The following is a 121896-nucleotide window of genomic DNA, read 5'->3' as shown; positions in this document are numbered from 1 at the left end:
CTTCCATCAACCTGACCCTTCATCCCCTTCCACTGCAGTTGCTGAAGTGCAACACCTGTCCCTTTACCTTCCCCCTCCTCACTGTCCAAGAGCCCAAGCACTCAGGTGATGCAGTATTTCACTCGCACCTTCTTCAATTTGGTCTACTGTATTCACTGTTCCTAATGCTGCGGCCTCTACATTGGGGAAACTAAATGCTGACTGGTGATCGCTTTGCAGAACACCTTCGCTTAGTCCCCAGCATGACCCCAACCTTCTAGTTGTTTGCCATTTCAACTCAGCAACTTGCTCTCGTGCCCACATATCCTTCCTCGGCCTGCTGCAATGCTCCAGTGATGTTCAACGCAAACTGGAAGAACAATACCTCATCTTCTGATTAGACATGTTACAGCCTTCTGGACTCAACATTGAGTTCAACAACTTTAGACTGTGAACTTTCCCTTTAATCTCAAACCTCCCTTTTTGTTTTATCGGTTGCCTTGACTTGTCCAAACATGTCCCCACCCCTCCCCCACATGGTGACATGTCCCTTGTTGTTCATTTTTGCTTTCACTGAGCACTGACCTTTGTCCTCCTAGCACATTCTGCTATCTTACCTTTTGCCACTATTAGCACTTCTTCAGTCCTTTAATGGCACCATTAACCCCCCCCCCCCCCCTTTGCCCTTTGTCCATAACACCTTTGTCAATCTCTCCTGTTCTCCAACCGATCCCTGTCCCTCTAGTCGACCCCACCTCCTCCACCCCTCTCACCAACTATATCATTCATTACATTTCTACCTCTCTTCAGTTCTGTAGAAGGGCCATAAGAACTCAAAACGTTAACTCTGTTCTCTACACAGATGCTGCCAGCCCTGCTGAGAGTATCCAGTATTTTCTGCTTTTATTTCAGCAATCCTTTCCCTCCTAGTCCCACAGACCAGCTGCGAACATATTGAATGACAGAGCAGGCGTGACAGGCATTGTGGCCTATGCCTATTTCTTGTGTTCACAGAAGTGGAACAACTAAAATGTTTCCTCACTTTTTGCTGGACAGCCTCCAGGTGGTGTTCCTTTAGTGTGTAGATAAGTGAAGCAAGCATGGTGACTCATGGCCATTTCACCCAGGCTCTTTGGAAGTTAGTGCCTTCCAATTTGGCAGCTGGTGTTCTTTTAAGGGAATCATGATGATCCTAATTTGGTCTTGCCAATCTTGCTGTTTCCTCCCAAAAAATGAGTGCAATAATAGTCAATTTCTCTCTCACATCTCTATAGTTTTGGAAGGAATCAAAAAGGAATCAGTCCAGTGAAAGGAAAGAAAAGAGCAAAAGTAAAAGATGAAATATTCAAGTAGAAGAATAAGGAATATAAAGAGATGCCAAAGGCAGACAGAAGAAAGAGTTCTAGTTCCAAGATTTTACCTACACCATTTCTCCGAGTGGATTTTTTTAAGGAGAATTTTATCACGTTGTAATATAGAGAAGTTATGTTTTTATTAATCATTTAGTATAAATGTCTGTGGTAGTATGGCTAGAGAGATCATATTACCCGAGAACCAAGCTGCCCATTGGCCCAGGCAAGTCATGTGCCTCTCTGCCAATTGGTTGTGGCTGGTCATGTGACTCCCCACCGATTGGCTGAGAGGTTGGTAGCTCCGCCTACAAGGCGCGGTATAAGAGCTCGTACCGGCTGGCAGTCAGCCTTTCTCTGTATGACCACTGCTGGGCTCACATCTAGCGTATTAAAGCCTGTTGTTTGGAACTTCACTACGACTCGAGTCCAATTGATGGTGCATCAATGTCAAAATCCAATCGTGACTTCACAATATTTGTGAAGCATTCAGTCTCCCCGTGTCTGCGTGGGTTTCCTCCGGGTGCTCCGGTTTCCTCCCACAGTCCAAAGATGTGCAGGTTAGGTGGATTGGCCAGTCTAAATTACCCTTAGTGTTCAAAAAGGTTAAGTGGGATTACTGGGATAGGGTGGAGGCGTGGGTTTGAGTAAGGTTCTCTTTCCAAGAGCCAGTGCAGACCCGATGAGCCGAATGTCCTTCAGCACTGTAAATTCTATGAGTCCACTTTAAAAAATGATTTGCCACTGTTCGAATGTGAGATGTTATTGTTGATGACAATGGAGATGGACATTGGATCTATGGGGTGGGTTCCCTGGAACACCAGCCAAATATAGGAACGTCAAGTAAAAAAATATTTCTGTTTGAAAGGATGGTGTAGGGGAAGCATGATGTGGTCCTGAATCCTCTTGTTTCCCAGAAGCCCAAAGATTTTCAGTCCACCTCTGGTTGGAGCAGTCACCTGTTAGATGTAATATTAGACTGAGGCCCCCTCCGTTCCCCTAGGTGAACAGAAAAGATCCTGGGGCATTTTACCTGAAGAAAAGCAAGGCGGTTCTCCCAATGTCCTGACTAATATTTACCCCTCAACCAAAGAGACTAGAACAAATTAACTGCTCATTTATTTCCCAGCAGTTTGTGGATCTAACTGCAAGTTGATTATCTGACTGCCAACAAAATAAGAGACTAAACTTCAAAAGTAATTAATTGGCTGTAAAGCGGTTAGTGAAGTCTTACAACAACATAAAGGCAGTTCTTTCTTGTATAGTCAACGCAGATTATGATTTCTGTACGCGTGCATGTCCTGCAAACAATATTGTGCACCTTATATGCACAACCTGGTAATATCACATTTCCCAAGCATTAGTCAGTTACCTTTGTCACTGTAAGAAGTCTTCCAACACCAGGTTAAAGCCCAACATGTTTGTTTCAAACACTAGCTTTCGGAGCACTACTCCTTCCTCAGGTGAATTCCTCATTCACCTGAGGAAGGAGCAGTGCTCCGAAAGCTCGTGTTCGAAACAAACATGTTGGACTTTAACCTGGTGTTGTAAGACTTCTTACTGTGCTCACCTCAGTCCAACACCGGCATCTCCACATCATACCTTTGTCACTGTAATTACATCACTGGAATTGATACAATTCTCCAGTGTTCTTTCCATTTCAAGATAACAGACGGATAAACATCCGTGTGTGTGTGTGACTCAGACTATAAAATGCAAAACATGTTTCTTAAAGGAAAAATCAATAGCAGAAAGCCAGACAAGCAGATTTCACTTGATTGCAAAATGTTTAAGGTGGCTGGGACTTCAGGTGAATAGCCAAGGATTGAAAGCTGGGGCTAGAAACGGGTGGCGCAGTCTCACCTGAGCTGATTGCTGATTGCACCGCTATCTCACCCTGGCAGACGGGGAGGGGGTGAGGGGGAGGGGGAGGGGATGAGGGGGAAGGGCGAAGGGGGGGGGATCCTATTTAGCAGTTGGTGACCACCGTGGCATCAGCTGAGACATCTTTAAAGGGCTGCTTTAAACAGTCAAACAAACTCACAGTCCTACTGCTGCCAAGATAGCCATCCCCTGACAACCTGTCGTGGTCCAGCCATTTATCCCCTGAGGATCCAGCCTGCAGTGCAACCCTGCATGTGGAAATGGCCTACTGGTCAATGAAGGCCAGTGAAACGAGGTGCTTTTCGACATGGTAGAAGGAAGATGCAGGCCCTGAGGTTCAGTGATGATTCCTGACATGATGGGGAAGAGTCATCTGAAACGGCAATGAACTAGCACCGCACAAGGCGAACTAGTACCTCTGCCATTGCATCTTACATTTGGTCCCTCATGCCTTTCAGGTGCTGAGGTTGGTTATTAGCTTCCTCGCCAGCCTCTTTGAGGATATCTGACGCCCAATTATCTCCTCACTGGCCAGACACCCCCCCTCTGCAGTGGCAGGTAATGCAGCGCACCGGATATCACTATAATGGGAAACCCTGGGCTCGATTCATCCAATTGGCAACCAAGTCCCATAGCTAGCGCATTGAGCCATGTATTTCCCAGTGCTTGCAGCACCAAGAAACACATGGCAATTTAATGAGACTCGCGTTGTATAGGGGCCTCAGCAGGGAACACGCGGCCAAGGCCGCACAGAGCCCCATTTTGTACACTGGGAAGCTCCACTCATTTTTAAAGGCGGCCCGATCTCCAAGGCCCCCGAAGCGACACCCAGCGCGAACACATTATGGGAGGATGTCCCTGCTGCTCCCCCTCCCCTTCTTTGTTTGGCTTTCGATTATTGAATTTAAAGGCAGTGAGCGTGTGTAGAACGGTTGCTTTATTTCAAGTTTCGAAGTTTACATAGAGAGTGACTGGACATGACTCCTTCAGTTGTGAAGATTTTCCTGGGTTTGGAAGAGGTCACTCGGCTGGTTTACAAAGGGTGACTAAGGGTTTGGCTGGAATGAAGATAACAGTTAAACGTTACTGTATTCACAGTTAAGGGTAATTGGGAGCTATTTTATGGTGTGTGATAAGATATTTTTCTACTGTGTTAGTAATAAAATTTGCTTTGATATACCATATCCCTATTTTTCATCACTCCTGGAGCAATTTAGCCTTTCCTCAGTCTTACAAAAATTAAGATAAAATATTGGGTTTTCTGTCCAGTATCGTAGCCACTTTTGGAGTCTGATCCGGGATCATAATACTGGATTATACTGAAGTGCCCCACCAGAATGTTGCAGGCACTTGAATCTCATCTGCAGAGGTTCTAAGGTCTGTAAAATCATAACTCCACTTATATCCTGGCGTTCCCCACGATAGGATGGGAATCAGCTTAGAAGGTGTAAAAACTGAATGGGAAATAGAGCACAAAAATAAGAGAACAACATCACCCTGTCTGCTCAAACGCAGTGGTTTGAAGTGTACTTGTTTCAACTCCAGAAGTATAGCGGGTAAGGCAGATGAACAGAGAGCACTTATTAGTACTTGGAATTACGAAGTTGTGGCTATCACAGAAACATGGTTAAAGGAAGGGCAGGATTGGCAGCTGGACATTGGAGGGTATAGATGCTTCAGGAGAGATGGTGGGGGAGTAGCATTACTGGTTAAGGAGAATATTATAGCCGTACTGCAGGAGGACATCTTGGAGGGGGTCATACAATGAGGCAATCTGGGTAGTGCTTAGGAACAGGAAAGGGCCAATCACAATGTTGGGCATTTGTTACAGGCCCCCCCAACTGCCAGTGAGAGATGGAGGAGCAGATAGGTAGAGATATTTTGGAAAGATGCTAAAGTAACGGTTGTTGTGGTAGGGGATTTTAATTTCACGTAAATTGACTGGGACTCATTTAATGCGATGGGTTTGGATGGGGTAGAGTTTGTAAGGTGTATCCAGGAAGCCTTCTTGATGCAATATGTAGATAGCCCAATTAGGGAAGGGTCAGTACTGGATCTGGTATTAGGGAATGAGCCTGGACAGGTGGTTGAGGTTTCAGTCGGGGAACATTTTGGGAGTAGTGCCCACAATTCCATACATTTCAGGGTATTTTTGAACAGGGATGAGTGTAACCCTCACGTTAAGGTGCTAAACTGGGGAAAGGCAAATTACAATAACGATAGACAGGAATTGAAGAATTTGGATTGGTGCAGCTGTTGGATAATAAATCAACTTCGGATATGTGGGAGTCTTTCAAGCAACAGTTGATTAGGATTCAGGAAAGTCACGTTCCTGAGAGAATGAAGGATAAGTATGGGAAGTTTAGGGAGCCTTGGATAACGAGGGATATTGTGAACCTCGTCAAAAAGAAAAAGGAGTCTTTTGTATTGTCTAGAAGGATGGGAACAGTCAAAACCTTTGAGGAGTATAAAGAAAGTAGGAAGGTACTGAAGCGGGAAATTAGAAGGGCTGGGAGGGATCTTGAAAAGTCCTTGTCAAGTAGGATTAAGGTGAATCCCAAAGCTTTTTATTAATATGTGAAAAGCAAGAGGGTGGCCAGGGAAAGGATTGGACCACTTAAGGACAGTGGGGAGAATCTATGTGTTGAGCCAGAGGAAATGGGTGAGGTACTAAATGAATACTTTGCATCAGTGTTCACTAAAGAAAGGGACTTTGTGGAAGTTGATTCTTGGGTAGGGTGTGTGGACACTCTGGATCATGTTAACATCATAAAGGAGGTATTGGGTCTTTCAAAAGATATTAAGGTGTCTCCTAAGATAAGTCTCCTGGGCCAGATGGGATTTATCCTAGAAAACTGAGGGAAGCAAGGGAGGAAATTGTTGGGGCCTTGACTGACATCATTGTATCCTCATTGGCTACAGGTGAGATCCCAGAGGACTGGAGAATAATAATAACCTTTTATTGTCACAAGTATGAAGTTACTGTGAAAAGCCCCTAGTCGCCACATTCCGGCACCAGTTCGGGTAAGCTGGTACGGGAATTGAACCCGCGCTGCTGGCCTTGTTCTGCAACACAAACCAGCTGTCTAGCCCACTGGAATGCGTTACCAGGGGCAGTTGTGAAAGCAGATACATTAATGGTGTTCAAAAGGCATCTTGACAAACACATGGATAGGATGGATATGGAGGGATACGGCACATGGAAGTGCTGAAGATTTTGGCAAAGGTTCGTATCATGACCGGTACAAGCTTGGAGGGCCGAAGGGCCTGTTCCTGTGCTGTATTGTTCTTTGTTCTTTGTAGTTAGTAGTCGTCATTTTGATATGATGTGGAGATGCCAGCGTTGGACTGGGGTGAGCACAGTAAGAAGTCTTACAACACCAGGTTAAAGTCCAACAGATTTGTTTTGAATCACTAGCTTTCGGAGCACAGCTCCTTCCTCACCTGAGGAATTTGAAACAAACCTTATAATTTTGATAGGTAGCCGTTGTCACCAGGAATCCACCCTTGAAGGTGCATGATAGATGTTAGAAGCTCATGGACCTGGGAGTGCCTGCATATGTAGGTACCTTAGCAACATCCAGTGTACATCACACACCTGTAGGATTCATTGGTGGTGGTCGCAGACCAGTTTTATATGAGCATTAACCTTCCTGTTAATGAAGGCCGCTGTGAGTGTAGTTCATCTGTGTAGTCCATCATACCTTGAGCCAAGAGGAATCCAGCGATGGTGCCAAATCTCTCAGACTGATAGTGTGAGAATGGATAGATTGACTGGCCCTGCTAAAGAGGGCAATGTTTACAACTTTGTGCAATGATTGAGGGTGCCATTTTTTGTTTCTATTGGGCCCCTGGAATGAACCGGGAGTGTGGAAGTTAAGGGCCATGATGAGCTTCACTAACATTAGCATCGGGTGACCAATTCAAAGGGTCTCAGCCTGACCCCCTTTATGGGGCAAAGATCTGTGATGCCTCTTTGGAATGACGCAGTCTTTGATGACACTGCTGTTTCGACCTCTGGAGGTAGCTCATCCTTGCTCTGTACGCCCTTGCTAAGGATATCCTCTGCTCTGTGTTGGCCCCTGCACACAGTTTCCTCTAAAGCCTTCTGCCACCTCCTCATCCAGAAGTTATCCATGCAGGTGGCCCTGACGTTGTTGCTATCCAGATTCCTGGGGGTGCAGCCCCTGCTCTCCTGGGTTCCCTTCCTTACTGTAGAACTTGCCTCCTGAGTAAACAATGGCAGCTAGACACTGTCCGTCTGAAGGGCCACTCTCCAGGTTGCTTTTTGCAACCACTCCACCCCACCCACCCAATCTCAGGCATCCTTACCAAGCACCTAAGTTCCAGCAGCTAGTTGGCACCACAGAGACTCCACCCTGAAGCCCTGACACCTGAACAGTTCCTCCTTGATGCAAAATGTTATGGCCGCCCTGGCCCAGCCTTTCTGTAAAGGCACACTGACTTGCCCAATGGCTGCTGCTAAATGCAGCAAGGGCCTGAGATGTCCCTCTGATACACCTGGAGCCGCTCTGTTGCTCTGTGGCCCAGGTGACCACCTATCCCAATGGGCCTCAACCCATTCACCATGTGATATAAAAGTCTTGGGAGAGGCACAGACGTCAGCAATGCTGCTGTTCAGAAATCTGGAAGTACTTTTTGGAACATTGGAATGCGCCCTTAAAATACTGACCAGTAGTTACACGTACTTTAATGACCTTAGTTGGTCCCACATACTAGTCCCACATGACCTGCCATCAACCGTTTGTAAAAGCTGGTCCTAGTGTGGTGACGTAGTAATTCCATGCCAATTTCCATGCCAATGCGCCACCATTTAATATTTCACCCCAACCTCTCCTTCAAGGCTATCTACAAAGGGGTCAGAAAACCCCAGCTTTGGGTATGATAATAACAAAAATTCACAGACTTCCTTAACTTTAACAAAGCTGGACACCAAGGTTGCAGCAAGATTTGAGATTTATGGAGCATCTTTGATGTTGCGCGGGAGGTAATGTTCAATCCCAGCATGGAATTTCCACACATCTGTCTGTACCAGAGTTGCAGGATAGAAACAGGAATAATGGCGGTTTGTTTGGGTGAGACATGCTTTGTCATTCTTGATGTACAAACTGTGACAAATACGCAATTTTCAGAACTGAATAAAGCTGTCTTGCATCCAGATCAGTAACTCTCAGACGTGGTCTGCTGCCATGGAATTATACCCCCCCCCCCCACCCCCAAGGGGACAACAGGTTCTGACACCCCTCGTGACTCCACACGGACTCTTCACGGAACAAAGTAGGCAGTTGTGTCAAGTGGTTGCTTCATCGAGTTCTCCCCTGTCTTTGCAAGCAAGCAATCCTAATGTGTTCATGCAAAATGAATGCAACCCTTCTGAGCATTTTCCCAATAATGCCACTTTCTAGCCATACGTAAGTAACTGCCCATCTGTCATACTTAATCTCACCACAAAATTTGACATTGCTCTCGTTATCTAATACATTTCTGTCACTGTATTAAGATGTAAGTCCATTACATGACCTACGACCTCAGTTCTGGGAAAAATGTGAGAAGCCAGATATATATGCATTTTTATTATGTTATGAATGTATACTGTGGTATTTATTATCATTTTGCCTGTTGCCACAACGAACATCAGTAACTGCATCTAGACTTTTACTCTGGTACAAAGGTAAATCCACAGTTACACTTAAAAAAAAAAACTGCAGCTGCATAAATAGCTCTCTGCAAAAAGGGAATAGCACAGAGATACAAGATGAAGACTTTGAACTGCCTAGTGAATGCTATACTATTATCCGCTATGGTGTTTGGATCAGGTGCTGTTATCCCAGGTAAAAAAAAATTCAGTTTTCATCTCTTTCCAAAATGCTTTCACTGTATTGATGAAAAGCATTAATATTGTTCTTAGTGTTTAATCTGTTGGAATCTGTTTGTTGTGAAAATTATAATCGCAGTGGAATAATGTCAGAGAGGCTAGCTCTGCGGACCTTGATTTCAGAATTTCCAGTGTTGCCTTAATTCACCAGCATTTTCCGAGCTGTCTGGCCAATATTTGGATGTGACTGTGAAGGCCCTGTGGAGATTCTACATAAATTGGTAATTGTAAGCTAATGGAGATGGAGAGGGGGGCGGGCAATGCTGACGAGAATCGGCACTTGTCTGTTTGTGCATTTATGCTGCAAATTCAATGTAATTGCAAAAAAATTTCCACTGTGCACGCTGTGACACAACTTGCTCCGTAAATCCTTTTAAAAAAATATTTTTATTCAAGACATTTTCCATTTTACAATATACACAACGCGTTCAACTTTATACAATTTTCATAATAAACAAACATCCCACTCTGCATGCCCCATTTAATTTTTGCAACCCCCCCACCCTCCGCTCCATTTGCTGATGACTACCAATTCTTCAAGAAGGGGAAAAACAGCCTCCACCTTGAATAGAACCCCTCCTCTGATCCCCTAATGACATACCTAATTTTCTCCAGATGCAGAAAGTCTGACAGACCTCTCACCCACGTCATGCCATTGGTGGCTCCGGTGCCTGCCACACTAGCAAATTCTTCCTCCGGGCTATCAGGGAGGCAAAGGTCAACACATCAGCTTTTCTCCCCTCCTGCACTCCCGGCTCATCCAATACCCCAAATATCACCACCCACTGGCCCGGCACCACCCTCATCCCTAAATCTCTAACATTATGCACAACCTGGGCAAGAGAGAGGCATTCCCGGTGAACCCGAATGGGGGAGGGACAGAGCTGGAGGGGCTACATTTCAAACTAGCCCAAAACAAATTCCGCTATCTGGGGATCCAGAAAGCCCACGACTGGACAAGGATCCACAAGTGGAATCTGACCAGTCTGGCGGACGAAGTTAAAAAGGACCTACAGAGATGGGATGCACTCGCCCTCTCCCTGGCTGAGAGAGTGCAGACGATCAAGATGAACGTACTGCCGAGGTTCCTCTTCCTGTTTAGATCCACATCGATCTTCAACCCCAAGCCCTTTTTCTTTTTTTTTTTAAATAATTTTTATTGAAATTTTTACAAAATATAAACATCTTAACTCTATTAACAAACAACCTCAAGACCAATACCCCCCCAACTTCAAGAGCAACTTCAAACAAAAGGAAAAAGAAAAAAAACCAAAAGATCACCCAAACAGCAAAAGGGAAAGAGATAGCACCCGCCACATCCCACAGACCCATGTACACAATTCTCCCTCCCCCCAATCCAACCCCCCCTCCCTCCTTCCTCCCCTCCCCCCCCCAACGCCCAGGTTGCTGCGGCTGTCGGCCTATTTCCCTACCGTTCCGCCAGGAAGTCCAGGAAAGGCTGCCACCGCCTGAAAAACCCTTGTACTGATCCCCTCAGGGCAAATTTCACCCTCTCCAATTTAATGAACCCCGCCATATCATTGATCCAGGCCTCCACGCTCGGGGGCCTCGCATCCTTCCATTGGAGCAAAATCCTCCGCCAGGCTACTAGGGACACAAAGGCCAGAACACCGGCCTCTATCGCCTCCTGCACTCCCGGCTCCACTGCCACCCCAAAGATTGCGAGTCCCCAGCCTGGCTCGACCCTGGATCCTACCACCCTCGACACCGTCCTTGCTACCCCCTTCCAAAACTCCCCCAACGCTGGGCACGCCCAAAACATATGGGCGTGGTTCGCTGGGCTCCCCAAGCACCTAGCACACCTGTCCTCGCCCCCGAAAAACCTACTCATCCTTGACCCAGTCATGTGGGCCCTATGCAGCACCTTGAACTGTATGAGGCTAAGCCTCGCACAGGAAGAGGAGGAATTCACTCTCTCCAGGGCATCCGCCAACGTCCCCTCCTCAATCTCCTAACCCAGCTCCTCTTCCCATTTACCCTTCAGTTCCTCCACCGAGGCCTCGTCTACCTCCTGCATTACCCGGTATATGTCCAAAATCCTCCCTCCTCCAACCCACACCCCTGAGAGCACCCTGTCCCGTACCCCACGCGGGGGCAACAAGGGGAACCCCTCCATCTGCCGCCTGGCAAACGCCCTAACCTGCATGTACCGAAACATGTTCCCCGGGGGGAGCCCAAACTTCCCCTCTAACTCCCCCAAGCTCGCGAACCTCCCCTCCACAAACAGGTCCCTCAACCTCCTAACCCCTGCCCTGTGCCAGCCCATAAATCCGCCATCAATGCTCCCTGGGACAAACCGATGGTTCCCCCGTATCGGGGCCTCCATCGAGCTCCCCATTTCTCCCCTGTGCCGTCTCCATTGCCCCCAAATTTTGAGGGTAGCCGCCACCACCGGGCTCGTGGTATACCTCGTTGGAGGGAGCGGCAACGGCGCCGTTACTAGCGCCTCCAAGCTCGTGCCCACACAAGACGCCGCCTCCATCCTCTTCCATGCTGCCCCCTCCTCGTCCATTACCCACTTACGCACCATCGCTGCGTTGGCAGCCCAATAGTACCCACAGAGGTTGGGCAATGCCAGCCCCCCCCTATCCCTGCCACGTTCCAGGAACACTCTTCTAACCCTCGGGGTCCCATGTTCCCACACAAATCCCGTGATACTCCTGTTGACCCTCCTAAAAAAGGCCTTCGGGATAAGGATGGGAAGGCACTGGAACAGGAACAAAAACCTCGGGAGCACGCTGCCTCCCCGCCAGTGACAACGGTAACATATCCCACCTCTTAAACTCCTCCTCCATCTGCTCCACCAACCTTGTGAGGTTGAGCTTGTGCAGGGCTCCCCGCCACCTGGACCCCTAGGTACCTGAAGCTCTTCCCTGCCTGCTTCAATGGGAGCCTACCAATCCCCTCCTCTTGATCCCCCGGATGTACCACAAACACCTCACTCTTGCCCAAGTTCAGCTTATACCCCGAGAAACCCCCGAATTCACTAAGAATCCTTATCACCTCCGGCATCCCCCCCACCGGGTCCGCCACATACAGCAACAGGTCGTCCGCGTACAGCGACACTCGATGCTCCTCCCTACCCCGCACCAGGCCCCTCCAGTTCCCTGACTCCCTCAATGCCATGGCCAGGGGCTCAATTGCCAACGCGAAGAGCAAGGGGGACAGGGGGCACCCCTGTCTCGACCCCCGGTACAGCCGAAAGTACTCCGACCTACTCCTATTTGTGGCTACACTCGCCATCGGGGCCTCGTAGAGCAGCCTCACCCACCGGATAAACCCCTCCCCAAACCCAAACCTCTCCAACACCTCCCACAAATACTCCCACTCAATCCTATCAAAGGCCTTCTCCGCATCTAATGCCACCACTATCTTCGCCTCCCCTTCCACAGCCGGCATCATAATAACGTTGAGGAGCCTTCGTACGTTTGCCTTCCCTTCACAAACCCCGTCTGGTCCTCATGAATGACCCCGGGCACACAATCCTCTATTCTAGTGGCCAGGATCTTTGCCAGCAGCTTAGCATCGGCGTTCAGCAGCGAAATCGGCCTATATGATCCGCACTGCAGAGGGTCCTTGTCCCACTTCAGGATCAAGGAAATCAGCGCCCGTGACATAGTTGGGGGCAAAGCCCCCCCCCCCCTCCCTTGCCTCATTAAAGGTCCGGACCAACAGGGGGCCCAACAGGTCCAAATACCTTTTATAAAATTCCGCCGGAAACCCGTCCGGCCCCGACGCCTTCCCCGACTGCATGCTCCCTATCCCTTTGACCACCTCCTCCAGCTCGATCGGCGCCCCTAGTCCCTCCACCTGCTCCTCCTCCACCCTCGGGAATCGCAGCTTGTCCAAGAAGCGCCCCATTCCACCCCCCTCCACCGGGGGCTCCGACCGGTACAGTTCCCCATAGAAGTCTCTGAAGACCCCATTAACATCTACTCCCCTCCGCACCACCTTCCCAGCCCTATCCGTCACTCCCCCAATCTCCCTGGCCGCGTCCCGCTTTCGGAGCTGGTGTGCCAGCATCCTGCTCGCCTTCTCCCCGTATTCATACACCGCCCCCTGTGCTTTCCTCCACTGAGCTTCCGCCTTTCTGGTAGTCAATAGGTCGAATCTGGCCTGGAGGCTACGCCTCTCCCCCAGCAATCCCTCCTCTGGAGCCTCCGCGGGATCTCCTATCCACCCGCACCATCTCCCCTATCAGTCTCTCCCTCTCCCTCTGCTCCCCCCTCTCCCTATGGGTTCGAATGGAGATCAATTCCCCCCTCATCACCGCCTTCAATGCCTCCCAGACCGTCCCCACTCGAACCTCCCCGTTATCATTGGCCTCAAGGTACCTCTCGATACACCCCCGAACCCTCTCGGCCACCTCCTCATCTGCCAGCACCCCCACCTCCATGCGCCAGAGCGGACGTTGGTCCCTCTCTTCCCCCAGCCCGAGGTCCATCCAGTGCGGGGCATGATCTGAAATGGCAATGACGGAGTATTCCACTTCCTCCACCCTCGACACCAACCCCCTGCTCAGGACAAAAAAAATCAATCCTCGAGTAAGCCTTATGTACGTGGGAGAAAAACGAGTGCTCCCTGGCCCTTGGCCTCACAAACCTCCAGGGGTCCCCCCCCCCCCCCCCCCACAAATCTGGTCCATGAAGCCCCTCAGCACCTTAGCCGCCGCCGGCCTCCTACCCGTCCGGGACTTGGATCGATCCAATGGGGGATCCAGTACTGTGTTGAAGTCCCCCCCCATGATCAGGCCCACCACCTCCAGGTCCGGAATGCGGCCCAACATACGCCGCATAAACCCCGCATCGTCCCAATTTGGGGCGTAAACATTCACCAACCCACTCCCCCTGCAGCTTACCACTCACCATCACATATCTCCCCGCCACTGTCAGCCAACACATTTAACGCCTCAAACGACACCTTCTTCCCCACCAGGATCGCCACCCCCCCCCCTACTCTTCTCATCCAGCCCTGAGTGAAATACTTGGCCCACCCATCCCTTCCTGAGCCGAACCTGGCCCGCCACTCTCAGGTGTGTCTCCTGGAGCATGGCCACATCCGCCTTCAGTCCCTTCAGGTGCGCAAATACCCGGGCCCGTTTGACCGGCCCATTCAGCCCCCTCACATTCCAGGTTATTAGCTGGGTCCGAGGGCTCCCTGCCCCCCTCCCCTGCCGATTAGCCATACCCCATCCCTTGCCCACCCCCGGCCAGCGTCCCCCGCTCTGCCAGTTTCCCATGGCGGCAACTCCCCCCCCTCCAGCACCCCCTGCGTCCTCCAGCTCCTTCCTGACCGTTTCAGCAGCAACCCGGTACCCCCCCTCCCCACCCCCCCCCCTTCCCCCCCCCCCCCCCCCCCAGGCTAGGACCCCTCCTAGCCGCGCCCCTCCCTCCACAGCACTCCCGTGAGCCAGCTAACTTCTGCTGACCCCGGCGACTCCCGCCACACCTTCGGCTCCTCCCCACGTGGGACTGCCCCTCCTCCATTGTGCCCGTCAACGGGTCCTCCCTCCCCCAGCTCTTGCGCGGAAAAAGAAAACAGCCAGCAACGACCCGCGCTTCTCAGCCCCGGCCCCGCCCCCACCATCTCCCAGCGCAGGAAACCCGCAGAAAGCCCGCGCTTTCGCCCTGCCGGGCCCCGCCTCCTCCAGGGCCACTCCCCTTGTCAGTCCCCCCCACCAGCTCCCCGAACTCCCCGTTTACCCCTCTGCCCGAACCCGTCCACCCGATCCCTGCTTAAAAACCCATATAGAAAAAACAGTACGACATCACCCCACCCACCCTAAGGCCAACCCACTTCTTACACTAAACCAAGCAAATGCAAATACAGTATTATACACATCCCCCATCCTAGACCCTCAGTTTGAGTCCAATTTCTCGGCTTACACAAAGGCCCACGCCTCCTCCGGGGACTCAAAATAATGGTGCCGATCCTTATAGGTGACCCACAGAGGCGCCGGCTGCAACATGCCGAACTTCACACTCCGTCTGTGGAGCACCGCCTTCGTCCGGTTAAACCCGGCTCTCCGCCTCGCCACCTCCGCACTCCAGTCCTGGAAGATTCGCACCTCCATGTTCTCCCACTTGCTGCTCCGCTCCTTCTTGCCAAGGCCTTTTTCCTTAGGCAGATAAAATGTTCATGGCGTTTGTGTTGGGGGGTAAGAACCCAAGGATCTCTAAATCGACACTGCAAAGGAGGAAAAATATGGGCTGACTGGCCCTGCCGAATCTACAATACTACCAACCGGGCAGCCACAGCCAAGAGGGTGAGGGGATACGTGAACCCAGTATGGAATGGGTGAGGCTGGAGGAGTCCTCCCACAAGGGCATGACCCTCCAAGCCCTCGTCACTGCAGTGGTCCCATCCCCCCCCCCCCCCCCCCCCCCCCCCCCCCCCCCCCCCGACAAAGTACACATCCAGCCAGTGGTGGTTTTTCCACACTGCAGACATGGAACCAAATGAGGCAGCATTTCGGTCAAACCAATATGTCCTCCATGGCCCCCTGCGACAGTCACAAATTCCCACCAGCAATGCTCGACGCCATCTTCAACAAAAGGAGACAGGAGGGGGGATGCTAGCAGTCAGGGACTTTTACATAGAGGAGAGACCAGCGTCCCTGGGCGAACTGACGGAAGGTCTGGAATTACCAACAGGACAGGAACTTCGGCACCTTCAAATTAAACATTTTCCCTGCAAGGAGATGGCAAAGTACCCCAGGGCCCTGAGAGACACATTACTGGAGGAACTAATAAACACTGACAGTAAGCGGGGGGGGGGGGGGGGGGGGGGGGGGGGGGACTATGGACGGTTACTGGATAGGGCAAGAATATCACTGGACGAAGCCAGATGACAATGGGAGGACGAACTGGGACGGAAGTAGGTTGGGGACTCTGGAACAAGGTGCTGAGTAGAGCCATCTCCACCTCCTCCTGCGCAAGGCTAAGCCTCGTGGATTTCCAAGTGGTGCAGAAAGCTCACCTCAGCAAAAGGTTCTTCCTGGAGGTGAAGGATAATTGCAAACGGTGTCAGGGAGTCCCGGCCAACCACACCCACATGTTCTGGGCTTGCTCCAGATTTGTCGGGTTCTGGACAGCCTTCTTCGATGCGATGTCAAAGGTTGTGGGAGCCGTGCCGAGAGTGGCAGTCTTCAAGGTATCGGACAAGCCAGAACAACATATGGGGAAGCGGGTCGACACCCTGGCTTTTGCTTCTTTAATCGCGCACCGGAGAATCCTGCTCGCTGGCAATCGGCAGCACCACCCACAGCTGCAGACTGGCTTCCAGACCTGTTGGAAGTTCTCTACCTGGAGAAGATCAAATACACCATCCGAGGGTCGGACTTGGGCTTCCACAAACGTGGGGGCAATTCATTGGCCTGTTCCAAGACCTGTTTGAAGCCAATAGTGATTAGGAAGAAAGGGGTGAGCAGGGATCAATGAGGGCAGATAAGATTACAGAACAGGTAGGAACAAGGGGTGGGGGGGGGGGGGGGGGGGGGGGCGGCGACAAGGAAGGAACACAGGGAAGTATCAGGAAGGGACATGGGAAAAGAGCGAGGGGGACAGAGAGCCCCCTCCAATGAAGCCATAGGGGTAACAGCAACAACCAAAAATGAAAGAAAGAATATAAAAGTACAACACCCATGGTGGAAGAAAGGGCCAAGATGGAGCCTGACTATCAACGGGAGGGGGGGGGGAGGAGTTGGAGCAAGGAAAGGGGGAAGGCAGATGTAAGGGATACATTTAAATTTTACATAAGAAATGTCTCAATGTAAAGTTTGTGTTTTTTATATGTCTAATTGTTAAATTATTAAAATTGGAAAATTCTAATGAAAATATTTATAAAATAAAATAAAATGTTGCCTAAACTGGTTCCAGATTTTTATCGAGGCTATCACCACTGGGCTCAGGGTACCTGGCTGGTGTGAATGGAAGAGGTGCCTTCACCAATGCCCGCAGATCCGACCCTGTACAGGAAACTGCCTCCATCCATTCCCATATTTACCCTTCCTCCACGGCCCATCTCTGCACCTTCTGGATGTTTGCTGCCCAATAGGAGTCCATCAAATTCAGATTGCCTACCTCTCTGCAAATACACCCTCCTGAACCAAGGTGTCTTGCCTGTCCAGACAAAGGCCGAAATTAGCTTATTAATCTTCCCAGAGAAGAATTTAGGGAAAAATATCCGGAGACTCTGGAAAATAAATGTTTGGGAAGACCATCATTTTCACCTTTGAACCTGCCCTGCCAACGATAGCGGCGGAGCATTCCATCTCTTCAAATCCCCCTCACCCCTTCTACCTGCTGGTCAAGTTCAACTTATGCAACAATGCCCAGTCGTGAACTACCTGTATTCCCATTCTACCCGGTCGAACTGCATCCATGGAGGTTACGACCTCTGGCTCCGAACCAAACAGGACTGAAATCACCACATTCAATACTCTCCTTGTATTGGCCAACAATTGTCGGCCCTTCACAAACCCCGTCTGATCCTCAGCTACTATCCCCAGCAGACATTCCTCCAAGCGTGTTTCCAGCACCTTGGCCAACAACCTTGCAACAGCATTTAATAGAGATATGGGCCGGTATGTCTCCCACTCCTCTGGATCCTTATCCTTTTTCAGGATCCGAGAGATAGAAGCCTGTGCCACTGTGGTCAGTAACTCGCCCCGGAATAACAAATCATTAAACATCCCCATTAAATGAGGCCCCAGATCCGTCGCAAATTTTAAATAAAATTTTACAGGGGATCCATCTGGGCCCGGAGCTTTCGCAGACTGCATAGGGCAGATGCAGCTCATAATTTCCTCCAGCCTAAGCGGAGCCTCCAGCCCCTGCACTTTCACCTCCACCACCGGAAAGTCTAACCCAGAGAGCCATACTTTACCCACTATAAAAAAGTAAATGCAGGAGTAAACCCAGTGCACAGGTGAGAAAAATAACTCCTTCCGTCTTGAATGCCTAAACCTCCACTGATCCACTCCCACTCCCGTCCCCCCCACCCCAATCTGTTCCATGAGCAACTCCTCTGTTGTCCCCAATATCTTCAGGGATTTTAGGCATGACCTATCCAGTCTTGGGGCAAGCACATAATTAAAATCCCTCCACACACCCCCACCATCACCACACCCCCCATAATCAGCCGCATAAATCTAAATCCAGGGCCATCACCAGCACCATCTTCATAAACTCCGTTTCCTCCTAATTGGATGTGTACACATTCACTAAAACCACTGGGGTCCCCTCCAGCCTTCCACTCTCCATCACTTATCTACCACCCCCCCCCCCCCCCCCCCCCCCCCCCCCGGATCTCCCACTATAGTCCCTCACTGAAAAGGCCACCCTCTTATTAATAAGCACTACAGTTCCCCTCGTCTTCGCATTGAATCCTGAATTGAACACTTGTACCGTCCACACTTTCCCCAACCTCATTTGATCCCTAATTCTCAAGTGAGTCTCCTGTAAATAAACTACATCCTCCTTCAAGCTCTTTCAATGGGCAAACACCCAAGATCTTTTAATCGGCTTGTTCAATCCCCTCACATTCCAAGTGACCAGTCTGTTTGGTAGCCTCATGAGACCCCCCTCCCCCACCCTGATCAGCCATATCCTAGTCTTAAGGGAATCTCACAGGGCCCTGCCTCACCCAGCTTCCAGGCACACCCAAGATGGCTGCTGCCACCACCCCATTGCTCAACTGAGACCTTCACCATCAGCAGCCCCCTTCCCCCCAATCCCATCCCCTACCCCCCTTTCCCCCCCCCCCCCCCCCCGCACCACCGGCCCTCCCACCAAGTACCCTTCCTCTGCCCACCAACCCCTCCCACAGGGAGACAGGGAAGAGAGGGTGGCTAAACAACAGCTATTCGACTCCATACTGGACGTACACCGGCGATACTCCAAGGCCCTGACCATAGAGCTCCTGGTGGAGAGGACAAAGCTACAAATGGACTTTGACCTGCTCACCACGAGGAAAGCAGTGCACCAACTCCGCCAGGTATGGGGGACCCTGTACAAACATGGAGACAAAGCCAGCTCACTGCTGGCTCAATAGCTGAGAAAGGAGGCAGCCAAGAGGGTAATAGCTCAGATTAGAGACAGCAACGGCAACCTAGTAGTGGAGCCGGAAAAGGCCAACGGGCATTTGAGGCCTTCTACCGGGGCTGTACACCTCCGAGCCCCAGCAGGAGACTTGGGGATGAAACAGTTCCTCAATGGACTAGACATGCCAGTCGTGGAGGAGGATAGGAAATGGGGGCTGGAAGCACACTAGAACTGGGAAAAGTCATGGAGAGTATTAACTCCATGCAGGCGGGGAAGGCACTGGGACCAGACGAGTTCCTGACGGACTTCTGCAAAACATTTGTGACAGCATTTACCCCACACCTGCGAGAGATGTTCACAGACTCGTTGGCGAGGGGCACCCTGTTGCCTACGCTAGCACAAGCCTCAATCTCACTGATACCCAAGAAAGACAAAGACCCAACAGAATGCGGGTCCAATAGACCCATTCCACTGCTAAACGTGGATGCGAAAATACTGGCCAAGGTCCCAGCCAGGACACTGGAGGATTGTGTACCAGGTGGGGAGATGGGCCGAGCACGCACAGTTCATCCATTTTCACATCTTCAGGGCGGGAACTGGCCCTCTGCACGTGCGCAGAACAGAAAGAGGAAGAAAAGTGAAATAGCACAAAACAGCAGGTCAGTTGTTTTTGATTCCCTGTACCTGTTTTTTGGAGGGATTTTGGTGCCCAAACCCTGTAAGTTGATTTAGAGAACGTTCGCCCGACGGAGACATGTCAAAAGTGTCGACGAAGAAGATCCATGTGAAAATGGCTCAGGAGGGTAGCCTGTCAAAAGAAGTTGCAGGAAGATGGCTGCCGCGCCCATTACATCAGACACACTGGCTGTGGTGATGTGCAGGAGCTGGAAAAACTCAACAAACAGATGGATAGGCAGTTCGAGCAGCAGGGCAAGGACATAAAGGAATAATTTAAAGCCACTGTTAACAGACTCTGGGCCTGATTCACCATCATCTTGGAAAGACCTTGAATGTGGTGAAAGTGCAATGTTGAAGGGTGTGCAGGAGGCCTTGTCGCAACATGAGGGACGGTTCACCTCACAGGAAGCAGAGTTGCTGCTCGTGGCAGAGAGCAACAAAGGCCTGAAGTTAAAAGTAGAGGATCTGGAGAACAGGTCAAGGTTGAGCCTTAGGTTGGTGGGGCTGCCAGAGGGAGTGGAGAGCTCGAAGCCAAACAAGTATTTTTCAGTGATGTTCTCTCGTCTGGTGGGAGGGAATGAGTTGTTCTCCCCTCCCGAGTTTGATAATGCTCATCGGGCACTCCAGCAGGTGACGAGGCCGAATGTGCCACCCTGGGCAGTGATTATCCGCTTTTGCAGCTGTCAAAGGAAGGAGAGAGGGTCTTGGAGCGGGCGAAAAAGATCCAGAACATTGACTGTGATGGGCACACTGTGCGGATATATCAGAGCGTTGGGACTGAGCTGGCGGAGAGATGTGTGGCCCGCAATAAAGCAAAAGCAGTATTTTAGAGCAAGGGTGTACGATTTGGGATGGTGTACCCAGCCTGATTGCAGAAGGTCAGTGGACTCAAAAGATTACTTTTTAGACACCCCAGAGATGGCAGAGGCTTTCATCAGAGAAAAGAAGCTAGGCCGATCTGAGGAGGATTGCTTGGCACTCTATATATGAAGGGGGTGTTTGTACAGTGTATTTATGCCCTTTTGTTATGTTTTTGTTCTGTTGGGGGTTGGCGTGGTTAGAAGGGGCGATTGCAATGGTTCTTGGTGAGGAGAGAAGCTTGTTAATGCTGTTGGGGTTTGGGTATGTTGGTGGGGGAGATGGGGAGTAGGTCAGGAAGGATGGGGCGGTTGTTGTTTTTGTGGGGGTATTGGAGGGGGGGACCCTGGATGGGGGCCACTTTGCTACGGTAAGGAGAGGGGAAGTTTAGTGAATGGGAGTGGAGTGGGGGAGATCTCAAATAAGTATCTCCTCTCCACCCAGATCACAAGCCTTCTCTGCATCCGTAGAAACAATATCATCCGGCACCCGCCCCACTGACGGAGTCATAACCACATTCAACAGCCTCCTGTTGTCACTGGAGAGCTATCCACCTTTTACAAAATCCTCAGCAAGCACCCTTGCCACGCACCCTCCCCGCCACCAACGTAATCAGCATTTTCACGTCTGTGTTCAACAACAAAATGGGCTTATACAACCCACACTCCAATGGATCCTTCCCCTTCTTCGGGATTGGCGTGATCAACGCCTGTGTCAGTGTCTCTGACAGCTCCCCCTTCACCAATGCCTCACTAAACATGTCCCTCCTGACTGTGACTGCCTCAATAATAATATTCTTTATTAGTGTCACAAGTAGGCTTACATTAACCCTGTGATAAGTCACTGTGAAAAGACCCTCGTTGCCACATTCGGACACCTGTTCGGGTAGACTGAGGGAGAATTCAGAATGTCCAATTCACCTAACAGCACATCTTTCAGGACTTGTGGGAGGAAACCGGAGCACCCGGAGGAAACCCACGCAGGCACAGGAGAACGTGCAGGCTCCGCACAGACAGTGACTGGAATCGAACCTCGGACCCTGGAGCTGTGAAGCAACAGTGCTAACCGCTGTGGTACCGCACTGCCCAACCAGGGCTCGGAGACAGTCACCCAGCAAATGGGATGCTTGCTGGCTCCCAAACTCCCCTCCTGTCTGCTGTGGCCTCCTGCTGTTGCCATGACGCTATTCTGCTGCCCGTGGAGACTGCTTTTGAAGTTCATGATGAGGCACCATTGGGCATGATGCACACCTAGCCCTGCCAGACTTGCCCAACCAATTTGGCCGTGATTCAGCGTGGCAGCCAGCGTATTATCGCAAGTTCTAATTGGATGTTGGCTGGAACAGGATTTGCGGCCCCTTCTGGTCCTGCCCACCGAACACAACCGGCAAGGGTGAAATTCTACCCTATGGGTCGTTACAGACATAGCTGAGGTACAGGAATTTGAATCATTTTCTTTTAATTGTATTGTCTGTCTGTTGTAATATAGTTTGTTTTTCTTGTTTAATAAATGCTTTATTATTTTGGTCAAAACTTCAGCATCAGACTCCTGTGAATTTGTTCAGTAACTGCCCTCCACAGTTTCTTTAGAAAATGTTCGGATATCTCAAGCTGGGTTTCACTCTGGAATCTGACTTGTCCAATATTGCCATCAGATGGGATTGTAGCAGTGTGGAAGTCATGCAAAAAAGATATTCTCACCAACCAATTTTTAATTTATTTTTTCTATGCAAACACCAAACTTATCTCTGAAACCTTACTAAATACTCCGAACATTAACGATCGTGTCTATACCTCATTGAAATATGTTTTGTGTTTGGGGCTATAGTTGTCCTCACCTTGTCACATCTTTTAATGAACTCCATACAATCAAAATATGTATTTTATTCATAGTGTGAATTTCCCCTTTTTCCCTTAGTGGTACTTGGAGTGCAAAAATATGTTCTTTTGAAATAAATCCAATCTGAATAACTTGTAATCTTGCTGAAACTGCAATTTCCTCCACTTAAACCTCAGGAAGACTGAAGGCATCAACTTTAGATTCCAACACAAAATCTACATCCATTATATTGCTCTATTCCTCATCTCCCATCCATGCCACAGTGTAGATATATTCACCTCTACTCAGCCTCAATCAAATTATGGCAGCTTCTGATTGGAATGGTGAGAAAAGGGGGGAATGATACAAACCTATGCTATCGGCATTTGTTGAGGCATAACAGAGGTTATTACCTAATCAAATGCAGTTATTCTTTGTTGAAAACCAGATAAACTGTCCACTCAGTTATTCCTCTTTGAGGTAAGACAGATGAAATACAACATTTCCTTCACCTATATTAGCATCCTGCACGGAGATTAGTTTGAACAGTATAAATCCAGTTCCTAATGAACAATAAACTCGGAACTTCCAGTTGCAGCGATGCGGAGCTAAGCCGCACGTTCGGTAGCTCCCGCTATTTTTGGACTTTCGGGCTCTTTTAAGGGCCCGCAGCGGTGCTGGTTGGACTTTTTCCCTGGTGGGAACACATCCACTGTGCTCATCTGCTGGTGGATGGACTGGACCAGGAGCGGGGCGGTCAAAAAATTGGCTTTGGAGCAGAGAAAGGTGCGAGACAGGAAAAACAAGATGGCGGCGGGCGGGGAAGCAGCAGCAGCGTGGCAGCAGTGGGCACAGGAGCAGCAGGAGCTGCTCCATCGCTGCTTCAGAGAGCTGAAAGCTGAGACCCTGGAGCCGTTTAAGGCCTCGCTGGACAAGCTCATGGCGACTCAGGCGGCTCAGGGTGCGGAGATCCGGGAGCTACAGCAAAAGGCCTCGGAGAGCGAGGACGAACTCATGGAGCTGGCAGTGAAGGTGGAGTCGCACGAGGCGCTTCACAAGAAATGGCTGGCAAGGATGGAGGAGATGGAGAACTGCTCCCGTCGGAAGAACCTGCGGATTTTGGGCCTCCCGGATGGGCTGGAAGGTTCGGATTTGGGGGCCTACGTGGTTGTGATGCTGAATTCGTTAATGGGCGCGGGGTCGTTCCAAGGACCCATGGATCTGGAGGGGGCCCATCGAGTGCTGTTGAGGAAGCCCAGGCCGAACGAGCCGCCTAGGGCGGTGCTGGTCAGTTTTCACCGCTTCGTTGACCGTGAGTGTGTGCTGAGATGGGCGAAGAAGGAAAGGAGCAGCAAGTGGGAGAATGCAGAGATCAGGAAGTATCAGGACTGGAGCGCGGAGGTGGTGAAGAGAAGGGCTGCTTTCAATTGGGCGAAGGGAGTGCTTCACAGGAAGGGGGTGAAGTTTGGCCTGTTACAGCCGGCTCGCTTCTGGGTCACTTACAAGGACCGCCAGCTCTACTTTGACTCTCCGGAGGAGGCCTGAGCCTTTGTCCAGGCAGAGAAGTTGGACTCGAACTGAGGACTGGGGGGGGCTGGGGAATGATATACATAGTCCGGAGGCTCTGTCCTCCTTGGTATCCTTTCGTTTTTATTGGCTGTGTTTGATGTTGCCTTTTCGCTGTTCTGCTTTTTCGCTTTTTGGGGCTGTTATTTATTTATTGGGGTGCTTTTTAGTTTTTTCACTGGAGGAGGGTTGGGGAGCTGTTCGCGGTCCCGCTGGATCAGGTGCCCGTCTTTTTCCCGCGTGTCGGGTCGGGGGGGCGGGGCTTGGGATGGAAGCGCGGGCTTTCTTCCCACGCTGGAGGAGGAGGGGGCGGGGCCGGCACTTGGAGGGGGGATTGGTGGTTGTGTTGCATCGGGGGGGGGGGGTCGTCGGGATGGCGGGAGCAGCCGGGGTCAGCAGGAGTCGGCTGACTTACGAAAGTACAATGGTTGGGGTAACGCAGCTAGGGGGGACCCTAGCTTGGGGGGTGTGGGGGGGTGGTGGGGGGGCTCGGGTGGGAGAAGTAGGGGGGTACCAGGTTGCTGCTGCAGGGGCCGTAGGGAAACGGCTGGTGAAGGGGGAGGCTGGAGGGGGGAGGGGGGTCTGCCACCGTGGGGAACGGGCCTGGGGGGTTCTCTGGGCATGTGGTGAGCCGAGGAAGAGCTATGGCTGACCGGCGCAGAGGAAGGGGGAAGACCCCCCAGATTCGGCTGGTCACATGGAACGTGAGGGGGCTGAATGGACCGGTGAAGCGGTCCCGGGTCTTGGCACATTTGAAGGGGCTGGGGGCGGACGTGGCTATGCTCCAGGAGACGCACCTTAAGGTGGCGGATCAGGTGAGGCTGAGAAGAGGCTGGGTGGGGCAGGTGTTTCACTCGGAGCTTGATGTGAAGAATCGAGGGGTGGCGATCTTAGTTGGCAAGAGCTTGTCGTTTGTTGCGTCCAATGTGGTGGCGGACAGTGCAGGTAGATACGTAATGGTGAGTGGTAGACTCCAGGGGGAGCGGGTGGTTCTGGTCAATGTGTACGCCCCCAACTGGGACGATGCGGGCTTCATGCGGCAAATGTTGAGCCGGATCCCGGACCTGGAGACGGGGGGTTTAATCTTGGGAGGGGACTTTAACACGGTGTTGGATCCGGCTCTGGATCGTTCGAAGTCTAGGATGGGTAAGAGGCCGGCGGCGGCCTCGGTGCTGAGGGGGTTCATGGATCAGATGGGAGGGGTGGACCCTTGGAGGTTTTTGAGGCCGGGTGGTAGGGAGTTCTCCTTTTTCTCCCATGTCCACAAGGCTTATTCCCGGATTGACTTTTTTGTTCTCAGCAGGGCGCTAATCCCGAGAGTGGTGGGGGCGGAGTATTCGGCGATAGCCATATCTGACCATGCTCCGCATTTGGTAGACCTGGAGCTGGGGGAGGGGAAGGATCAGAGCCCGCTATGGAGGTTAGATGTGGGGCTTCTGGCAGAGGAGGAATTATGTGGGCGGGTCCGTAGGGGTATAGAGGGGTATTTGGAAGCCAATGACAACGGGGAGGTGCAAGTTGGGGTGGCTTGGGAAGCGCTGAAGGCAGTGGTTAGAGGGGAGCTGGTATCCATTCGGGCGTACAGGGAGAGGGGGAGAGGGTTGAGAGGGAGAGGCTGGTGGAAGAAATGGTAAGGGTGGACAGGAGGTATGCGGATGTCCCGGAGGAGGGGCTTTTGAGGAAGCATCGCAGTCTCCAAGCGGAGTTTGATATACTGACCACCCGGAAGGCGGAGGCACAGTGGAGGAGGGCGCAGGGGGCGGTATATGAGTATGGGGAGAAGGCAAGTCGGATGCTGGCCCACCAGCTCCGGAAGCAGGAGGCAGAGAGAGAGATAGGGGGATTCACAGAGGCAGGAGGGAACTTGGTGCGGGGTGGCAGGGACATTAATGGGGTGTTCAGATCCTTTTACGAGGGGCTGTACTGGGCAGTGCCCCCTACGGAGGTGGTTTTGATGGACCGCTTTCTGGATAGGCTGGAGTTCCCAAGAGTAGAGGATGAGCGGGTGGAGGGTCTGGGGGCCCCAATCCAGTTGGAGGAGCTGATGGAAGCGCTGGGGAGCACGCAGACAGGGAAATCACCGGGACCTGACGGGTTCCCGGTGGAGTTTTAGAAGAAGTTTTCAGATCTGCTGGGCCCGCTGCTTGTGAGGACCCTGACTGAGGCGAGGGAAGGGGGGGGCTCTGCCCCCGACGATGTCTAGAGCAATAATTTCACTGATCCTGAAGCGGGATAAGGACCCCCTCCAGTGTGGGTCTTACAGGCCGATTTCACTCCTCAACGTAGATGCAAAGTTGTTGGCGGAGGTACTGTCCAGAAGGGTGGAAGATGTGGGCCCGATGGTTATCCATGAGGACCAAACGGGGTTTGTGAAGGGGAGGCAGCTGAATGCCAATGTACGGCGCTCCTTAATGTTATGATGATGGCGTCGGCGGCTGGGGAGGCGGAAATAGTAGCATCGATGGATGCGGAGAAAGCTTTTGACAGGGTGGAGTGGGGCTACATGTGGGAAGTGCTGAAGAGGTTCGGGTTTGGTGAGGGATTCATCAGCTGGGTGAGGTTGCTGTACAGTTTCCCGGTGGCGAGTGTGGTGACGAATGGGAGGAGGTCGGAGGACTTTCGGCTTTCCTGGGGGACGAGGCAGGGGTGCCCCTTGTCTCCCCTGCTCTTCGCGTTAGCGAGGGGGGGGGGGGGGGGGGGGGGATGCCAGAGGTGTTGAAGATACTTGTGGAGTTTGGGGACTTTTCGGGCTACAAGCTCAACGTGGGGAAGAGTGAGCTGTTTGTGCTGCACCTGGGGGACCAGGAGAGGGAGATAGGGGAGCTCCCGTTGAAAAGGGCGGAGAGGAGCTTTAGATATCTTGGGGTCCAGATAGCTAGGAGCTGGGGGGCCCTGCACAGGCTAAACTTTTCGAGGCTGGTGGAACAGATGGAGGAGGGGTTCAGGAGGTGGGACGCGCTGCCACTCTCTTTGGTGGGCAGGGTCCAGTCGGTTAAGATGACGGTGCTCCCGAGGTTCTTGTTTCTTTTCCAGTGCCTCCCCATATTGATTCCGAAGGCTTTTTTCAAGAGGGTGAATAAGAGTATTCTGGGATTCGAGTGGGCGCGGAAGACCCCGAGAGTGAGGAGGGTATTCCTGGAGCGAAGAAGGGAGGCAGGCGGTTTGGCACTGCCCACTGGGCTGCGAATGTGGCAATGATTCGCAGGTGGGTGATGGAGGGGGAGGGTGCCGCATGGAAGAGGCTGGAAGTGGCATCCTGTGTGGGTACGAGTTTGGGGGCATTGGTGACGGCCCCGCGTCCATACCCCCGGCAAGATATTCCATGAGTCCAGTAGTGGTGGCGTCCCTCAAAATTTGGGGGCAGTGGAGGCGGCACAGGGGGGAAGTGAAGGCCTCAGTGTGGGCCCCGATATGGGGCAATCACCGGTTTGCACCAGGGAGAATAGATGGTGGGTTTTTGAGTTGGCATAGGGCAGGCATCAGGCGGATGGGGGACCTTTTCCTCGACGGGAAGTTTGCGACTTTAGAGGAGTTGGAGGGGAAGTGGGGCCTCCCCCCTGGGAATGCTTTCAGGTATATGCAGATTAGGGCGTTTGTTAAGCGGCAGGTGGCGGAGTTCCCGCTGCTGCCGCCTAGGGGGGTGCAGGATAGGGTGCTCTCGGGGACGTGGGTCGGTGAGGGGAGGATCTCGGCGATTTATCAGATGATGCAGGAAGAGGAGGAGGCGTCGGTGGAGGAGCTGGAAGCGAAGTGGGAGGAAGAGCTCGGGGAAGAGATTGACGATGGGACGTGGGCGGACGCCCTGGGGAGGGTGAACTCGTCCTCTTCTTGCGCCTGGCTCAGCTTAATTCAGTTGAAGGGGGCAGGATGAGCCGGTTCTTTGGGGGGGAGGACAGGTGCGGGAGGTGTTCGGGAGGCCCGGCGACCCACACCCATATGTTTTGGGCATGTCCGGCGTTTTAGGGGTTTTGGAAGGGGGTGGCGGGGACTTTGTCCAAGGTGGTCGGTTCCAGGGTGGAGCCGGGCTGGGGGCTCGCGATCTTTGGGGTAGCAGCGGAGCCGGGAGTGCAGGAGGTGAGAGAGGCCGGTACCCTGGCCTTTGCGTCTCTAGTAGCCCGGCGTAGGATTCTCTTACAGTGGAGGGACGCGAAGCCCCCGAGCCCGGAGGCCTGGATCAATGACATGGCCGGGTTCATCAGGCTGGAAAAGGTTAAGTTTGCCCTGAGGGGTTCAGTACAAGGGTTCTTCCAGCGGTGGCAGCCTTTTCTCGATTTCCTGGCGGAGGGGTAGAGGGTGGTCAGTCCCAGCAGCAACCCGGTGTGGGGGGGGGGGGGGGGGGGGGGGGGGGGGGGGTGATCAGGGTTTGTTAAGGGGGTTTGTTTTTGCGACGGTGTTTGTGTTGCTTTTCTTTCTTTCTTGTCTTGTTATTAGTTATTCATTTATTACTTTGTATTGGGGGGGGGGATTTCTTTTTCTGTTTCTGTTTAGTTTTACACCTTGTTTACTTTAACTGTTGGGAGAAAATTTGTTGTTGAAAAATTTGAATAAAAATTATTTTTTAAAAAATGAACAATAAACTCATCCCAATATAGCCAAAAATGGCAATGTCATTCAGAGAAGTTCAATGGATGGTTAAAAAATGTTGGAATGCTACAGTGATGCAATGCTTTTGAGGATGATTCTATAGCACAGACAGCTTCATTATGTATCTGTACGTAACCTTCATACAGCTGACCTTAGACATGCTGAAGACAGATTTTTAAGCCGTGCTGAGGGTGTGCATGGAGGTGAGAGGCCACCTAAAGTAGCAGCACTGGCCGCTGTGTGGGTTCTCCAGCTCCATTCCTCAAATTGAGGGCAGTCAATTTAACTGATCTAAGACCTGTTGAGGCCTGTTTGATCCTTCAGGTCCCCCACATGCGAGGCTTAGAGGCCCTCCTCGCCTGCCTCTTTCAAGCGGAAAAGTTCCCAATTGGTCCTTGAGAGCCTGCCCACCGCCCAGCTGCAAGCCTGTCTTCAGGCCATACACCAGCCAATTTGGGCAAAATCACAGGTTGAGTCAGTGTTTCCCATTCAGTGTGATCTCCTGATCCCCATTTGAGCCTGACAGAATAGTCCTAAAGTCTGCAGGAAAATATGAAGTTAAACAGAGGTAATTACGTAGACATGAGGACAGATTATGTCCTCGTGGACTGGCCATGCAGACTAAAAGGTAGGATAGTTGATGAACAGTGGCAGTTGTTTAACAAGATCTTCAACTCCTCCCAACTAAAATATATTCCAGAGAGGAAGATGGTGAGGGGGAGGTGGGGGGGGGGGAGGGGGGGTGGGGGGGGGGGGTGGGGGGACACAAATCCATGGCTAAGCAAGGAAGTTAACAATAACATAAAGACAAAAACTAAGGCATACCATATTGCAAAGGCCAGTGACAGTGACTGGAGGATTGGGAACCTTTAAAAGATCAACAAAGGATTACTAAAAAAAAGTAATAAAAAGAACAAAGGTAAATTATGAAATAAAACTAACGCAAAATATAAAAAATATAACAAAAGCTTCTATACGTATATCAAAGGGAAGAGAGGAAATAATGTGAATGTTGGCCTCTTCGAGGTTGACACCCGGATGTTAATAGTGGGAAACACAGAAATAGAGGAGAAGCTAAATCAATATTTTCCCTCAGTTTACACAGTGGAGGATGCTGGCACCATCCCAAAAGTAACAGGTAATGCAGAGGTAATAGAAAGGGAGGAACTTGGTAAAATCATCATCGGTAGGGAAAAAGTACTAAACAAACTATTAGGATTGAATGCAGACAGGTCCCCAGGGCCTGAAGGCCTACATCCCAGTCCTCAAGGAAGTGGCAGCAGTGATAGTGGATTCATTGGTTATAATATTCCAAAAATCCTTGGATGCGGGAAAGGTTCCATTGGATTGGAAAAATGCTGATGGAACAGCCTTATTCAACAAAGAAGGAAGGCAGAATGTAGGAAATTACAGACCAGTTAGTTTAACATCTGTTGTTGGGAAATTGTTAGAAATCATTATTAAGGAAGTACTAACAGGACATTTCAAAAGTCAAAATGCAATCCGCGAGTCAGTGTGGTTGTATGAAGGGTGTATCGTGTTTGACTATTTAAAAAAAAAAGTATTTTATTACAAACTTGCATCAAACAGGTTACAGCAAGTAAACACCCTGGGAAACATACTTCCCAACAATCAACTATACAGTCTGTACAGATTTATCCCCTTTTTCACCCCCCCCCCCCCTCTTCTCATCACCCACCCCCTCACGACGAACAGCTCCTCAAACACAGTCACAAACATCCCCCACCTTTTCTCAAACTCAGCCGCTGAGCCCCTGAACTCATATTTTATCTTTTCTAACCGCAGGAAGTCGTACAGGTCACCCAACCAAGCCGCTATCCCCGGTGGCGATGCCAACTGCCACTCCAGCAAAATTTGTCGCCGTGCAGTCAGAGAGCCAAAGGCCACGACATCGGCCTTCCTCCTCTCCATTAGCTCCGGCTTCTCTGAAACCCCAAATATCGCCACCAAAGGGTCAGGGTCCACCTCCTCCTACCCTATTCTGGCTAAGACCGTGAACACTCCCGCCCAGAATCTTCCCAATTTTTCGCAACCCCATAACATGTGCGTGTGATTCGCCCACGCCCACACCTCTCACACTCATCTGCTACCCCCTGAAAGAACCCACTCATTCTTGTCCGAGTCATATGCACTCTGTGCACCACCTTAAACTGTATCAGACTCATCCTTGCACAAGACGAGGTCCCGTTTACCCTTTGCAGTGCCTCACTCCATACTCCCCAATTGATCTCCATTCCCAACTCTGCTTCCCATTTCTCCTTGATCTTCACTACCCGCTCGCCTCCCTGCTCCCCCAGCCACTTATATATATCCACAATTTTTCCCTCCCCTTCCACATCCGGAAGCAGCAATCGCTCCAGCAGGGTATATCCTGGCAACCTAGGGAACCCCCTCTAGACCTTTCGTGCAAAGTCCCTAACCTGTGGATACCTGAACTCGGTAGTTCAACCCTCTCCCTTAGCTCCTCCAGACTGGCGAACCCTTCCTCCAAATACAAATCCCTCACCTTGACCAGCCATACTCCCTCCACCTTCTATATACACTATCCATCCCCCCCAGCTCAAACCCATGATTCTCGCACAGCGGCGTTAGCACCGACATCTCTTCCATCCTAAATTGCCTCCTCAGCTGATTCCATATCTTCACCGTGGACTGCACTACTGGGCTCCCTGAATACCTACTTGGAGCCTTTGGCAATGCTGCCATCACCATAGCCCTCAAACCCGACCCCTTACAAGATTCCTTGTCCATCCTAACCCACTCTACCCCTTCTCCTTCCCACCACAGCCGCACCTTGTCCACATTCGCCGCCCAATAATACTGAATCAAGTTCGGCAATGCCAACCTCCCCCGCTGCCTCTGCCTCTTTAGCAGGATCCTCCCCACCCTTTAGTGTAAAGACCGGGAGAGCCTGAAAGCTAAACAAGAGGCGCGGCAGAATATTCATTTTCACCACTTGGACCTTTCCCGCCAAGGTTAAATGCAGGGTATCCTACCTCCTAAGATCCTCCCTGGTCTCCTCCACCAGCTTTGTTAAGTTCCACTTATGGAGCCCCATTCATTCCCTCACTACCTGAATCCCCAAATACCTAAACCTATCTCTCGCTACCGAAAATGAAGATGCCATTTTCGGTAGCGAGAGATAGGTTTAGGTATTTGGGGGATTCAGGTAGTGAGGGAATGAATGGGGCTCCATTAAGTTAGCCCGCTGTGCCAGCTCATTTACCGGGAATACCTCGCTTTTCCCTACATTCAGCTTGGACCCCGAAAACCTTCCAAACCTTCCCAACAGGCCCATAATCCTTGGTTTTGACTAATTTGCTAGAGTTCTTTGAAGGTGTAATAAGCCTAGTGGATAATGGGAATCCTGTAGATGCCTGCAGAAGGCATTTGATAAGGTGTTGCACAAAAGGTTAATATACAAGGTTAGATCACATGGGGTTGGGGGTAATTTATTAGTTTGAATAGAAGACTGGCTAACCGACAGAAGACAGATGGTTGGGTTAAATGGGTCCTTTCCTGGTTGTCAAGATGTAACTAGTGAGGTACCACATGGTTCAATCTTCGGACCCCAACTATTTACGATATATACTGATGACTTGGATGCAGGGATAGAAGATTCTGTATCAAATTTGCAGGTGACACTAAAATAGGTGGGATATTAAGTAGCAATGAGGAAATAAAAAAGTTTACAAATGGATGTGGATAGAATCATAGAATTTATAGTGCAGAAGGAGGCCATTCGGCCCATCAAGTCTGCACCAGCTCTTTGAAAGAGCACCCTACCCAAGCCCATACCTCCACCCTATCCCCATAACCCAGTAACCCAGGGATCTAGTATCCTCATGCACGAATCTCAGAAAACTAGTATGCAGGTACAGAAGTCATAAGGAAGGCAAATGGAATTTTGGCATTGATGCACTATCAATTACGACGAGACGAGAGTAGAGTGTAATCGAGGCTTTATTAAGCAGAGATGTGGAGCCTCCCGCTGCTGCTGCCGAAATGGCTGCAGCTCGGTGAGCACACACATTTATACTCCGCCTTCTGGGTGGAGCCAGTAGGCAGGGATCTACCCCCATACCTGTAGTACAGGAGCCTTACCGTATTACGTCCCATATGTGATATATATATATACAACAGTGGTGACTACCACATTCACCCCCTGTTAAAGAAGAGTCCAGCAGGGGTGGTGGAAGACTATTTACATGCTTAGGGTAACATTTTGGGGAAAGTTCACAAATTCAGACAATCGGGCGCCTTGATCCTCCGTTGTGAGTGCCGCAGTCCCGGTGGCAATGCAGGCGTCGGCTCGGTCGCCGGTGACTCCGGGAATGTGTAGACCTCATCTTCATCCCCGGGTGGGACCAAGGGGAAGATGGATCATCATCTGGAGCAGGGGCTGTGGTGAGGTGCGCCGGGGCAGAGGGGTGGTGGGGTGGTGGGGACCCAGCTGGTGCCAGGTCCCTGAGGGAGACTGTGTCTTGGCGGCCGTCGGGGTACACCCACGTACTATGGATTTTCATGGAGTAGCTGTACCCTCTCGATCAACGGGTCCACCTTGTGGAGCCGCACGTGCTTGCGGAGGACAACGGGACCTGGAGCTGCCAGCCACGTTGGGAGCGAAACCCCGGAGGTGGACTTCCTGGGGACAGCAAGGAGACGTTCATGGGGGGTTGCATTAGTCGCAGTGCAAAGTAGCGACCGAATGGAGTGGAGGGTGTCGGGGAGGACCTCCTGCCAGCGGGAGACCGGGAGATTCTTGGACCGTAGGGCCAGCTGGACGGCCTTCCAGACTGTCCCATTCTCCCGCTCCACCTGCCCATTTCTCCGGGGGTTGTAGCTGGTCGTCCTGCTCGAGGTGATGCCCTTGCTGAGCAGGTACTGACGCAGCTCATTGCTCATAAATGAGGATCCCCGGTCGCTGTGGATGTAGGCGGGGAAACCGAACAGAGCAATGATGGTGTTGAGTGCTTTCATGACGGTGGCAGACATCATATCGGGGCATGGGACGGTGAAAGGGAATCTGGAGTATTCGTCGACCACGTTAAGGAAGTACGTGTTTCGGTCGGTGGAGGGGAGGGGCCCTTTGAAATCCATGCTGAGGCATTCAAAGGGGCGGGAGACCTTCACTAGATGCACGCGGTCTGGCCGATAGAAGTGCGGTTTGCACTCCGCGCAGACCTGGCAGTCTCTGGTGATAGCCCTGACCTCCTCAATGGAGTAGGGCAGATTGCGGGCCTTTATGAAGTGAAAGAACCGGGTGACCCCTGGGTGACAGAGAGCATCGTGTATGGTCCGGAGTCGGTCCACTTGTGCACTAGCACATGTACCTCGGGATAGGGCATTGGGGGGCTCGTTGAGCTTACAGGGGTGATTGTACAAATCTCGTAATTGTCCACCTCAAGATTTTATCATTTTTGATCTTGCCCCACTGAGTGCTATTGAACATGAAGGGAACCGACTGTTGGTCAGTGAGGAGAGTGAATCTGCTGTCGGCCAGGTAATGTCTCCAATGCCGTACAGCTTCTACGATGGCTTGGGACTCCTTCTCAACAGAGGAGTGCCGAATTTCGGAGGCATGGAGGGTGTGTGAAAAGAATGCCACGGGCCTGCCTGTCTGGTTGAGGGTGGTGGCCAGAGCAACGTCTGATGCATCGCCCTCGACTTGGAAGGGGAGCGTCTCTCAACCGCGTGCATCGCGGCCTTGGCGATGTAGGCCTTGATGCGGTTGAAGGCCTGGTGTGCCTCGGCCGTCAGGGGGAAAACGGTGGGTGGAGTGAATGAGTGGGCGGGCCTTGTCTGCATAGTTAGGGACCCACTGGGCGTAGTATGAGAAGAACCCCAGGCACCGTTTCAGGGCGTTGGGGCAGTGGAGGAGGGGGAGTTCATGAGGGGGCACATGCGATCGGGGTCGGGCCCTAGAACACCATTTTGTATCACATAGCCGAGGATGGCTCAGCGGTTGATGCTGAACACGCACTTCTCCTTGTTGTATGTTAGGTTAAGGAGTTTGGCGGTGTGGAGGAATTTGGAAAGTTTAGCGTCGTGGTCCTGCTGGTCGTGGCCACAGATGGTGACGTTATCCAGGTACGGGAAGGTGGCCCGCAGTCCGTACCGGTCAACCATTCGGTCCATCACCCGTTGGAAGACCGAGATCCCATTAGTGACGTCGAAGGGAACCCTAAGGAAGTGGTAAAGCCGGCTGTCCACCTCAAACGCGGTGTACAGGCGGTCCGCCTTGCGAATGGGAGCTGGTGGTCGGCTGATTTTAGGTCCACTGTCGAGAAGACGCGGTACTGTGCAACCTGATTGACCATATCAGATATGCGTGGGAGGGGGTACGCGTCGAGCTGTGTGGACCGATTGATGGTCTGACTGTAGTCAACGACCATCCTGTTTCTCTCCCCAGTTTTCAAATCTACCACTTGAGCTCTCCAGGGGCTGTTGCTGGCCTCGATGATGCCTTCCCGCAGCAGCAGCTGGACCTCAGACCTGATGAAGGTCCTGTCCTGGGCACTGTACCTTCTGCTTCTGGTGGCAACGGGTTTGTAATCCGGGGTGAGGTTTGCAAACAGAGAAGGCGGGTCGCCCTTAAGGGTTGTCAGACCACATACAGTAAGGGGCGGTAGGGGCCCACCGAATTTCAGAGTTAGACTTTGGAGGTTGCACTGGAAGTCCAGGCCGAGTAGCAAGGCAGGGCAGAGGTTGGGGAGGACGTAGAGCCGGAAGTTGCTGAACTCTGCGTCCTGGACGGTGAGGGTGGCGGTGCAGTACCCCCGGATCTCCACCGACTTGGCGTTGTCTGCTTGAGGGTCCAGCTGCCAGTGATCCGGCTTGATGCGGAGGTCCATCGTTGTAAAATCTCTGCTGAATAAATTGATGTACTATCAATTACGACGAGACGCAAGTAGAGTGTAATCAAGGCTTTATTAAGCAGAGATGTGTAGCCTCCCACAGCTGCTGCTGAAATGGCTGCAGCTCGGTGAGACCACACATTTATACTCCGCCTACTGGGCGGAGCCAGCAGGCAGGGATCTACCCCCGTACCTGTAGTACAGGAGCCTTACCATATTACACCTCATATGTGATATATACAACAGTGGTGACTACCACAGGCCTTTATAGCTAAAGGAATAGGGAGGTATTGCTGCACTGGTGTGACCGCACGTGCAGTTCTGTGTACAGTTTTGGTCCCCTTATTTGAGGGGGGCTGTAGTTACATTAGAGGCAGTTCAGAGGAGGTACACTAGATTGCTTCCCGAGATAAGGAGCATGTCTTATGAAGCGGTTTAGACTATATTGAGCAGTTTAGACTATACTATGTCGAGTTTAGATGAATGAAAGATCTAATTGAGGTACATAACTCAATAAAAGGAATTGACAAAGTAGACGTAGAGCGGATGCTTCCTCTTGTGGGGCAATCTAGAAAGAGAAGTCATAGTTTTATGGTAAGGGGTAGCAGATTTAAAACATATTCCAAGGAGTTGTGGATCTGTGGAAATCACTACCCCACAGTTCAGTGGCTGCCGGAACATTGAGTAAATTTAAGGAGGACAGACAGATTTTTAATTAGTAAAGGGTTGAAGGGTTTTTTAAAAAGTATTTTCATTCAAACTTTAACACTTTTACATTTAATACACAATACATTACAAAGCAAAATAAACCCAACACCAACTCCCCCACCTTGAGCTCTCCAAGTGGAGAAGACACCGCAAAACACTCACTTCTTCCCAAATTTAATTTATAGCCTGAAAAAGGGCCAAATCTCCTAGTCAGTCCTATTATATCCCCCACTGGAGAGCCCGGGTTAGAGACATACAGCAAAAAAATCATCAACATGCACATAGGACACCCGAGGCGCCCCCCCCCCCCCCTCTCACTAGCCCCCTCCATTTATTCAAGCACCTCATTGCTCTAGCCAAGGTTATAACCAGCACAAACAAAAAGGGAGGGGACGTAGGGCACCCATGACTCGTTCCACGATGCAAGGGAAAATAGCCTGAAATCTCATTTGTGCCCATACACGCCATTGGATCCTTATACAACAATTTCACACATGCCACAAACTTAGGCCCAGTCCCTAACCTGTCCAACAACGCAAACAAATAACTCCACTCCACATCAAATGCCTTCTCAGCATCCAGGGCCACCACCACCTCCAACTCCCTCCCGTCTGCCAGAGAAAACACCACATTCGACAGACACCCCACATTTGACGACAACTGTCTGCCCTTTACAAACCCGGTCTGATCCTTCCCGATGACCTTCGGGCGACACTCCTCAAACCTTAATGCCAGCACCTTCACCAATAGCTTGGCATCCACATTCAACAAAGATGTAGACCTATACGACCCACACTCCACCGGGTCCTTGTCCTTCTTCAGCAACAATGAAATGGATGCCTGTCCCATTCTCTTGGTAGCACCCCCTTAGCCACCGTGTCCTCAAATATCTCCACCAACAGCGGCGCCAACCTATCCATAAACGTTTTATAAAACTCTACTGGGAAACCATCGGTATCTTACCTATCTGCATTTTCCCTATCGCTACCCACACTTCTTCCACTCTCACTGGCTCCTCCAACCCTGCCGTCTCTTCCCCTCCTACTCATCCTCCAGAGGCTCTGACTTATAGAACTCCTCAAATGCCTTGTTCACCTGCTCCGGTGCCGCCACCAGCGCCCAGTCCCTGGACCCGAACCTGCCAGCGGAGCTGGCCTGCCAATAAGCGGCTAGCCTTCTCCTCATACTCATACACAGCTCCCCTTGCCTGCCTCAACTGCCAAACTGCCTTTCCCGTAGACACAAGGTCATACCTCGCCTGTAGCTTCTTCCTCCCCACCAGAAGATCCAGAGTCGGATCCTCCGCATACATTCCATCCACTTCCAAAATATCCTCTACCAACTGCTGCTGCTCCCCTCTTGTCTCTCTGTCCACCTGAGCCTTAAATGGGATGACCTCGCCGCTCACTACTGCTTTCAACGTTTCCCGTAGTACTGATGTCTGTTTCTATTGAACCCTACATAATCCTCAATCGGCATTCCCGTTTTGGTGCAGAAATTTGGATCCGGCAACAATCCCCGAATCCTACATCCACGCAGGCCTCTGAGTTGGCCCCTTCTCCAGGACCACTTCCATCCAACATGGAGCATGGTCCGAGATAACAATCGCAGAACATTCAGCCTTCCTCACGCCGCCCAAAGGTGCCTTTCCATTACAAAAACATCAATCCTTGAATACACAATGTGTACTAGTTAAAAGAACGAGTACTCCTTATCCTGCGGGTGCAGAAACCTCCACAGGACCACCCTCCCATCTCTCTCAGAAACGCAGCAGACCCCTTCATCACCACCACCCACCCCCGCCCCAGGAGGTCAGCGAACGCGGCTTGGACCTATCCACCATCGGATCCAAAACTATATTAAAGTCCCCCCCCCCCCCCCCCCCCCCCCCCCACCAGTATTAACTGGTGCATATCCAAATTCAATATGGCAGCCAACATCTTTCTAAATCCTATGTGTCGTCCCCAATTTGGGGCGTATATGCTGACCAACACAGCCAATCTTCCCTCTAAAGCTTTCCCGAATGAAATATCTAACTCACGCAGCCCTTCCAAAGCCTCACCTGGTCCTTCACCCTCAGATGGGTCTCCTGCAACAGCAGCTTTCAAGCATTTCAAATGCGAGAGACTCTCGCTCGCTTCACTGGTCCCTCCCAGGCCTTGCACATTCCACATCACACCTGCACCAGGAGTCTCTCACCACCCCACCCCTTCTCTCAGTTATAACTGCTAATCCTAGCCCCGCCCAACAGACGGGACCCAGCCCTGCCCCTAGTCACCATCAGCCCCCCTTCCCAGAAGCTCCCCAGCCACTTTCACTTGAAACCACCTCACCCAGTATCATCCCCCCCCCCCCCATTCACACCTCCCAGCCCCATCGAAACCTGTCCACATAGGTTCCAATTACCACGGGCCCTCCCCCCACATCACTCCCATTTACTAGCCAATTCATGTTTGCTAGTGAGGTGGCCCCTGCCAGGGCCTCCTTACCCAAATAGAAAGAAAAACAACATTAACACCCCCCACAGCCAAACCTTCTAAACGCCCAAAGATTAACACCACCAAAGTCCAAATTCATTTCAGTCCCAGTCCTTCAGCTTTCTGCCTCCTCCGCCATCTTGAAGTAGAAGTCCTTGGTTTTGTGTGACCCTCAGCTTCGCCGGGTAGACCACCCCAAACCTCACGTTGCTTTTATACAACGCCACTTTCACCTGACGAACACCTGCTCACCTTCTCACCAGTTCCGCCATGAGATCCTGGTGTATCCGAATACTAACACCTCCCCACCTCATCTCGCGATTCAGCTTCGCCCATCTCAGCACCTTTTCTTTCACCTGATAGCTGTGGAAGCAGACTATCACAGCCCTTGGTGCCTCATTCACCGTTGGTTTTGGCCGGAGCGACCAGTCCAACTCGTAGAGGGAGGGGTCCCCCCCCATCAACTTGGCGAACATCTCCACAAAATACTCTGTTGGCCTCCAGCCAGGGCCGGCTCAAGGTACCGGCAATTCGGGCAGTCGCCCGGGGCGCCATGTGCTGGGGGCGCCATCAAGGAGTGCGTGACTGGCGTCAGAGACCCGGCGCATGCACAGTTGGGCCGGTGCCAACCAGCGCATGCGCGGTGGCCGCCCCGCACAAACATGGCGGATGGATCCAGGCTCGCCGGTGGAAGAAAGGAGGCCTGCCGACAGAGAGACCGGCCCGCCGATCGGTGGGTCCCGATCATGTACCAGGTCACTCCACCCCCCCCCCCCCCGGCAAACGGAGCCCCCCCCCCACCCCCCCGGTGAACGGAGCCTCCCCCCAGTGAACGGAGCCCCCCCCCCCAGTGAACGGAGCCCCCCCCCCCGAAGGGCGCCGAAGTTCAGCTTGCCCGGGGCGCCAGCAACCCTAGGGCCGTTTCTGCCTCCAGCCCCTCAGGCAGTCCCACGATCCTTAGATTCTGCCTTTGTGACCTGTTCTCCGGGTCCTCCACTTTGGCTCTCAGGCCTTTGTTACTCTCCACCACCCTCTCCAGCTCTTCTCCCGTCAAGGTGAATTGGTCACCATGCAGCGACAATGCCTCCTCCACCCGCTTCAACACCTCTCCTTGCTCCCGCACCTCCGTCAACATCTTTGCCAAAGCCTCTTTCATCGGGGCAAGAGTCTCATCCACCCACGCCCTGAGCGAGGTCATCATCTCCTTGCGATGCTTGTCAAAGTGCTGCCACTCGAACTCCACCTCCATCACCTCGGCCAGCTTATCCACCCTAATGGGCGTGGCCTCATTCAACAAGCCTGCAACCACCATCTTTCCTCCCACTGTACTCCCCACAGAACTCACCGGCGGACTTTCACTCCCATCCCTTTTCCCCCTGATTCTTTTTCTGCATTTTCAACATCCTTTGGTTGCCTTAGACTTTCTCACAAATCATCAGAGCAAATTCTCCCCAAACACTGGGTGCGAAGGGGCCAAAAACCAAAAGCTCTAGCGACTTCCACCTATAGGTCACCACCGGGAGACTCCAAAGGGATGAAAGGTTTTGGAGAACGGGTGGGAGAGCGGGGCTGAGGCCAAGATGAGATCAGCCATGATCATATTGAATGGCGGAGCAGGCTCGAGGGGCTGAATTGCCTACTCCGGCTCCTAGTTCTTATGTTCTTACGTACTGCAGTGTTAGAGAATTTAAGTTCAGGCACTACACTGTGCAGTTTGTGATCTTAGTTGTCAGATGCCAAGTGGAAAATCAGATGTGGGGATATTTCGGGGCTGCTTAGCACATTAGTACTCTGGAAATCGAAAAGGTTTGTCCGTCTGTTCATTTCCTTGACTGTAGTCGGTGCTTGCCCTAATGAAACCAGAAGGACTGGGAAGAGATTCATACCCTTAAAAAAAAACTTTTTTTTTAGAAATATGATTACTTTTGTGCACTTCATCTGATTTACTCTGCATTAAAATCCCCTCAAGATCTGAACCAGTTGTCATGTACACTGTCAATCTAGAAATGCAGACAAATCTAATCCTGTTAATAAATAGTCCTAATTCTCATTGTACAGATTTTGCTGCTTAAACAGAGCAGCTGCAAAGTGTAAGAATACCATTTGCTGACAGATAAACTGTATTATACAAACACACACACATTCTGACATCCCATCACCAACAGATGGTAACAATTTGGAAAGGTTTGTGCTGTTTTTGGCTGATATAACAGAACTTTAGCAAACTGGGAATATTATTAAATTAGGACGCAGTTGGAGCAGAATATAAACATTTTACCAGAATAAAGTGCACAGATTATTTCTGTATATTTGCTAGTGCTGTCAGCGATTAACTTGGGGCATTGGACATTTCAGACATGGAAAATTGTTAAAAGAGCTATATTCATTATAGAAGTTATTTTTTAATACTTTTTCAGACTAATATTTAATAAAATAAGTCCTTGTCCTGCCAGAGGAAGTATTTTTAAATAAAACTTTAAAAGAACAAAGTAACAGATGTGGATAGATGTAATCCCTCATGCTTTTCGAAATTGAAGTCTATTGGAAAATTAAAGACGTATGTCCAGCTCTGCTTCTTGAAGGGGATATTCCTAAAAATTCCTTCCTCCTTGTAATAGGGTAGGCTCCTTGAGTGGTGCAGTCCCATGGCACTAATTGCCTCCATTACTTTGCCCATGCCATTCTTCATTTCTGGATTTAAGACAGCCAACTCTGAGGGTATCAATCAAACCTAATGGTGTCTTCACTGAACCTTCTATCATGTGGAATCAAGAAGAGCTTTTGGAGAGAGAAGAAGCCTGGCTTAGCACACATATGCACAATCAATCACACATTCCTTTTCCTTCCCTTCTACGCTAAACCTCAGGTGGTAATTTGGCACAGATTAGGGATTGAACCTGGAACCTTTCAGGTTTCTACTGCCCGGTTTCACTGGAAAACTGAAGCATTGGACAACTTGTGAGCTAAAACACCTGAAACTTGTTGTAATTTAATGGAATACTGTCCCACCAGCGTCACCAATAATGTTGCCAATCGACACCGGAGTCGCCAATAATGTTGCCAATTAATAATGATGCTCTTTAGAGTCACCAGGTATCAGATGATACCACCACAAGGCTTTATTGGATATCGATCAAAGGACCGCACAACCAGTTAGTCAGTTCAAGTTCAAAGATGGTTTATTTACACACAAGGATTACTTCAACATGCAACACAAAACACTACAAGTTAAACTACACCTAACAACTACAATAACCTATACTTAACTTCAGGGCAACCGGCTCTATGCAGATGGACAGGGCCTTTGTCCGGATCTTGCGTGGCTGGGTGGAAGAAGTGGCTCTGTTTCTGCTGGGCTCAACCGTCTGGTAGCGATCATTGGTCTTGAACTTGTCTGTCTGGTCGTTATGCTGCACTTGGGTTGGCATAGGCCGGATCCAAGAGAGACCGAGCACATGGCTGTGTCTCTTTTTATCCCTCTGGGATTTTGCACTCTTTGGGGCGGTCCTTAACGTGGATCCAATAATTCAACAGGCTTCGATCACTGCCTTCGATTTTGACCAATAAAGGGGCAGGTGCCTTGATTGTTGGGCGTGTCCTGAGCGGTCATTTACCTTGGCTATTTGGGCTCCCTGAGTAAAGGGAGTGACGCTGATTAGTCTGTATCTGTATCGGTTACCTGAGTACAGTCCTTTTGTTCTTGGGAAATGGGCCATTCGAATGCAAACGAGCGGAGGTTTCGATCGCGTCTAGCTATCTGGGTTGCAAATACACACACAAGCTCTGAGTCTGTCTGAGTCCTGGGTTGGCCATAATTCCCATGGTCCTTTGCAGGTGGCCATCTGAGATGGCTACAAACTATTTGTGCATAGGTTTAATGATCAGATCTTCTGCACTGTAAATTCAATGACCTGCTTCAAGCCTGTAGGGACAGAATTATTCATGAAGGCCTCACCTTCTCAAACCTTGCCCCCTCGTCTGAGGTGTGATGACCCTCAGGTTAAATCACCACCAGTCAGCTCTCTCTCAAAGGAAGACTATGGTCCTCTGGGTCTGTGGTGACATTTACGTGGAGACAATTGGCAGGTGAGTTGCTGTAGGTTTCTGTGGTGCATCTTCCAGCAGCCAGTATGTTTTGGTGAGGCTCAGGTACAGATGCTCAGATGAGATGAAAGCGAATGGATGGGGCAGGCTGGTTATTGGTAGATGTAGTCGACACGACATTACAAGGTGGTTCTGAGTTCTGTAAAACTACTGATTTGGTGTACCACAGGTCTCTCAGTATAGCAGCTCCCTCTGCAGGCCTTCAGGTTTACTGCATTATTTTGGTTCCAACAACTATTACAATGCTGAAGATAATTTCAATACACAGCAGTTTTGCATCGTTTATTTTGTTGTTAGAGACATCGGATGCCTGATATATTTACCCTGGGTTGAATTAAGTTTCAAATTGTGATCATTTACAGTTTGCTGGGACTTGATTAAACAGAACAGGAAAGCCTTTATTTGATTTTAATTTTACTTTTATAAATGACCCCCCAGAAAAGTTAGGATTGTGGTGAAAGGTGTCTTAAAACACATCTATCAATTTATTTACCAATCAAGGCCTTTTGTTTCATAGTTTTTAACCTCCTTAATTAAGAAAATATATCACTGCTAAGAAGCAGTTAAGAGAGGGTTCACTCGACTGTTCCCTGGGACGAGGGGGGATCTTATGAGGAAAGCCTGGGCCCATGTCCATTGGAGTTTGGGAGAATGAGAGGCGATCTTATTGAAACACAAGATCCTGAGGGGACATGACATAGTGGATGCCAAGAGGAAATGCTAAAACTAGGGGATACAGTTTACCAATAAAGGGTCTCCCATTTATGCAAATGTATTTTCTGTCAAAAGGGCATTCTCTTTTCCAGAGCCCAGTGGAGGCAGAGTTATGGATGATTTTTAAGGTTGAGTTTTGATTGCCAAGGGAGTACTTGAATTTTAAAGGCTGTTAGATAGATTTTTGATCAACAAGGGAGTGCAAACAGGGAGGCATCAAGGCCACACATGGAAAGTTTTCCTGCACTGGGGAGCTGAGGTTGCCAGCAGTACTGGCTCCTCACAAATAGGGGCACCATTTTGAAAGGTTCCCCATTCTCTACACTATCACCCCCCATACACTCTTCAGGACTCCCCCCCCCCCCCCCCCCCCGCTTTCAGGATCTCCCAACATTTTGGTGGCCCCCTCAAACCCCCCACCCCTCCTTTCATGGGCATGGCCTCCCAGACTCCACATTTAATGTAAAATTCTGCCACAGTTTTCAATTCCATATTTCCATGCTCCAATCCTTGGTGCCAAACTGGGACCTGGGCAAAGCCAACCAGGCAGTGCCAACCAATTAGGGCAGCAGGGTAGCATGGTGGTTAGCATAAATACTTCACAGCTCCAGGGTCCCAGGTTCGATTCCCGGCTGGGTCACTGTCTGTGTGGAGTCTGCACGTCCTCCCCCCTGTGTGCGTGGGTTTCCTCCGGGTGCTCCGGTTTCCTCTCTCAGTCCAAAGATGTGCGGGTTAGGTGGATTGGCCATGCTAAATTGCCCGTAATGTCCTAATAAAGTAAGGTAAGGGGGGGGGGTTGTTGGGTTACGGGTATAGGGTGGATACGTGGGTTTGAGTAGGGTGATCATGGCTCGGCACAACATTGAGGGCCGAAGGGCCTGTTCTGTGCTGTACTGTTCTATGTTCTATGTTCAATCATGCAACATGTCATTCAGCATGATCACAAAATCAGAGTCCTCAGCAAATTGGTGAAGCCTAGCAAAAAAGGCTGAGATAGACTCATTGTGGTCCCTCACTGCAGAGCTCAACTTATAATCAAAGGTCTTGGGTTGAAATGTTCTTTAGCCAATTTTACTATTGGGTCAGAGGTCTTCGAGTCAGGTGCCTCCAGAACCATGAGGTTCCTAATCAAATTATGCGTTTAGGGCCCACAAACTGTCAGAAGTATCAACTTCTGTTTGTCCTCGCCTGTCACCGCAGTCTGAGTAATAGAAAAACAGAGCTGTTCATTATAGTGACTCCAGTCCTCAGCCCCTTGGTCAAATGGGTCTAGTTTACCAGTGCATTTTCACTCACAGTTTAAATAATTCTGGCTCTTGCTGGAGTTTCTCTACTCTCTAGGCTGTTCCTTCCAATTCACAATGACTGTCGGCTACGATCAAAATCTTTTACTTCATCACCAATGTGGTGACTCGAGACAAATACTGGAAGCTTCCAGTAGTTAACAAAGGGGTTTAATGATGAAAAACAAAGGCAGTCAAGTAACAGGCACAGAAAACTGTACAACAGATCTTAACACTTCAGCTCCCTGGCCCACACTGCCCAGGTCCTGCTCCCAAGACCTCACGCAAACTCCCTATTGGGCAGGATTAATATGCTCTTGTGATTGCCCCCAAGCCAGTCATGTGGTCCATGTGGCCCGCCCCATTAAAGGGGCTAGCACACTAGCCAACCTTCATTCATGCCACTATGTTACCCCTACACCACAAGCTTTTATTTTGTTCAATAACCTTTGATGTGGCACCTCATCAAATGCCTTCTGAAAATTTAAGTGCAGTACATTCACCAGTTCCACTTTAGCCATAGCATCTGTTACTTCTTGAAAGAACTGCAATAAGTTGGTTAAACATGACTTATCTTTCACAAAAACAAGTCAAAGGCTATAGGGGGTAGATTGGAAAGTAAAACCACAATCAGTTCAGCCTTAATGTTACCAACTGCTGGATAGGAGAGGTGGTGACATAATGGTAACCCAGGGGCCCAGGCTGATACTCAGGGCTTTGGTTCAAATCTAACCATGGCAACTGATGGAATTTAAATTCAATGAATAAATATGGAATTGAAAACTGTGGCAGAATTTGACATTAAATGGGCAGGCGCACATCCAACCCAGAAGCACATGAAATTGTGCGAGAAGACATTGGCCTTGCACCCCGACATTATCAGTGTCATAATATCCACTCATGTATATCATGAGATGCAGACAGGAAGCGATTGACACACAGGATAACCAATGAACACACACGACACAGAATAACCAATCACCAGACAGGACATCACCACTATAAAGCCCACAGGGCATTAAGGCTCTCTCTCTCTCACAGGACAAGGCTCGGGAGACAGTCACAGTGCACAGGCCAATGAACATCATCACCATGTGGTAGAGAGCTAGTCTGGTCAAGCCAGTAGGAGATTATCAGTTAGGTTAATAGAGTGTCAACCCACAGCAGATTATGTACAGCAATCAACAGGTTCAATAAAACAGTGTTGGACCATCTCCTGTGTCGGAAGCCTGTTTTTTGTTTTACAGAATCCAGTTGCAGTCGATGTTAGACCAGCACAGATAACACATGTGATATTTCGCAGCAGACAGGGATATGATCACGTCTGCCCCCACTGACAATTAGGAAGCTCATTTAAAGGATTCAAACTCCAATGGACCTGGATTTTATGGTCTGCGCACAGGCAACGTAGGCAGGCGGCCAAACTATTTTTGCTGTTTATCATCCAAGGTGGGGGAAAAAGAGGCAGGCTGAGTTGGTAGGAGTTATTGAGAGTTTGAAGTAGGCTTAAACTAGCGTTTTGTGAATGTTTTCACAACTTTCTTTTGAGGTTTAAGCATCTGGTTTGAAGTTTTCAGGACATTTCGATTACGAGACAACTCTCTTGAGATTTCCAACCCTTTGGCACCCTCATTTGCATCACTGTAGACGGGTATTGTGTATTCAGCAGGGAGCACCAGCGCTGAGGATGAAGGCAGGGGTCAAAGAGAGAGGAGGCCAGGTAGTCGCAGGCATCGTCACAGAGGAGAGGCACAGGGTTTTCGGGGTTAGAAGGGAAGAAAATCTGCAATCCTTACCTGTGATTCCAGGCCCTCCCCAATGTGGTTGATTCTTAACTTACTTTTGAAATGGCTTCGCAAGCCACTCAGTACAAGGACAACTAGGGATGGACAGTAAATGCCGGTCTGTCATTCCTTGAGAGATGGTGAAGGGACTGATTTGCTCCCAATTTGTGTATTCATTATGTTTGTACATATAGTTTAATTGTTAGACAAGACAAAACTGAAAACTTCAAAGCAAATATATTTTTAACATTGCAGAAGCAGAAGAAGACCCAACGTTTTGGAATGTGAAGGCTAAACAAACGCTGAAGATTGCTTTGGAACTCCAACCATTGAAGCATAGAGCAAAAAATGTGATATTGTTTCTTGGTGATGGTGAGTAGATCTTCTTTGCCTCCATTATAAAGTCTTTTTTTCTCAAGTTATATTTGTTCCAGCTCAGCATCTGTTGATGCTTCAGGCTGGTTGAACACCATATTTTCCAATACTTGCACTGTTACTATTAAGCCAGCATATATTGTATAATGTTGATGATAAAAAGATCCATATTCAATGGTGGACAAAGTGTCAGCTAATAAATCTTGCACATTGCCAATACGTGAAAGGTTTGAGGGCAGCACGGTGGCCCCAGTGGTTAGCATTGCTGCCTCACTGCGCCGAGGTCCCAGGTTCGATCTCGACTCTGGGTCACTGTCCGTGTGGAGTTTGCACATTCTCTTCTTGTTTGCATGGGTTTCGCCCCCACAACCAAAAGATGTGCAGGGTAGGTGGATTGGCCTCGCTAAATTGCTCCTTAATTGGAAAAAATGAATAGGGTACTCTAAATTTATAAAAACAAAAAAAGTAAAAGTTTTTCTTTATTAGGAAAGTATTCATAAAGATGAGGCAAGGTCATAGAGGGATGAGGAAAATTATAACTCTGTTGACAGGAAGATTTAAATAATTGGAAAATTAAAATAGAAAAAGTTGACGGGAACTGCAAGGCGCATGAAGATTTTTAAGACATCATAGATACCATTTATCAATTTTGATGATCCCCTTACAGACTGTTAACTTTTTAAAAAAATATAAATTTCCCGATGACCCTCAGAAATCCTGTTGACTATAATGTATCTTGGGGGTTTTCTCATCTTTTCAGCTGAGGTTATGGTAGATAAGCGAGAAAACCCCCATGAAATGTTACCCTCCTTTTGTTGTTGACAGTAAAGAAATAAACAATGTCACTCACCCATGTTGCCAGTTAGGTTTGAGCACAAGTCAAAATGCTCCCTTCCAAAGCAGACAGGAGGTACAATAAAAATATGCGAATAGTGGTTTGATTGCCCTAAACACAATTTTATGATAGCCAGGCTGTTACGACCCTCGTGGGGGAATCGTAAGCCGGAGTGTCTAAATTTACCAAACAGCCCCCATGGGCAGATGGTGGCATGGTGGTAAGGTCTCTAGACCCGTGATCCACAGACCCAGGCTAATGATCTGGGGACATGGGTTCAAATCCCAACACAATTCAATTAATAAGATCTGGAGCACTGACCACAAAGCTATCAAAAACCTGCCTGGCTCACTGATGTCCTTTAAGGAAAGAAATCTGCTGATCCTACCTGGCAAAACCTATGGTAATTTGGGTATTCTCCGTCCTGCCAGCCGACCAATGGGATTTCCCATTGTGGGCAGCTCCATGCTGCCGAGACATCCCCAGGCGTGGTTGTACTAATAGCGCAACAGAGAATCCCAACAGCGGCGAATTCGGCCCATTGAGTTTTTCCAGCATTTTATGTTTTCATTCCTCAGAAAGTGTTGCTTGTGAGCTTCCTGTTTTATAATCAAAACACCATTTTAGAAATTTTCAGTTGTGAATTAATCACTTAACATTTGACCATATCCACAATTTGCTTCAGGGATGGGAGTATCCACAGTGACAGCTACCCGAATACTGAAAGGACAACTCCAAGGAAAACCTGGAGAAGGAACCATCCTAGCAATGGAGTCTTTCCCACATCTTGGTCTCTCCAAGGTCAGGCATAAAAGCTATAATATTCTAACTTTATATGAAATCAAAACTTCGCTTATGTTTTCAGTGATGGTTCAAAAAATGATTTTATGTTTCCAATCATCCCATGATTAAAAATGCTCAGGATTGAAATGATGTTGCGTATGTTGTCAATGGACACAAAGGTGCGCATTTCAAGACACTGCCTACTGTTTAGATACAAAGTTTAAATGAGTCCTGTGCTGAAGTGAAGGGAATATATACCTTTGTTTTCATTACGGTTACATTGTGGATAGCTTTGTACATTTTCCCTATTTTGAGTTGAGTATAATATAATTGAGTGGATGTCTTGTGACAATGCTAAGAGGAAGGCGATATTGAGATTCCACAGGACTCTGAGAAGCATTGCAAGTCCCAGGAAACACCAAGATAGACAGCGTGAGGAAAATGTACAAAAGGAAAGTTGGGAGAAAACCAGATGTTTTTTTTCTGAGATCGGGACCTGGTGTCGCGACAATTCACCATGGCCAATTAGTGGCCAGAGTGAATGCTCACTGTCCAATTAAGTACGGCAGGTGGGCTCTCAAAGCGGTGAGATGCTTGCCCTTTGTCGGCTAACAGGAAGACCTTCAACTGGGTTTTGGCTACAGCGGGGGTCCAGAATGCCCACTGTAAAATTCCACTCAGTGTCTACATCGTGGCCTGAGAAGGAGGGCAATCGTTCCCAAATCACTCTCGTTGAAAATGAATCTGAGGTGGAACTAGTCTGGCAAATTGGCACGCCTGCCGGAATCTGTGGGCCTGTCTGTCTCTCGCCTCACTGCAACAACCATTTGAAAATTCAGCCCAGCAATAAAGTCATGTCTCTTTTCAGAGGTGCTCCCTGGGTCAAAACTGAATGGAATATTTCCATCAGGAAACTGAAAAGTTTGAATCTAATAAGTTTATGGTAACTGTTGGCCACAAGACGGCCCATTCCTATAATAATAATAATCTTTATTAAGTAGGCTTACATTAACACTGCAACAAAGCCACAGTGAAAATCCCCTAGTCGCCACATCCCGGCGCCTGTTCGGGTACACTCAGGGAGAATCTAGAATGTTCAAATTACCTATATCTTGGCCATTACAGTAGTCTACATCAAGCACCTAGTCACATCAATATGTAGCAATAGAAAGAAGTCTTTTATGATGTTTACAGCTTTTTCAGCTAACCAATGCTAAATGATTCACCAGTGGATCATTGAATGTTTGGGAAGTAAAAATCCACCATCGTGCAATTGTTACTCAACCATTATGTGAAGTAAATCTGTGTCCAAATTGCTTCATTCTATAATCACAAAGAAATTAAAGGTAAGTTTAGAAAACATTTCTTCTTTTTAATAAACATTTTATTGAGGTATTTTCTGGTATTATAACAACAACACAATAAACAATGTACATGAAACTATAAATATAGTGCAAAAGCCGACTCCCTCCCTTACAGGTCCCACCTTTATTAACCCCCTACTCTAAGCTAAACTAACCCCCCCCCCCGCCTTCTGCTGACGATTAATTTTCCGCGAAGAAGTCGATGAACGGTTGCCACCTCCGGGTGAACCCTAATAACAGTGACCCTCTCAAGGCGAACTTGATTTTCTCCAAACAGAGAAAGCTAGCCATGTCCGATAGCCAGGTCTCCGACTTCGGGGGCTTTGAGTCCCTCCAAGCTAATAGTATCAGTCTCTGGGCTACCAGGGAAGCAAAGGCCAGAACGTCTGCCTCTTTCTCCTCCTGGATTAGAAAACATTTCTTTACACATAGGGTAGTTAGACTAGACAATCTCCAGAACAAACCTGTCGAAGCAGAATGTAAAAATGTAGTTACTTGACTAATGGACTATTATAGAAATGGAAAGGAAGTAGGAGAGTGTGATTGAACAAGATCGCTGGTGTGGAAAAAGAATCAGTGCAGACATTTTCGGGCAAATGGCCTGTTTGTTTGTGAGGCAATGGGAATTTTCTGAAAGTACTTCTACGGGATGTCAATTATAAGTCTGACAAAATTGCAATGTGATGCAAGCAGATGGAACACATCACGCCACGTGATTTATAAAGGTCTTAATGACCTGTATTTGTGGTAGGGATAACAGTAAGACTAAGATTATTCGCCATTATTAAGGAATAAATTAAACAGAAACTTCTGGAGTCCACAGATGCATAGATACGCTTGGAAATTGGGAAGTTGCTGTCTGATTTGCCCTGCTTCTTTGCAAGCTTTGCTCCACTAGTATCTTGCCAAATTGCTGAGCATTAAAATACATGAAGGGTATGAATTTGCAGGATCCCATGAGATACCTAATAAAAATATGATAGGAAAGGTTTGGGATTGTCCATTCATGCACAAGTGAATTTTTATCAGCGTGATAAATTTTAATTACTCCCACACGACCTCTATGAATCTGAAAAAATTACAAGTTCATAGTCTCGTTCTTTCAAGTTTTAGTTATTGGTGTAAATGTTTAAAAAGTTCGAACTGAAATTAAAATAAACTTTGCATATTCTTTCTGTCCCTTTAATCTCTCTCTTAATCATCTTTCTCTCCCTCTTTATTTTGTTTGTAAATACTTTTTCATGGAATTTTTAATTCATCTTTGTAGTTCCTGGTTTAGGTTTTGCATGCCTCAATAAGGATTCTTCAATCTGATTGGCTGGAGAGAGATGCAGCCGTTTATAAATCCCAGGATTCATCCAGTGGCCGCCCTACACTTTTTTTAACACACTCCCAATGGCCCTTGTGGCTCAAAAGCCCATTGGCACTCTGCAGGCATTAATGAACAAGTTGCGTTTGAGCACTGCTGACTGCAAATTCTAGGTCAATACCAATACAAAACAATGGCTTCCTGGTGTGCTTTGCGGGACCCTGCAAACATTTGACTCAGTATACAAGCTGGCAACTGGTTGTAAACTGAGTAATTAATCCCAATAACATCACATTTAATTTGCGACCCGAGTAGATTCTTGGGGAACACCCTCAAAGTCAAAGTCTATGACTTCTCTGAATATTCTTCCAATTATTGTAAGGAGGAGGGTTTTTTTGCACACTAAGATCAAATCCTCTGATAGAGATCCACAAATAATAGTATCAGCAGCATGGTCTTTCCATGACTGGACGTGGTACCACAGAATCCCTACAGTGCAGAAAGTGATCATTCGGCCAATCGAGTCTGCATCGACCTTCTGAAAGAGCCCCCACGCTATCCTTGTAACCCAACCTCACCTTTTGGACACTAAAGGGAAATTTAGCATGGCCAATCCACTTCACCTGCACTTCTTTGGACTGTGGGAGGAAACCGGAGCACCCGGAGGAAACCCACGCAGACACTGGGAGAAAGTGCAAACTGTACACAGACAGTTATTGAACTGGGGTCCCTGGCAGCAGTCCAAACCATTATGCCACCACGTTGCTGGTAATAATACTACTTGGGAACAGCTAATCCTTGAGGACCTAATTTGTTGCATTGAAATACCAAATACCCAGAGCTCTAATAAGAATGTTTTTTCTATTTTAGACATACAATGTTGATCATCAAGCCTCTGATAGTGCGGGTACAGCCACTGCTTATCTTTGTGGAGTCAAAGCAAACTATGGAACCCTTGGACTGAGTGCAGCTGCCAGGCGACGACAATGTCAGACAACCTTTGGCAATGAGGTCACCTCAGTACTTAAGAGGGCAAAAGATGCAGGTGCAGAATTTTTTTGTATTTCCAAGTTTACCTTCAACAATCATTTTATCCTCAGAAAAAGGAGTTAGTCGCATAATAGTAATGTCACTGGACTAGTAATCCATAGGCCCAAGCTAATATTCTGGACACGAGTTAAAATTCCACTAAAGCAGCTGGTGCAATTTAAACTTAATTACTAAAATCTGGAATTAAGAAATGCCAGCTTCAGTATTGGTGACCATGAAACCGTTGTCAATGGTTGTTGCTTCATTAAAGTTGTTTAGGGAAGGAAATCTGCTATTGGTCTGGCTTACATGTGACTCCAGACCCACAGCAATGTGATTGACTCAACTCAAGGGCATTTAGGGATGGGCAACAAATGCTGGCCTTGCCAGAGACACCCACATCCCATGAAAGAACGTAATGTTCAATGTGTTCAAAACCTATAGCTACACATAGTAACCAGAACATTCTACTGCAAAGTGCTTGGCATTGACCAGCCATAACAGCCGAGCCACATTTGCTTTGTAACTGAAAATAGTTTGAAGTACCACAATGTCTGAAGTCATTCTTATGCTGACTGCGATTAGAATGCGTTTCACAGTAATACACTCTATATTTATATTTAGTGCTAACAGGTAGACTACCTTAAAGGAAGAAACCTCAAAGGGCGATTTTGCTCTCGTGTTCACCATGAGAGAGAATGACAACGCAGATGCAAAATCTCTTGAGGGTCCAGAAACGAGATTCGCGCCATGAGGTCAAGCCATATTGAAAGCAGGGTGTCAGAAGTAAAAAAAAAAAAGTTCAGACCAGTATTCTTTCCTCCGTTTTACTGCGTTTTCCTTCTTCACATCTGGAGATGGAGGTGAAGGCAGGTAGCCTTACTGTTGCCAGGCTAATTAATTCAGGGACCTGAGACAAGGAAAGGGAATCCTGGAGGGAGAGAAAGAGGAAAAACAACAGCTGCTGTGAAAAGGTTTTTTGCTGTAAGCAGGATGTTGGTGGGAGTTCATTTTTAAAAGATATATTTTTATTCCAATTTTCAGCATTTTACATTTACAAAAAAATACATATATCCGACATATAAAATCCCCCACACAATAAGAACCCCCTACCCCCCTCACCTCCCTCAACAGTTGAAGGTAACCAACTCTCCAAAATGCAGAACAAACAAACCCCAAATCTTGTGAAAGCCATCAGTCGCCCCCACCCCCACCCCCACTACTGTTCGGGCAAAGGTCACTTTCTACAGGCTCAGAACTCTGATATGTCCCCCCGCCACACCGAGGTGCAGGGTGGACTTCCACCCCAACAGGATCTGCCTGCGAGCAATTAGTGAAACAAAGGCTAAAACATCTGCCCCACACCCATCTGCACCTCCAACCAGTCCAACACCCCGAATATCGTCACCGGGGACTGGACTACACATCCACATACAAAACCGCCGAGGTGGTGCTGCAAACTGACCTCCAGAACCTTTCCAACTTCGGGCAGGACCAGAAGATATGAGCATGATTAGTAGGACGCCTCCTACTCCACTCACAGATGTCCTCTACCCCCTCAAACAGCTAGCTCATCCTTGACTTTGTCAGGTCTGTCCTGTACACCATCTTCAACTTTGTCTGCCTAGCCTCGCACACAAGATCGAGGCATTCGCCCTCCACAGCACCTTGCATCTCAATCCCTCCTCCAATGCTGCCCACAACTCCTCCTCCCAGTTAGCCTTAATCCCCCCCATGGACATCTTTTCCTCCTCCAAGATCCTCCCATAAATAGTGAGACACCCCCCCCCCTCCTCTCCAAACCCCCTCACTGACAGCACCTCCTCCAACAACAAAGAGGCAGGTACTATCAGGTAGGTCAGAAAGACCTTCCTCACAAAGTCCCACACCTGCATGCACTGAAAACTCTCCTCCTGTGTCAGCCCAAACTTCTGATTCAACTCCTCAAAGCTCGCAAACCGCTTTCACTGAAACAGATCCTTTATCTCCCTGAATGGGAGCTTATTCTCTTGTTGAATAGACAGGACCTGTGTAGGCATTGGAAAATTCACCCTGCTGCGGTTGAGAGAATAGTTTCTAGTGTAAACATTGCCGTAGAATGCTGATTCGGAAATACTGAGGGGACTGAGGGAAATGACTTTCAGTTGACACTGAATGCTATGATTCAGAAAAACTAGGAAAAGTGAGCATATCGGAAGCTCAGAGTATCTTTGGACTGGTTTCTTCAAAGACTATAGATGGATTTTCCATGCCACCATGGGTATTTCGCAGCGGTGGAGGAAGCCCACCATTGGCCTGTGTGGGATCTTCTGGTCCCACCATTGTAAACAGGGCTTCCTGTTGTATGCACCATCTGCCGTCGGGAAACCCACAGCAGGGATTCTGTGTTGGCAAGACCAGAAGATTCCTCCATCAAGAAATGCTGAAAAATTCTGGCCTACAATTCTGCAGAGTGTGCAGTGCAATGTATAAACACAGCATGCAGTCTTCAGTTATGTTAGTATATTTTCTGAGTTGCCTACTAATTAATGCTCAGTTAATGTTGATTTTAGTTTGTTACAGCAAAAGACTTAAAATGTCAAAGCTTGACTCTTTGGGTTGGTCACTGGGAGTTGGTCACAAAGAGATTCAAATCCTCTTCTTAGTGTAAATTGTCTCTAAGGGAATGATAACAATTGATAACAATTGGAACATCAAATCCTTTTGGCTATTAGTCTTATCGTCTTACAACCAGAACTTATCATTTCTTGTTTCTCTGATTTGTATTTGAGCAGTGTGTCTTGCTCAATCATTTAGTCTGTTATTCTCATTAAAATTCTCATTTTCTTTTTCTCCTCCGCTAACTAAGCTTGCAAAACGAAGCAGTTTAACACCTGTGAAGCGAGATTGAATTTTTAATGAAGCAACAAGATGTTTGGGTAGACTATCAAATAGGGTAAATCGATTGAACACCAAAGGATGTTTTTATCTATAGCTCTGCACTGCAATTTACCACGTCAGCTATTGAACAAAATTTTAAAATATGTTTACACAGAAGAATATTTATTTATTGACGTAGATATACAGACACATTTGCATTCTTGATAAGCTACATGATTCAGATAAACAGATTTATGTACATTGTAGGAAAGCATTCTGCTCCATCTCATTACAGATGTTGAAATTTTTTTGTAAAGCTTTCTGAGGTTTATATGCCTATCAGGTAAAGGATGTCACAAAATTCTAATGATCCTTCAAAGCTAAACGGCTAATATTACATCAAATTAGAATAACGTAAAATAATGACTTCCACATTCTAACCACTCTGAGTGAAGAATTTCCCCCTTATTTCCCTTTTTGCTTTATTGATCACTATAGAACATAGAACAGTACAGCACAGAACAGGCCCTTCGGCCCTCGATGTTGTGCCGAGCAATTATCACCCGACTCAAACCCACGTATCCACCCTATACCCGTAACCCAACAACCCCCCCCCTTAACCTTACTTATTAGGACACTACGGGCAATTTAGCATAGCCAATCCACCTAACCCACACATCTTTGGACTGTGGGAGGAAACCGGAGCACCCGGAGGAAAACCCACGCACACACGGGGAGGACATGCAGACTCCGCACAGACAGTGACCCAGCCGGGAATCGAACCTGGGACCCTGGAGCTGTGAAGCATTTATGCTAACCACCATGCTACCGTGCTGACTATCTTACATCTATGACTCGTTGATTTGATTTATGGTAAACTGTGACTGTTTCGCTACACTAATTTAATCTACAGTAGCTAATCTTTTAATTTGTATTTTTCCACAGGAAAGTCCGTGGGCATTGTGACAACCACTCGAGTTCAACATGCTTCTCCAGGTGCTACTTACGCCCATGTTGCAGACAGGAATTGGTACAGCGATGCCAACTTGCCGCCTGATGCACTTAAAGGTGGTTGCAAAGACATTGCTTTTCAGCTCGTACATAATACAGATATTGATGTAAGTTTTGTTTATTTTTATAAGGTTCAGAGGTTAGTTTTTTTTTGTTCTTTCACAGGATGTGTGAGTCGCTGTGATTTATTGTAAATTCCGAATTGCTCTCAATTATGAGTAACTTTGTTGAAATGCTGCAGTCCATGTGGTATAGGTATGCCATCAGTGCTAATTTTAAAATCACAGTGACTCTTAAGTCTGGCATTCTGAACAAAAGATTACTTTAATTAATTTGTTAATCCAATAATCATAAGTTTTGCTTGGGTTACTAGTTAAACATTCTGTTTACGACTACTTTCCACACTTCTAATGCAATTTTAGCCTTTTGCTGCGGTTTAAGTATATGTCTCAATAGTGATCAGACCATTTCATAGAATCATAGAATTTACAGTGCCGAAGGAGGCCATTCGGCCCATCGACTCTTGGAAAGAGCACCCTACCCAAGCCCACACCTGCACCCTATCCCCATAACCCAGTAACCCCACCCAACACTAAGGGCAATTTTGGACACTAAGGGCAATTTAGCATGGCCAATTAACCTAACCAGCACATCTTTGGACTGTGGGAGGAAACTGGAGCATCTGGTGGAAACCCACGCACACACGGGGAGAACGTGCAGACTCCGCACAGGCAGTGACCCAAACCGGGAATCGAACCTGGGACCCTGGAGCTGTGAAGCAATTGTGCTATCCACTATCATACCGTGCTTCCAATATTCATTTGTGTTCTATTCCGCATTCATCCAGCTTCATAGGACTGTCATCACATAACTCCATTCCTACTTGTCTGAATGCAGCCATTCATGTGGCTGTTCCCCAGCCCCACCACCACACTATCTTAATTGGGATTCCGTCAAAGATCTATGCTGGCAATTCTCATCCACCGACCTCTGTACTGCCTCTCAGTGGAACCTTCTGCAGGGACAGGGTCAATTTTCAATCTGTAAGAGAATGAGGCCCATCAATAGCACTTCTATTCACTGCATCTGTACTATAGGTTTGTGGTCCGTTTGAGCCTCAACGTAGTGTGGCTAAGTAACAGGAAAACCAAAGACATCGGGCAGGATTATGTGATTGTACCCGCAGGCGGGATCTTCTGGTTAGCCGATGGCAATCCTCCTCCTCCTCCTCTCTCCCCCCCCCCCCCCTCCCCCCACACACACACACACACGTATTGCAGGATCCATGGTGGCAGAGGATGGGAACACCGGGAAACACCATTGAACGGCAGCGGGACCGAAAGTTCCGGACAATGTCCAATGGTGGCCCACCTCTGCCACGACAAAATATGCCACGTGGTTTGGGCCGGGGGGGGGGGGGGGAGATCCTGCCCATCATCTTTGGTTCGATCACCCTCCTCACTTCCTCACCTATTCTTTTGGGTTGAATAGTTAACAATCTCAACATACTATTAAACCATAAACTGGGTCATAAATTTCCCATTGTATTCATGAGCCAGACTACATATTTCCATTTTAGCAACATTGTCAACCTCAATCTCTACCTCAGCTCCTCTGCATCTTACGTACATTTTTCTCCTTGTTGGACTCCCATCCTCCACCCTCCATAGATCTCAACTTATCCTGTTCCACGTTGGCCTAGCCTGAAACATCAAGTAAAACTCGGGTACGCATATAATGATGCTACCTTCAAATGTCCTTGATCTTTTTTAGACTCAACTATTGACAGCTGCATCTTAGCTCCATCCTTGCTAAATATGCATGTGCATATTTCCTGCAATTGTGTAGGCATAAAGCTGAGAGTTTTAGGTGCAGCAGGAAATTGAGTCGTTTTTTTCTAGAATTCTACTTTGATCTTTTGGGTGATTTTAAGATTTGCAGCCATTTTTCTGTTTCTTTGAAAACGTTTGCTGCCATAAGTCACGTTAAAAATGGAAAAATAAGGGCAGCACGGTGGCCTAGTGGTTAGCACAACCGCCTCATGGCGCTGAGGTCCCAGGTTCGATCCTGGCTCTGGGTCACTGTCCGTGTGGAGTTTGCATATTCTCCCCGTGTCTGCGTGGGTTTCGCCCCCACAACCCAAAAATGTGCAGAGTAGGTGGATTGGCCATGCTAAATTGCCCCTTAATTGGAAAAAATAATTGGGTAATCTAAATTTTTTTTTTTAAATGGAAAAATATTCATGATTACATGTTCTTTAAACCTGCTATTTTAGAGTTTGTGCACCGATCTGTTGTTTTCCTCAGTAATTTGTCCAAAATTGGCGGAACAAACGTGTAAATAAAGCAGAATTTTAAGTACAAATTGAATTCAGCACAATGGCATTTCTGTGATCTTTTGCACTAGTTTTAAAAACATCATGCCAGAAGCTGGCCCTGCCCACAAAACTGGCAATAACCCCAGGATGAATTGATCACGCTTTCCACTAATTGCGCCTGTTTGCTGACCGTTGAGAATGTTCTAAAAACATTACGCAATTTAAATATTTATGAATTGCAGTTGTACCCCAATATATCGAGTAAATTGTCCTGTATGTTCTTGAAAATTCCTTTTTAATCATTTAGACTTTGGTTACTCACAAGGAGTGGATTGATGATGCCAATAGGGGCTGGGCAGGAATGTGGCGTTGAGGTTAAAATTAGATCAGCCACCACTCCCGCTTTCTCTGGCAGGGAGGGTGCAGACGATCAAGATGAACATAAATTCTGCCCTGGTTCCTCTTCCTGTTCAGATCCATACTGATCTACATCACCAAGGCCTTTTTTCCAAGCAATAGACAAAATGATTGTGGTGTTTGTGTTGGTGGGGGGGGGGGGGGGAGAGAGAGAGAGAGAGAAACCAAGAATCCCTAAACCAACACTGCAAAGGAGAAGAAGCATGGTAGGCCAGGCCCTTCTGAACTTGCAATAGTACCACCTGGGTAGCCGAGAATGTGAGGGGAAAGGTGAAGGAACCAAATAAGGAATGTGTGAGGATGGAGGAGTCCTCCTACACAGGAACAACCCTCTGGGCCCTCGCTAAGACTGCACTTCCATCCTCGCCAGCAAAACACTCAACCAGCCCAGTGGTAGGAGCAACACTGAAAACCTGGAACCAGATAAAACAGCGCTTCTATCTGACCGAGGTGTCCACCATGGCTCCCATCTGCGGCAACCACAGGTTTCCATCAGCCATGCTAGCCGCCACCTTTAAGAGTTGGAGACAGGATGGGGAGGACACTGACAGTTAGGGACTTTTACACAGGGGACAGATTAGCAACCCAGTTGACAGAGAGACTGGAACTACTGAACGGACAGGATCTCCGACATTTGCAATTCAAAACCTTTCTCCACAAGGAGACGGCAATGTACCCAAGGGCCTCGAGAGACACAATGTTGAAGGAGTTACTGAACATGGACAGTCTGGGAAAGGGGATCTGCGGAGACATATACAAACGACTTTTAGAAAGAGCACGCTGCCCACTGGACAAAACAAGGGGAAACTGGAAGGAGGAGTTAGGGACGAAACTAGGATGGGGACTCTGGAACGAAACACTGAACAGGACCAACGCCACCTCCTCCTGTGTAAGGCTAAGCCTCATGCAGCTGAAAGTTGGACACAGAGCACACCTGACAAGAACCTGAATGAGCAGGTACTTCCAGAAGTGGAGGACAAATGTGAATGGAGCCAGGAAGCCCGGCCATACATGCCCACACATTCTGGGCATGCTCAAGACTTGTTGGGTTCTGAACATCCTTCTTTGAGGCAATGTCAAGATTGTGGGGGTGAGGGTTGAGCCGTGCCGAGGTTGGAAACCTTTGGGGTAACGGACCAGCCTGAAATTCATATCGGGACGAGAACCGATGCCCTTGCCTTTGCTTCCCTGGTCGCCCGCTGGAAAATCCTGCTCAACTGGTGATCAGCAGCACCACCCACAGCTGCAAACTGGCTGGCAGGCCTGTCGAAATTTCCCCACCTGGAGAAAATCAAGTACACCAACTGAGGGCCTGAAGGTGGCTTCCACAAAGCGAGGGGGCCATTCACCAACCTGCTCCAGGACCTGTTCGAAACCAACAACTGATGGGGGGTGGGGGCGGATGCACAGGAGCCACTGGAATGAGAAGGGGCGGAAACAGGGGGGGGGGGGGGAGAGACTGGAGTAAACACCAAGGGTGAGACCAGAGAGAGACTGACACTGGGACCAGAGGGCCCAACACAAGACCACATAAAAGGAGCCCCAAAAGGGACAACAGTTGGGGAAGAGTGGGAAAGAAAGGAGGGTGGCCAAGCGACAGGGAGAGAGAAGAGAGAAGGAGGGCACTGCCCAAAAACAAACACTGCACCACCACCCACAGTGAAATAAAGGGCATAGGATAAGACCCGGAAATAGTGGAGGGGAGGGTTGAGGGGTGGTGGTGGGGGTGAGTGCCACAGTGCCGAAAAAGAACAACATGTAAACTGTAACCACCTCATCCATCTTTATGTACAGTGTAAAAATGTAAACTTTAGTAAAAATATATTTAAAAAAATTAGATCAGCCATGATTCTATTGAATGGTGCGGCAGGCTTGATGGGCCGAGTGGCCAATCCTGCCCCTAATTTGGACATTTGGATGTTAACAAAATTGCTTTTTCAGCTGTAGTAATCAAGCTGAAACAAGTTATAGCTTTAAAATTTATCAAGTAATTGTTTTTTAAAGCAGTTTTAAAAGAACAAAGCGTCATAACCCACATGGACGTATAAAATGGCAATGATTAAATTCTTCATGAACCTCGCTGAATATGAGCGCTCCGCTAAAGGGGGTGGGGAACCCGAAACCATGTCTTTAATGTGAGTGGCATAGTCGCACAGTGGGTAGCACTGTTGCTTCACAGCTCCAGGGTTCCAGGTTCGATTCCCAGCTTGGGTCACTGTCTGTGCAGAGTCTGCACTTTCTCCCTGTGTTTCCATAGGTTTCCTCTGGGTGCTCCGGTTTTCTTCCACAGTCCAAAGACGTGCAGGTTAAGTGGATTGGTTAACCTTTTAGGTCTCCAAAAAGGTTAGGTGTAGTTACTGGGCTACGGGACAGGGTGGAGGTGTGGGCTTAAGTAGGGTGCTCTTCCGGTGCAGACTCAATGGGCCAAATGGCCTCCTTCTGCACTGTAAATTCTTAGATTCTATGAAAGGTCAGCCAGTTTGGGTACCGACATAGAGGAGAGACCTGGCTGGGATCTTTTGTGCCGTGTCAGTAATAGTTATTGTAATAAAACTTTATTTTGTTCCACAAATCTGTGTGTATTCCCTTCATAGTCCACGAAACAATGCAACTTGATTTTTTATTTGGCAATATGTAAATGAGCTTGAATGGAAAGTTTTAAAACTTTCTCAGACTGCCACAAGTTGGAACGGTTTCTCTGATTGAGGAAGAGCAGAGTTTCAATTGTAAATTATTGACTAATCACAGATTGAACCAAGAGTCGGCAAGCATTGTGCTAATCTACTAAAATACTGATTAGTATTAGGAAACAGCAAATTTACAGTTGTGCAACACAAAAAACAGAAGTTAATCAAATTAAAAATAAAGTTGTAATCTCACATGTAATAAAAACTAATTGCACCTTTATCAGTGTTCTTTGGTACCATGATATTATACAAGAAAAATCAATCGAGTCTAATTCTTGGACTCTCCACTCGAAGAAAAAACATTTCAACATTGGAATTTAGGAAAGATTTCTAGTCTGCGCTGTCCTTCCCATTCACATATGAACTGACAAAATACATAAAGATATTCAAACACTGAAACAGGCCATTTGGCCCACAGGCTGGGTGCTGGTGTTACACAAGATGTAGCCCTAATCCCATCGAAGTTGCCCCTTTGGCTGATGTGTACATCTCACTGGTACAATAATAATAACCAATTTGCCACGGCTGTGGCCGTATTCGTTGCATTGCAATACTTGTCGGATGTGGATTTTACCCCGATTTGGGTTATAGACAATTTTTAGGCCCTTGTTTTTTGAAAAGCTATGTTTTATGTAGAAGTACCTGCTAAATTACCTATAATTCACACAATCACAAAATTGCTGCAATTGCGAGAATAATTCTCAAAAAATAATCTGAAAGAACTATTTGCATTTATATAGCTCCTTGTGAGATTCTCCAGACGTGTTAAAGTAAAGGAAGGTTCTCCAAACAAAACCATTGTCCAGACCGTTTTTGGTGTAGTCAGTTGAGGAGGATGTTGGACCAGATAGAATTCCAACTCTTTAAATTCTGCCCTTGAGAACATCTTGGGCAACTAGATGGTGCTCACTTTAATTCTACATCCTGTCTGAGACGCAATATCAGTATAGATAGTGTGATCAGATCATGAAGTATGGCTCAAACTCAGGCAGGATTCTCCACCCCGGCAGCCGGCCAATGGGGTTTCCCAATATGGGCACCCCACGCCTTCGGGAAATCCATGGGCGTGAGTGCGCTGCCAGTGAAACGGAGGATCCCGCCAATGGAGAATCCAGCTGATGATCTTCTTACTCAAAAGTGAGAGTGGTACTGATTTTGCCAAAAAAAAACTATCTTATGAAAGTAGGTATCTGGTCCATTTATGTGAGAAAATGTATAATTTTGCAGGGCACTGTGCAGAGTAAATAAGGATGGTCTTTATCACATTAGCCGAGGATTACAATAAAATCCATAGAGGGCTGTTCCTGTGCTGTATTGTTCATAATCCCTGCATTGCAGAAGGAGGCCATTCAGCCCATTGAATCTGCACCGACCCTGCAAAAGAGCACTCTCCCCAGGCCCACTCCCTCGCCCTATCACCGTAAGCCCGCATGTTGATCATTGCCAATCCACCTATTCTGCACATCTTTGGACTGTGGGAGGAAACTGGAGCACCCGGAGGCAACCCATGTAGACAAGGGGAGAAAGAGCACACTCCACACAGTCACCCAAGGCAGGAATCGAGCCCAGGCACCTGGCGCTGTGAGGCAACAGTGCTAAACATTGTGCCACCGTGCCGCCCTTGTAGCTTCTGCTCTCAGAATTATTTCTGTGAAACATAATGCCAACCAACAGTACAACTTTTAATTGTAGATTGCACTGAGTTTAGCTAGTAAGGATCTCTGCACAATTCACTGAGTAAGATCAATGGATCTGCAACCTTTTAGTTGTTGACGGTTTAACTCAATTTAAAAGTATTTTGAGGGAGTAACTGAATATTTGTTTATTTTTACAGGTCATTCTTGGAGGTGGAAGAATGTATATGACTCCTGAAGGTACTCCTGATCCCGAGTATCCTGACCTCGTCACACAAAATGGCATTCGGAAAGATAAAGTAAATCTGATTAAAAAATGGCTGAGTGTCAGAAAGGTAATGACTGATAGTTTTCACAGCAGATCTTCCATTGAATACTTTATCCAATAATTATGTGCAAATTTCACAAAGTGTTCCACTCTAATATTTTCCAGGACGCAAAGTATGTGTGGAACAAAGAGCAATTTGATGCTGTTGATGTAAAAACAACCAAATATCTAATGGGTAAGTCGACCAAAGGTCTTTGCAGCCCCATTTTAAAAAAAATTATTTTTATTAGGAATTTTCCATTTCCATTTTACAACAAACCCACATTACCCACAGCAGATGATACACAGACCTAACATAACAAAAACCCCAACTAACCATACCCACCCCATCCACCAAGAGAAGAAAAAACAGCAGAAAAACAAAGAAAAGGCATTTGACAGGGTGGAGTGGAGGTACTTTTCAAAGTTCTGGAGTAGTTCGGTCCAGGGCCAAAATTGATTTCATGGGTATAATTGTTGAGTAGGTCCCCCTTGGCTAATATTTCTACCAATTCCTTGGGTTTTGGGTATTTCCATTTGAATAGGGGGACTAGAGAGAGATGTCTGATATTTCCCCTCCATAGCTTTGAGGGCGTTTTGGTAAGTGAAAGGGGATAAAGAGGGGCGGAGTGTAGCATAGGGTGTCCCTAAATGCTGACAATATGCTGCTTTATGTTATGGGCCCAGTCCCCACCATAGGTGATATAATGGAGCTACTCAGGAACTTTGGTTACAAGTTGAATCTGGAAAAGAGCGTGTGTTAACCCCCCAGGAAGGGGGATCGACTTGCCTTTTCGCTTGGCCAGCTCTAGCTTCAGATTTTTGGATGTCCGGGTGGCCCATTCATAAGTTGAATTTGCAAGTCTGGTGGACAAGGTTACGTCCTATCTGCAAAAGTGGGACAACCTTCACCTGTCCCTGGCAGGCAGAGTCCAGCCTATTAAACTGAATATTCTTCAAGGTTTTTTTTTGTTTCAATGTCTTCCTATCTTTCCCCCTAAATCTTTTGTTTTGTGAGGGTTAATCTCATCCTTTATATGGGCAGGCAAGACTCCGAGGATCCGTAAGGTAGTTCTTCAAATGGATAGGCAATCAGAGGGCCCAGCATTGCCGAATTTGCTTTGTTATTATTGGGTGGCTAATGCTGAGAAGGTGCTGGGGTGGTGCAGTGACCCAGATTCTGTAGGGGGACAGAATGAGGTGAGGTCATTTTGAGGATCTAGTCTGGGTGCGTTGGTGACAGCCTCGCTTCCGCTTTCCCTGGCTAAGTCCTCCTCAAACCCAATGGTCGTGTCCAGCTTAATGATATGAAGGCAATTCAGGCAGTATTTTAAGCTTGGATCCGTGTTGAAGTTTTCTCCTATCTGAGGCAATCACTTATTTGAGCCATCAAGATTCCACGCCAGGTTCGGGGTGCGGGAAGGGAAGGAGCTGGAGAGATTCGGGGATTTGTTTGTAGAAGGATAGTTTGCCAGCTTGGAGAAATTCTCGGCTAAGTTTGGGCCTGTTAGGGCAAACTTGTTCAGGTACTTCCAGGTAAGGAATTTTGTATGGGTGGCCTCAACATTTGGCACCGCAGACATCTCTGTTGGAAAGGACTCTTTTGTTGGCGGGATCGGAGGAGGAAGCATGCCTGGTATTTATGGGTGAATTCTAACGGAGTATTCAGACTTTATGGACGGGGTGGAGATGAAATGGGAATGGGCGTCGGGTCCTATAGTGGATGATGAGGTGAGGAATGAGGCCCTTTGCAGGGTGAACTCCACGTCTCCATATGCGCAGCTTAGAAAATCACATCGCCCTTTACCCCTCTTTGGAAAGGAGTTGGACCTCAGTTTGTTTGAGGCTTCAAGGTGAATGAAACATACATAGCCTGCCTGCCAACGTTCTGCACTGCTCCTGTTGCACTGAATGTCACACTGCCGGGACAAAGCGATTCACGTCCTCCATCTCCATGCCAACCTTGTCTTTAAGGGCAGAATTGTGCTGTAGGATTCGTGCAGCCTCCACTTTAACCGACTCTGACCAGTACTGCACCAGAGGTTGTGGACTGCAAGAGACTTCTGCTCCCAATGCTTGACCCTGTTGTCTGTGTAAACAATACTGTGCTGCGGGACTCATGCAGTTTCTACTTTGACTGACTCACTCGAGGTTCGACCAGGGGTGTTGTGCGAGGTGATGGTGGACTGATGAAGACAAGGGGAGCAATGGAGAAGTGGGCTGTGCAAGGTCTGTATGGTGAAGGATAAACATAAGGGGGCTCCATGACCAACAAATGTAACAGTTAAGATCATTCCTAGGATTAGTTAACTACAATAGGAAATTCATCCTGAGTCTAGCAACCCTACTCAAACCATGACATACTTTATTGTGCGTGAGACGAGCTTGACAATGGACACCAGAATCATAAAATTTACAGTGCAGAAGGAAGCCATTCAGCATATTGAGTCTGCACCGGCCCTTAGAAAGAGCACTCTACTTAAGCCCATGCCTCCACCCTATCCCCGTAACTCCGCACAGACAGTGACCCAAGTTGGGAATCGAACCTGGGAGCCTGGAGCTGTGAATCAACTCTGCTAACCACTGTGCTACCTTGCTGTCCTGTGGAAAGACCAATAGCATGCTCATGCGTCTACAATTTGTACCATTCAGGATGAGCCCTGCAATCCATCATTCAATTTCCAGATTTATCGATATCCGCTCCGTAACATTGTGATATTGAGGAAGCAGCCTTTACTGCCGTGAGGGAAGGAGGAGGCGGATGAATCGGAGCAGCTTTACTGATAATGACTCCAGTGGCCAGAGTTCTCTGACCAAGTTCAGCTGGGAGTGCTTCACATGAATCACTCCGCCGAAACTAAATCACAAACAGTCCTGCAATCCTTAGCACCGTCGTCCTTAATACTACTATCTAATTGCTTTCCTTCACTCTTACACCCACTTTATTGCAAATAATAATATCAACACCAATTACAGAAAGAGAATAATTTTTATTCTTTATGTGATAATAGCCAACAGAAAAATTAACAATAATCTTTGGGGAATTCCTTACTGCCTGTCTTGTATGCTTGATTACCTAGCCTAGTATCCCAATAAAGTGGAATGGTGAAGATTTAAAGAAAACTTTCAGGATTGTTGACACATCTGCATTCTATTGAAAGTTTAAAAATTCCACAACAAGTGAGATCTATCTTTGACTAACTAAAGAGGGTAAAGAGAGTATTATAATCAAAGATTATTGTCAGGAAAACCTGAGGGTTTGGTAGAGTTTTAATCGCAACAAAATATTATCAAAATAATTATAGAAGGAGGAAACAGAAAATTAGAGTAAACAAAGGTGTCTACAAATACGTAAAAAGGAAAGAAAATAGCAAAAGCAAATGCACTTCGCTCAAAGGATGACATAGGAGGAATTTGTATGAGGTATAAGATAGTATGGATAGTATGGATATTTTGTGCCTTGTTTCATAGTAAGAGACATTAAACGCCGAGCAGAAATAGTAGGGTCTACTGAGAGTAAGGAACTGAAAGTAATTCATATTACTGTAGTAAAGAAAAGGGACTGAAAGCTGACAAATCCCTGGAGCTGACGACCTCGGGTTCAAAAAGGTAGTGGATATACTGGTTGTGATCGTGCAAAATTCCAGTGGATCAGAAGGTAGTAAATGTAACACCCCTATTCAAAAGGCAAGAATTGGGAAAACGGCAAACGTCTGTCATCAGTCTGAGAAAAGGACCAACTGTTATTAAGTAAGTGTAACAGAGCACTTAGAAAACCATAATATGATTGGGCAAAGTAAACATGATTTGATAAAAGGAAAATCTTGTTTTACAAATCTATTAGAGAATGCAAATAGTAAAGTTGGTAAAGGAGAACCATGGGATGTTGTATATTTGGATGTTTAAAAGATATTTGACGAAGTGACAAACAAAAGGTTGTTTTACGAGATAAGGACTTATGGAGTTAGAGGTAGGAATTTGCATATATTGTTCAAAGGACAAAAAAATACAGATTAGGAATAGATGGGTCATTTTCAACTTGGTGGGGCTGTTACTAATGAAATGGCACAAGAATCAGTTCTCGAGCCTCAGCCATTTATAATCTATCACTGAATTAGATGAAGGGACTGAGTAGAATGTATCCAAATTTGATGATACAAAGCTGGGTGGGGCAGGAAGCTGCGGGATGGCACAAAGGGCTGAATTTTCCTGGCTCTGTTTATTTTGAACATTCGGACAATGTTTGAATCAAAAACTCTGTGTCAGGACAAACAATTAGGAGCCTGTCTTTATTCTTTCCTTCTGCCCGCCATAGAGATCAAAATTACATTTTGTCTGAGGAAGGATTTCTAATTAAAGAGACCATACTATATTCTAGAGAAGCTCATCAGGGTGGATCATTTAATATCCCCATGGAATCAGTGGGAGAAGTCTGGCCACCTGGGTCCACTGAGGAAGCTGAGGGCTTCAGCTTGGTGAGGGTGGGTGGTGGTGGTGGAGGGGGGGGGGGGGGTGTAGTTGTCTATGCAGGGGACAGTGGGCCTCCAGTAACAAAATCTGTTGACCACTGACAATGTGTCCAGATGGTCAACTAGGAAGGCAAGAGGATGAAAATGTCAGAAGCTACCTGCCAAGACAGGCTGAGCCACTCGTGCTCTCACCTGTCCGATTAGCTGGACCCTAATGGGGTTCACCTCCTTGTGCCTGTATCTCCATGATCATCCCCTCTGCACTGTGGAGGTCCATGAGGCTGTGAAAAAAGCATCTGCAGTTCCCAGGCATTTGTAGGTCTATGCCAAAAGGGCCGCAAAGAGGGATGAGCTTAATTGTTCTTACACCTAGAGGGTCGAATGGCTTTTTTGTGTGCGATAACCATTCCATGACTCTATGTATTAAAATCTTAGCTGTGCACTTTTTAAGCATTTTACAGACAAAGCTTTCCCCACAAATAACAAAGTAATGAATAATTGACATATCTTATTTTATTTTTAGGTTTATTTGAACCCAAGGATATGAAATATGAGTTAAATCGGAATAAGACATTGGATCCTTCTATTGTTGAAATGACTGAAAAAGCCATTAAAATTCTTCGTAAGAATCCCAAGGGATTTTTCCTGTTTGTTGAAGATAAGTACTTTAAACCTTTGTCAGATTTGATTTTAAAATTGTGCCTTATAGTTTTCCAGACATAATGACACAATGTTCAAAGTATTTTTACTCTTCACATCTTTGGACCTGAAGTAACCATTGGAGGATGAATCATTGTTCACTATCAGTCTGGCAGTTAATACTTCTAAATTGATATCAGTTGTGATGATGATGCAATGAACATTGGCATTATTAATGGCTGATTGAAATTATTTTCATGGTTATATATTTACGTGCCAGTGCCTGGTAATAATTGTATTTATCAACCCGTTTAGTATGAGTTGGAATACTGTTCTATCACCATTGAGACCTGGAGTTGAATCTAGCTCAATCAAATAAGATGAAAGTCTATTCATTCTCATGATGTATGGTGTGAATTCACAACATAAATATTGCACAAAATTGGCAATGTCACCCCCAAGAGCTGATTATGGTTGGCAAGGTTACAATTATAGTGCACAGCAAGCCACAGTAAACAACACTTCAGAGCAGAAAGTTTGAGTATTTCTTCGCCCTAGCCAAGGGCACAGTAGCCATTTATCACCCTGTTGTTGCCTGTCTTAATTGCTGAGATCAGATAATTCAACACAATCCTGTGATTGAAGGTGGAACCCTCCATTTTAAAATCCTGCACATTACCAGAACTGAGAAAATGTGCCTATCTAGAAAGACTGAACATGTTGGAGCTCTTAACTATTGAAAAGAGAGGCTGAGGGATAACTGGAAATACATCTTTAATAAAACCTTTTGACAGGATAGGCATAGAGAAAATGTTTCCACTTGTGGAGGAGTCCAAAACTGGGAGCCAAAAATACCAGATGGTCACGAATAAATTAATTGGGGATTTCAGGAGTAATGTCTTTACCCAGAGATTGGTCAGAGTGTGGAACACGGTAGCAGATGGAACAGTTAAGGTGAATAGCCAGGGCCGGCCCAAGGCACCGGCAACTCGGGCAGTCGCCCGGGGCGCCATGTGCTAGGGGGCGCCAGACTCGGGTCCCGCGCATGCGCAATTGGGCCGGTGCCAAATGCGCATGCGCGGTGGCCGCCCTCCCCCAGGGCGGCCCCCTCCGCCCCCCGCCTCGCGCCTGCCCACCCCGCCTCGGGCCCGCCCACCCCGCCTCGGGCTCGGCCCGCCCGCCCCCCCCCAGCCTCGGGCTCGGCCCGCCCGCCCCCCCCCCAGCCTCGGGCTCGGCCCGCCCGCCCCCCCCCCGCCTCGGGCTCGGCCCGCCCGCCCCCCCCCGCCTCGGGCTCGGCCCGCCCGCCCCCCCCCCCCGCCTCGGGCTCGGCCCCCCCCCCCCCGCCTCGGGCTCGGCCCCCCCCCCGCCTCGGGCTTGGCCCCCCCCGCCTCGGGATGCGCCCCCCCAGGCCCCCCCCCGAGCCGCCCCCGCAACTCCCTCCCCCCCTGGCCCCACCCACCCCCCGGCCCCGCCCCCCCTACCCCCCGGCCCCCCCCGCTACCCCCCCGACCCCGCCCCCCCCGAAGGGCGCCGAAGTTCAGCTTGCCCGGGGCGCCAGCAACCCTAGGGCCGGCGCTGTGAATAGCTTGCATGCATTTAGAACATAGAACATAGAACAGTACAGCACAGAACATGCCCTTCGGCCCTCGATGTTGTGCCGAGCATTGTCCGAAACCAAGATCAAACTATCCCACTCCCTGTCATTCTGGTGTGCTCCATGTGCCTATCCAATAACCGCATGAAAGTTCCTAAAGTGTCCGACTCCACTATCACAGCACAGTCCATTCTACACCCTAACCACTCTCTGAGTAAAGAACCTACCTCGGACATCGCTCCTATATCTCCCACCCTGAACCTTATACTGTAGTTATGCCCCCTTGTAACAGCAACATCCACCCGAGGAAATAGTCTCTGAACGTCCACTCTATCTATCCCCCTCATCATCTTATAAACCTCCATTAAGTTGCCTCTCATCCTCCTCCGCTCCAAACAGAAAAGCCCTAGCTCCCTCAACCTTTCCTCAAAAGACCTATCCTGCAAACCAGGCAGCATCCTGGTAAATCTCCTTTGCACCCTTTCCAATGTTTCCACATCCTTCCTATAGTGAGGTGACCAGAACTGCACACAATACTTCAAATGTGGTCTCACCAGGGTCATGTACAGTTGCAGCATAACCCCGTGGCTCTTAAACTCAAGCCCCCTGTTAATAAACGCTAACACACTATAGGCCTTCTTTACAGCTCTATCGACTTGAGTGGCGACCTTCAGAGATCTGTGGACATGAACCCCAAGATCTCTCTGTTCCTCCACATTCCTCAGAACCCTGCCATTGACCCTGTAATCCGCATTCAATTTTTTTCTCCCAAAATGATTCACCTTGCACTTATCAGGGTTAAACTCCATCTGCCATTTTTCGGCCCAGCTCTGCATCCTATCAATGTCTCTTTGCCGCCTACAACAGCCCTCCACCTCATCCACTACTCCACCAATCTTGGTGTCATCAGCAAATTTACTGACCCACCCTTCAGCCCCCTCCTCCAAGTCATTGATAAAAATCACAAATAGCAGAGGACCCAGCACTGATCCCTGTGGTACACCACTGGTAACTGGTCTCCAGTCTGAAAATTTTCCATCCACCACCACCCTCTGTCTTCTATGTGATAGCCAGTTACTTATCCAATTGGCCAAATTTCCCTCTATCCCACACCTCCTTACTTTCTTCATGAGCCGACTGTGGGGACCCTTATCAAACGCCTTACTAAAATTCATGTATACGACATCAACTACTCTACCTTCATCTACACACTTAGTTACCTCCTCAAAGAATTCAATCGAATTTGTGAGGCAAGACTTACCCTTTACAAATCCATGTTGACTATCCCGGATTAAGCTGCATCTTTCCAAATGATCATAAATTCTATCTTTCAGGACCTATTCCATTAACTTACTGACCACCGAAGTAAGACTAACCAGCCTATAATTACCAGGGTCATTCCTATTCCCTTTCTTGAACAGAGGAACAACGTTCGCCACTCTTGCACTATCCCCATGGACAGTGAGGACTCAAAGATCAAAGCCAAAGGCTCTGCAATCTCATCCCTTGCCTCCCAAAGAATCCTTGGATATATCCCATCTGGCCCAGGGGACTTGTCGACCCTAAGGTTTTTCAAAATTGCTAATACATCCTTCCTCGGGGCAGCACGGTGGCACAGTGGTTAGCATTGCTGCCTACGGTGCTGAGGACCCAGGTTCGAATCCCGGCTCTGGATCACTGTCTGTGAGGAGTTTGCACATTCTCCCTGTGTCTGCGTGGGTTTCAGCCCCACAACCCAAAAGATGTGCAGGATAGGTGGATTGGCCACGCTAAATTGCCCCTTAATTGGAAAACATAATTGGGTACTCTAAAAAATTTTTTAAATACATCCTTCCTCAGAACATCTACCTCCTCCAGCCTACCCGCCTGTATCACACTCTCATCCTCAAAAACATGGCCCCTCTCCTTGGTGAACACTGAACAAAAGTATTCATTCAATGCCTCTCCTATTTCTTCTGACTCCATGCACAAGTTCCCACTACTGTCCTTGACCGGCCCTAACCTCACCCTGGTCATTCTTTTATTTCACACATAAGAGTAAAAAGCCTTGGGGTTTTCCTTGATCCGACCTACCAAGAACTTCTCATGCCGCCTCCTAGCTCTCCTGAGCCCTTTTTTTAGTTCATTCCTTGCTACCTTGTAACCCTCAAGTGACCCAACTGAACCTTGTTTTCTCATTCTTACATACGCTTCCTTTTTCCTCTTGACAAGACATTCAACCTCATTTGTGAACCATGGTTCCCTCACATGGCCATTTCCTCCCTGCCTGACAGGGACATACCTATCAAGGACACGCAGTATTTGTTCCTTGAACAAGCTCCACTTTTCATTTGTGCCTTTCCCTGACAGTTTCTGTTCCCATCTTATGCTCCCTAATTCTTGCCTAATCGCATCATATTTATCCCTCCCCCAATTATAAACCTTGCCCTGCCGTATGTCCCTATCCCCCTCCATTGCAATAGTGAAAGACACCGAATTGTGGTCACTATCTCCAAAGTGGATAGGCCGACAAGAGGGGTGGCCACATTGGATTTGGTGCTGGGTAATGAACTGGGCCAAGTGTTAGATGTGGCCACCCCTCTTGTCGGCCTATCCACATATTGTGTCAGGAAACCCTCCTGCACACACTGTACAAAAACTGCCCCATCTAAACTGTTTGACCTATAGAGGTTCTGATCAATATTTGGAAAGTTAAAGTCACCCATGACAACTACCCTGAGATCTCCACATCTATCCATTATCTGTTTTGTAATTTCTTCCTCCACATCTCTATTACTATTTGGGGGCCTATAGAAAACTCCTAACAATGTGACCGCTCCTTTCCTATTTCTAACTTCGGCCCATATTACCTCAGTAGGTAGATCCCCTTCGAACTGCCTTTCTGCAGCCGTTAGACTATCCTTGATTAACAATGCTACTCCTCCACCTCTTTTACCACCTTCCCTACTCTTACTGAAACATCTATACCCTGGAACTTCCAACAACCATTCCTGTCCCTGTTCGCACTATGTCTCCGTAATGGCCACAACATCGTAGTCCCATGTACCAATCCACGCTCCAAATTCACCTACCTTATTCGAGATGCTCCTTGCATTGAAGTAGACACTCTTCAACCCACCTTTCTGTCTGCCGGTACACTCCTGCGACCTTGATACTCTTCTCAGTACCTCACTACTCTCAACACTGGCTTCTGGACTACAGCTCGTTTTCCCATCCCCCTGACAAATCAGTTTAACCCCCCCCCACCCCCCGAAGAGCCGTAGCAAATTTCCTTCTCAGGATATTGGTGCCCCTCTGGTTCAGCTACAAACCATCCTATCTGTACAGGTCCCACCGTCCCCAGAATGTGCTCCAATTATCCACGTACCTGAAACCCTCCCTCCTACACCATCCCTGCAGCTACGTGTTTATCTGCACTCTCTCCCTGTTCCTCACCTCACTAGCACGTGGCACGTGGCAACAAACCAGAGATGACAACATGGTTTGGCCTTACTCTCAGCTTCCACCCTAGCTCCCTAAATTCCTGTTTTAAATCCCCGTCCGTTCTCTTATCTATGTCGTTGGTACCGATGTGTACCACGACTTGTGGCTGTTCCCCCTCCCCCTTAAGGATTCTGAAAACACTGTCCGAGACGTCACGGACCCTGGCACCCGGGAGGCAACATACCATCCGTGAGTCTCTTTTCCGTTGGCACAGAACCGTCTATCTGTCCCTCCAACTATCGAGTCCCCAATAAGTATTACTCTCCTGCTCTCCCTCCTTCCCTTCTGAGCCACAGGGAGGGACTCAGTGCTGGAGATCTGTTCACCGTGGCATACCCCTGGGAGGTCGTCCCCCTCAACAGTATCCAAAGCGGTATACTTGTTACTGAGCGGAACGACCACAGAGGATCCCTGAACTGACTGCTTCCTCTCAGCCCCTCTCACCGTCACCCATCTATCTTGATTCTTCGGAGTAACTACATCCCTGAAGGTCCTATCTATGACCACCTCTGCCTCCCGAATGACCCGAAGTTCATCCAGCTCCGGCTCCAGTTCCCTCAAGCGGTTTCTGAGGAGCTGGAGATGGGTGCACTTCCCACAGGTGAAATCAGCAGGGACATCCCTCACCTCCTACATCCCCTGCCATCCCCTCGAGATAAAACAAGAAAAAGAGAGAAAGAGCTTACCTGTTATTCCCTCTACCCCTTAGGTTAGAGGAGGTGGAAGGGTGGGGACAAGTGTAGTGTCTAGGGTTTAGGAACCGCCCAACATAAATACAGGTAAACATAAAACACTTAAGCAGCAACCACTGTGCCCCGCAGCCTCCCCGGACAGGCGCGTGAATGTGGCGACTAGGGGCTTTTCACAGTAACTTCATTGAAGCCTACTCGTGACAATAAGCGATTTTCATTTTCATTTAATTTTCAACAGTAATCAGCTGTTATGGGCCCGCGCAAACAATTTAAATCTTTACTACTTACCCAGCAGTCACTCTGTCCTCACTCCGACCCGATTCAGCTGTAAACTCCCAACAGTAAGTTTTAAAAAGAAAATTTACTCCCCTTCTCAGCAACCACTCACTCAGCAACCACTGCACCCCACACGAGAACACCTCAGGGAAAAGAAAAACTACTTATCAGTCACCAGCTAATCACTTACCTGCAGGCTGTGATGTCATGGTTCAACTTCTTTCTGCTGCTACCTGCCCTCGAGTCTCCCTCTTGATCTTTACTCGACTGGGATCCTTACAGTGATTTTTTTTTGGTTAGAGGAGGAGGTAGGGAGGGAAACACTAAAGAAGTGTTTGGGGTTTAACTGTCACTTGACAACAGCTCCTCCACGAGCCACCTTCTAGATACAGTGACCGCAATGCACTGATGCAAATTTTCCCCGCAACAGCCAATCAACAGCTCCGCTCTTCTGCCCTCTGCTGGATGCTTGCCTTCACTTGAACATGAAGGGTGCCTTGCTCAGGTCCACGTTCTGGATACAGCGACCGCAATGCACTGATGCAAGTTTTCCCCGCAACAGCCAATCAACAGCTCCACTCTGCTGCCCTCTGCTGGATGAAAGCTAGATAAACATGTGGGGAGAAAGGAATGGAAGGTCATGATGCAAGGGCTAGATTGAGAGTTTTGATTAAGGGACACTTTTTGAGGATGGAACTTTTCTCTTCAGTTTAACCAGTTGCTGAGTCTGAGCGAATGTTGTTCACGAGTACTAAATCAATTTTTATCTTTTTTTTTAAGTGGGAGAATTGACCATGGACACCATGATGGAAAAGCGATGCAAGCTTTAAATGAAGCAGTTCAATTTGATAATGCTATTGAAAGAGCCAGCCACTTAACAAGTGATTTTGACACCCTCTCTATAGTAACTGCAGATCATTCACATATGTTTGGCTTCGGTGGAAAAGCTCTTCGTGGCAATCCAATATTTGGTGAGTGTCAGTATAGTCCTTATGTTGGTAAAGGACAGACCTAAATGTACTTTGAATTAGTGCATTTTGTTTGTTTGCGCTACTGTAAAATTCCTTGGGAGGTTTTGCTAAACTCAAGGTCCTAGATAAATGCAAATTGAATGGAATTTGATTGTCAAAAATATCCTTTTTAAAAAATTGCAAATCAACAAAAATATTTTAAAACATAATTTCTGAGTGTGAATTTTGGTTTCATTTTAGAGAAAAAAAATTGTTATGATAAGTTATATTCACTCAAACTTGCTAGTATAAAACATTGGCACCTGAGTTCATTTAAAATAAATTAACGGGTGATCACATGATATGAGTGCGGGAGCGGCTGCGTTTTCACAAGCTCTGGCTCTGCTCATCCTTCGATCTTTGGTTTTATCTTTGTACACATCTATTTTATATCTTTTTTCGGTTTACATGACTTTTACTATGTACCGATAATGTTGGTCAATGTTTCAGCACACTTAAGTTGAGACAATATGCTCTAATCCTGATTGATTCGTGGTGGCTGGAAGGAGTTAGGATTGGGCCCTCTCTTTGGTGCTGCAGCTGCCTTTGAGAGGTTTCCTGCCCTGTTGATATGGTGCACACCGACAAATAATGGCTACTAGCAGTGAAGGGGATCTCTCTGATGGTCTTGGTTCTGCGGTGCAGGACCTTAAAGCCCAATTTTAAGAGTTCCGACACCTCTTTATGGAGGTGGTGGCGACACATGAGAGGGTTATGGAAACTGATGGAATACTGCAAATTCTGCCCATCCCTGACTGAGATGCTACGCGATAGACTGGTGCGTGGAATTAAGAATGACTCGGAGAAATTATTGGCAGAACCCAATATAATCGCTTATTGGGTTCTGCCAGTAATTTCTCTGAGTATATGAGCCAATATAGGGCTGGAAAAGGCCATTTGGATTGCTTTGTCACTGGAGAACGCTGAGACAGGGGCTCAGGAACCACAAGGCACACGGAGAGTAGCATCCTCAGGTTGAGAGCAGAGATCTTGCACAGGGAAGCCCACACTTCAGATGAAGTGGCGCCATGCTCATCGGCCATTAGAGGCCCAAAACTCCATAGGGGTTCCCTGGTGGTCAAGGTAACCATGTGAAAACTCCACGTATACCAGAGAAACCATTCCGGAGGCATGCAAGTGCCAGCTAATGGACTACTCTAAGTGCTGAAGAAGGGCGTAACTCAAGCAAGGCTGCCAGAATCGGCAATCTGCGTACTACTCAGGGAAAAAGCCAATGCCAGCTTAGGCTCATACCATACAGGTATACCAGCCTCCAGACGAAGAGACAATGCAACTGCATCATCACAACCAAGGTCACCCCTATAATGATAAAACATCTTTTGTATGGTCACCCGTTAGAGATGGAGGTGGACACGGGGGGCTGCTATCACCGTCATTGGATAACAGACTTTTAATCGCCTCCAGACTGGCATTCTACCTTTAAGTCTAAAATATATCAGATCCAGGTTATTCACCTACACAGGGAAACCTTCGCGAATTATGAGAACCACAATGACCCCGGTAACCTCTAGACAACAGTCAGCCCGACTAACATGCATAGTTGTGCGGGGACCAGGACCAAGTCCCATGGGAGGAGATTGGCTCCAGCTGTTCAGACTGGACTGGCTGGAAATGTTTAAATTGGGAATTGGAGGACAATACAAGATTATCAGTAAATACCCTGATGTCTTCCTAGGCCCAATACAGCATTGGGCCTTGTTACTGGCAGCCCATAAATACTCCCGAGAGCATCGCCCTGGAGTAAGAATAACCAAAGCTGCACCTTGCATCATCTCCCACTGCCCACATGCCTGGCTCCCTTTTGGGTGTTAGAAGAGGTCGCCATGACCTTAAATTTCTTAGGGACCTTACCAGTATCAGCAAAACAGATCAAGGTTGGGATACAAAAGGATCCTATATTGTCCAAACTGAGACACATGATCCTGAATGACGGGATTCGGATGGACATTGCCAGTTATTTGCTAGTCCTCAGTCAATTTTGTTTGTTGCTTTTTAGGACTTTCTCTTTTCCAAAATTCAAACTAAATGTGTAACAACTTATCTTTAAAGTTAACAATGTTGATTCAACAATACACTTCCCATTTTTGATATTCTACATGTGGTTCATACACAGGAAATAAATTGAATTACATTTTGTTGACAGCATTGTGATGGCTAACATCAATTACTGACTGCATGTATTGGTTAGGTAGTTGTAAATCAATGAATAATAAACAATATTTTCAATTATTTAATATAGGACTGGCACCTGCACAGGCTGAAGATGAAAAGCCATATACAAGTATCTTGTATGGAAATGGACCTGGGTATGCAATCGTAAATGGCACAAGACCAAACATAACCTCAATTAACTATCGTAAGAAATTCTGAGTTTCATATATTTTTTAAATTGTCATGTGAGAGTATCTTTAAGAAATGTGTATTTATAAATAGGTGCGTTTATAAATATCTGTAGCGAGAGTACCTTTAAGAAATGGGTGTTTATAAATGGGTATGTATATAAATATCTGTAGTGAGAGTACCTTTAAGAAATGGGTGTTTATTACTGCAGTGATATCAGAGAGTGGGTGGAGCTGTGCTGTCTGTCAGCTTTTTACTTTCATTTTTGAGCAGGCTGCAGGGTGTGTTTTAGTTTTAGTTTTCAGAGCTGGATAGCTGCAGTCACAGCCAGAAGGTGTATGGATCTCTCTCTGTGATCTGAAGACTGTAAATCGATCCTGGTGATTTAAAACTAATAACAGTAGTGACTTTAACCTGATGTACTTCTGGTAAATGGTGTTTTAAGTCTTATGGATGTTGAAAGGAAAGCTTAAAGGTTTACTAAGTGTTGTATTCTTTGGGGGTTGTATTTGAATTAATGGTTGCTAAGATGTTCACAGTATGTTTTAAAAAGGTTAACTTGAGTTCATAGAATAAACATTGTTTTGCTTTAAAAAATACTTTTCCATTTCTGCTGTACCACACCTGTAGAGTGGGCCGTGTGCTCACCATACCACAATCTATTAAAAGTTGTGGGTCAGGTGAACTCCATGATACACTTTGGGGTTCTCTAAACACTTGCCCATAACAAAATCTTTATTGTCACAAGTAGGCTTACATTAACACTGCAATGAAGTTACTGTGAAAAGCCCCCAGTCGCCACATATCGGCGCCTGTTCAGGTACACGGAGGGAGAATTCAGAATGTCCAATTCACCTGACAAGCACGTCTTTTGGGACCTGTGGGAGGAAACAGGAGCACCCAGAGGAAACCCACACAGCCACAGGGAAAACGTGCAGACTCTTCACAGACCCAAGCCAAGAATCAAACCTGGGACCCTGGTGCTATGAAGCAACAGTGCTAACCACTGTGCTGCCATGTCGCCTACTGTGCCACCTGTTACTGTTGCACTTTGTAGCAGGAGGTGATCACTCTAATATTTAAATGCCATGTTAATTCAACTAAACTGCCTGTATTAATTAAGGCACGCTAAAGTCTGTTTATATAGCTACCACAGGAGTTGCTTCAGGTTTAATAGTTTGAAACTCAGTTAACTTCAGAATAAAAAATGTCGTAACTGCAAACAAGTAAAGCTCCCAGCCCTGATGGAGTTTTATAAGACGTTTTGTGGACAGTTGATCCCTTTAATATTAGATATGTTTAATGATTCCTTGTCCTGGGGTTCGTTGCCCGTTACACTTGCGGAGGCCTCTATTTCCCTGATCCTGAAGAAGGACAAGGGCCCTACAGAATGTGGGTTGTTTCGACCCCACCTCACATTTAAATGCAGACACTAAATTATTCACAAAAGTGCTGACATTGTAGTTGGAGCCTTGCCTCCCAGAGGTGATCTCAGTAGACCAGACAGGCTTTGTCAAGGGTTGGCAATTGTCAGCTATTCTGGACATTATTGTTTTCATGGATGTTGAAAAAAGCGTTTGATAGGGTGGAGTGGGATATCTCTTTGAGATTTTTGGGCGGTTTGGTTTTGGGCAAAAGTTTATATCCTGGATTCGATTTGATTGCTGCATAGGACCCCCACCGCTAGTGTTTGCAGAAATGCCTTGAGCTCAGGTTAGTTTCTGCTGAATAGAGGAAAGAAACTGGGATGTCCATTGTCTCCGCTTCTATTTGCTTTAGCAATTGAACCGCTGGCCATAGCATTAAGATCTTCCAGTAAGTAGAAAGGGATAAGTTGGGGAGGGAGGGAGCATAGGGGGTCCTTTACGCAGATTATCTGCTTCTTTATATTACGGACCCAGTTTCCAATATGGATGAGATAGCGAAGCTGCTAAGGGGTTTTGGCTCCTTCTCTAGGTATAAATTGAATTTGGATAAGGCACATACTTTTCGGAAAACTCTCTGGGGAGGGGAGCCAATCTGGGGATGTTGCCTTTTTGCCTTACCAGATCTCGCTTTTGTCATCTGGGAATCTGGTAGGCCCACGATTGGAGCTTGCTCCATAAACTAAATTGTGCTAGCCTGGTGAATGGGTCACATCTGACTTGCAGAAATGGGATAACCTCCTCCAGTCCTTGGCAGGCAGGGTTCAGAATGCCCTCCTGAGGTTTTTATTTATTTCTCAGTGTCTTCCCATTTTCCTCCCCAAATCCTTCTTTGTCAGAGTTCACAGATCAGTGTCCTCTTTTATTTGGGTGGACAGGACCCCAAGGATCCATAGGGTGTTCTTCCAGAGAGACATAAAGTAGGATGGTTTAGCTTTACCCAATTTGTTATTTTATTATTGGGCAGCCAGTATTGAGAAAGTACTGGGGAGGCTTAGTGATCCGAGTTCGATAGGGGGGCAAATGGAGGTGAGTTCTAGTAGGGGCTTTAGTAACCGCCGCGCTTCTGTGTTCTCCCGCAAGATTTTCTTCTTTTTAATGTATTTTATTCCAAACATATTCAAAAGTACAAAAGCATAAATAAATCCAAGTACATTCTCCACATCTCTCAGTTTGTAAGTTTTATCCCTTTTCACCCCTCTCTCTCACTCCCCCCCTCCCCCCACGATGAACAATTACTCAAACATGGTCATGAACAGTCTCCACCATGTCTCAAAGCCCTCCGCTGATCCCCTCAATTCAAACTCAATCTTTTCCAGCTGGAGAAAGTAACACGGGTCCCAAAGCCAGGCCACCACCCCCAGCAGCACTGTCGACGGGCATTCCAACAAAATCCTTTGCCAGGCAACGAGAGAGGTAAAGGTCAAAATGTCGACCTTCCTCTCCTCCATCAACCCCGGCATTTCCGACATTCCAAAATTCGGGCACCATGGGGTCCAACCCAGCCTCTACCCCCAAAGTCTTTGATAATGTCCCAAACACCCCCTCCTAGTATCTCTCCACTTCTCACAGTCCCAAAACATATGTGCGTGATTTGTTGGTCCTCGCCCACACTTCTTGCACTCGTCTGCACCCCCTGAAGAACCCACTCATCCTTGCCCGAGTCATATGCACCCTATGCACCACCTTAAACTGAATCAAACTCATCCTCGCACACAAGGAGGTCGAGTTCACCCAACACGTTGCCTCACTCCACACTCCCCATCCTATCTCCCCCCCCAGCCCCTCCTCCCATTTCTTTTTAATCCCCCTGCTCCCCCAGCCACCTGTATATATCCCTGATCTTACCTTCCCCTTCCACACCCGGGAGCAGCAACCACTCCAATAATGTTTTAGCACACCAAACCTGATCTGCCTTCGGTATAGAACCGCTTTGGCCTTGTTGAACCTGGCACACCTTTTTGCCAGCTCCGCTCCAATGTCCTGATAGATTCGGACCCTGTTCCCCTCCCATTCATTGTTCCATTTCTCCCTGGTCCACCGCAGGATCGTCTCCTCCTCCAAGAACTTATGGTGCTTCACAATCACCGCCCACGGCAGCTCCCCCACTCTTGGCATTTGCCTTAGGGACCTGTGAGCCCTATCCACCTCCGGGGCCTTGTCCAACACCCCCTCCACCACCAGCCCCGCCAGCATTCTTGAGACGTATCTCGTGGCACTCGTGCCTTCCACACCTTCAGGCAAGCCAGCAATATGCAGTTTCTACCTTCCGGATCTGTTCTCCTGCTCCTCTACTTTTACCCTTAGTGACTTGCAAAGGTCCAGGAGCCCCACCTCTGCCTCCAACACCACCACCCAAGCACTTTGGTCAGATATCACCTTCTCCATCTCCTAGATCTGTAACCCCTGTGCCTCCATGCGCTTCTCGACTCTTCCAATAAATCCTTTCAAGGTGCTACCGCTCCCGCGATCTCCTTCGACCGGTCTTCTCCTTTCGCTGCTGGCATAACTCCTCTCTGATAAACGCCTACAGCTGCTCCATCTGGGGTTTTCCAGCTTGCGACAACCCTTCCCCCGCAGCCACCTTTCCAATTGTTGCTGCACCACAGGGCTCCTCCAGTTCCTTGGCCAGGTCTTTAACCCTCTTCTGCTGGGCCTGATAACCAGCAGACATGTGGGGAGAAACTCTCCTCATCACCTTTAGCTACACATTCCTGTTAAATTCCCCTGCTTTTGAGGAAACGCCTTTGAGCCAGAGCTACTCTGTGTGTGACCACTCAGTTCATGGCCGCCTCAGGAAGTCCTCCGGCAAGATTTTCTTTGTATCCGATAGTGGTCTCCACCCTGAGAATCTGAAAGCAGTTCCTGGACACTAAGGGACAATTTAGCATGGCCACCCAACATGCACATCTTTAAACTGTTGGAGGAAACCGGAGCACCTGGAGAAAACCCACGCACACACAGCGAGAACATGCAAACTCCACACAGACAGACACCCAAGGCTGGAATTGAACCTGAGACCCTGGTGCTGTGAAGCAGCAGTGCTAACCATTGTGCCACCGTACCATCCAACCACTGTTTTTTAAAAAACTTTCCAATGAAGGGGCAATCCACCTACAAAAGGAGAGGAGATAAAGTTGGCAGGGGTACTTGGGTGAGGTTGAGGACTAACTTAGTTTGTCAATCAATTAGGAAACAATGCTCTCTGAAGGCTGGGAAATCTCTCCATGACTGTGATGTGGGGATTACTGTTGTCTTGACAGACACAAGACCTTAACCTTGTTACATCTGTGAAGATCTAATAAGCTACAAACTGTCTTGAAGGGTGACATACATAATATTTTAAAGCCAGTCTACCCATACTAAGGTAACTGTAAAATAGCAGATTACCAAGGATTATTGTCAGAAGTGGATGGAGTTGAGCTGGATCTTAGTTACATTGGGGCAGGGAATCAATCATTTTCATTAAGTCAGTGCAGTTTTTACAATTATAACAGTATTTGGATTTGATTACTGATTTATAGATATCCACTTTCTTAGCACTGAGCTTCAATGCTGCCTCAGTTTGTGGAAAGAAATGATCCTTTCTCCAACAGCTGTTGTTATATTACTATTTTGTAATATATATATATTACTCTTTTTGTCTAGCCGAATTGTTGAAATATAGAGGTAGTCTTCCAGTGATGACAAAATAATTTAATGAGTAATATTAGATAAACTAGTGAGTTCTTTTTACTTCAATACGAAACTAGTAAACAACAAATAACTATAGATTAAACTATTAAATAAGATTATGCTATATACTAAAATCTAAAATTTCTTCTCTCTAGCTTGTTTCCCTTCTGTACTTTCCACACTCCTAACACACTCTCCTTTAGGAAAGAGCGGGAAAACATTTTTATAGGTCTTGATAGTGTGGCCATCTCGTTTTCATTTGCCTGTACTTGCTTAACATTAGTTGATCATGTATTGCTGCATACAGAGATCACTACAGCTGTGAGAGTCACAAATGTCTTGTCCAATCGCATTGCTTCCATTGCATAGGGGCTGGTTTAGCTCACTGGGCTAAATTTCTGGCTTTTCAAGCAGGCCAGCAGCACGGTTCGATTCCCGTACCAGCCTCCCTGGACAGGTTCCGGAATGTGGCGACTAGGGGCTTTTCACAGTAACATCATTGAAGCCTACTCGTGACAATAAGCGCTTTTCATTTTTAATTTTCATTGCGTATGACTGGATAATTTTTTTCGTACCATTTTTTAAATATAGCTTGGCAAAATGGTGTAGGTGCATCAAATTTAATTTATATAATGCCTTTGAAATAATAAAATGGCGCAAGGTGCTTCACATAAATGCTGATAGAATGATTGGAACTGGTAACCAAGGGTTTTATGGAAACTTTGGAAGAAGGGGAAAGCGATATCAAGGCAGATGGGCTCATGGAGAGGCTTCTGGAGACAGGAGCTGAAATGACTGAAGGTCATGCAGCTGAAAGTGGGGAAAGCGAAGCAAGAATGTAAAAGAGACCAAGGTTAAAGACCAGAGGACATATGCAAACCCTTGGGGTTGAAAGAGGCTAAATTGTTTGAAAGGCATTTAATGAGATGTTCTGTTATTTGCAGAGAATAAGGACTATGAGCAACAAGCTGCTGTTCCACTGAAATCAGAAACTCATGGAGCAGAAGACGTGGCAATTTTTTCTAAAGGTCCAATGGCTTATCTGTTCCACAAAATACATGAAGAGAATTACATTGCCCATGTGATTGCATATGCTGCTTGTATTGAACCATACACAGAGTGCCCACCAAGTCTCATCCCCAGCAGTGGATTTTCTGCCCAGCCTTTGAACCTTCTCAGTATTTTACTGGTGGCACTTTACCTACTTATGTATTAAATAATCTTTAACTTCCTTGCATTTTATTTTTAATTCCACAACGTAACTGAGAAATACAATAAACGCTCAATCATATTAATTCATACTTTGTTTTCTCATTTTGCCCATTTAGCTAAGGAAATTAATAATTCTTTAAAAAAAAATATTTGGTGCATTTGAAATCTTGTATTTTTTTTATCCATTGGTGGGATATGGGTGTTGCTGGCAAGGCCAGCGTTTATTGCCCATTCCTTTGAAGTGGTGCCTTTGAATTGCCTTTGAAGTGGTGAACCACCTTGATGAGCAGCTGCTGCCTATGCAGAGCAGAGACGTTCCAGTAACTTGACTCGGCATCAGTGACAGATTTTCAAGTCGAGAAAGGGTGATCTGGAGGGGAAACTGTCGGTGGAGGTGTACCCATGAACTGACTGCCCTTGAACTCTAGGGTGTAGAAGCCAAAGGTTTGGAAGATGTATTAAAATAATAATGAATAATAAAAATAATTGCATAATTGCAATTTTGGAATAATGTGGATAATAGAATGTTTTACAAATAAAATAATAGAAATGTTAATGATCTTTTTGTCTTTTTCTTTAAAAGATATTAATTATTTTATGATTCTTCAGGAATTTAATTCCAGTTGTCTGTTAGCTATAGTTGAATCTGAACTGTGAACTTAAGTGAGGCTGTCAGTCCAATTCATAAACATTAGCTTGATGAGGTTACTGACCACTGAATTATTTCGCTAACCATGCATAGACCATTATCCACAGCACCGCTTAATAAGATCAACAAAGCCAGTCAAGTTAGATTTTCACCTGAACACAAAATGTCTGTTATTTACTTGGTTATCGTCATGTACATAGGCTGGCTTTTTTTCTCGGTCTGACATGGGTCTTGTCCATTGGTTGGAGAATTGACGGGGGACCCCTATCAGTTATGTGGGGAAGGCCTGACAGAATAAAATGTCCTTCAGGCACTTAATTGGCCACCATCAGGCCTTCTCTGCGATTGGGGTCCTGTCACTGAGAACAGACAGTCAATCAGAGATTGGCAGCTCGTCACTGTTCCCAGTAGGACCATTGCTGCTAATAGCAATGCACCCAGCTGCGGTCCCAAATCACAAAGGGACACAAGGTCACAGGTGAATGTAGGCATGATGGGAGTAACATCTGATGAGGGCTGTGGGGAGGGGGGGGGGGGGGGGGGGGGGGGTGGGGGGGGGGGGGGTGCTGTGGGAGCGGGGGTTGGTTTTGATGACCCTGCCAGTCTGGGTTGCCCAAACGGGCACACAGGCTCCTATGGCGAGTGATCCCCCTCCTAACCTCTCAGGAAAGCCACTGGCAAACCTAACGGGTTTTGTTGGGCAGCCTTCCAAAAGACAGTGAGACGCATGTAGCCTCCATTTAATCCCTAACCTACCAATAAATTGCAGGGGACTCAGATAGTAGGTGAAAATTGGCTCATTAATGAGCCTAATTGACATTCCAATAGCAGTGGACCCATACCCCCGAACAGCCCCTTCCGTCCTCCAACTTAATGTTTCCGCCAGTTGGAGACCGATAGGGGATCTTTCCAATGGTTAAATGGGCCTGGCTGCCATGGTTTCTGCCACAACAGTCATAAAATGAGTTCTGATGGCTTACGCAATATTGAAGAAATACTCAGAGATTCGCCATTGCTTCTGTTTGCTTTGCTGCCCTTTTTGTAGTACTCACATTAGCCTATTTCCCATTCTGTCAGCTCCTCCCAGGTATTCAGAGTCCTTCCTTGGTTCTTAGTCCCTATTCCTTGATCCTTGGTGTTGACCTGATTGCTGTACGTATGGTTCTCTGTGTTGGATTTTCCTTCATTATCTCATCTGGACTAAGTTGCGGACTCAAACCTGTTGCTCGCCTCTTGAGCACCCTCTCTTATTTTGGCTGTACACCGTCAGGTGACTGCAATGATTCTGCTGCAGCAATTCTGGCTCCTCATCAAAAAATGGTGGACTCATTTTTTTCATTTGTTTCTGGGGTGGATTTATTGCTCATCCAAAGATTTCCTGAGGACATTAAGATTCAACCACACAGGGATAAATTTTTGTCAGGGAGAAAGGTCTCAGGAGTGGGAGCATCCCTGAATCCTGAAAGGCCATGCCCAGTGAGTAGGCTCCTGCCTGTTCTATTTGCATTTTGAGGATGAGGGGTGGGATGGAGTCAGGTCCACCACCTCCTCAGGCGACATCAGAGGCAGGTGGATAGTCAGGCTGGCAGGTTAGAAAGCCTGCCTTTATATACTGGGACATTGACCTAGTAAAATCATGACTTCCAGGGCCTCATACCCCCACCCGGATGCACCCCCCCCCCCTCCTCATATCTCCCTTGCCACATCCATGCTGCCGGTATGTCTTATCAACCACCCATTACCCTCAGACCCCTTCCATGCCTCCCCGCCACACATCCTCCATACGCAAGTCTGGCAATATTTTGCAATGATCCAGAAACTGACAATGTAAACAGAGACTATGAAAAAAATATTTGAAAAATAAAACTGTTCACATTACAACCTCTTTGCTGTCAATCGACCATAGCCATTCATGGAATCAATATCAAAACATTTTTAAAAATTTAATTCAGACTCGCTAATCTTGTGCAAATAAGCACACAGACACTTAAAAACATATTAAAGAAAGGTTAGGTGATTACAAAATAATGGAGATTTCAATTAAACAAAGCTAGCACTCCCTTTCAGGCTGTGTAAATATTGCCTGCTGAGCTAAGTGAATTACTAATTCTTACTAATGCTCGGCTAAGCGTAACTAGTAAAGTTGACCAGGGAGGACTGGTGGATGTGGTTTATTTCGACTTTCAGAAAGCTTTTGACAGGGTCTCTCAGAGCAGTTTACTATGTCAAGTTAAAGCACATGGGAGGGTCTTGAGATGAATGTAGAAAGCTGGTTAGCAGAAGGAAGCAAAGAGTTGGAATAAATGGGTCTTTTTCCGATTGGCAGGCAGTTACTAGTGAGGTACCACAAGGATTCTATGCTCAGACCCCAACTGTTCACATTATATATGAATGATTTGGACGACTGAACAAAATGTATTATCTCCAGATTATATAAAGTTGGGTGGGAGGGTGAGCTGAGAAGAGGATGCAGAGGTACTTCAGTGTGCTGATTCTATTGTTTCCCCATGCAGAATGTTGGTGGGAGCTTGTACTCAATTTTGTTTTTTAAATTTAGAGTACCCAATTCATTTTTTCCAATTAAGGATCAATTTAGCATGGCCAATCCACCTAGCCTGCACATCTTTGGGTTGTGGGGGCGAAACCCACGCAAAAACGGGGAGAATGTGCAAACTCCACACGGACAGTGACCCAGAGCCGGGATCAAACCTGGGACCTCGGCGCCGTGAGGTAACAGGGGCTTGTACTCAAATTGAAGAGTTGTGAGGATTTAAAATTGGCCTAACTTGGGCTAGAGGGAAAGGATCTCCAAAGATAATCAGTTCTGGGGTTAGACTTTAGCTAGCTGAGGAAAGAAAATTAAGCAAGCCATTGGAAGTTGAGAACAACTTGGGACTGGTTCCTGGAGAATAAAGTGTTCAGTACAGAGACAACATAAAGTATAAGTGTGGTGTCGGAATTTTGTTTGTTAAATGGGAAATTTATTTTCTGTAGTTCAGCTATAAGTTGCCTACTAAAAAATGTTTAGGCAACGTTATTTTTAGTTTGTTGTAGTAAATGTCTTAAAATCTGAAATCTTGCCCTGTGATCATTTGGTCAGACATTGGAAATATGTACTTTTTAAAGTTGTCAGTCTCTATGGTATTGTATACCAGGGAGATAAAACAGTTAGGCATTACATTGATGAGCAATGACATAAGTGCAATTAAAATTAAGACAGGGGATCTATTGAATAAACTAAACAAACTCAGAGAGGGTAAAACCCCAGGTCAGAATAGATTGCATCAATGTTTTTAACAGTACCTAGGTAAGAGACAGCAGAGGCAATACAACACATAATTAATAATTTATTAGAAAAAGGTGAAGTGCCAGAGCACTGGCAGATAGCTAATACAATTTCTGTTTTTTAAGAAGGTGCAGAACATGTGCAAGGAATTACAGACCAGAACAACTTCAGTGATTGGAAAAATAACACAGTAAGAAGTCTTACAACACCAGGTTAAAGTCCAACAGGTTTGTTTCGAATCACTAGCATTTGGAGCACTGCTCCTTCCTCAGGTGAAGGAGCAGTGCTCCAAAAGCTAGTGATTCGAAAAAACAACCCTGTTGGACTTTAACCTGGTGTTGTGAGACGTCTTACTGTGCTCACCCCAGTCCAACGCCGGCATCTCCACATCATGGAAAAATAATGGAATTATTACCAATGGAAACAATATAAGAACATGTCGGAACAAAAAATATATACTTTTAAAGTATTTTTATTTGACAGATTTTCAGCATTTTCACAATCTAAAACAAAAACAACACCAAACAACCAAAGCCCCCCCCACCCCAACAATTGTAAAATCCCTTCTTCACCCCCCTCAGTTTGAACTTCACCTTCTCTCGGGTCAAAAACTCCAGCAGGTCCCCCGCCATGCCGAGGCACAACGTGGAGAAGTTGACGTCCATCCCAACAAGAGCAGCCTACGAGTGATCAGCCAGGTGAAGGCGAAGGCATCTACCCCTGCTCCCGCTTGCATCTCGGGCGGGTCCAACACCCCGAATGTGGGGTGTTCTCGGGGACCGGGCTGCACATCCACATGTAAGTCCCATCCTCCTAAACCTTTCCAACTTTGGACAGGTCCAGAACATATGAACGTGGTTCGTGGAGCCCCTCCCACATCGCTCACGGACATCCTCCACCCTTCGAACAGCCGGCACATCCTTGATTTTGTGAGGTGCGCCCTGGATTAGATTGGATTGGATTTGTTTATTGTCACGTGTACCAAGGTACAGTGAAAAGTATTTTTCTGCGTGCAGCTCAAACAGATAATTCAGAACATGAAAGGAAAATACGTAATAGGACAACACAAGGTACACTATGTAAATACATAGACACAGGCATCGAGTGAAGCATACAGGAGTGTAGTATTAATCAGATCAGTCAATAAGAGAGCCATTTAGGAGTCTCGTAACAGCGGGGAAGAAGCTTGTTTTGAGTCTGTTCGTTAGTGTCTTCAGACTTTTGTAGCTCCTGTCCGATGGAAGAATTTGGAAGAGTGAGTAAGCTGGGTGGGAAAGGTCTTAGATTATGCTGGCCACTTTCCCAAAGTAGCGGGAGGTGTAGATGGAGTCATGAGTGGAGACAGACCTCGTGCACTACCTTCAGTTGTATCAGCCCCAACCTTGCACATGGTCGAGGCATTCACTCTCCGCAGCACCTCACACCACAGTCCCTCTTCCAGCGCCACCCCCAGCTCTTCCGCCCACTTCGCCTAATCACCTCCATGGACACTCTATCCTCATCCAGGATCCTCCTGTAGATCGCCAAGATGACCCTCCTCTCCACTCTTCTGACAACACCGCCTCTAACAGCGACAAAGCCGGCACAATTGGTAAGGTCGGGAAAACCTTCCTTGCGAAGTCGCTGCCCCTTGCGCCAACCCATTCTTCTCTCCCAGCTCCTCTAGGCTCGTGAACCACCCCCCCCCCCTGCGCCCCCCCCCCCCCCGCCCCCCCCCCCCCCCCCCCCCCCCCCCAACCAAGGAATTCATCCTTCATTTCCCTAATCTCCCTCTCATCCTATCCCCAAAATTTTGCGTACATCATCCCCGGCTCGAACCCATGATTCCCCCGAATCGGCATCCCCTCTGACCCGGTCCCCAGCTTAAAGTGCTGCCTAAACTGCCTCCAAATCTTCAATGTGGCCACCACCACCGGACTCACCAAGTACTTTCCTGGGGCCATCAGGAGCAGCACTGTTGCCAGCGCCCGCAACCCTGACCCCTACAAGAGCCCACTTCCAAGGAACAAAAAAATGTAATGGTCAGTAAAGTCTTGCTTGACCAGCTTTATTGAATTTTCCGAGGGGGTATCAGTGAAAATAGGCTATGGTAATGCAGTAGATATAATTCATTTAAATTTACAAAAGGCCTTTGACAAGGTGCCTCATAATATACAAATAAATAGTCAGAGAAGGTGGAGTCATGGGTCAAATGGCAGAATGGATTGCTAGCTGGCTTTAAGACTTATCTGCCTTTAGCCCCATTAGTTTATCTAATACTACTTCTTTATCATAGAATTTACAATGCAGAAGGAGGCTTTTAGGCCCATTGAGTCTGCACCGGCCCTTACAAAGAGCACCCTACTCAAGCCCACTTCTCTATCATAACCCAGTAACTCTACTTAACCTTTTTGGACGCTAAGGGCAATTTAGCATGGCCAATCCACCTAACTGGCACATCTTTGGACTGTGGGAGGAAACTGGAGCACCCGGAGGAAACCCACACAGACACGGGAGAAAGTGCAGACTCCACACAGACAGTGACCCAAGCCAGGAATCGAACCTGGGACCCTGGAGCTGCAAAGCAACTGTGCTAACCACTATGCTACCGTGCTGCTCAGATGGTTTAGTGATGGTGATGCTATTTAATTGCTCCACCGTATTCTTTAATATAAATGGGATGTTCGACGTATCTTCCAATGTAAAGACTGATGCAAAATATCTGTTTAATTCTTCTGCCCTTTCCTTGTTTCCCATAACTATCTTCCCAGCTTCATTTTCGAAGGAGCATATACTCACTTTAACCTTTTTCTTCATTTTTTATAAATTTAAAGAAGCTCTTATTGTCAGTTTTTGTATTCCTCACTGGTTTACCCTTATGGTTTATTTTTTCTCTCTTTATTCTGTTTTTAGTTCTCCTTTGCTGGATTCTGAATTTATCCCAGTCTTTGGGACAATCAGTTACTCTAGGTCCCTTCCTGATCCTTGTTACTACATAATGGAGTCCTTACAAACTATAAACCATAAATAAAGACCTTAGAAACTATAAGACATGAAAGTAGTAAATACGTACCCGTACCTGACGTTACTCACTACTTACCAACCAGCTCTCTCCCTTGTAGTCTCTACTGCTTAGATTATACTTCGAGTATAGTCTGCAGTTCTGGTCGCCATATTATAAATGGATATAGAAATAATGGAGAAGGCGCAAAGAAGATTTACAAGGATGATACCAGAAATGCAGGAATATACGTTTGAGGAAAGGATTGACAGTGTGAGTGTCTTTTCTCTTGAAAAATGAAGCAAAGGGTGATCTAATAGAAGCGTTTAAAATTCTGAAAGTTTTTGATGAAGTAGATACAGAGAAAATGCTTCCACTACAGGTGAAGACCATAACCAGAGGTCATCAAGGCATCAACATAAGTTAATAACCAAAAACTCCAATGGGGAATCCAATGAGAAACTTCTTTACCTAATGAATAATGAAAATATGGATCTTGATACGACAGGGAGTTGTTGAAATTAATAATATAGATGCATTTAAGATAAAGCTAGACAAGCATTTGAGGAAGATGGGAACGGGTTATGATGATAATGGAGCATAAATGCCAGCATGAATTGTTTGGGGCTGAATGACCTTTTCCTGTGCTGTAATTCTATGTAATCCTCCATGTCATCCTCCCCATATATCTAGTTTAATTTATTCTTGATAACAATGTTCATTGCGAGTCTTGTGACTTCTGCTTAGTTCAGTTGCAGATCATCTCTTTTGTGCTGCCAATCCATTTTGTGCTGACGTTATTTCCAGTTATTAATGAAAGTAATATCATTACGACGATTCAGACTACAGGAGGGAGATAAATCACTTGTTTGCATGGTTTACCGAAAACAACCTCTCTCTAAGTGTTGGAAAGACCAAGGAAATGATCATCGGCTTCAGCAAGCATAGCAAGACACACACTTCCATCTGCATCAATGGCTCTGAAGTGGAGATGGTCAATATCATTAAGTTCCTGGGGATCACTATCACCAACAGTCTGTTCTGGTCCACTCACGTTGATACAACAGTCAAGAAAGCCCAACAACGTCTCTACTTCCTACGGAAGCTAAATAAATTTGCCATGTCTGCATCGACTCTGTTGGACTTTAACAAATGTGTGATCGAGAACATCCTATCTGGCTGCATCACAGCCTGGTATGGCACCTGCTTGGTCCAAGATCGCAAGAAACTGCAGAGTGTGGTGAACTCAGCCCAGCGCATCACACAAGCTTGCCACCCCCACATTGATTCTGTATACACCTCTCACTGCCTCAGGAAGGCAGACAGCATTATCAGAGACCCCTCCCACCCAGACATTGCCTTCTTCCAGACCCTTACATCAGGCAGAAGATACAGAAGTCTGAAGACCCGCACATCCAGACACAGGAATAGCTTCTTCCCCACAGCTACAAGACTCCTCAACGACTCCCCCTTGGACTGATCTGGTCCCTGTAAGAACAGTATTCACGACGCTCTATGCTGCTCTTGCTCATGTATTTGCTTTGTTTGGCCCCTTATTCCGCACTGTAACAAATTACTGTTTGTCGATGTACCATTTGTCAATGTTCTCCGTCGATTATTCTTTTGTCTCTATGTACGTACTGTGTACATTCCCTTGGCCGCAGAAAAATACTTTTCACTGTACTTTGGTACGTGTGACAATAATCAAATCAATCAATCAATCAATCATTTCCACTGGTCATCTCTGGAAGCACTTAGAATTGATTTTATTTATAAAGCTTATTAAGTTTATGCAGTTAGCTGCTGTGTTCATACATAATTTTAAAAATTACAATCTCAACACTTTTCATTTTATAAAGAGTTCACAGAAATTTTTTCTAATATTTTTGTTGAAGATTTTTCATTTTTAAACAATATAACCATGTAAAAACGGATGTTACAAGCTACACTATTAAAGAAACACAACCAACAGATATGTTGATAATTCATTGGCCTTTGGGCAGTTGTGATCGCTTGTTGATGCACAACACCACACAGTGGTAAGATAAGGTTGTTACGCCTGGAATTTTATTCATCTTTAATTGAGCGAGAGTAGCTTTGGGTTTCTTCCTGCATGTTTTTCCCAATTTCCCTTTGACATCTACTTTGTTTTTTCTGCATCAGCAGCACACCCTTGCCAAAGGCCCCTGCAGCTGACAGCCTGGAACTGCTCAGATGTTACTTTGGCTCAGATTTTATTTCACTCTCAGGAGGAAATGTTAGTCTCCACAGGCATTTCACATACCATGGTTCAGATTGTCATAACATACACCAGTATATCATGGTGCAGACACACACACTGATGGACACACAGTAGGACCAATCAACATGCACAACACTGCAGCCAATCACCAGTTAGAGAACACTCACTATAAAGACAGAGGGCATCAGTTTTCCCGCTCATTCGGGATGCAGCCTCTCAGAAGGACAGAGCTTACAGCTTACAGCACAGATCTTCACCATGTGCTGAGTGCATAGACTGGTTAGGATAGGCATAGGTCTTTAGTTTAATCTAACATCGTGTTAACCCACAGTGAAAGTATGTTCAACAGTTTCTAGCTTAATAAAATAGTGTTGTACTATTTTAAGTGTTGGTAGCTTGTATGTGTTCCACGGATCCAGAGCACCCAACACATCACAGATTGAGAGCTGTGTGAATGTAGTAAATCTGCATCAATCTCCAGTCTCTGGCAAAAAGTGGTAAGCCAAAGAGGGGAGGGGGTGGAATCTTTGATTGAGGAAAAAGATAGACATGTCAGAAGCGCTGTTTTCAAAGATTTAGATTTAGTTTTATTGTCAAGTGTACTGAGGTACGAGACTTCCGGTGGCGGCGATGTCCGAGTGAGCCGCACATTCGACGGGCTCTCACTCCGGCGGGCGTTTAGGGGCTGATTCCCCGCGATAGCGGGACCACGGAACTGAAGGAAGGCGGCAGTGAAAGTGCTGAGGAGCGGGCTGCGGCACATGGAACAGCGGGAGTCCAGGAGGCAGAAGAAGAGAGAGAAAAAGGGACAGAGAAGACAAGGAGCTGAAGAAACTTACCTGGAACCTAAGATGGCGGACACACGGACCCCGGACTCAGCAATCCAGCAGGCGCTGGATAACATGCTCCAGGTAATGAAATCCAGTTTTGAAGCGCTGAAGCGGGACAGCTTGGACCCACTCCAGAAGGCAGTGGATCAGCTGAATCAGAGGTTGGATGCGCAAGATGTTCAAGTTAAGGAGCTGGGAGAGGCGGTGGAGGAGCAGGCGGATGCGCAGACGGTTGCAGCGCTAGAAGTTGACGAGCTGAAGGAGCGGCAGAGAAGACTGCTGGACAGAGTGGAGGGGTTGGAGAATAGAGTCCGCAGGAACAACCTGAGGATGGTCGGCCTCCCGGAGGGGGCTGAGGGAGCTGATGCCGCAGCGTTTGTAGCAGACCTATTGATGCAGCTGATGGGGGCCGAAGCCTTTCCGCGACCGCCGGAACTGGAGGGGGCACACAGAGTGCAGGTGAGGCAGGGGCGGCCGGGCGAACCCCCACCCCCCCCGGGACCGGTGGTGATTAGGTTCCACAGGTTCGTGGACAAGGAGCGGGTGCTGCGGTGGGCAAAGAGCGCCAGGAGCAGCGCCTGGAACAACAATGTCCTCTGCATTTACCAGGACCTAAGCCAGGAGGTGGCTCGGCGGTGAGCAGCCTTGATACAAGTCAAGGAGGTGCTGTTCAAGAAGCACGTGAAGTTTGGTCTGCTGTTCCCGGCTAGTCTATGGGTCACGCACCAGGGTCAACACCACTACTTCTCCGAGCCTGAAGAAGCAATGGACTTTGCAAGGGATCAGGGGCTGGTCCCGAAAAGAGGCCCCACGGGCGCGAATTAGGGCCCGAGGATTACCGTGGGAAGGTACGCCGAATGGGCCTGGACCGCTGTTCAACGGTTTGCTGGGTCAAAGGTGCCAAACGGAACATTTGGGACTCTTTCCTTTGTTTGTGGACGCTGGTTTATTTTTTGGTTTTTTTCTCTTATGTTTTTGTTTTTTCCTCTTTTTTCTGCTTTTTCCTTTTTGGGCGGATTTTTACTTTTTGTGCGGCTCGCGGAGGACACTGGAGCCGGCACGGTAATGAAGGGGGCCTGTCAGCAAGGGGGGGGGCCAAGGACGTGGGTTGGGGGGTTTTTGTTTTACTGATGTTCATGCCTTCCTGTGGCAGTGAGTTTGCTCCAGTGGGTTGGAGAGGGGGATGGGGCACCGGGGAGTGGGGAGGAGGACGGGGAAACAATGGGAATGAGACAGGAAGGCACCGGAGTGTTGAGTCACCGGGCTAACAGATTGGCTAGTCGAGGGAGGCAGGTGGGGGGGGGGGGGGGGGAGATCACAGCCAGTGGATGGTAGGGGTGGGGGTATCGGGGGATGTTGTTAGGGGGGGGAGGGGGGGTTGTTCTGCTGACGTGGGAGGGACTTGAAATAGACACTGGAAAGGAGGTCGAGGGTGGAGGCAGCCAAGAGGCGGGCGAGGAATGGCGCGACGCACGGGCCGGGGGCAGGCCCGAGAAAGGCTATGGCTGACCAGCGTGGGGGGGTGGGGGGGGGGGGGGTTGGGGGGGGGGGGGTTGTACCCCAGACCAGGCTGATCACCTGGAACGTCAGGGGACTGAATGGGCCGGTTAAGAGGGCGCGGGTATTCGCGCACTTGCGGGCTCTGAGGGCGGACGTAATTATGTTGCAGGAGACACATCTGAAAGTGTCTGACCAGACCAGGCTAAGGAAGGGCTGGATTAGCCAGGCCTTCCATACGGACTTGGACTCGAAGTCCAGGGGGGTGGCAATCATGATCAACAACGGGTGCAATTTGAGGCGGAGGGCATAGCCGCAGACAGGGGGGGCAGATACCTGATGGGACGGGGCAGACTGGAGGGGAGAAGAGTGGTGCTGGTGAATATATATGCCCTGAACTGGGATGACGTGGACTTCATTAAAAGAGTGCTGGGGAAGACCCCGGACCTGGACTCTCGTAGGCTAATAATGGGAGGGGGGGGGACTTTAACATGGTCCTTGACCCGGCTTTGGATCGGTCGTGTCCCAGAACGGGTAGACTCCCAGCAATGGCAAGGGAGCTGAAAGGGTTTATGGAGCAAATGGGGACAGTGGACCCCTGGAGAGCCAGACAGCCGACAGGAAGGGGCTACTCGTTTTACTCGCACGTCCATAAAGTATATTCTAGGATAGATTTCTTTGTACTAAGCAGGGATTGTATAGGGGAGGTAAAGAACATGAAATATTCGGCAATTACTATATCAGACCTGCAGACTTGGTAGACCTGCAGATCGGGGGGGCGAACTACCAACGCCCGCAATGGAGGCTAGGCGTGGGACTGCTGTCGGAGGAGGGGATCTGTGAGAGTCTTCGGAGGTGTATGCAAAATTACCTGCAGGTGAATGACACGGGGGAGGTCTCAGCGACGACCCTGTGGGAGGCGCTAAAGGCAGTAGTGCGGGGTGAGCTGATTTCAATTGGGGCCCACAGAGCCAAGGCAGACAGGGCAGAGATGGATAGATTGGTCAGGGAAATAGGTCGGATAGATGAAGAGTCCCCGGGGGAGGTTTTACTCCGGGAGAGGCAGAGACTACAGGCGGAACTGGGAGCACTATCCACGAGTAGGGCCGTGGAACAGCTTAGGAAGGCGAGGGGCGTGCTGTACGAGCATGGGGAAAAGGCTAGCAGACTGTTAGTGCAGCAACGCGGGAAGAGGGAGGCGGTCAGGGAAATAAGTAGAGGGATGGATGGGGAGGGGTGCAAAGTGGAGAACCATGCAGAATTGAATAAGGTATTCCGGGACTTCTATCGGAAGCTGTATACTTCGGAGCCGCCGGAAGAACCGGAGGAGATGATAAGGTTTCTGGACGGGTTAACATTCCCAACAGTAGGTGGGGGGGCGAGTGGATGAGCTGGGGGGCCCGATTAGAGTGGAGGAGGAATTGGGGGGCCTAAAGGCCATGCAGTCGGGGAAAGCCCCGGGGCCGGATGGATACCCAGTAGAGTTCTATAGGAAGTTTTCTGAGCTGGTGGGGCCGGTCTTGGCGAGGGTTTTCAATGAGGCAAGGGACAGAGGGACCCTGCCGCCGACAATGTTGCAAGCCACTATATCACTGATATTGAAGCGGGGTAAAGACCCGGAGGCGTGTGGGTCCTACAGGCCAATCTCCCTGATTAATGTTGACGCCAAGCTCCTGGCAAAGGTACTGGCGGTTAGAATGGAGGACTGCGTACCGGAGGTGATTGGGGAGGACCAAACTGGGTTCGTGAAAGGTAGGCAGCTGCCGGCCAACCTGAGAAGATTACTTAATGTGATAATGATGCCCCCGGCGGGCAGGGAGGTGGAGGTAGTGGTGCCGATGGACGCCGAGAAGGCCTTTGACCGGATGGAGTGGGACTATCTATGGGAGGTGCTCGGACGGTTTGGGTTCGGGGAGGGACTGGTGAATAGGATCAAATTATTATATCAGGTCCCAAAGGCCAGCGTCAGGACTAACAGAGAAGTGTTGGAGTACTTTAGGCTGTACCGAGGGACCAGACAGGGCTGCCTGCTCTCCCCGCTGCTGTTTGCGCTAGCCATAGAGCCGCTGGCGATTGCGCTGAGAGCTGCAGAGGAATGGAAGGGGATGGTGAGGGGCGGGGTAGAACATAGGGTCTCTCTTTAAGCGGACGACCTGCTCCTGTACGTGTCGGACCCAGTGGCCGGGATGGGAAGTATACTGGGAATATTGAGGAAGTTCGGCCAGTTTTCAGGATACAAATTAAATACGGCCAAGAATGAAATGTTTGTAGTACAGGCAAGGGGCCAGGAGAACAGATTGAGAGGGCTACCGTTTAGGCTGGTTGAGGAAAATTTTGGGTACTTGGGTATCCAGGTGGCGCGAGACTGGGGCAGGCTGCACAAGTTAAATTTGGCCAGGGTGGTGGAGCAAATGAAGGGAGAGTTTCGGAGATGGGATGCACTCCCGCTGTTGCTGGCAGGGAGGGTGCAGACTGTAAAGATGACAATCCTCCCTAGATTTCTGTTTGTTTTTCAGTGCCTCCCGGTCTTTATCCCACAGTCCTTCTTCAAAAGAGTTAACAGGATGATCATGAGCTTTGTCTGGGCGGGAAAATCCCCGCGGGTAAAGAAGGCGATGCTGGAGAGGAACCGCAGTGAGGGAGGGCTGGCTTTGCCGAGTCTGATTAATTATTACTGGGCAGCCAATATCGCTATGATAAGGAAGTGGATGGTGGGTACGGGGTCTATCTGGGAGCGGGTGGAGGCGGCTTCATGCAGGGGCTCCAGCCTGGCAGCCCTGGTCACGGCTCCTCTACCGCTGCCGCCGGCCAGGTACTCCACCAGCCCGGTAGTGGTGGCGACCCTGTGGATATGGGGCCAGTGGAGGAGGCATGTAGGGGAGATGGGGGCGTCGGTTTGGGTGCCAACCTGCGACAACCATCGGTTTGCCCCCGGGAGTATGGATGGGGTGTTTCGAGCATGGCGGCGGGCGGGGGTGGGCGCTATGTTCCTGGAAGGGAGCTTTGCGAGTTTGAGGAGCTTGGAGGAGAAATTTGGTCTGGTAAGGGGAAATGATTTTAGGTACCTACAGTTGCGGGACTTTGTCAATAGACAGGTCCCAGCCTTCCCACGCCTCCCGCCAATGGGGATCCAAGCCAGAATAGTCTCTAGGGGGAAGAAGGGGAGGGTAGAGTCTCTGATATTTCTAAGGCGCTCATGAGGGAGGAAGGGTCCCAGACGGAGGAACTGAAACTTAAATGGGAGGAGGAGCTAGGCGGGGAAATGGAGGACGGGCTGTGGGCAGAAGCCCTGAGTAGGGTAAATTCGACCGCAACATGTGCCAGGCTCGGCCTGATTCAATTTAAGGTCGTTCACCGGGCCCACATAACGGTGGCTCGGATGAGCAAATTCTTTGGGATAGAGGACAAATGCACTAGGTGCGCGGGAGGACCAGCGAACCACGTTCACGTGATTTGGGCATGCCCTAAGCTTAGGGAGTACTGGGAGGGATTTGCGGGCGTCATGTCCCGGGTGCTAAAAACAAGGGTGGCGATGGGTCCAGGGGTGGCAATGTTTGGGGTTTCGGAAACCCCGGGAGTCCAGGGGGAGAAAGAGGCCGATGTTTTGGCCTTTGCTTCCCTGATAGCCCGGCGACGAATACTGTTGGCATGGAGGGACTCAAAGCCCCCGAAGACTGAATTGTGGCTTGCGGACATGTCGAGTTTCCTGGGTATGGAAAAAATTAAGTTCGCCTTGAGGGGATCTGTACAGGGGTTCACCCGGAGGTGGCAACCATTTATTGACTTCTTTGCAGGAGAGTGAGCGTCAGCAGGGGGAGGGGATGGAGGCCGGGGGGGGGGGGGGGGGGGGGGGGGTAGAGTAGAGTAGAGTAGAGTAGAGTAGGAGGGTTAAATTGGCGGGTAGTACCGGTGGGAAAGGAGCGGGCTTGTGCAGTATGTTACGATTGAAGTATTGAATGTACGTGGATGTTTGCACATTTTTGCCTTTTTTGCTTTCTTTCTGTTGATGACTGTAACTGTTTACAAAGCAAAAAACTACCTCAATAAAATTGTTTATTTTATAAAAAGTGTACTGAGGTACAGTGAAAAGTATTGTTGTGCGTGAAATCCAGGCAGATCATTCCATGAATGAAAAAACATAGGACATGTAATAAATACACAATGTAAATACATAGACATAGACATCAGGTGAAGTATACAGAGTATTGTGCTAACAACAGTAGAGAAGATGTGTCAAGTGCTCAGTTCAGTCCATAAGAGGGTCATTTAGGGGCCTGGTAACAACGGGGAAGGTTTTTGAATCTGTCAGTGCGTGTTCTCAGACTTTTGTCTCTTCTGCCCGATGGAAGAGGTTAGAAGAGAAAATAATGCAGGTGGGAGGGATCATTGATTATGCTGCCCGCTTTCCCAAGGCAGCGGGAGGTGTTGTGTGATAGACTGGGCTGGGTTCACGACTCTGAAGTTTCTTATGGTCTTGGGACGAGCTGCCATACCAAGCTATGGTGCAGTCAGATTGGATGCTTTCTATGGTGCATCTGTAAAAATTGTTAAGAGTCAATGTGATCATGCCGAATTTCCTTAGTTTCCTGAGGAAGTATAAACGCTGTTGTGCTTTCTTGGTCGTGGAGTCAACGTGGGTGGACCAGGACACATTGTTGGTGATATGTACACCTAGAAATTTGAAGCTGTCAACCGTCTCCAACTCGGCACCATTGATGCAAAAAAGGGTTGTGTATGACACTTTGCTTCCTGAAGTCAATGACCAGCTCCTTAGTTTTTCTGATGCTGAGGAAGGGATTGTTGTCGTTATGCCACACCACTAGGTTCCCTATCTCCCTCCTGTCCTCTGACTCATCATTGTTTGAGGTCAAACCAAGTACGACGTGTCATCAGCAAACTTGTAGATGGAGTTGTGGCCGAATTTTGCCACAATCGTGGCTGTACAGGGATTATAGTAGGAGACTAAGTACGCAGCCTTGCGGGGCCCCGGTATTGAGGACTATCGTGGCGGAGGTGTCATTGTTTAACCTTCCTGATCATGGTCTATGGATCAGGAAGTCGACGATCCAGTTGCAGAGAGAGGAGCCAAGTTTAAACTCTGGGGTGGTTAGCAAACGTGACACCACTGTTTAAAAAAGGAGGTAGGCAGAGAGCGGGTAATTATAGGCCAGTGAGCTTAACTTCGGTAGTAGGGAAGATGCTGCAATCTATCATCAAGGAAGAAATAGCGAGGCATCTGGATAGAAATTGTCCCATTGGGCAGACACAGCATGGGTTCATAAAGGGTAGGTCGTGCCTAACTAATTTAGTGGAATTTTTTGAGGACATTACCAGTGCAGTAGATAATGGGGAGCCAATGGATGTGGTATATCTGGATTTCCAGAAAGCCTTTGACAAGGTGCCACACAAAAGGTTGCTGCATAAGATAAAGGTGCATGGCATTAAGGGTAAAGTAGTAGCATGGATAGAGGATTGGTTAATTAATAGAAAGCAAAGAGTGGGGATTAATGGGTGTTTCTCTGGTTGGCAATCAGTAGCTAGTGGTGTCCCTCAGGGATCAGTGTTGGGCCCACAATTGTTCATAATTTACATAGATGATTTGGAGTTGGGGACCAAGGGAAATGTGTCCAAGTTTGCAGGCGACACTAAGATGAGTGTTAAAACGAAAAGTGCAGAGGATACTGGAAGTCTGAGGGATTTGGATAGGTTTAAGTGAATGGGCTAGGGTCTGGCAGATGGAATACAATGCTAACAAATGTGAGGTTATCCATTTTGGTAGGAATAACAGCAAACGGGATTATTATTTAAATAAAATATTAAAACATACTGCTGTGCAGAGAGACATGGGTGTGCTAGTGCATGAGTCGCAAAAAGTTGGTTTACAGGTGCAATAGGTGATTAAGAAGGCAAATGGAGTTTTATCCTTCACTGCCAGAGGGATGGAGTTTAAGACTAGGGAGGTTATCCTGCAATTGTCTAAGGTGTTAGTGAAGCCACACCTGGAGTATTGTGTTCAGTTTTGGTCTCCTTACTTGGGAAAGGACGTACTGGCACTGGAGGGTGTGCAGAGGAGATTCACTAGGTTAATCCCAGAGCTGAAGGGGTTGGAACTACGAGGAGACGTTGAGTAGACTGGGACTGTACTCGTTGGAATTTAGAAGGATGAGGATGGATCTTATAGAAACATATAAAATTATGAAGGGAATAGATAGGATAGATGCGGGCAGGTTGTTTCCACTGGCGGGTGAAAGCAGAACTAAGGGGCATAGCCTCAAAATAAGGGGAAGTAGATTTAGAACTGAGTTTAGGAGGAACTTCTTCACCCAAAGGGTTGTGAATCTATGGAATTCCTTGCCCAGTGAAGCAGTAGAGTGTAGTACTCCACAGGAGGCAGGAGTTCCGTCACCCCACCAATATTTATTTACAATAACGATATTACAGGAGCAGCTACAAACAGTGCTGCTAGCAGTCCAGTCAACTTAAGACTGGCTCACAAAGCCTACACAGGTGCGTTTATGGGCCCCCTCAATGAGCTATCATTGAGGGAGCTCATACTCCAATTGGCCAACCAATAAAGCCAATTGGTGTTCATTACATAGAGGCTCCTTCATTAAATGTTTTTAAGATAAAGATAGATAGTTTTTTGAAGAATAAAGGGATTAAGGATTATGGTGTTCAGGCCGGAAAGTGGAACTGAGTCCATAAAAGATCAGCCATGATCTCATTGAATGGTGGAGCAGGCTCGAGGGACCAGATGGCCTACTCCTCCTCCCAGTTCTTATGTTCTTATGATAGGTTTTGGAATTTGGAGATGAGCTTGGCTGGGATAATGGTGTTGCAGGTGGAGCTGTAATCAGTGGCGTGCAGAGGTCTGGTGATGCCCGGGGCAAATCTTGATTGTATGCCCCAAAGCCCCACGTAAATATTTCATTAAATATCACCAAAAAACCTATAGAAAACGTAGTTGCACCCGTTCTAGAGCTATTCACTGACCTCTTTATCTTTAGAACATAGAACGACACAGCGCAGTAAAGGCCCTTCAGCCCTCGATGTTGCACCGACATGGAAAAAAACTAAAGGCCATCTAACCTACACTATGCCCTTATCATCCATATGCTTATCCAATAAACTTTTAAATGCCCTCAATGTTGGCGAGTTCACTACTGTTGCAGGTAGGGCATTCCACGGCCTCACCACTCTTTGCGTAAAAAAACCCACCTCTGACCTCTGTCCTATATCTATTACCCCTCAATTTAAGGCTATGTCCCCTCGTGCTAGCCACCTCCATCCGCGGGAGAAGGCTCTCGCTGTCCACCCTATCTAACCCTCTGATCATTTTGTATGCCTCTATTAAGTCACCTCTTAACCTTCTTCTCTCTAACGAAAACAACCTCAAGTCCATCAGCCTTTCCTCATAAGATTTTCCCTCCATACCAGGCAACATCCTGGTAAATCTCCTCTGCACCCGTTCCAAAGCTTCCACGTCCTTCCTATAATGAGGCGACCTGAACTGTATGCAATACTCCAAATGCGGCCGTACTAGAGTTTTGTACAACTGCAACATGACCTCATGGCTCCGGAACTCAATCCCTCTACCAATAAAGGCCAACACACCATAGGCCTTCTTCACAACCCTATCAACCTGGGTGGCAACTTTCAGGGATCTATGTACATGGACACCGAGATCCCTCTGCTCATCCACACTACCAAGAATTTTACCATTAGCCAAATATTCCGCATTCCTGTTATTCTTTCCAAAGTGAATCACCTCACACTTCTCCACATTAAACTCCATTTGCCACCTCTCAGCCCAGCTCTGCAGCTTATCTATGTCCCTCTGTAACCTGCAACATCCTTCCGCACTGTCTACAACTCCACCGACTTTAGTGTCGTCTGCAAATTTACTCACCCATCCTTCTGCGTCCTCCTCTAGGTCATTTATAAAAATGACAAACAGCAACTGCCCCAGAACAGATCCTTGTGGTACGCCACTCGTAACTGAACTCCATTCTGAACATTTCCCATCAACTACCACTCTCTGTCTTCTTTCAACTAGCCAATTTCTGATCCACATCTCTAAATCACCCTCAATCCCCAGCCTCCGTATTTTCTGCAATAGCCGACCGTGGGGAACCTTATCAAACGCTTTACTGAAATCCATATACACCACATCAACTGCTCTACCCTCATCTACCTGTTCAGTCACCTTCTCAAAGAACTCGATAAGGTTTGTGAGGCATGACCTACCCTTCACAAAACCATGCTGACTATCCCTAATCATATTATTCCTATCTAGATGATTATAAATTGTATCTTTTATAATCCTCTCCAAGACTTTACCCACCACAGACGTTAGGCTCACCGGCCTATAGTTACCGGGGTTATCTCTACTCCCCTTCTTGAACAAAGGGACCACATTTTCTATCCTCCAGTCCTCTGGCACTATTCCTGTAGCCAATGATGACCTAAAAATCAAAGCCAAAGGCTCAGCAATCTCTTCCCTGGCTTCCCAGAGAATCCTAAAATAAATCCCATCAGGCCCCGGGGACTTATCTATTTTCACCTTGTCCAGAATTGCCAACACTTCTTCCCTACGCACCTCAATGCCATCTATTCTAATAGCCTGGGTCTCAGCATTCTCCTCCACAATATTATCTTTTTCCTGAGTGAATACTGATGAAAAGTATTCATTTAGTATCTCGCTTATCTCCTCAGCCTCCACACACAACTTCCCACCACTGTCCTTGACTGGCCCTACTCTTACCCTAGTCATTCTTTTATTCCTGACATACCTATAGAAAGCTTTTGGGTTTTCCTTGATCCTACCTGCCAAAGACTTCTCATGTCCCCTCCTTACTCGTCTTAGCTCTCTCTTTAGATCCTTCCTCGCTTCCTTGTAACTATCAAGCGCCCCAACTGAAACTTCACGCCTCATCTTCACATAGGCCTCCTTCTTCCTCTGAACAAGAGATTCCACTTATTTGGTAAACCACGGTTCCCTCGCTCGACCCCTTCCTCCCTGCCTGACTGGTATGTACTTATCAAGAACATGCAATAGCTGTTCCTTGAACAAGCTCCACATATCCAGTGTGCCCAACCCTTGCAGCCTACTTCTCCAACCTACACATCCTAAGTCATGTCTAATGGCATCATAATTGCCCTTCCCCCAGCTATAACTCTTGCCCTGCGGGGTATACTTATCCCTTTCCATCACTAACGTAAAGGTCACCGAATTGTGGTCACTGTTTCCAAAGTGCTCACCTACCTCCAGATCTAACACCTGGCCTGGTTCATTACCCAAAACCAAATCCAATGTGGCCTCGCCTCTTGTTGGCCTGTCAGCATATTGTGTCAGGAAACCCTCCTGCACACATTGTACAAAGAACGACCCATCTAATGTACTCGAACTATATCTTTTCCAGTCAATATTTGGAAAGTTAAAGTCTCCCATAACAACTACCCTGTAACTTTCGCTCTTTTCCAGAATCATCTTCGCCATCCTTTCCTCTACATCTCTAGAACTATTAGGTGGCCTATAGAAAACTCCCAACAGGGTGACCTCTCCTTTCCTGTTTCTAACCTCAGCCCATATTACCTCGGAAGAAGAGTCCCCATCTAGCATCCTTTCCGCCACTGTAATACTGTCCTTGACAAGCAGCGCCACACCTCCCCCTCTTTTGCCCCCTTCTCTGACCTTACTAAAACACCTAAACCCCGGAACCTGCAACAACCATTCCTGTCCCTGCTCTATCCATGTCTCTGAAATGGCCACAACATCGAAGTCCCAGGTACCAACCCATGCTGCCAGTTCGCCTACCTTATTTCGTATACTCCTGGCATTGAAGTAGACACACTTCAAACCACAGACCTGAACACTGGCACCCTCCTGCGAAGTCAAATCTGTGCTCCTGACCTCTATACTCTCAATCTCCCGTACCTCAAAACTACAATCCAGGTTCCCATGCCCCTGCTGAATTAGTTTAAACCCCCCCCAAAGAGCACTAACAAATCTCCCCCCCAGGATATTGGTGCCCCTCAGGTTCAGATGTAGACCATCCTGTCTATAGAGGTCCCACCTTCCCCAGAAAGAGCCCCAGTTATCCAGAAATCTGAATCCCTCCCGCCTGCACCATCCCTGTAGCCACGTGTTTAATTGCTCTCTCTCCCTATTCCTCATCTCACTATCACGTGGCACGGGCAACAACCCAGAGATAACAACTCTGTTTGTTCTCGCTCTGAGCTTCCATCCTAGCTCCCTAAAGGCCTGCCTGACATCCTTGTCCCCTTTCCTACCTATGTCGTTAGTGCTAATGTGGACTACGACTTGGGGCTGCTCCCCCTCCCCCTTAAGGACCCGGAAAACACGATCCGAGACATCACGTACCCTTGCACCTGGGAGGCAACATACCAAACGTGAGTCTCTCTCGCTCCCACAAAATCTCCTATCTGTGCCCCTGACTATTGAGTCCCCAATTACTAATGTTCTACTCCTTTCCCCCCTTCCCTTCTGAGCAACAGGGACAGACTCCGTGCCAGAGGCCCGTACCCCATGGCTTACCCCTGGTAAGTCCCCCCCCCCCACAAGTATCCAAAACGGTATACTTGTTACTCAGGGGAACAACCGCAGGGGGTCCCTGCACTGACTGCTTCTTCCCAGTCCCTCTTACAGTTACCCATCTATCTCCAGTCTTTGGTGTAACTACTTCCCTGAAGCTCCCATCTATGACCCCCCTCTGCCTCCCGAATGATCCGAAGTTCATCCAGCTCAAGCTCCAGGTCCCTAACACGGTTTTTGAGGAGCTGGAGTTGGGTGCACTTCCCACAGATGAAATCAGCAGGGACACTGACGGCGTCCCTCACCTCAAACATTCTGCAGGAGGAGCATTGTACTGCCTTCCCTGACATCACCTCTAGATTTTAAAAAAAACAAGAAGAAGAAAAAGAAACAAAGAGCTTACCTGATATTCCCTCAAACCCTGCTCCCGGTGAAAGGTAAGCAAATTTAAAGGCACTCACTCACCTTCACGACAGGCCCCAAGCTGCCTCTAGGTCATCTCTAAGGTATAGGACGGCTGCCTGAGGTTAAATTGCGCTGTAAGAGTTAGTCAATTTCCCCTTAGCGCTGGGATTCTAGGGATATTGTTCTCTTCTTCAGTCATTTTGCTTTGCAGCAATGGGTGAGATGTTATGTCTCGAAAGTTGTGCCTCCCTCCTCTGCAACCCCCATGGAGAAGGATAAGAGCAGCAACGTCATGGAAATACTGTTATGACCCTTGTGGAAACAAACTACAAACAACCCAACTTAGACCAATATACAAGACTTCACTTTTATATTAGCAATCACACCGAAATCAACGTATATTAATCATGAATTAACAGGAAAATTGCAATAATATGACCGATAAATTACACATAGCAGATACAAAGACATATCTCACACATTTCGGTCAGCTCATTCAGCACGTATCGCATTCATTTCAGCCACAATATCCTTCAAAACGTTGAACTTCTTCAAATCAAATTCCATCTTCATTTCTCTAAAGCTTTAGCACCAAGTCTCATCAAACTACTTCACCCAATTTCCACAAATATAATTTTCACAGTCAACACATTTCCAGATCCCTTCTTCTTCACAAAACCCTGGTCATGTGGGGCCTGTTTTTGCACTGTGCCAGTGCATAAAGGGTCCCCAAATCCAGATATAAAAGCTCTGTTCAAGATCCGAGCTCCAGCAGCTTGCAGTCAAGTCTCTGAGAATCTCCCATTTATAGGACCCTGGGCTTTAAGTATAAAGGGTAAGAGGGCAAAAGTTAAGAGGCCATGATGAATCTTTATAAAATACTGGTTCTGTCCCAAATGGGTGCCCCTGGCTCCCATCTGCAACAACCATAGGTTCACACCAGCACTGACTGACGCCACCTTCAAAAGGTGGAGGCAGGACGGAGGGACACTGACAGTCAGGGACCTATACACGGACGGCAGGATCGCAACACTGGACGAACTGACAGAGAAATTTTGGCTAGCCAGGGGGGACGAGCTACGGTATCTGCAGCTCAAAAACTTCTTACGAAAGGAGACAAGGACGTACCCACAACCGCCACAACAGACACTACTGGAAGACCTACTGGACACAAGCATCCTAGATAAAGGGAACTATAGTGACATGTATGACCGACTGGTAGAAAGGGCCGACACCGTACTGGATGCAACAAGAAAGAAATGGGAGGAGGACCTGGGGATTGAGATAGGGTGGGGACTCTGGAGCGAGGCACTCCATAGGGTCAACTCCACCGCCACGTGCGCAAGGCTCAGCCTGACGCAACTAAAAGTGGTACATAGAGTAGGTTCTTCCCGGAGGTGAAGGACAGATGTGAGTGGTGCCAAAGAGGCCCGGTCAACCACGCCCACATGTTCTGGTCTTGCCCCAGACTTGTGGAGTACTGGACAGCCTTCTTCGAGGCTATGTCCAAAGTGGTGGGGGTGAGGGTGGAGCCATGCCCGATAGTGGCGGTCTTCGGGGTTTCAAACCAGCCAGATCTATTCCTGGGGAGGAGGGCGGACGCCCTTGCCTTTGCCTCCCTGATCGCCCGCCGTAGAATCCTGTTTGGCTGGCGGTCAGCAGCACCACCCAGAGCTGCAGACTGGCTGTCCGACCTCTCGGAATCTCTCCAAATGGAGAAAATCTAATTCGCCATCCGAGGGTCAGACGACGGCTTCCACAGAACGTGGGAGGCATTCATGCAACTGTTCCGGGACCTGTTTTGTGGCCAACGAACAAGAGGAAGAATAGCCGGGTGGCCAAGAATCAGGGGAAAATGGTCGTGAGTCGTGAGAAGGTAACCGGGGCATGGAGGGGTGAGATGGACTGGGAAGGGGGAGGAGGACGGCTAAACCTGAGGAGGGAGGGGCAAACCACGGCGGGGGGGTAAGGGGGGAAGACAGCTAAACCTGGGGAGAGGGAGGCGAACCGTGGAGGGGGGGCAGTGAAGCGGGAGCCGGAGGGAGTACACGGGATGCCAAAACGTGCATGACATCTCCAGGAACGGGGAACGAGGAAACTGGAGTTGGAGGACGGGAGGAGCGGCAGAAGCGGGGGCGAGCGTGGGACGGCAGCGAGACCCATCCAGGAAGGGCGGGCGACAGCAACACACAGCACAGCCAAATATCGCACACTGCGATTTTCTCCCCGGCGCCCAAAGGTGTGCTTGCCCCCCCAGTCCCCCCGCATGCAGTCGCCTACTTCTGTGGGGTGGGTAATTTTGCCAGATGTACAGAGATGCCACTGTCGAGCTGGTGCACAATACCCCACCAGTTATTCCATTGCAAATGTTATTATTTTTTTTATGTTGGGGTGTGCCCTTCTCCTCTAAATGTGTGTATATATATGTGTGTTTCTTATTCTGTGTACATAACGGTAATTATACCTTGCTCAAAAAAAACCCAATAAAAACATTTATTAAAAAAAAGGTAGCTATGGCAGCCAGTGGGTTTGTAATGAATATTGGTGATCAGTCTATCATCAGAAATGGAGACAGAGAAGTCAAGGAAAGGAAGTGTCAGAGGTAGACCATGTGATCATGGCATCAACACAGACATTCTTTTCAACTTAAAATGACTCAACTGGTTCTGTATCCTGATTGTTGACTGCACCACCGGGCTCCCCGTGTGCTTCCCCGGAGCTAACAGCAATAGGGCTGTCACCAGTGCCCTAAGACTAGAACTCCTGCATGACTCCCCTTCCAACCTGAGCCACTCAGCCTCCTCCCTCTCCCTCACCATCATCTCACCTTCTTCACATTTGCAGCCTGTTATATTAGCATTGGTGATAATATGTTGTGAGCTTCGTCTTTATATCCAGAATGGTCCTTTATCTTGTTGACAAAGAATCCACCAATCCAATTAATGGAAGAAAACTAATTTATTATTAAAACTATTAAGTAAATGAAGTTTGCACACTCTACTGAGCTACAGTTAATAATTACCTAATATTGAATCTGCCCAGCAGTACTCAATAAACAAAATAGTCACTAACTACACTATGATCCAACCTTGTGTTAAATATGTTTAATCTAATCTTCTCCTAATGCTGCCGCCATGCTTTCTCCAATGCTACTCCTTACCCTGTACCCAGAATTCCCTCAGGGTCTGACTTAAATACAGAGAAGTGGTGGCGCTCTCCAGTGTTTGATTTATACTGATATGCAATATCAGTTCACTAACTTGTCGATATACATATCATTACATCCCCCTTTATTTTTTGACATTTCTTTTCTGTTTACAAAGGAAAAAATGTATAATATTGGTACAATAAATAATATGTAGATGAATTTAACATTTAGTGAAAAATCAATAACGAAAAAGTTCAACAGGTCGAATCACAAATTGAGTCCATCCAGCTTCCTTCTATTCCTGGTTGACCTCTTTTAAAAATAAATTTACAATACCCGATTCATTTTTTCCCCAATTAAGGGACAATTTAGGCCAATCCACGTAGATGGCACATCTTTGGGTTGTGGGGGCAAAACCTATGCAAACACGGGGAGAATGTGCAAACTCCACACGGACAGTGACCCAGAGCCGGGATCGAAACTGGGACCGTGGCGCCGTGAGGCAGCAGGGCTAACCCACTGCGCCACTGTGTTGCCACTGTGCTGCCCCTGGTTGACCTTCTTAAACCACGAAGAGGTGACTCAGACGTTTCTAGCGTTATCTGTTATTCTTCATGAACTTTGGTAGATGTCATCATGTCGTTGAAAATACTGTCATTGAGTTGTAGATCTGGAAAGATCCTGTGAGACTGGTTTTCAAAAGTACTCGCCCATTACGTCGAATTAGAGATCATAGAATTTACAGTGCAGAAGGAGGCCATTCGGTCCATCGAGTCTGCACCGGCCCTTACAAAGAGCACCCTACCCAAGCCCACGTATCTACATTAGCAACCCAGTAACCCCCACTTAACCTTTTTGGACACTAAGGGCAATTTAGCATGGCCAATCCACCTAGCCTGCACATCTTTGGACTGTGGGATGAAACCGAAGCATCCGGAGGAAACCCATGCAAACATGGGGAGAATGTGCAGACTCCACACGTGATCCAGCCGGGAATCGAACCTGGGACCCTGGAGCTGTGAAGTAACTGTGCTGACCACTATGCTACCGTGCTGTCCTTCACCTTCATCTGTTTGAATTACATAGGAGCCTGCTGCTGCTTGACGAATAACTTGTACAGGGGCAGACCATCCACCATCTGGAAGTTTGATCCTGACTTTGTCTCCTGGAATCAATGTTTCTAGTGCAGTTGCATATTGATTGTAGTATTGTTGTTTTTCTTGATGATGTTGCATCTTTTGTATTACGGGTAAATGATCAGGATCAGGTCGTCTAATAGACGATAGAGTAGTCCTTAACTCCCTGTTCATCAACAATTGTGCTGGTGATAGACCCGAGGCAGGCGGAGTTGCTCTATAGTTGAGTAAAGCAAGATTTGTGTCTGCATGAGAATCAAAGGCTTTGCGAAGAAGTTGCTTCATGATGTGAACCCCTTTTGCAACTTTACTATTTGACTGAAGATAGAGCTGACTTGATGTGATGTGAGCGGAATTATATTCTCAAAGCACGGTCCGTTGTTAGACATTGCAGTGTTTGGAATACCATGTCTGGCAAAGATATCCTTCGTGGCTTTTATAACAGATCTGGAAGTTAAATAGGATAACTTGATGACCTCAGAATAATTCGAAAAGTAGTCTATGATTAGCACATAATCACGACCATTACAATGAAACAAATCAATTCCTACTTTCGACCATGGAAATGTTTACAATACATGCGGTAGACGTTTCTCTTTGCGACATCCGGTAGCGGCCATGTCCGAATAGATCGCGCACAAGGCAGCTCCTGCCAAGATTGGAGATTCGGGCCCTTTAATGGAGCGGTAGCGGCACTTTGGCGGTGATTCCCAGCATGGCAAAGGACACTGGAGAGGTTCCCCTCACTGCTGCATGGAGGGAACCAGGAGCGGGGTCGTTAAAAGAGCGATTGCGGGGAAGCGAGTGGAGCGGGTCCGGGAAGACAAAATGGCGCGGACCAAGCAGCATGGGCCCAGTGATCGAGAGAGCAGCAAGAGTTTCTGAGAAGCTGCTTCGCAGAGCTGAAGACGGAGATGCTGGCCCCTATGAAGGCCTCCATGGAAAATATGGTGGAGACTCAGAAGGTGCAGGAGAAGACGATTAAAGAGGTGGAGTGGAAGGTACCTGACAATGAGGATGAGATCCTGGGCCTGGCGGTCAGAGTGGAGGCGCACGAGGCCCTGCACAAGAGATGGCAGGAGAGACTGGATCACCTCGAATATAGGTCTAGGAGTCACAACCTGTGGATTCTGGGCCTCCTTGAAGGTGCGGAGGGGGCGGATGCGAGCACGTATGTGACTACAATGCTGGGGATGCTGATGGGTGCATGGGCCTTCTCGCAGCCCTTGGAACTGGATGGGGCGCATAGAGCCCTCGTGAGGAAGCCGAGGGCAAATGAACCACCAAGGGCGATGGTGCTAAAGTTCCACCGCTTCACAGACAGGGAGCGTGTCTTGCGTTGGGCAAAGAAGGAGTAGAGCAGTAAGTGGGAGAACTGCGAGATTCGCATATACCAGGACTTGGGAGCTGAACTGGCTAAGAGGCATGCGGGATTAAACCGGGCCAAGGCGGTCCTCCACAGCAAAGGGGTGAAGTTCGGGCTCCTGCATCCGGCGAGACTTTGGGTAACGTACCAGGACAGGCACCATTACTTCGATACGCCGGACAAGGCGTGGACATTCATTAAGCCTCGAACTAAGGGGCAGCTGCTCGTGGGTGAAACGCTCTGGTGGGGATGTGTAACTGGGTGTTGGCCTGATGTAAGATTGGTACCAGAATTTAAGTTGTTCGTTTTTCTTTTTCTGTTTTTTTTTCTTTGTTTCTCTCAGAGGGCGGGGCAACGCCCGGGTTGTGTTGTCCGGTGCACGGGAAGGATCCGGATGGCACTTGCCCTCTTACCCTGTGGGGGACGGGGGTGGTTGGGGGCCTGAAGTAGGAGACAATAGTAAGATTGGAGATCGAGGCGGGAGCGGCCGAGGTCAGCATGGGTCAGCTGACTTACGGAAGCGCAATGGGGGGGGAAATCAGTGCTAAGCGGGTGCTTGGCACAGAGGGGGTTGGGATTGGGGGTGTGGGGGGGAATGGGGTTCTGCTTTGCTGACTGAAGGTGAGCCAACTGTTGGGGACGGATGGAGAGTTGGGTTGGGGGGCCTCCGGCGGGAGGCCTGGAGCAAGCGGGGGGCGCGGACAAGTGGGGCAGGTACATTACGGTGAGTGGCAAGCTGCAGGGGGCCTGGGTGGTGTTAGCGAACTGGGGTGACGTGGAATTCATGAAGCGCCTGTTGGGTGAAATCCCGGACTTGCAGTCAAGTAACTTGATCATGGGGGGGGACTTCAACACAGTCCTGGATCCGGAGAAGGAGAGGGCGGAGAGGGAGAGGCTATTGGGAGAGATACTTAGAGTAGACAGGAAGAACGCGGAGACCCCCGAGGAGGGGCTGCTAAAGGAGCGCCGGAGATTGCAGGCGGAGTTTGATTTGCTGACCACGGGGAAGGCAGAGGCACAGCTGAGGAAGGTGAAAGGGGCAGTCTACGAGTATGGGGAGAAAGCAAGTAGGATGCTGGCGCACCAACTTCGCAGGAGAGGGGTGGCCAGGGAGATCGGGGGAGTGAGGGATAAGGCAGGTAATACGGACTTCGGCCCAGAGAGCATCAATGAAGTCTTCAAGGAGTTTTATTGTAAACTGTACGAGTCAGAGCCCCTGAGGGGAGGGGAAGAGATGAAGCAATTTATGGATGAATTGAGGTTCCCAAGGGTAGACGAAGATCTGGTGGAGGGACTGGAGGCCCCGATTGAGTTGGAGGAGATAGTTAACAGCCTAGAGAGTATGCAGTCGGGCAGGGCCCCGGGTCCGGACAGTTTTCCTGTAGAATTTTATAAGAAATTCTCGGAGCTACTGAGCCCACTCCTGCTCAGAAGCTTTAACGAGGGAGGGGACGCAGAGATAGTGGCTGCAATGGATGCAGAGTAAGCCTTTGACAGGGTGGAATGGGAGTACCTGTGGGAAGTGTTAGGTAGGTTTGGATTCGGTCAGGGATTCATAGGGTGGGTCAAACTACTGTATCAGGCACCCGTAGCGAGTGTGTCCACGAACTGGCTGAGGTCGGAGTATTTCAGGCTGCACCGAGGGACGAGGCAGGGGTGCCCCCTATCCCCGCTACTATTTGCCCTAACAGTTGAGCCATCGGCCATAGCGCTGAGGACTTCGAGGAACTGGAGGGGGCTGGTCCGGGGGGTTGGGGGGGAGGGGAGCACCGGGTTTCCCTCTACGCGGCGACCTGCTATTGTATATTTCAGACCCGCTAGAGGGGATGGGGGATGTCATGTGGATCCTAAGGGACTTTGGGAGCTTCTCGGAGTACAAGTTGAACATGGGGAAAAGTGAGCTGTTTGTAATCCAAGCTAGGGGTCAGTTGGAGAGACTGGGGGAGCTCCCGCTCAAGATGGTGGAGAGAAGCTATCGTTGCTAGGTATACAGGTGGCTAGGAACTGGGATGCCCTACACAGGCTCGATCTATCTTGGCTTGTAGACTAGATGGAGGGAGACTTTAAAAGGTGGGACATGCTCCGCTTTCCCTGGCGGGAAAGGTGCAGACCATGAAGATGGCGGTCCTCCCCAGATTCCTGTTCATTTTTCAGTGCCTTCCCATCTTCATCCCCAAATCCTTCTTCATGTGGGTGAACAGGATTATCACGGGATTTTTGTGGGTTGGCGCTTCCGAATTTCTGTAGCTACTATTGGGCGGCTAATGTGGCCAGGATTCGGAAATGGGTAATGGAGGAGGGGTCGGTGTGGGGGCAGCTAGAGGCGGCGTCATGCAAAGGCACCAGCCTAGGGGCACTAGTAACGGCATCACTGCCGTTCCCGCCGGCCCAATACACTACAAGCCCGGTGGTGGCGGCGACACTGAGGGTCTGGGGTCAGTGGAGAAGGCACAGGAAGGAGGAGGGGGCCTCAGTTTGGACCCCGATAAGGAACAACCATAGATTTGCTCCGGGCAAGAAAGACAGGGGCGGGGTTCAAGGCTGGTATAGGGCAGGCATTAGAAGGATGGGGAACCTGTTTATAGGGTGCTATGTCTTTTCGTCCGACGTCATTTCGTCCAACGACACTTCGTCCACGTCTTTTCGTCCAACGTCTTTTTGTCCGCCCGTCTTTTGGTCCAACGTCATTTTGTCCGGTGATTTTTTTCGTCAAAGATTTTTTGTGACTTTTTACGTGTTTTTGCTGGATGATTTTTTTTGTCAAAGACTTTTTGTAACTTGACTTTTAGTAACTTGCTTAGTAGCACCACTCCACTTTAACTTTTGTACATGGAAATCTTCTCTAATGCACATAATATACAATAAAGGATCATTATTACCGGCCTCTTTCCTTTAACGAGCCTCGTTAAAGGATAGTTATTATCGTTCTCTCGTTAAAGGATAGTTATTATCGTTCTCTCCCCTTTAACGAGCCTCGTTAAAGGATCCCACAGCGAAAATTGATTTCTTGAGGAATGTTGCTCACAATTTACATCAATTTTAAGTAATTTCGGGAATTCATCAGTAGTAAACTTTTAGATCTTTTTAACTGCATTTTTAGATTTTTTAACTTTTTAACTGCATTTTTAAGCTTGTATTTTACTTGAATTTCATCAATTACTTGCATTTTAGCAATTAAATTCACTTGCTGTATTGTGCCTGCTTTCTATCAATTAAATGCTTTTATACGGAGTTGATTTGCAATTGGTTAATTGGACGAAGTGACGTTGGACCAAAAGACGGGCGGACAAAAAGACGTTGGACGAAAAGACGTGGACGAAGTGTCGTTGGACGAAATGACGTCGGACGAAAAGACGCGACACGGTTTATAGATGGGACTTTCCCCAGGGTGCAGGCGCTGGAGGAGAAGTTCGGCCTGCCCCCGGGAAATGCTTTCAGATACCTCCATTTCCGGGACTTTCTCAAAACACAGGTGGGGACATTTCCGTTGCTATCCCCTCGAAGGATACAGGACAGGGTAGTGTCTGGCATCTAGGTAGGAGAGGGGAAGGTGTCGGACATATACTAGGAGCTGCAGGAGGCGGAGGAAGCTTCATTGGAGGAACTGAAGGGCAAGTGGGAGGAGGAGCTGGGTGAGGCACTCGATGAGGGCCTGTGGGCTGATGCTCTGGGCAGGGTGAATTCCTCATCATGTGCCAGGCTCAGCTTAATTCAGTTTAAGGTGGTGCACCGGGCTCACATGACGACGGCGAGAATGAGCAAGTTCTTTGGGGTGGAGGACAGGTGTGCGAGGTGTTCGGGGAGTCCAGCGAACCATGTCCATATGTTGTGGGCATGCCCGGCGCTTAAAGAATTCTGGCAGGGCTTTGTGAGGGCTATGTCCAGGATTTTGGACATGCGGGTGAAGCCGAGTCCAATAATAGCGATCTTTGGGGTGTCAGAGGATCCGGGAGTGCAGGAAGCAAAAGAGGCCGAGGTGTTGGCCTTTGCCTCCCTGGTAGCCCGGAGACGGATCTTGTTAATGTGGAGAGACTCGAAACTCCTGAGTGTGGAGACCTGGATTAGCGATATGGCTGGGTTCCTCAGCCTGGAGTGAATAAAGTTTGCCTTGAGAGGGTCCTTCTGGGGTTCTCCCGGCGGTGGCAACCTTTCCTTGACTTTCTAGGGGAGCAGTAAAGTGTCAGCAGCAGCAATCAAGGGTGGGGGGGAAGGGGAGGAAAGGGGGGGGGGAGGGAGGAAGGGGGGGAAGGGGGGCTCAGGTGGGGGAACTGTTTATTTAAAGTATATTTTCTTTTTGTATAATGATACCTAGTTTTGTTAAATATTTTTCGTTTATTTTTCTGTTATTAGTTATGTAAAAATTCTGTTTGAAAAAAGCTTTCATAAAAACAAATTAAAAAAAAAAGTTTCTCTTTGCATTGTGCAGGCTGGAATTTTTGACATGTTTCTCATTCGATTATCTTATCAGTGATGTCTTGGTTGATACCTGGCCAGTAATCAGCTTGTCTTGCTCTTCTCTTACATTTTTCAATGCCAAGGTGACCTTCATGTATCTGATTCAGAATTATGGGTCGGAGCGACAAAGGTATTACTATCTGATCAAGTCGAAGTAACAATCCATCCACAACTGTTAGCTCAGCTTGTATATTCCTAAACTTGGAACTATGCCCTTTTGGCCAACAATTGTTTAGATTGTCTCTGACTCTTTGTAGCATTGAATTCTTCTTGGTTTCTTCATGGATAAGGTTTAGTTTGACATCAGATGCAGGTAGAGTTTCCGCTCGAAGCTGCACTTGAGCTTCTATATGCTGTATAAATTCAGGTGGTTGCTCTTCTGAATTAACAGAACGTGATAACACAGCAGCAATTATCAATTCCTTTCCTGGATTATATATAAATCGGAAATAGTATCTAAGAAGCTTCATTAGGTTTCGCTGTAACGTTGGTGTCATATCATTTAAATCCTTTTGAGTGATATGGACAAGTGGTCTGTGGTCAGTTTCTACAGTAAAGGTTGGAAGACCATAAACATAATCATGAAACTTTAGAACACCAGTCAGTAGACCCAAGCATTCCTTCTCTATTTGTGCATACCGTTGTTTAGTCGGCGTCATTGCTATGGAAGCAAAGGCAACTGATAACCATGAAGAATTGTCATCTTTCTATAACAGAACTGCTCCAATTCCACTTTGACTTGCACCCGTTGAGATTTTTGGTTCTCTGTCGGGGTCAAAGAACGAAAGAAGAGGTGCAGTAATCAGTTGAGACTTTAAATCGAGCCATTCCTTTTTTTTTACATAGAATTTACAGTGCAGAAGGAGGCCATTCGGCCCATCGAGTCTGCACCGGCTCCTGGAAAGAGCACCCTACCCAAGGTTAACACCTCCACCCTATCCCCATAACCCAGTAACCCCACCCAACACTAAGGGCAATTTTGGACACTAAGGGCAATTTATCATGGCCAATCCACCTAACTGGCACATCTTTGGACTGTGGGAGGAAACCGGAGCACCCGGAGGAAACCCACGCACACACAGGGAGGATGTGCACACTCCGCACAGACAGTGACCCAAGCCGGAATCGAACCTGGGACCCTGGAGCTGTGAAGCGATTGTGCTATCCACAATGCTACCGTGCTGCCCAAATTTTGATGAATGTCAGACCATTCAAATGTGGTCGTCTTTTTGATGAGATTTCTGAAAGTGGTAGTTCTGGACGAGAGGTTAGGAATGACTTTTCCTACAAAATTCACAACATCTAAAAATCTTAAAACGGCCTTTCTTTGTTGTATGACAGCAATCTTGTCATTGTCAGGTTGCACACCATGTTCTGAAATCTGGGGCGGAATTCTCCGACCCCCCGCAGGGTCGGGGAATTGCCCGGGGCCGGCGTAAATCCCGCCCCCACCATGGCCAGAATTCTTCGCCACCCGGGAATCGGCGGGAGCGGGAATCACGCCCCGTCGATTGGCATGCCTCCGTGGCAATTCTCCGGCCCACGATGGGCCGAAGTCCCGCCACTGACTGGCCAATCCCGCCGACGTGGTTTAAACCACCTCTGTGCCGGCGGGATTAGCGGCGCGAGCGGGCCCCCGAGATCCTGGGGGGGCGCGGGCCGATCGGACACCGGGGGGTGCCCCCACGGTGGCCTGGCCCGCGAGCGGGGCCCACCGATCGGCGGACGGCCTGTGCCGTGGGGGCACTCTTTTTCTTCCGTCGCTGCCACGGCCTCCGCCATGGCGGAGGTGGAAGAGACCCCCTCCACCGCGCATGCGCTGGTGGTGACGTCAGCGGCCGCTGACACACCGGTGCATGCGCGGACCGGCGTTGGCCTTTCGGCCAGCCCCGACGCCGGGTGGCGTAGCGCCAAAGGCCGTTGGCGCCAGTTTTGGCGCCATCGGCGTGGCGGGAGCCACACTGGCGCGGGCCTAGCCCCTAAAGGTGCGGAGAATTCAGCACCTTTGGGGAGGCCCGACGCCGGAGTAGTTGGCGCCACTCCGCTACACCGAGACCCCCCGTCCCGCCGGGTAGGGGAGAATTGCACCCCTGGTCTCCAAGGAACTTTAGAGTCGATATTACAAAACTACATTTGGTTCTGTTCAGTTTCAAACCAAATTTATGAACTCTTTGAAATACTTGTAACAATCTTGAATTGTGTTCTGCTCTTGTACATGACCACACAATTATGTCATCCACATACACACATACACTTTCAATACCTTCAGTCATCTGTTCCATTACTCAATGAAAATTTTCTGATGCTTAGATGATTCCAAATGGAATCCTGTTAAAACAGTACCTACCAAATGGTGTGTTGAAAGTACACAACCTTTTGCTGGTTTCATCCAACTCCATTTGCCAGAATCCTCTGGAGGCATCCAGTTTGGAAAATAATTTAGCATTCGCCATCCCACTGGTGATTTCTTCTCTCTTGGGTATAGGATAGTGCTCTCTCTTAATATTTTTATTAAGATCTTTAGGATAGATGTATATCCTCAATTCCCTGGGAGGTTTTTTTTACACTTAACATGGAACTGACCCAGTCAGTCGGTTCTGTAATTCTAGATATTATGCCTAGATTTTACATTCTAGCAAGATCAAGCTTCAATTTCTCCCGAAGCGGTGCAGGAACTCCTCTCGGCGGGTGTACCACTGGTTTGGCATCAGGCTGTAACTGAATTTTATATCTGTCGGGAAGAGTACCCATGCCTTCGAAGATATGTGGAAACCAATCCAGAATTCCTTGTATGTCGTCTTGAATAGGTGGATGAGATGAACTCGCACTAATAATCCTCTAACACCAGGTTAAAGTCCAACACTTTAACCTGGTGTTGTAATAGTTCTTACTGTGCCGGCATCTCCACGTTGTAATAATCCTCTGAATTAAGTGTAGATCCTTGCAGGCTTGCACACCTAAGAGGGAAGATTTGTTCGAATCAACAATCTCAAATCTTAGAGATATAGAAGTGTCGTGATTGGCAACCAACAAGTAGCAAGATCTTTTCGAAGTGAAGCGTATAAGCAAATTAGCAGAAGCTCCAGTGTCAAGCTTAAAATTAATTTGAGAATTATTAACTTGAAGTACTGTGTTCCATTCCGTATCTGTGTTGATACAATGAACTACCTTGTGAGGAGATGAGACTTCAGTGGTTTGTTTCATCACACTTCTCAATGATGCTTATGAAGAATGAGTTTCCAAAGAATAAGTATCAAGATCATTGGAAACATTTTCCCCTTGAAAACCTTCTTCCTTTGTGTCCACACTTCTAGTATTCATCTACTTTGAATTTGAATTCAAATATTTAACTTTAAGAGTGGATCTGCACTGAGCAGCGAAGTGGTTGTATTTGCCACATTGTGAGCTAATCTTCCCTCGTGCTGGACACTTTTTTTGAGGGTGTGCATGTCCACACTGACCACACGTCATCATGCTGACGTCATCACGTGTACAGCTTCTTTGCGCATGCGCAGATCGGACTTCGTCTGTCTCGTATCTTTTTGCGAAGTGTGCATGCGTAGGCTTAGAACACATGTGCGCATCTTGCCATTCAAAACGCAGATCTTTCTAAGCTGCGCCACAGCCCAAACCATTTTTACCTCGAGGTTCGTTTTTGCGGGTTTTTCTCGCAGGAATATTTCACTGTACTGACTTTTAGATAATTGATACAAATGGCACATTTCTATTGCGTTTTCAAGCTGTAAGAACACTATTTACGACGCCCAATGCTGCTCCTGCTCATGAATTTGCTTTGTTTGGCCTTTGTTCTGCACTGTAACCAAGCACTATTTGTCGATGTACTTTGTCGATTATTCTTTTTGTCTACTGTGTACGTAGTATGTATGTTCCCTTGGCCGCAGAAAAATGCTTTTCACTGCACTTCAGTACATGTGACAATAAATCTATCAATCAAAGGTCAGGATCTCTTGACCGGTTCATTTAACCCCCAGACGTTCCACATCACGACTCTTACCGGAGGCTTAGGCCTCCATTCCCCTCTATCGACCGCCGTCCTCCCCCGTTGGTTCTGTCTCACCTAATCCCACTCTGAACCGGGCCCATCCAAGAGGCCACCTTTTCGGCCCATGACCATTATGCTTAACATTACACAGCGCCCCTCAGTTTTATAGAATCATAGAATTTTCTCCCCCAACATCTTCCAGTGTCTCAAAATAGTACTCCCAGCCATCAAAGTTTGGCCGGGAACAACATCCCAAAACAAATTGTTCATCTGTACAGCACCGCCTTGGCCTTGTTGAATCCCACATACCCTTTGTCAGGTATGCGCCAATATCAGGCAGAGACTACAGGCGGAACTGGCGGCACTATCCACAAGTAGGGCCATGGAACAGCTTAGGAAGGCGAAGGGCATGGTGTACGAGCATGGGGAAAAGGCTAGCAGACTGTTAGCGCAGCAACTCAGGAGGAGGGAGACAGCCAGGGAAATAGGTAGAGTGATGGATGGGGAGGGGAGGACCCGGCAGGATTGAATAAGGTATTCTGGGACTTCTATCGCAAGCTGTATACTTCGGAGCCGCCGGAAGAACTGGAGGAGATGAAAAGGTTCCTGGACGGGTTAACATTCCCAACAGTAGGTGGGGGGCGAGTGGATGAGCTGGGGGCCCCGATTAGAGTAGAGGAGGTATTGGGGGGCCTAAAGGCCATGCAGTCGGGGAAAGCCCCGGGGCCGGATGGATACCCAGTAGAGTTACATAAGAACATAAGAACATAAGAACTAGGAGCAGGAGTAGGCCATCTGGCCCCTCGAGCCTGCTCCGCCATTCAATTAGATCATGGCTGATCTTTTGTGGACTCAGCTCCACTTTCCGGCCCGAACACCATAACCCTTAATCCCTTTATTCTTCAAAAAACTATCTATCTTTACCTTAAAAACATGTAATGAAGGAGCCTCAACTGCT

The 121896-nt window shown here is 47.9% G+C and overlaps 1 protein-coding gene across 1 annotated transcript; it reads left to right on the top strand.

Moving 5' to 3' along the window:
- Positions 1 to 8978: 8978 nt before the first annotated feature.
- LOC119976616 (alkaline phosphatase-like) lies at positions 8979 to 84942 on the top strand. Its single transcript, XM_038817233.1, has 11 exons — positions 8979 to 9064; positions 46880 to 46996; positions 48520 to 48635; positions 52161 to 52335; positions 56124 to 56296; positions 63445 to 63579; positions 63678 to 63747; positions 68544 to 68678; positions 75484 to 75675; positions 77975 to 78091; positions 84119 to 84942. The coding sequence occupies exons 1-11, from the start codon at positions 8989 to 8991 to the stop codon at positions 84388 to 84390; spliced, it is 1578 nt and encodes a 525-aa protein (XP_038673161.1). The 5' UTR covers positions 8979 to 8988; the 3' UTR covers positions 84391 to 84942.
- Positions 84943 to 121896: the final 36954 nt, after the last annotated feature.

The sequence above is a fragment of the Scyliorhinus canicula genome, chromosome 13 (assembly GCF_902713615.1).
Source record: "Scyliorhinus canicula chromosome 13, sScyCan1.1, whole genome shotgun sequence".
NCBI classification, from domain to species: domain Eukaryota; kingdom Metazoa; phylum Chordata; class Chondrichthyes; order Carcharhiniformes; family Scyliorhinidae; genus Scyliorhinus; species Scyliorhinus canicula.
This window is presented reverse-complemented; position numbering and strand designations above follow the sequence as displayed.

Coding starts and splice junctions, on each gene's coding strand:
- LOC119976616 (XM_038817233.1), top strand. CDS start 8,989: ATGAAGACTTTGAACTGCCTAGTGAATGCTATACTATTATCCGCTATG. Junction 52,336..56,123: donor TAAGAGGGCAAAAGATGCAG/GTGCAGAATTTT, acceptor ATTTTTCCACAG/GAAAGTCCGTGGGCATTGTG. Junction 68,679..75,483: donor ATTTTTCCTGTTTGTTGAAG/ATAAGTACTTTA, acceptor CTTTTTTTTTAA/GTGGGAGAATTGACCATGGA.